Below are 121,896 nucleotides of genomic sequence, written 5' to 3' on the forward strand. Positions count from 1 at the left end.
AGTTTTATTATTTTGTGACATGCGTCAAAAGATAGTTGCTGAACTGTCTGTGAGTGAAGTTAAGAATTCCGATGGTAAATAGTGTTGAGTCGCTCAGTTGATCGGTATAGGTATACTTAAAAAAAATATTTAAAATATGCTAATAATTTATTTAAAATATGCCTAATATATGGGACAATCAACACGCCTTTAATGGCACAAAAAGAGCGATTGAAAATGAAAATTTAAAATAGGAAAATAAATAGGTAACGGTCCAGTCTGGGAATCGAACCCAGGGTATCTGACTCACCGGGACAATGCATCTAACCACTCGGCCGTTGAAATCTAATTATTTAAAGTCATTTTTGTTGATCTCAAATTTCAAATTCAGAATTAACAATGTTATTAACTAATTTTTCCTTATTTTTTGAACGATTACAAAGTTCTACATTTTTTTTGCATAACTTAGCTAGTGTCTCGGATAAATAATTCCAAGTTTTAATTATTTGAGACATCTATTGACTTTTTATAAAAGCAAGGCATTATTTTAGTGTCCCGCTAAGGCAGAGATCCTGGGTTCGATTCCCGGTTGACATTGTTACCTTTTTTATTTTTCAGTGACTTCTTCTGTTTATTAGTATTATCATCATCTCCGATGATATAAATTAAATTGATGGATATAACCTTCCAAATTTAAAAATAATTTTATTCTAATAAAAATAGAATATTTATTATAACTTATAGCACGCAATGATGTGCTTAAACGCTTCATGAACTCAACTGAGTTCAGAACGGATCTGCACTACTCATCTCTTCTGGGTATCCGACCTACTTATTGCTAAAAAAGGTCGTCTTTGAATTTGTCGGGAATTCCAAGATGTCTTTACAAATATTATAAATCATTTCACTTACTAGAATTTTGTCGCATTTAATACCGGTGATATGTTAGAGTAATAGATACTCGATTAATCGCATTGGTGAATAATTACCATAGCTTACTTATATCCGGCGTAGCTCGGCTTCTCTATTCTTACTAAAAATATAATACACATGTTTAAAAAAATGTTAATTTTACGTTAAAACACAAAACTAATTTTTTGACCAAAAAAACAAATTTCAACATACACAAAATACCACTAACAGACCAGTTAGACAAGCGTACAAAGAAATCATAAAAACTCCGACGGTAAATACAAACTTTGGACAAAGACACTATAAATATCATGCTATAAAAGCTTTCAACAGCCTAACACTTAAGGAATACAAAAATAAATTCAGACACAAAATTAGAAAAAGGATTAAAGAACAAAAAAGACAATATTACAAAAATTTCATAATATCAAATAATAGAACCTACACGTAACACACAAAACCAATATAAAACACACATCACTCACAAACACACAACATATAATACAAATATATCGAATTTTTACTTTATTTCTTTTTGTTTAAATAAATTAATATTAAATCTATATTTTTAGTTTAAATTTATCTTAATCGTATGTTATTTTTTCTTCGCCAACATTATATATATTTTCTTTAAATGTATTATGAATATTTTTTGTATTATAAAATGGAGACCTCAGCACGGGTAAGACACCCAGTGAGGCCAACATTACTACATTGTACTAACAAATGTAAAATATTGTACCAAATAAAAAAAATACACGGGTTAAAGATTGCTAACTTGGGGAGGTATTGATGATGGTAGAAGTAAAAAAGATAAATCACTTTTTTTAGAAATTCCAATTTTTATTTTCCCATGAAAAAAATTCAACTTCTTAACCTAAAAAAATACCTTGGAATTTCGAAAAAAAATGTTATCTGTTTTACTTGTACTATCATTTGAAAAAACTTCCCGAAGTTAGCACACTTTTCCCCCGGACACCCTGTTTAAAACTTCCGGAAGAAATTCTCTAAATTATAGTGAAAATCCTATAAAATTCCATTGTTTAGTTTAGAAGAACTTAGCGCACAAACAAACGTTTCGTAAATCGTAGTAGATAATTCGTAAGTATCGATACTTTGATTTGATTATGTAAAAATAGGATAGAATTGATTTAATTTAATTTTTAAAGCAATTACTTCTTTAAGTGTATTTATGCCGATCAATTATGAAGAAGATATAAATAAATATAAACGAAGCACTAAACAGAAACTCTTTTTCGTTAAATATAAAAATATGTATTTAAAAATTTGCAAACAATTATAAATTTTTTTTGGGAGCGTTCATGGTAATTTTTTTTAATGCAAACTGAAAGCGAGGTATTTTCTCTTTCTAACAAAGTTTAAATCACATTTCTCACCCCAATAAAAAATGAGGTAGCATAACTTTAATGAGACAACTATCAGGCTAGGATATATACAGGGTTTTCCAATAAGAGGTGTTATTTTGATATTCAATCGTAAGAGATCAATGGTTTCGTTGCTTGTGTGGCACGCCGTCCCGTTGAAAGTAAACGTTGTCCAAATCAATACCATCCAATTCTGGCCATAAAAAATCATTAATCATCTCTCAATAGCGCAATCCATTCACCGTAATTGTTGCTCCAGGCTCATTTTCAAAAAGTAAGGTCCAATGACTCCGTCGGACCATAAACCGCACCAAACAGTCACACGTTGAGGATAAAGAGGCTTTTCAACAATAACTCTTGGGTTTTCCGAGCCCCAGATGCTACAATTTTACTTGTTGACGAAGCCACCGAGGTGGAAATGGGCCTCATCACTCAAGATGATTTGCATTTGATTCACTCAAGTGAATTTTAATAATTCCACTGCGTTGTTGGAGCGTGTATCGTTTCATTTTTATTAATGGCGTAGTTTATACTTGTCAAATATCAAAAAATGACAGCTTCAAAAGTAACATCTATCGAAATAGCGGGCTATTCAAAATAACACCTCTTATTGGAAAACCCTGTATTTACCAAAAATACTCTTGATTATTTGTTGTCTGTGAAGAATATATCTCAAAACTGGCCGAGAGGTCAAAACCGAAATATTCATTGAGCATTAACTATTAAATCAGCTTCACACATTTCCTTCCACCAACCGGCAATAGATAAATACTTTATTATTTAATAATATTGACATGCAGCACACAACATTGAACAGTATATAATATGTATATAAAATATTATAGTGTAGTGTGTTCCTAACTCCTTCCCCTCCCTTGCCGCTATTCGCGTCCTTGCGACGTGCTGTTCACCCGCTGACCCACTTGCGGCATAGCATACTGACGCAGCGGCTGTACGCGCGCACATAGAACGCTATGTATGAGTGCGCAGTGCATACTTGTGTGCGACGTGGCAAGCACCAATACCAACAGACGTGTCTAGTGCAGGGGAGCTGCACAATTAATTTAAAAAAATAATCCATCGTTTTGTTTATCTTCGTATTCTGCAGTTTTAACCAATCATTCTGACATTCAGTTTTCAATATTGAGTTTTCTTTTTTTTTTGTGTTAAATATTATTAACAATTAACAATAATTTCCGGATCCCATAACATAAAACGATGTAATCTTTTTCACTGCTTACTTCGATTGTCAGAACCCGTGTCCCTTGATGGGTGCTGGGTACCTAGCACAGTCGATTGACAAAGGATTCATCAAGAGTGTCGATAACTTGCCATCGTTCCCGAGCTCGACTGCAGACCGCCAATCAACAAACGACAGTTCACAACGACTGTAGTGTTCTTAAATTATTCGCTGTGAACTGTTGTTTGTACGTTAGTGATCTGCGGTTGTGCTATGGGACTATGACAAGTTATCAACATTATTGATAAATCATTATTCGATCGACTGTGCTAGGTACCCTAGTATGGCAAGCGACCACATATATATGAATTTTGCTGGCCATCGTTCTCTTCTCGTTAAATTTCGTTCTCTCAATAGATACCTGAGATCCTAAATGGCCTATCATTTTCCAGCAACCTACCTACATACATTAAACGAAAGTACCCGATCGAAGATCGGGTGATGGGTATTTGGGTCTCGGGTACGATACGTACTTTCGACTGCCGGCGGCCACGTCGATCTCTTCTCTCTCTATTGTATGGGATTTTTTCCATGTGTAAAACTACTCGATCACTTCGCCATTGGGTCATGAGTGACCCGGGTCGTGCAAAGTGATTGATCGACCCAGCTCTAACGTACACACATAACTGCCATATTTAGGAGTAAGGCAGGACGCGTTTTCATTGGTTTATAAAAAAATCTTGTCTGATTGACCTTGAATCTAATGTAACTCTTTTAAATCATCTCATGCTAATAATAACCTCCATCTGCTCTCAAGGTAAACTGACCAACGGTGCCGTATCCCTGCGATTCGAACACTTTCAAAGGATTGCATTTCTGTCCGCGGTAGCAAACGCTATGCACCGCTCAAATACCTACAGAGAAATACACAGATAAAACATAGCTAAATCCTACACACACACACATTGCTATGATATAAAAAGTATATATTATATCTAGCTATGCATCATCTATCTGTCTATGCGCACAAACGATGCGCACAGACCGATATTGAATCGACTTCATGGCAAAATCAGACACTTATTATTGTTTTATAGCATATTATTATTTTGTTTATATGTTATTCAGCGTTTTGTTTACGGTTTATAAAGACGACGACGATGGTTTTTATATGTTTTTGTAAACAACAATAGATAAATTATGATGTATTTGAGAAGGTCTCCGCAGATGTATGCAGAGAAACTTAATATCTAGTATATTTCAAGGTCATTTGAGATTTTTATAGTTTTATTGTAAACCTGTCACGCGACTTTCAAAGGAGTATTAAAATATTCCCTCGTTTAAGGGAATTGTGTTAATTGAAAGAGAGGAAAATTATTATAATCGAAAGCGAATAGTGAAAGAAGTCGGGAACGCTCGAGTGAATCATATACTCGAGTCGGGTCATGTTCATGCGTTATGTCACGAGTCAGAATAATGGAAGAGTACGTATATATATGAAACGATATACGGAATGTGAATGAGAAGAAACAAAGATTTTTTGACAACAGTGTTGTGTGGTGGTCTATCCCCTTTGCCCACCCCTCTGGTGACGTAAACGTATTTTAAAATAAAAACGTAATGTAAAATAGAAACGTAATGTAAAATTTAAACGTAATGTAAAATTGAAACGCAATGTAAAATTAAAACGCAATGTAAAATTGAAACGTATTGTAAAATTTAAACGTAATGTAAAATAAAAAAAACACAATGTAAAATTTAAACGTAATGTAAAATTAAAACGCAATGTAAAATTTAAACCTAATATAAAATTGAAAAGCAATGTAATATTGTAATTTGTAATAATTGTAATAATGTAAAATTGAAACGTAATGTAACATTGAAACGTAATGTAAAATTAAAACGTAATGTAAAATAAAAACGTAATGTAAAATAAAAACGTAATGCAAAATTGAAACGTAATGTAAAATTAAAACACAATGTAAAATTGAAACGTAATGTAAAATTGAAACGTAATGTAAAATTTAAACGTAATGTAAAATAAAAAAAAACACAATGTAAAATTTAAACGTAATGTAAAATTAGAACGCAATGTAAAATTTAAACCTAATATAAAATTGAAAAGCAATGTAATATTGAAATTTGTAATAATTGTAATAATGTAAAATTGAAACGTAATGTAAAATTTAAACATAATATAAAATTGAAAAGCAATGTAATATTGAAACGTAATGTAAAATTGAAACATAATATAAAACTGAAACGTAATATAAAATTGAAACATAATGTAAAATTAAAACGTAATGTAAAATTGCTGCGCTAAATGTATTGTAAAATTGAAGTGTGCGTATATTTGTGTAGGTGTTTATTAAGAAACAGACTTATGACCAGAAAGGACGAGAAACGCATTCATCTATTACATAACATCATCTGCAAGCATTCTCTCTTGGTTGCACTCCCTTTTCACGCACACATTATATTTTTTAAACATAGCCAAACATTCCCTGTTTTCAAATAACTTTTTTACCCAGACTTTGAAGAAAATAATTTCCCTCGGGGAATTTTCGTTTAAGAGACGGGTATGGGTACCGCCGCCCTGGTAACCATTTATTACCCCTGCCATAGATCACCCCAAGTATTTCGCTACGTTTGGTGACTTAGCAGGGGTGCCCGGTTTCATGGAGTGAGGTTTATCTAGGTCTTAGCGGCGGATGCGTTCACCCACCCTAGAAGTTTAGCGGTTTGAGGGAGACCTCTTGACCTCTCCTGCTGGACTCTCTATCGACCCATCGCCTTGCAACGCAGTGGGAAAAATGGATTCATACGTCCGTCACTCCTGGACACATTGATTTCCAGATTCCTACCCAACCCTCACACTCTTTTCCTTCCCAGAACGTTATCTCCTTCCTTTCCCTAAAATGACCCTCCACACAGCAACCCCAAAGATGACACAGGCCCAACTTTCCATTGGTCCACCTACGTGGAGCTATTGTAAAAAAGGGCCTATGTCAACTTTAAAGATGCTGTGTGAAGGGACCTTTCGATGAGACGAAGGACTGAACATGGGTCTTGAAAAGACCCATTTTATAGGAGGGAGGATACACAACAGATATGTCGATACGTAAATATAAGCGAAAAATGTTTTTTGCACAAATATAGCAAAGTGTTGAACCCGCGACGCCTATATAATAATCAAACATTTGGACCAATTGACCAACTAACCGTTAGTTAATTATTTAGCTCAACCTAACCACGATACCCTAAAAAGTCCAACTCAAGTGGGTACCATGAAGGATGCCTTTCAAAGACCGGGAGATTTTCAATATTCATTGTGACTTTTTTCGACTTACTACAATGCGTAAAATACAAATTTAACAAAACGTATTGTTAATTTCACAACAGTAAAGCGCCGGTCGTACAATTTGAGCCACGGATATTTGTCACTCTTTTGCAATAAATTTGTCGCATCGGGTTGACATTTGCAACGCCTCAGTGATTACTTTAATCGCAGGTGATCATAATTAGTTTACATAAATAAACCTTTTTCAACCTAAATACTGCTATCCTAAAAATAATATCCTCTTGGAAATGTCACCTCAAGGGCTCTGTACAAAACTAGAAGAAAAAAAACTTATAACTATATCTATCTCTAACTACAGGGTTTTCCAATAAGAGGTGTTATTTTGAATAGCCCGCTATTTCGGTAGATGTTACTTTTGAAGCTGTCATTTTTTGACATTTGACAAGTAGAAACTACGCCATTAATAAAAACGATACACGCTTCAACAACGCATTGAAATTATTAAAATTCACTGAGTGAAATGATGACTGTGATGAGTGAATCAAATGCAAAACATCTTGAGTGATGAGGCCCATTTCCACCTCTATGGCTTCGTCAACAAGCAAAATTGTCGCATCTGGGGCACGGAAACCCCAAGAGTTATTGTTGAAAAGCCTCTCTATCCTCAACGTGTGACTGTTTAGTGCGGTTTATGGTCCGGCGGAGTCATTGGACCTTACGTTTTCGAAAATGAGGCTGGAGCAACAGTAACGGTGAATCGATTGCGCTATCGAGATATGATTAATGATTTATTATGGCCGGAATTGGATGGTATTGATCTGGACAACGTTTGCTTTCAACAAGACGGCGCTACGTGCCACACAAGCAACGAAACCGTTGATCTTTTACGATTGAATATCAAAATAACACCTCTTATTGGAAAACCCTGTACTTACTACGGATACGAGCTGTTTTTATTTTAAATAATAAAAATAGGCCATTGAATAATGGTAATTATTAGTGAGTTTTAATAAATATTTTTTAAATCATTATTTTTATGTATTGGATGGATCGATAAATAATTTAATTCAATAATAATAAAGTTTTTTTAGTCAGCTGTAGAATGAACAAAAAAAAAACAGAAAATATTAAAATTGTAGAAATGAATCGCTAGTCCTAATTTAAACGGAATTAATAAATATGTACAAACACATCTACTCTTATTGTTTAAAATTATTTTGCAAAGCGTCGAACAATTGGTAACAATTAACAATTCAAGTTTACTAGTTAAGTCGTAACCTTACATAAATCAGATCTTTATAGTATTAAACCGCAAATCATCGATAAAAAATACCGATTTCGATTGTGAGTATATCCGTGATTAGAAATTTGTTTAATTGAACTCGGATTTATATTTAATTTAAGTGTAATTTTCAAAATTGGAACATATTGCGTCAGGCATTCCAGACAACGATAAAGTACCTACCTACTTATAATACAACATTTTAGCAGATAATTAATTTAATTGTCATTTTCAAAATTGGAACTTATTGTTTCAGGCATTACAGACAAGCGATAAAGTACCTACCTACTTATAATACACCATTTTGGCAGAAAATTAATGTCATTTTCAAAATTGGAACTTATTGTGTCAGGCATTCCAGACAAGCGATAAAGTACCTACCTACACATAAAACACCATTTTAGCAGATAATTAATATAATTGTCATTTTCAAAATTGGAACATATTGTTTCAGGCATTCCAGACAAGCGATAAAGTACCTACAAACTTATAACACACCATTTTAACAGAAAATTAATTAAATTTTCATTTTCAAAATTGGAATCGATGCGTCAAGATGTCAGAGAAGCTATAAAGTACCTACCTACCTGCCTATAATATAATATTAATTACCAAAAAATTATTTTAAACATATTCATTGAAATGTTTATTTCCTTTGATAAAAATTTTAGGGTTAATCTTGACAAATAAAGTCAAATTTCGTGATGTTTGCGGTTAGTTTTCGGTAGTAAATTAATGCAAATCTTGGAAGCCGAAATTAAGGCGATGCCATACGTAGTAATGCAAAATCATGTGTTTTTGGTTTGAAAATTTGGTCGCCTAGAAATGTTTCAGATGCTTTAATTAAATACTGCGAGTAGAATACATCTTGGCCTTTCAAATAATCGAGTATTTTTTAGATAAGTCTTTTTATAAGCCCAGAAAAAATAATGTATAAGGCCTATGAAAACTGCTTTAAAGTTCAAAATCTCCTACTTACGAACCCATTTTCGGTTTGGATTTCATTGTATAATGTGGAAAATTAAGTTATTTATAAAATAATCGAAAAAAAATATATATTTATGCCTGAACATCAACAAAATAAAATAAAAGGCACTTTTTGGCCGTGTTTTTTTCTTGCATAAATTAAAACAGGCGGATGGTGTTAAGCGGGAATTTAAACCTTATCGCCATCTACGTAAGGGTTGTTATTGATAGCGGCTCAATTTAAAATATTACACGACGTAGTGCATCGCCTTAACCCACTTTTCGACATTGGAAACCGGCAGATAGACTCGTTGTCGGTGACAATTTACTGTATCAAAATTTTACTCAGATTTATTTCCCATGGTGAAATAATAACAGAACTTGAATAGAACTTTAAAAAAAACATGAATTTTCTATGAAAAAGCCTGTCCTCTAACATGAGGATCCCACCCATCCTCCCGTGATTTTCATGGATCTTTTTTTTTTTTTTTTTTTTTATAGTGAATACCTCACAAGAGTCCCAACTGCTCCCGTCTGGAGCCAGTGAGACTATGGCATCCCCAATTGGGGGATGTTGTGAGGCTGAAGGTAAGTGGGGAAGGGAAAGAGGAAGGTGGGGAAGTACCTTGCTATTCAAATCTAGTCACTAAACACGGCTAAAGCCATTTGGAGCAACGTTTCAATTCTGAATGGTGGTCTTACACCAGGGCGATACTGGTAGTATCTTCCACTCTGGAACGTGCCGCAAATATACTATATATTATTTTAATTAATTAATTGTGAAATAACACAAATTAATCAAATAAAATTTATTTGCGCACGCCGGGTTCGAACCCGCGACCTTCGGAATGGCAGTCCAATGCGTTACCACTGGACTATGCCGGCCGTCTGCGCTAGTATTATAATAAAGTTTGATATTTTTATGATTAATACCTTTATCATACGTGCATAAAAATCCTAAATAATCATTTAGCAATAGCTTTTAATTGGTCACCGACCTCTCCAGTCCAACAACACGTTACAGGTTGTGAAATGCATCGATTGTGCCCGGCACTAGGTAGGTACTAGATTCTAGACTGTCATTGTACTCGTATTAAGTTGTGCAATCTTACTCAAAAACAATGTCCAGCCAAATAAAAATGTCAGTAATAAAAATTGTCAATCAATGCTGCGAGTGGCGAAATCAATTATTTCAATGGAAAATTTCAGCGACCGAGTGTTTAGTGTAATTATTACAGGTTGTACCGTTTCAACGGAACAATACAACATTTTTTCTTTTTTATGAGTCGTTGTCCTAAAAATGCTTTTTTACGTTACTTTTTGTTTGATCACAAAATGGATGGATGGATGCACACCCTATGGATGTTTAATGAAGATGATACGTTTATCATTATTTGAATGATACCTAGCACTCATCGATCACCCGTACCACACACAGCTGCGCCCCGCCTTTGTTTCTACTTACACACCAAAGCATTACTTCCATTGGTTCCACCGAACGCTTTGATAATCCGTTGAGTTTTGTAGCAGCTCGGCAGCACTCAGGCCGCTTCCATGTCACTTCTCTTTTTGTTTCTATTATTCAATCTGTTTTCCTCCTTCATATAATCTGGACCTCTTTACGACCCACATTAATAAATCCCTTCCTACAGCCCCTTAACCCGCTTCATAACGCTGCCCACTCGGGTGGCGACGTAATTCCCCAGTCTTTACACTGTACTAGTTCCTGGGTCGATCGTGAAATACTCGCTCATTGTAACCCGTTCACGAACCATCAATGCGCAAGAGGGTTTCTTTTTCAAAAATATCGTCAGCACATATGTTTGTAGACTGGTCATCTCGAATCTACGAGAGACAAGTAGTGATGGTAGATTCCTGGTCAGAATTTAAATTGGCCACCATTTACCTACTACCTACCTACGACAAAGGAAAGTACCCGATCTTAGACCCGGTGACTGGTACTTTCGACTTAGGAAGGCTGAGGGGGGCCGCGCATAGATCTTTCTACGGCATGTTTTCGAAAGAGTGGGTCCTTTCGATCCGATCACACGGCCATTAGGTCATATAAATTGATTGAACGACCGCGATGCTCTTGTGAGGTGTAACAAAAAAAATAATAAAATCATGTATAATAATGAATAACAATTTAAAATATTATTACTGTTTTAAATAGTTGGTACCTGCATACATAATTTATTTATTTCTGGTATGGGACAGCCTGTATACTGTCTGGTCAATATCAGAGGACGTGCAAATTAAATGCTTAGAACTAATTTTTTACCTAAAAATGTGTAATTGCCCTTTAGTACTGAAAGTGGTGACCATTATGTTATGTTTATTTTACATTAATTTAATAAGTGCTGTCGCAGTGAAAAATAACGCGATATTATAATTGCAATTTTGTAGGAGACAATAAAAATAATTTTCTGTTGTAATATTGTATTGAAGGTTCTAGGCAGAATTTTAGATAAAATTTCATTCGTGGTGAATATTGTACTTACTGATACACCTTGTAAGGAAAATGCTAAAGGAAGATATGGCTCGATCAACTGAACCAATGACTGGAGTCAGAATAACAGAAGGATATATACAGGTGATGTATACATGTGAATAAAGCAAGGAGTGTGTGCCAGCACAAATATGTGGCTGCCCTTATTCTCTGCCTACCACTGATGGGAAACGTCGCAACGTGATAGTTAGACAGAATACGAATAGGCGTTTTAAACAATGCTGTTTTTCGTCCAGTTTCCAAATGGTTCGTTTTTTTATATGGATTCACTATCAATGTTTTAGAGATTTTCGTACAGTTTAAGATGGCGGACAGTATTTGTTCATTAAAAGACTGTAACAGACAATGTTTATTACAAATTGTGAACTTGCATGACTCTTAGGTTTATGTTTGATGCATAAATAAACCACTCAGGTTTGATGATTTATTGGCAGCAGCTTTCTGAATCTTTCTTGTGATCTGAAGCTTTCTTGTGATCTATGGTTATGTTCAAGGTGTTGCTCGTAATATAATGTCGATGTTGCCATTTTTGACGAATTAGTTTTGAATACTTGATAAATGTACTTGAATCTATGCAAAGATTTCCGTTTGACTGTACATCCGTTGCGGACCTGTGATCGAAATGGGTCGCGATATGTTGCTGTTTTAAGCAAAAGGGATTAGCTATAGTCACATTCTGATATACCTTTCACATACTCGTATTATAATAGAATGTAACTTTCGCAAATGCCTAGCTGCCTTTTTACTTACGCTGGCAGTATAGTTTCATTGTGTAAAACATTGAAGTATCAGAGCACCATTGCGAGTTTGATGCAATTTATAGTTCGATTAGATCAATTATTAATTTCATAATACTTTTACTAGGAGGGCCATTATTACTTTTTTTGTAAACCTTCAATAATACATAATTGCGTTGTATTTTCAATTTTCGTAGATCGCCGACCTTGTGTGTAAATTTTAGGTTTACTGTATAGTGACTGCCCTCTCAAGCGTAAAAGGTTATGACAAAATGTCCGAGACGATGTTACACAACAACTGTTGTAATGTCCAAAATTGTTTTAGTATCACCCCGACCACAAATTGATGCACGAATGTGCATAATCCCACTTCCTCAACTATTTAGCATTTCACGTGAATCCCAACTACTCCCGACTGTTCGAAGCCATTGGGACTACGACAACCCTTATTGGAGTGTGTTGTTAGGCTGAATGTAATAGGAACGGAAAAGATATGGGATAGATGAAGGCTGGACTAAACACGGTTATTGCCTTTTCAATCGACCTGCAACATTTCTAATTTGAAGTATGATCTAAGCGATAATGATTGTATGGGGTACGAAGCCACTATGTATTATTTCATATTAATAAAATTTGAACCTGAACCGCGACCTCTGTATTCGTGTCTTTAACTACTCATCCACAGAGCAGGAATCACGCTACTCAATGGTAAACGTGTAACGTACGTTATAATCTATGTGTTCACAAATGGCGTAAATTTTTTCTTTGCATGTTACGCTTTACAATGTTAAGACGAATTATTAAATTTGTTTGTGCCCGTACATACGCAATATGAATATAAATAAATAGTTTTGTCCATCTAAAAATTCGATTATTTCAAGAAAGGCATACAAATACAATATTGGATTGTATCACCGATACAATATTGTATTTATATTCCTTTATTGAAAGAATAGAGTTTTTATCGGGACATAACTAACTATATCCACATTCAAATTGCGTATGTACTGGGGCAAACAAATAAATCTTAATATTTTAAAGCGTAATATGCAAAAAGTATATTTTCATAAAATAATGAAAGCATTGCCGTCTATACGTAGATTATAACTAACGTTAGTTTACACTTAAAAGGATAGAATGGATAGAAGGATAGAAAAAAGTTAATAAAGTGAAACTGTCACAGATAATATTAGCTATAATACTGTATTTTTTAAGTTGTTTCCTTTACGCGTTCGTACATTTCTATTGAAAATGAAAAAAAAAATGTAGTTTTCATTTATATTTTTTATGGAGTAATTTATTTTTTGATTTGTATTCTACTCAAGCAAAACGATAGGAAAACTTTCAATTTATCTAAAACATATTGTTTGGTATTTATAATGTACACCAATTCGTTATAAAGATTAATCAAAATAATGATTTGGTATTAAGCTTCTTCTTAAAGTATTTCGCAAATTTTTCTTTTATATTTGAAATGTGTAAAAAGTCAAGTAACATCCCGTGATTATTCACTGCTAAAAATTGGGAATTTTATAATGTATACATTTATCTAGTAGCTTGTAAGATAAATAATGTTTTTTGTATATCAATCACCTTCTAGAGTAGTCAATAAAAATATTGCACAATATCCCAAGGTCTTGGGTTTGATTTCCAAACGTGCCCTTCGACGTAGAAAACAACGGTTCAACTAACTTAGACTTGCCATAAAAAAGGTTTAACACAAAGCAGTTTATTCACCATTGAAGTAAACGTCCTTACGTTAGCCAAATAATGTTTATTTTTATTCCGCACAAGGCCATAATGTTTTTGACACTATGGATTTTATGAAAGTTTGTCAAACTCAACTCAAGTCATTAGCCTTTGGGTACTATGGATCAGAACATCGGTGGTGCTATAACGATGAGCTCTGGTGTTATGAAATTGTATCAGTTTTTTTCTATCTGGAATTTCAAAAGTCAACGAAAGAGTATATAACTATGTACTGAGCGTTCCTGACACACACTCCCTGTGTAATTCACATTCATTCATCGTCTTGTAAAAACTTTTATTGTTATGAATCTTGGCATGACCCGAATCTAGTAATTGTCCTCCTCGGATTTCCCAATTTCTTCTTCCACCAGATTCAGTTTAGATAGTTTGGACATATAGATCGGATGAAAGCGGAAAGGTGCACAAGTAGATTAAAATATTTTCATAGATACATGGTGTCCGGAAACTAGCGATACCAATAGGAACCTTGTAATCTACATCACATTTGGAGTTGATTTTGTGGGTTAACTTTTTTTTATTTAAGCTTTGCTTTTTCGAGTAAATTGAGTCCATGATTGGAGTCAAACTTGAGAAAAAAAAAATCGATACGATGATGCGTAGAACCTTTAGTTGCCAAAAAAAATTTAAAAGTTGTTTAAAATTTGACAAGTTCAGATCGAAATAAAAACTTTTTTATGAGTTCTCTATGTGATGTGGATTCACCAGTTTCCTGCTCGTGCTACTAGTTTCTTGACACCGTGTATACCTGGTAATACATAGACAATAATGTAATGAGTATTTCGGAATACTTCAAAGTGGTAGATACTCTCAGTATTATTTATTATTTATTTATTACACGCCCTAATGGGCTTTTACACACTACAAAGTTTAATAGTTGAGTATCACAGTTATTATAAATTCTACAAAATTAAAACAATAAAGGAAACATAATACAACGAAAAAAGAAAAAAATATTAAATGTTACAACAAAAGCATATAATAAAATAAGATACATTAGTAAAAATGATAAGAAGTCTCACATAAATAGATATTCAAAATATAAAATATATATATTCCGGAATTATAGATGTCTATTTGTGTCTTGATATATAAAAGAATTGAAATAAACAATATTTATATTGATTATTTTTAAGATGAAATATATCTCCCAGATCAGAATATTTATTTCCCAGACTGTGAAGTCTTGGAATCGGGGAATTTTGATAAGACAGTGTCCTGGTGTTGTAAAAATAAAAAGGTAGTAAATTTCGGCAAGATCTTTTGGGTATGTGGATGCTGATTAATTGTAGTAACTCAGGACAGTCAATTTTGTAATGAAGTATTTTATGTAATACTATTAAATCTGTGTTTATTCTTCTTTCATATTCTTCTTTCGTATTGCCCGGGTAAAGATCATCATCAAGATCCGATACGTCGGCGATTCTTGAAATGACTTTAAGACAACATAACGGGGGTTTGCTCGATGCTCACATTTTAATTATTTCTCCCTGATCCCTCTAGAAACATATGAGATTTAAGTAATATGTTAATCGGTAGTAATTAAAATAAACCCAATGGTAAGATCGATTTTCTAGGTCTGCTAGGGCAAAGTTGACCGTTGTCCGTTCATTACGCCGGGCAGCGTGCTGAATATTGTTTTTACACGACTTCATTACTTATGTCTTTAAGATTCCCATTTTATTTTTGACATTTGACAGGGAAAATTCAATCGCAGGTCTGTCCAATACATTAGGGCCGTGCGTCACATATTTTTGTGCACGGCTGCTTCACTTACGTCGTTTTAAGATTTGGGTTTTATTTTAGGGTATTGTCTCGCCCTAAAACTTCGTTTGGTGGTCAGATCTCAATGGCCAAACTACCTATTCCCCATCTCCTTCTCTTCTCCGATTCCTTTCAGCTTCACAACATACCCCGATTGATAATCCTACTGGCTCCGGATAGTTGGAATTTTTGTGCAGTGTAAAAAGAATAAAGTTTTGCCAGGTACCTCTCACGCTTGATGATAACAATTAAATTTATTTATTTTTAACTGTTTTATAGCCTCATCGTCTCTGCGTGCTTCCTCAGATATTCTGTTGATAAAATAAATAAGATATTCTTAGATATCAGACTCGGTGCATTCCGTTGCAGTTGAATGCAGCTTGGTGCAGCATGCATTCAAAGTAGACTAAAAATACTCTTCTAAGAAATAATATCCGCTCAAACGAGAGGAAATTGTAAATCTTTTCATTTTTGCCGAAAAATATTTACGCAGTGCGGAGTTTCTTTACAGTGGAAGAGTTAAAAATATTATAAAAGGGATAAACAGAGAAGATTTAGATGTGTTAGTGGAAGAGGTAAAAACATTATAAAAGGGATAAACAGTGAAGATATGTTAGTGGAAGAGTTAAAAACATTATAAAAGGGATAAACAGAGAAGATTTAGATGTGTTAGTGGAAGAGTTAAAAACAATATAAAAGGGATAAACAGTGAAGATATGTTAGTGGAAGAGTTAAAAATATTATAAAGGGGATAAACAGAGAAGATTTAGATGTGTTAGTAAAAGAGTTAAAAACATTATAAAAGGTATAAACAGTGAAGATGTGTTAGTAGAAGAGTTAAAAATAATATAAAAGTGATAAAAAGTGAAGATTGAGATGTGTTAGTGGAAGAGTTAAAAACTTTATAAAAAGGATAAACAGAAGATTTAGATGTGTTAGTGGAAGAGTTAAAAATAATATTAAAGTGATAAAAAGTAAAAATTGAGATGTGTTAGTGGAAGAGTTAAAAACATTATAAAAATGATAAACAGAAGATTTAGATGTGTTAGTGGAAGAGTTAAAAACAATATAAAAGGGATAAACAGTGAAGATGTGTTAGTGGAAGAGTTAAAATAATATAAAAGGGATAAACATTGAAGATTGAGATGTGTTAGTGGAAGAGTTAAAAACATTTTAAAAAGGATAAACAGAAAAACAGTCAAAGAGAAACAGTCATTTGTCTTGGTTATAGGACGCACAATTAGAGTCCAACCAAACTACGCACATTAAGGATTGTGTGTATCTCAGCAATATTAATATTTGAAAATTTTTACAGTTTGTGTTCTTTTTTCATATTAAAAATGAACTTTTATTATATTGAAAATTTTATTTATACTATGTATATGTATTGAAAATAAACTTTTTACTACATTGAAAATGAGCCTTTTAATATGTTTAAAACGCACTTTTTTACTATGTTGAAAATCTTATTTATACTATATACTCATATATGTATTGAAAATAAATTTATACTACAGGGTTTTCCAATAAGAGGTGTTATTTTGATATTCTATCGTAAAAGATCAATGGTTTCGTTGCTTGTGTGGCACGTAGCGCCGTCTTGTTTTTTCTTGTTTGAGGCTTTTCAACAATAACTCTTGGGTTTTCCGAGCCCCAGATGCGACAATTTTGCTTGTTGACGAAGCCACCGAGGTGGAAATGGGCCTCATCACCCAAGGTGATTTGCATTTGATTCACTCAAGTGAATTTTAATAATTTCAATGCGTTGTTGAAGCGTGTATCGTTCTATTTTTATTAATGGCGTAGTTTCTACTTGTCAAATGTCAAAAAATGACTACTTCAAAAGTAACATCTACTGAAATAGCGGGCTATTTAAAATAACACCTATTATTGGAAAACCCTGTATTTTGAAAATGAGCTTTAACTATATTGAAATATAACTTTATTGAATTTTACTAGAATTTTCAATTTTAGTCGAATGTGCGGTATGCGGTCAATGCATCTGTATGTGGTTGCAATACATATTAAAGATTTATTACAATTTCGCTCGTGGTCACTTTTTAGCAAAGCAAGATAGATAGTAATTTATTTTTGTTACTTCCTTCTTTAGCCAATGTGTCCTGCCAAAAAGTCTGCCCTGACGATGGACACGTGTAATACTGTCCGAAACGTTGGCTAAAGAATGAGGTAGGTAGATACCCCAAAAATAAACTAAAATCATCACATAAGAATAATACTGTTACTCAGTGACGTTTCGCAAAGAAGTCGCTGTCGGAAGTGTACACATATGCACCAATGCACATGATCCTTAGCTGGTATGTTTTATTGCGCAATATAATATAACGATGGCCTGAAGGAGTAGTGGTAAGAAACGCTGATTTAAAATAATAATAATAATCTTTGGCTGATTTATATAGCGCCATTTTCATGAAAAATCACCTCAAAGGCAGTACAAAAATTATTTAAAAAAATATATCAATACATCCTTTCATTCTTCAAAGAAAATTCTCACAATGAGTGCAGATGAGAAAGCAGCATTAATCATCGTACACACTCATCAGCGAGTGCGAAAGGGAAAGTTGTACGCCTCACTTTTATTGCATCAGGTATGCATTTTCTCATTTTCACGGAGTATGAAAATTCCGTTGGAGAGAGCGAAAACGCGATACATTTTCCTTGTTTTTATTGCTTACGTTTTGCACTGGTGCGAGAGAGATGGATATATCTTCACTATTTCGTTTTCGAGATTGCGGTTTGTATGAAATTTTAAATACGGGCGTTCAAAAAAGTACGAAATTTGCAATGTAAGGTGCAGTCCGAAATTATCGACATAAATAAATGACAATGTGCGTGGGTTTGTTGACAAATAATACATACCGAATATTTTTATATGTTTGGTAGTGGTAATCTTTCTGCTCACTCAGAATGACAAATTATTAGATCGTAAATGTTAAAAAAAAACCATGAAAAAAACAGTAAATACGCCCGATAATTAATACGTGTGTTTATAATATCATATAAGACTAGGTTGTGAAGTAGTGATTAAAAGATACTTCATTTTCATTGCGAATGCTGAAAACCTGAAAATATATATTTAAATAAATAATATAAATAAACATTTTATCAGGTTAAAAAAACACCTATTTTCAACACTTTTTTAATGAACCCTATGACATCAATATATATACCACGTTGTATATGCCCTAGCGAAGACACAGTTATGCCGAAACCAGTTGGCACGTTCTTACATAATGTTGTGATATTATTTATTTATTTATTTACTAGCTGTACGCCGCACGCGTTGCTTTGGCTCAGTCTGCCTGTGCAGATAGAGAAACATTGGCGCGTGTTGCTTTTAGATCAGAAAGATAGAACTGTTTTAAAAAAATGAATTTTTGTCCAACAGATGGCGCTGTTTTTTAAAAAAATCATATATTTACCTGTCACTTTACCTGAAAAGTAAGATTGATTAAAAACACGAGTGGTCAATTTATATTTCTCCATCACCAAGTTACTGTTTTCCTTTTCATTAATTTTATCGTTATTTACGAAACAGACTACAGTATTACCACTATACTCGACTATAATAAGATTATACATTATCTCTAAAAGCGTCCTTGGGGTGATATGTCAGAAACTACGAATTAGTGATCAATTTTTATGATGGAAACATCCATCAGAAATATTCCAATTCATCTCAACGAATTCACCTCCACCATAAAAAGAAGAAAAAGAATCAGTCTTTTTTTAAATCTTTCCTTAAAATTGCACTGCACCTCGCTTGCATCCGTACCGCGTCATCACATTATGTCTTGGGAGCCGAACATTGCCGAGTGAACATATGTCCGTCGGCGGAAACGGCCGAAGCGAATCTGGGTCAGTCGTCACTCGAGTTCTGCTCATTGTTACATGTGAACACATCCACGTGTGATTGTGTATGTATATTATTAAGGCGGAATTACACGGCGCATTGGAATGGTTGGATCTGTGATAAATTAATAATAATGTATATTTTATTTTATCGTAATCTTTCTTTTAGAGATATGAAAGAGTTTAAATTTTATTTAAAACGAAAAATAATAAGTTCTAGTGTCATAAAAATAGTAATAAATTAAATAAATTTCAGTAAAAGATTATCACAATACAGCTTTTTTTAAATGAACTTATTCTGAAAGGGATTAAGTAGGTACTGTAAGTTAGTATCGAACTCGATCTGACCAACTTCTCTTATCGAGCGTCATGGCTATCTTGCCATCGACCGTCTTCAGATAAATATGTTGATGTTTTTAAAAGTTCCTGCTTTCTAAACTTGTAATAAAATATAATAGTTTTCATGTTCTATCGGTAGTTTAGTGGGACTTTTTATCCAAAATGCATTTATTACTTATTGTTTTCTTCCTTAACTTTATCTACGATATAACTGATAACGTGTTATCCTTCTTGAACTAATAATAATCCCAGCGGGTTTTTTCCCAATCAAAATGAATGATAACCAAATCTTCTTTTCTTTAAAACCAATAAAATTCTAGGCACTGCCTCATAGTATAGGCAGTGAACTGTTTATTCGGTACATTTGCTAATTCCGAGATCATTTAAAACAAAATATTATATTCAATTTATTGCAATAACTTTAGTAGGTCATCGATATAATATATCAGCACCTTTGGGGTGATTTGTTCCAGAAACAAATTATCCAATCATTATTATCATTGAAGCGGAAGATAATACTAATAAATCTAAACCAAAGATAAAACAACTATTGAAGATAATATTAAAAAACAAAAGGTCGACGAAAAGGAGGTAAAATAATTAGTTCTCAATGGCCAAGTTGGTTGAGACGTTTTCCTGGTAAGACAGAGATTCTGAGTTCGATTCCTCGTTGTAACCATTACTTTTATTTGTCTGTGTCTTGTTCTGTTTCATGTTTCGTTTAGATTTGTTAGTATTATCTACTTCTTCAAAGATAAAATACTATATATTATTTTACTGTGACTTAGTTTTTTACACTGTGTAATCCACTTTTAAAAAATCAACCGTATTATTTTGAGAAATAACGCAGGTGAAAAATTATGTTAATATATAACCGACATCCATTCAATAAAAGGCTCTAATTCACTCCTTCAATTTTTTAGTGATGTAGGTAATATTATTTTTATAATGAGATGCGGAATAACTACCATTTTTATAATATATGTAATGGCTTGACAAGGTCCCATGGATAAGTGCATAAAATAAAGAAATCAAATTTAACTTTAAAAAAATAAACAAGCGCTTGGCTGTGAAATACGTTGTAAAAAACTATTTTTTTAGACATTAAATTGAGATGTATGTAGAAAGGTCAGTTTTCGGATCAAACGGTGAAAATTTTAACGTTAACGAAAATTATTTTTAAAGGTATCTTATTGGATTCTGGATTATAAAATATATTATGTGTAATACATACTTGTTAGCATTTTTATCCTTATGAAAATGACATTACTAGAAGAAAAATAATTGATTATAAGTTAACAATAGTTACATCATTATTTTTGAACAGTTTTTTTGGTAATATATTAATTCTAGGTTTTATGCAATTTTATGAAGATTGGGATAAGTTTTTGGGTTATTATGCCGTGTTGTACTTCCTCGTTATTTAACCAACGTTTCAGATAGCTTTACAGTGTCCACCTTATTTTAAAATGTTAATTTGTCTGGATAACAGAAAATCGATTGGCCTCACCTATAGATTATAAGGTTACGACACTGCATCACGTCCTCACGTTGACTAAATAATGAGGAAGCGCATCACATACTAACCTAAAAATATAATAAACCTAACATCATTTTTATGAAACAACTTAACTTAATAACGCTATCAGATAGGCGGATCATCTCTGAACTTGTACTTTTAAATAAAATTATTAATAATTTCATTGACAACCCTGAAATTCTTGCCAAAATAAAATTTAACGTACCGACTAGAAATACGAGGAAAAGTGCTACATTTTCTGTGACAATTTTAAAACCAACTATGAAGCTCATACACCTATAAATAGACTACATCATTTTGGCAATAAATTTGGGAATATTGTAGACATGCTTAAAGATTCCGTATTAGTTATAAAACGAAATCTTTTTAATCATTTTACTTAGATGGGTGAATTCACAACTCCGTAGTGAATACAGTTTTGTTTTTATATGTATATGTTCCTTAATACATATTTAGCTTTCCGTAATCCATACTATTAATTTGAATTTACCTTAATTAATCAAAAATAATAATTTATTGTAAACTATGTAACACAACTGTATAACTTGTTAACTATTTTTTTAAAAGCCCATTAGGGTGTAAATAAATAAATAAATAATAACCCAAAACTTAATCACGATAATCCTTTGGCAGTGAAAATATCACATCATGTCAATTTAATGATTGTCCAAATTAATTAATTAATGACAGGGAAAAATAGATCGCCAGTCGAATATTTTCATATCTTCCAAGCCAATGTTTCTTTTCATTTTAATCTTCTATATGACACCATTAATCAATAATAATACAACCATTTTATTATCTTTTTCTATTCCTTGATAATTTTGCTAAACATTTTTTGTTTAATAATTTTTCTACTGTTGGCCTATATAAACTCCGCTTTACTCGCGCAAAAATAACGTACACACTGAAAGCTATGTCGTAATAGTGTTTATAATATGTAGGGTCAATGCACTAACCATTGTATGCAGTCTCACCGACGGAAAAACGAGACAAAACTACAAAACTACGCGCACTGATAACACGTAAGCAAAGGATGTCAGTATGTCTATATTCGTCTGTTCAGGAAGACCTTGTGAAAAGAGACGGGTATATTTATAGAATAATTTCCCATGTGCTAGTGTGGGATAAAAGTGTAAACGTACGTGATTCAGTTTGCGTATGCTTGGGTGAAGGTGAGAAGGATAGTTTTATTTCAAGTGAGAATTGAGATAGAAATATATAACGTATGTTTTCGTTTATTGTATGCAAGGAAAGAAAGTGATGGACATATATATATTTTTATGCGTAGAGAGAGATGGGTATATAAGGTTTGTCGTGATTTACATTATTATGCAATGAAAGAAAGCTGTGGAAAATTGGAATTTTCATTGTACGGATTACGATATGCGTTATTTTTATGAATTTGGAAAATAATTTTTTCCAACTCTTTTTATAATGATGTTGAAAGGATAATCTTGCTTCCCTTTTTGAAATTGGACTTTTCTGTGATTTTTCAAAAATATTATAACAAAGAAAAAAAATTGTTATTATTTTCTAAAAATAACATTTTCAATGCACGAAGGGAAGAGGAAAGTTGGCTAGAAGGTGCCTAGCTATTCAGTTCTAGTCACTTCAACCAACGTTTCGGTTGTGAATGGTGATGTCTCACCAAGGTGACACTAACCTTTCCTACATCAGTTTTGTGTTTATATCGTCGATATCTTAATTATAAAATATAACAAAAAAAAATCAATGTACTTAAAAAAAACTGTTGATGAAACCGTAAAACATGAAAACTTTAGATATTACAAATATAAAAATTATTTTTCCTTTGAAAATTTAAAAATTTATTAAAAAAATTAATTCATTTTTTTTCAATGTTAGTTCCAAAGCCATCCCGGCGCGTGGTTTTGGTGGCTGCCAAATTTTCTTTCTGCTTTTTAGCCGTGCGCGGGCGAGGGTTCAACGACCCGCCAAAAACCAAACAACGGTACTACTTCGAACGGCGATAATCGGCCGCTCGGTCCTCTCGCTCGGACTCGGCGCTCTCCGGAGCCGCTCGGATTTGTCCGCTTTAGCCGAAGGCGGTGTTCGGGAAAGTCCGGAGTCAGCGCTCACAATGTTAGAGATTGCGGGATTCTCGCAAAGCTTTTTTGTAAGTTTTTTAAACGTGTCTGAAGAGTTTTCCTTTTAAGAAAATTTGTTAAAAAAATAATTTTAAGAATTGTAATTTTCTTTGCATTTTATGATAACTCAAAGATGATAAGCACACTTATAATATGCACGTTATGATAAGAAAAATCTTAAAATTACAAAAAAATGTTTTAACATTAAATTTAATTAACAATATTTTGGTGCAAGTTTTTGTTCTTATGTACACACATTTGATGAAAATAGTTACCAGAGCAAAATGATATAACATTGCTTGAGATTCCCATAAAAGTCTCAATTATATATTTTAATTTTTTATAATCTTCTATATACTTTTTAGGTTAAGTTAGGTATAACTTATTCCTTTTTCCTACGACTGGATTCTTCGGCAGATATTTTCATCCTGGCTGCAATTTACGAAACGTGTACCCGTACTAACCATAACTAACGTAACCATGTACTAACATACAACGCGTCGATCCCACTGTAACTATAAAACGTAGATATGTATTTGTAAGCGAGCGAGTCTTCACTTCCTAGTTGTAAGTTGAACGTCGGACGGACCGCTGCACTTCGACGAAACCGGTTAAAATGAAAACAGTTTTACAAATAACTCTTTTAATAACTACAATAATAGTTTTATTCCGGGCTACATACAAGATTTGTGTGTCGTGCAATGCGATAATATATTAAAAAATAAATGACATGCGAACATAGCAAAAACAAAAAATAAAAAATATAAAAATAAAAGTGAAAAATGAATTAGCAACAAAATAAAAGTACACTGTTTGAAATGGTTTTAGCCATGTTTTGTGACCAGTTCGGAATAGCCCTAACTTTTCAATCCCCCGCCTCCACATCTTCTTATCTTTCCTACTCCCTTCAGTCTCTCAACATACCCCAATTGTGTATGCCTTAGTTCCACTGGCTCTTGATAGATGGGCAAGTTGAACCCACAAAAATGATAAAAATAACATCAAAAGCAAGCCATTATTAAAAAAATTAAGTTTTAAAAGTTTTCTTATAAATGACGGAAAGCGGAAAACTTGCGTTGAAAAAAGAGCCGCGGAATTGTCCCAAATGGGCGGGCAAATCATTCAATGGTTCCAAAACGGCGATAACAGATGGCGCGCACTAATAATGTTTGTTTGTTGTGATTTTTTCAGCGTCGCGTGCGCCGGGGGCATCGACACCGGCCCGAAATGTTATTTATATAACCCGCCATGTGAAAGTATAAAGTATGCAGCGGTTATTGCGAAAATAAATATAATTATGATAAAAGTTCGCGAATGAACTTTAGTTACGTACCTGGTCAGTATGAAATGGCGTCTGTGAGGGGCGGAACATTGATCATTTGGGCTTTTTGAAAAATGAATATCCCGCGCGATTTCGAACGTTGTTTATAATCAAAGATAACGTAATCGCTGACGATGTGTTACTATCTACAGCTCGATAGCAATAAAAATTATTTCATAATTCGATTAATGTCTATTATATGTCATGCTTTTTATGTTAAAAATAAAATTTTATTAGATCACTTATAATTTTACTTAGCGCACAGAGAGACGCGGATAGCGACTTTATTGTACTTACACCATTTATAGAGATTTGCAGTTACGGAGAACTGCAATAGAATTACCATGGACATTTGTAATTTTATTTTGTTTACGATGTTCAAGTTTTTTTATGTATGAATGATTCTGCCAATATATGTACCAGCCTCATATGCTGCATATCAACAAAATTAGGCCATTGGCAAGCAAAAAAAATCATCCATGGAATGACTTTAATCTAACCTTGCTAGCTAAACTTCATCTAACTTTATTAGGTTCACAAACCTTCACCTACAGCTAGAGCTATAGTTCATAAAAGTTTATATTCATTCTGGTTAGTAGCTGAGAGGACAAATGCCTCGGGTAACAAGGCATATTAGGTTCAATCCTCTGCTAGCATAAGCATTAAATGTCAGGTTATACATAACCAGGGAGTGTTTACCTCTCTTTACGAATAATAAGAACCACATTAAGCAAGATGAAATTTAATAATATGTTAGTCGTAATCAGTACGAAATTTGTAAATTTAAATGTACAAATAAATAAAATAAATTTAAAAAAATTAGAATAAAGGAAATCTCTTCTCATCTGATTATTCCTGTAAACATGGTTTACATTCAGAATAGATACATTCATTGAAATGGCTTTAGCCGTGTTTGGAGACCAGATCTGAAGAGCCAGACACCTCTACACCTTCCTCTGCCCCGTCTCATTACCAGATAATGAGAACAAACCTCAAATGTGGATGCCATAGGCCCAGACTGGTCTCAGACAGTTGAGAGCAGTTGTGCGAACACTTGCATGGTTTTTACATTAAAAAAATAAAAGTCATGCCTTTTGCTGCCTCCTCTACATCGGCATGATATTATTGTTGTTACCGCATTCGTTGAGTTTGGGAATAAGCAGGAGGCAGAACACTACCGCATTGGTGAGCAACTGAGCAGCGAGCAGCGAGGAGTGAGGAGTGAGAAGTAAGACCGGAGACCAGAGAGAATAGAATGGTTCAATGGCGAGTCGTGGCGAGGAATAAACGTCGTCTCCTGCCGCTCGCCGTTCGTTGCCTGTTCCGCGCCGACGTAGATATGTCAATTTTCCTTCTAAACATCCAAATGGCGGTCTCTGTACTATAATATTTCAGTTTCATAGCCGTGTTGCCCGCCGTATGGTCGTCTCGCTCGCCGGCAGAGTCATTCAACCGTCTCTCTGTGACGTAATAAAGTGATCTAACACTAGAATATAGCGTACGAGAATAATGCTTGCCGATAAATATTTCATTTTATTTTCATCACAAAGTGGTGATTTCTCGATCGGGAAGTGTCATCCTAACGTTTTGTTGTGAATACATTATTGTGAATTCTGTGATTTGAGCCATAAGTAAATGACGGCAAAATGAAAAGTGATGGTTTCTGTTAAATTGTGAAAACTAAACGAAAAGTTCCCTCCAAAACTAAACGTCAAAAAGTGAAATGAAAATTTTAAAACTTCGTGAATTTCAAAAAGGATTTAAAACAACCCTCATAATTTATTTAATACTATCTATTATGTACTAAATAATAGTATATTATTGAAAAGATTTGGCAATATTATTTTTCTTTTGTCTTCCATGAATAATTTCCTGGCATTTTTTTTCCATTGTATTTAAAAACTGATTAATTCATTATTTTTTAACGTGGTTCCTTCCTCTCTTTTTGAAACATCCTGTCGAGCCATTGTTTTAATTTGATGAAATTTAGTATACTTGGCTAATCAATAAATATTCAGAAATTTCAATCATTTTACCACGTCAATCCAATGGACAGAGTACCACATCTTGAGATTAACAACTTTACACATTTAAAAAAAAAGTTTCTTTATTTCATAGCTTATTCGTTTCAACTGCATACAAAATACAAAACTAACCTTCCTTTCGATAATATGCTTTCTTCAAAATTATCGACACATTTTAATATTTTTTTATAAATACATAAAATCATAGCACAACATAACTTAACAAAAATCAAAAAATTTGAGCTGTCAAGGGATCGAATTCTTGAAAAAATACAAACAATATACCTATAGTGATATGATATTTTTTTTCGTTCAATTCGTGGCATTTTGAAAGGGAGGTTTGTAAGGAAAGACGCTGTGGCGCCAATCTTGCGTAGGATATACCGTTGCTAAGGAAAATTTCATTTTTTCACAGCAAAGGTTATGCACCTCGCCACGGGGTCAACGCCCGAACTCAAATGTTAAAATGACGTGAAATTTGCGATTTTTTCGAAATTGTAATTTTGGATTGCGTGGATGTTACCAGTTTCGTCGTGTTTGCGCATGATGGCCGGCCAGGTGGCCTGACGGTAGAACGCTCGGTGTTGTGGTGATCCAACGCGGGTTCAATTCCCTGTTTTTTGCGAATTATTTAACATGAGACATAAGTTTACTAGAAATTTCAAAAGAGAAATGATTAAAAGTGTCATTTTTAAATTCATTTATATTCCATTGAAAATGCAAAAAAAAAATATTTTGAAAAAAGTCAAAGCAAATTCTTAATTCATTTTTAGATTATAAAAATATTTAGTAAGTAAACTAAAAGGTTTTTTTATATTTTGGAGCTCCAAAGCTCAAGATGGACTAATTAAAAAAATAGTTGCACTGACCTCTCAGTTATTTAAAACCAGATACTTACAATATAACTTCTTGTCATGATTGAAATGACGTTGCTAGCTAAAAAAATTCAGTCGAATGTTTAGTAATTTTGCTATGCAAAAAAGAGGCAATATCGTTTTGTTTTATTTCTGCACAGTAACATGGAAATGTCAGTGCTACCCAGCTCGTGATGAAAACGATGCTGCGAGCTCAAAATAATGTAGTTCCCATTTCAGTTATTTGAAAACAGCGATATAATTCAACGTCTTGTCTCGTTTCTTGACAGTTAAATGGATATATCAGAACTCCATAGCTCATCATAGAAATGATGTTACGAGCTAAAAAATATAGTCGCGTTAACCTTTTGGCTATCTGAAATCGGTCACAATGTCAGATTTGAAATAGATATATTTTCAGCCACGTGTGAACTGGGGTAACCCCGTCCCGTCTGAAACTGGGCCCAACTCACCCCGCTTCGACCCCCAAAAATTCACCTTCCTAACATTGGCAGTGATATATATGTTTTCTCCTTTTAATAGTTATTAATGGTGATTATAATAATCTGTATTACTTTTCGAAACATTTTAACAATCGATTGTTATGATAATATCGAATTTAATATGATCAAGATTGACTGCTTGTTTTTTGGTTGTAGATAAAAATTGCAAAAAACCTAAAAAAAAAATGCTGTTCAGTCCTCATCTCTAAATAGTATAAAACAAAGTCACTATCCGCGTCTGTCTGTTTGTGTGCTTAGTTCTTCTAAACTACGAAACTGATTTTAATAAAGTTTTCACTATCATTTAGAGAATATCTTCCGGAAGGTTTATGTATATTTTACATAATACAGGGTTTTCCAATAAGAGGTGTTATTTTGATATTCAACCGTAAAAGATCAATGATTTCGTTGCTTGTGTGGCACGTAGCGCCGTCTTGTTGAAAGTAAACGTTGTCCAGATCAATACCATCCAATTCCGGCCATAAAAAATCATAAATCATCTCTCGATAGCGCAATCCATTCACCGTAACTGTTGCTCCAGCCTCATTTTCGAAAAAGTAAGGTCCAATGACTCCGCTGGACCATAAACCGCACCAAACAGTCACACGTTGAGGATAGAGAGGCTTTTCAACAATAACTCTTGGGTTTTCCGAGTCCCAGATGCGACAATTTTGCTTGTTGACGAAGCCACCGAGGTGGAAATGGGCATCATCACTCAAGATGATTTGCATTTGATTCACTCAAGTCAATTTTAATAATTTAAATGCGCTGTTGAAGCGTGTATCGTTCAATTTTTATTAATGGCGTAGTTTCTACTTGTTAAATGTCAAAAAATGACAGCTTCAAAAGTAACATCTACCGAAATAGCGGGCTATTCAAAACACCTCTTATTGGAAAACCCTATAGTTTAGATTTATAGCATTCTTTACGCCACGCCCGACCCCCAAAACACGTGTCAGTGTGACGTCACAACAGTTGACTCAGATCAGGGTAGTACCTGCCTATCCAGTACCTAGTCTACGTAGGTACCTGTGGCGTGTCACTGACTTAAAGTAAAAACTAAGTTTGTATTTGTGCAAACTGACAAATATATATTTTATAGTACACTCTAGCCAAAACAATTCATTAAACATTTCTGAAATATTGCTATAGTGGAAAATCACGGGATATCCCGAATTCCTTAATTCTCAACAAATCAGTTCCAATTTCGGAAATAATAAAATATTATGATATTACAGGTATTCCAAATTTGAAAATGTCTCTTAAAGCAAAAATTTTAAGGCGATGCACAACTTCGTGTAATATTTTAAATTGAGCCGCTATCAATAACAACCCTTACGTAGATGGCGATAACGTTTAAATTCCCGCTTAACACCATCCGCTTGTTTTGATTTATGCAAGAAAAAAACATGGCCAAAAGGTGCCTTTTATTTTATTTTGTGGATGTTCAGGCATAAATATTTATTTTTTTCCGATCATTTTATAAATAACTTAATTTGTCACATTATACAATAAAATCATAACCGAAAATGGGTTAGTAAGTAGGAGATTTAGAACTTTAAAGCAGTTTTCATAGGCCTTATACATTATTTTTTTCTGGGCTTATAAAAAGACTTATCTACAAAATACTCGATTATTTCAAAGGTCAAGATGTATTCTACTCGCAGTATTTAATTAAAGCATCTGAAACATTTCTAGGCTACCAAATTTTCAAACCAAAAACACATGATTTTGCATTACCACGTATGGCATCGCCTTAAACACATTTCACGCGGCACTAACGCACGCACATACAATCGAAATTAGTGTGCTTGATGGGTAGACTATCATTATTATTCCGGTCGTAAAAAGGAATAAAACAATACAGGCTCCGTGGTTGATTGCTTGCGATCCTTAGCTACGAATTCGGAGGTCGCGTGTATAAATCCCGCATTTTATTTGATTAATTTGACAAAGTATTATTTACATATAATTTTTTTTTTAATATTTTCAGCACTATTCAGAGAAGTAGATACTTTCAGTATCGCCCTGGTAAAAGACCATTATTCAGAATGAAAAGGTTGCTTGAAATGTCTTTATTCGTGTTTGATGAATAGATCTAAACAGACAGGTATTTTCCAACTTGTTTTCCTACCTTCGGCCTCATAATATATCCCAATTGGGGATGCCATAGTCTCACTGGCTCTACACGGGGTTGGGAAAAGTTTCTACTATGTTCACATAAAAAAATGTAAGAACGCAGATTTTTTTATTTATTTCAATACCACACAGGAGTCGCAGCTGCCGGAGTCAGTGAAACTATGGTATGCCCTATTTTAAAGAGATGGGCAATAGGTAATAAGGTGTAATTGCTAAATACGGCTAAAGCAGTTTCAATTCTGAACGGCGTCCTTTCATCAGGTCAATACCGAAAGCATGTACCGCTTTGTAATAAAATTCATTTTATAATGAGCTCTTAATAAACGACAGATATTTGAAGTATTTCCAATTGTTCAATTGAATACTAAAATTAACAATGGCCAAGCCGGTTACACGGAGAAAACTTTCTGATATCAAATATTGTTAATTTATTAGAGATCCGTCGTTTTTCTGTTAAAAACGGGACTGGAGACCTATGACGAATAATTTGACAAATTTCATTACAAATCAGTAAAGCAAGAATATGTTATGAGGAAGTCATAACACGATTTATTCAAAATAATAATATTTTTGCATCTCGTCCATTATATTTATTCAGACAAGGCCACCTGCATTGAACACGTGTTCAGATATATTTTATTAGAAACTCATTTTTAACATTGTATTAATAAAAAAGCCGTACTCATGTTTCTCCTAATATAAGCTTACATGGAAATTCATTCAGTACTTGTTTTTTGTTTTCGTTTTGTAAAATTTCGTATTTTCTTATTTGATTCAAGAAATAGATATACATTTGCATGTAGCTTAACCTTTCATAAGAAAATATATTTAGCAATGTACAAACCTAGCATAAGTCACTAAAACTCATTTTCCAATGATACCGAATTCCTAAAACCGACGTCACACACAACCAAAAAAAACTCGTAAAATAGAATCTTCCACATACTTTATTTCGACTTCGTGTGACACCTCGTTACATATTACGCGCCCAGGTGTATTTATGTATGTATTAAAAAGACACACACGTGTGTATGTGTGTGTATTTTTGTGTGGGTGTGTATGTATTGGCCACAGCGGGGTCAACGACCGAAGTGAGAGGCGAAATCTTAAAACACGACACAGGACCGAAATCAATCAGATCTTCGCACGTATCTATATTCATATATGTCTACAGTTTGCGTCATCTTAGTCAGTTGTCTTTGATGATTCTGGGATGACTAATGATGAATTCAGTAAAGGTGATGGATTGATTCAAATTTAAGAGGACTGCTTTTGAATCATGGGATGATTTTTATATGTAAGTCATGAGTACAAGAGTCCAGACCAAACACAGGTATAAAGCAATTCAATTTTTGAGAATGCTATTACCCTTGAAACCCTTGGAAAAAATAAGATATTGCTAATGAATCAACAGGCTTCCTGATAAACTTTTAATACATTTTGAATACATTAACATCGCGATAACGTATCCGAATTTTGTACCTACTAAAAGTTAATCAGGAAACTTGCTTATTCATTCGCTAAAGGCCTGCAATACTTTGATCAATAATTTGAAGCGATTCTCAATAAATTAGCAATACTCGTTTTTCTTCGTGCTGGTTTATTTACTAAACATAACTAAAGTCATTTCGCTAAAGGCCTGCAATCCTTTGATCAACAATTCGAAGCGATTCTTAATAAATTAGCAATACTCGTTTTTCTTCGTGCTGGCTTATTTACTAAACATAACTAAAGTCATTTCGCTAAAGGCCTGCAATCCTTTGATCAACAATTTGAAGCGATTCTTAATAAATTAGCAATACTCGTTTTTCTTCGTGCTGGTTTATTTACTAAACATAACTAAAGTCATTTCAAGCAACGTTTTATTTTAGAATGTGACCTTTATTTAAACAATTCTTTATGAAAATTCAACAATTTTCTCTCGCCAGTTTTGAACTCTTGACCTCTGGACTAATACTTTAACACGAGTCAATACCTTTTTTAAAATTTTATTTGGTACAACACTTATATTTTGATATGGGCTTTACCCGTGCCGAGGCCCCCGCAGTACCTACTACCACAGTTTCTCCCTTGAGACTCTCTAGGAAGATATTTTGTTTTTATTTACCACGGCCGAATAGCTTACCACATTGCCTCGGAGGTTGTGATGGAAGATTTGACGAACCTGGTTATTAATTCGTCAATTGCCATTTAGAACCGTCAAGTTACAATTTTACATGGTAGTCTTTCAACGGTGCGGTATTGATTTTTTTCCAGTAACAATGTTAAGTTGAACGTGCCACACTATCAATTTTTATCTGGGTATTACTTTTTATAAGAAATTTTGAAAATCTAAGACTACAGAATCTACATACATAGCTGTCAGCATTGACTTAGTATCTCCCTGGCGAGATCCGCAATTATTGCTTGACATGGATTTAGCCGTGTTTATTAACTAGAACTGAACATTCCAGTACTTCCAAAAGCCTACTCTTTTCCTTCTATTTTCAGAAAGTATGAAATCATAGATATTTTCGCCAGAGAAATGAAACTATTATCGCACTTTTTTTTTCAAATTTATTTATTTATTATTAATACCTCAAACTAGGCAATGCCCGTATTATGGTGGTAGCATAAATAAGAAAATATGATACAATAATACAATGTTGTACATATGTCGTAATACAAAAAACTACGATAGGTCGAAATGATTTCCTTTAAGAGTCTTTCTTCAGTCAGACAATAATTTAATTCAGGAAGCTTTCAGCAATTCGGTAATTTGCTTTTAAAGAGGGCTTGTTTTAACCTTACTGCATTGCTGCTCGAACCCATTATACACCTTAGGAGCCAGGAGTACATGGAAACGTTGTCTAAACGATGTATTCATTTTTAGTACCATCATATCCTTTGTTCCGATCTTAGTTTTGTTGTGTAAATGTGATCGACAAGACTATGAAGCTTTGAATTGTATGTGCGTTAGGATAGGTTATAAAGGTCCTGCGTAAAATCTGGTTCAATTAACATAAATTTCTTATGAAACTAGTATGATTTTAAAAAATTACTACTTTTGTGTGAATACAGTTTTAAGAATCAAGACAAATAATAAAATAAAAAATAAAATTAAATATTTTAATAAAAGTCATATGGTGAATCTATGCGGTTTTTCCTTTTTTAATAAAGCCTTATTTACTAACCGTCTAACTAATTAGATTTTCGACGCCCGTTCAACATTGGTGAAGTAAAGTTGGCCTTGAGCCTGGTTTAAGACCGTTTTAAACAAACAAACGCCATTGTAATAAGTCAAGTATTTCACTGTTCTGAACTTACGCGTCGCGTAATTTTTACACCGCGATTATGAGTAAGGGGGTATTTATGTAACTAAATAACTAACTAGATTTACTGAAAATGTTCATTCGAAATTTCTAAATTTCTGATTGTCTCTCTCATTTGTCCACAGAAAATATTTTTATATTATAAAGTGTTGGGAAGTAAGAGCTTCACAGATGGCAGTGCATAGAGCTTGCGTGGAAGTCCGCAAGATGGAGCCAGTGGCCAGTAGTCGCCAGGGCCAGTGGGAAGGATCCCAGAGAAACTTACTGTTTCAGATTCCAATAAGCCAGCTTCTAGTTAGGTTGACTATCGAGTCACTATTATATTACGCGGAATAATAATAAATGCCTGATTAATCTATAAGAACCAATTATTTATAAACTCCTTCCAAGACGAGTTGGAGACCTGTTTGTAGCAACACAACATAAAGAAAATTGTCAATATTTGTTTCTGAAAGACATGATTCCAGGAGCAAATATTTTATAAACACTTACAGCTTCAAAAATCCTACAATTTATCACGGGTTATTCAAAAATAATGACAGTATATTTTTATGTAATTATTTTTAATTCGTCTCTGTTCGTAAACCGGGCCATATAAACCTAATCTGTAGCTATCTATACACAACAATGATTTGATAAGATAACGGTACCTCTCGTACTATTATTATAAATACACGTTTTATGAAATACAAATTTGTTTGTATTTTCATATTTTGTCTGGCGTAGTGAAAATAGAAATTTTGTTTATTGTCTGGAGTTTTTTTGGATTAACGCAACCATCGTTAGCCATAGATGTATCTCTGTGATTGTAAAGCAAAATTCTATCATAAGCTAAGGAGTTTCAAATGATATGTTGATGCCTTGAGTGATAAACCTTTTGTCTCTGACCCAGAGGTCGCTGGTTTGAAACCCGGTGAAACAAATCATAGGTTAATGATATCATATATTATTATGAAATATTTCACATGTAATTTTAAACAGATCATTCCAGAGTGATGGATAGGTGCTTATTGTATCACCCTTGTGAACTGTACCCTGTGCTCACACACCTATGAACTGCAATCACAATCATGTGATTTCAGGACATAGGTGCACAATAGGTGAAATGATTCATTCATTTATGTTATAATATTATCGAAAGAAATCCATAATTGGTTTTATTTTGGCTATATAATACTTTGAAATAAATGTAAATTGTCGATTTCCTGAAAATTAAAAAAAAATAAATAAATAAATAACAAACAAGTAATTAAAAAAAAAAAAAAACAAAAAAACCACTCCCAGATAATATCTAAAATTCAATCATCAATTTAGATAACATGAGAGAAAATGATAACCTAAAGAGAACTCTGGTAAGTGAGAACAGTCAACAGTACAGGCAAAGATATTGCATTTCAAGCAATACAATATAATAAAAGATTTAAATGGACGTAGTTCACAATGGTAATACAATAGGCAACTATCCATCACTCTGGAATTCACATAATATATTCATAAGCCCTTAATTCGCTTCGCAAATATCCTCTTCATCATTTCTTTCCCTTCTCCAATATCTTCAATAGCTTCACAAAATACTCAAATTAGGGGTGTCGTAGACTCACTGGATCCGGGCAGTAAATTTATATGAAAAATGTCCTTTATAAAATAAAATATGCAATCTTCAACCCAAAAATAATCTTGGTAGGTATTTATAATTATATTTATAAAATACTTGTAGAAAAATACACACATATACTCCTTCTCACCTTGTAGGAAGTTGACCTCTAAAAATAAACAATCATCTTCTTCGGTGACCTTTAAATAGTCGTGTAGTATTATTTTAGGGCGCCCTAATTCTGAACTGGGGCACTCAGAACACAGCGTCTACTTCCTGCATACCGGCATCTGGGTGACCCTTCAGTTTAGAATAATCGCACTTCAATAGTTTTTAATAGTACCTTTACATAAATATATAATTTTATATATATATACAAAATACGTTAGTTCTTATAATCATGCTCGCTGACTTGGTAATATTAGTAATTAAAAAATATTTATATCTAGCCCCTTAGTTATAAACGCGGTGAATATATGAAAATCTAGACTTATTATTATCATGGCGTTTGTTTGATTAAAACGGTCTTAAACTAAGCACAAGGCCGGCTTGACCACACCAACGTTGAACCAGCGTGTAAGAATCTAATTAGTAACAGCCGATATTGTCATTTTTTTATATTTTTTTAATTAGGTAACGACGTTGATTTCATTAATGGAACATAATTGATATAAAATACGCTATTTTATTCCTAAATATTTTTTTAAAATAAATATATTGCCTTAGATTAAATTGTTGAATCGAAAGAAAATAAATTAAACAAATAAAATTTTGGAATACCTTTTTAAATATTTATAGAGAATTTTCACATTTTAGGTAAGTTCAATATTTATTTTTAAGCTCCGTAACTCGTGATGGGAATGTGGCATTTACAAAATAAAAATAGTAGTTACATACCTTGAAAAAATACATTTCACAAGCTGATTATTTTTATTCTACATTTGAAATGTGTAATATTTTTTTGATTCTGCAAGAAAAACGTTTCTCAGTGGTCGTATTAGCAAGTCATGTTACATTTCGTGATTTTTTAAAAGTAGTGTATAAAAATGTTCGCCCTCAGAAGTGTTGCAGTACAAGCGTGGTTGAACCACTGCACACATACTGTACATTTTCCAGAGTTCCCCACCTGCACACGTGGCACGGTGACACGTGTCACACGCACTGGGTGTTTGACCCGAACTGCTCCCACAGAATGCACACAATGCGTCCCCGTATCGCAAGGAAAAAATATCATTAAATCAATGAAAAATAAGTAATCCACGTGTCGACATATGAACAAAAGATAAAAACAACGTGCCAGAACGTCCCTTTTATGATATCACCGAACTATAAATATTGCAGCCAAAAAATGCGTCAATAAATTAAAGGTAATGTTGGTAGTACTTAGTCAATCTACACGGAGATAAATGAGTATTGCTTATGTATTAAGAATCTCTTCAAATCATTAGTAATCCGGTTAAAAACTGAATTGGAAATCCTTAACGAACGAATTGAAAGTGTTTTTTTATGAACACGTGTTCATAAAAATTCTAATATTTTCGCAATTCGTCGTTATATTATCAAGCTAAATTAGGGTGCATGAACACGTGTTCCGATATATTTTGAAATTACTAAAATTTTATCAAGAAACGCCCTGCATTCCCGTTTTTGACCGTATTACCATTAATTTGAAGTGATTCTTAATAAATTAGCACTACTCATTTTTCTCCATGTATGATACGTTAAATATGACCTAAGGCGATAAGGTCGGATTAGCTCAGTGGTTAGAAAAAAGTCCCGGCAAAGCTGACGTCCTGGGTTCAATTCCTATATGCGTCCAAATCTTTTTCTGTTTCCAATTTTTTGTTTGAGAGTTGTTAATATTTTCTTCAATTATTAAATTATAAAAATTGTTTCTACAAATCTTCTATCCGGTTTACCCCAAAAAATGTATGGTAGATTTTGAACTATTATCGAAAAGAATCTATTTAATTTGTTTAATTATTAACGCCCTTATTAAGGGCTTTTATAAAGGAATACATAGTAAAATCTACGCATACTTGAATTGCCTAAATTACAATCTTTTGTATTTGTTTAGTGGTAAATTGAAGATGTCAATTACTCGGCATAATTATTTCCTCCCATTAGTATTATAGGCAATGAGGAACACATGTGGTATCTAGTCCCAGAATTTCTGCAGTCATACGGTTATCGTGATATTACAAAGCTCCATAATTCATGATGGAAATAGCGTTGCGAGCTCAAAACAGTTGCGCCGTCTTGAAAAAGGCAAGCAAAATTCATGTTTTCAAATATAAATTCCTGCACGTTAAAATAAACTAACTACTACCAGGTTTCGTCCATCTAAAAGCACCAACTCCATTGTTTTATCACTGAACGATTATTTAAAAAAAATATGGAATCTCCGTAGCTCATGATGAAAATTTGCGATCTAAAACATTTTTTTACCCGTTTTCGCCCAAAATACGTAGGTAGTAGGTACCTACCAACACCATTTTTATTTATTTTTGCACGTTTTTTTAAATATTTTTAATTATTTAAAATTTCAATAACTCACGATGGAAATAAAATTTTAGGTTCAAAGCTAAAAGAAATTTACAACAAATTTCAATACGCCAGAGCTCCCACGCTTTCAGACATTCCTCTAGTAAATTTAATTTTCATAGCGACCTACGGAGCTTAGAAATATCAAAACAATAAAATACAATTTTTTAATTTTCAAGATTATGTCATTGTTTAATACGAAAAAATGCACAAAAGTTTATTGAAACCAACAATATATATTTTTTTAAATATTAGAAGTCGGATAGCAACCAGTGGTACAATAAATTTGCATTAGTGGTTCATACATTTTGTTTTAAAATATAATGTCAAACCACAAAAAAATATTTATATAACCCAAATGATGTACAAGCTTAAAAAAGAGGATTTGTGTAAGAAAAAGTTTTTTCAACTAACTTTTCATCCCTTCTCTGCATACTGTTTAATTTTTTTTTCCGTGACTGCTCCCAACCGTTTGGAGCCAGTGAGACTGTGGCATCCCCAATTGGGGTATGTTGTGAGGATGAATGTAGTAAGAAGATGAAGGAGATGGTGAGGAGGAAGGTAGGGAAGTACCTGGCTATTCACATCTGGTAACCAAACATCGTTAAAGCCATTTCAAGCGACGTTTCAATTCTGAATGATAGTCTTACACCAGAACGATACTGAGAGTATCTTCCACTCTGGAGCGTGTCGCAAATATATTATTAATATTAAATTAAATGAGTAAATTATGAAATCACACAAATAAATCAATAAAATTTAATTGCGCACGCCGCGATTTGAACCGGCGACCTCTGGCTTGCTAGTTGAGAGCCTTAAGCTGCTGCCACACGCAAAGCTCACATCAAAAGTTAATGTACAGCGCATCATCTTTTCTACCGACACACGACGCTATCAAATATTTCTTCCTATGGTAGGAGAGAGGGTCAGTTGAATTCGAGAGCGGCCGAGGAACATAATTTTATCTGTCAAAGTGACAACTTTACTTACTGACAGCTTGAGCACGTTTTCGAAATGGATGATACTTGTCGCCTATTGCTGGATCTGTTGGACAGCTCATCCTCAGATGATGATGCCGTCTACTATATAATTATAAATGCTATTTATAAACTTTTTAGATTTTAAACAATCTGCGCGTAAATAGCGCATTTTCACATAACCTGACATAACCTCTCCGTCGAATCAGGAAATTCGCAGTTCGCACGCCGATCGACGAAAGCGACATATAATAAATTATTGTAAAATAAGCTCACGTCGATTTCCAAAAATGTCGAAGGCAAAGGCGGCAAAGACCAACACCAGGGCAGGGAACGAGAAGAGAGCACGAGAGCTGACGAGAGCAAACCAGATTACCCAGGAAAACAATCAACAAACGAACAAACTAGAAGCTTCTCTATGTAGGTATCAGGCCGTCCAACTTTATCAAAAAACCGAATGATATTACCATATAAACATACTGAGATTAAAAATATGATTAATTTTGAAAGGGCGAAAATTTGTTTACTTCAAATTCAAATATTGATTATATTTATATTTTAAATATATGTTAAGTATGTTTGCCAAATAAAGTTTTTTTTTATGTTTCTAAATTTACTAGCACACATGACGATATGAGCTAACATAATAAATAAGAAATGCATTATTAGGCTGCTTATGTCATGGCTGTCAAAGGGAACACGGAACTTAGTTGGTAGCTCAGTAATTAAAATGACCCCCTCTCCTTTTTACGGCGGAGAGGGGGACGCATAACTTTTCAAATATCGCATCGGGAGCGGTTACGTAAAATAAATTCGGTTAGCGAAGTTCAGAAACACACTTATAGCGAGTTATCTTTTTACGTGTGTCGGGTCCGTATGGGATTGTATGGCGAGCGCTATTGTGCTTTATATTATCTGTTGATGTGAGCTTTGCGTGTGGCAGCAGCTTTACCCTTCGACCAGGGAGGCTCATAACCTAACCTGTTATGCCCAGTAATCAATGATGAAGTGACGTAACCATCTGTCATTCCATAATGCTAAATTATATGACCATAATGATGACTTCTGATTTTAAATTAATACATTCGCCTCTAGTCATTATAACTGCCAACCCTTTCGTGGATATGGCCATATTAGAAATGAGTTTTTATTTTAAATGTGTATTCATTAATTATATATTTTATTTATTATATGTTGCACTTATAATTAAACAGGTATTTATTTATTCACTGTTCAAATTTTACCGAAAAGCAGTGTATTGTGTTCAGATTCTTAAACTGTGGGTCGTGCAAGTTTTAATTTAATCAAAAAAAAATCATCTTCACAAATAATAAATTACAATTTTGATTTTGGTAATTCTGGGAACTTTTGGACTCCTTTTTTTGCATATTAATAAACAGTGTTAAATTTATTCTTTAATAAATAACCACTGCAAACCGGTTTCGTCATTTTTTTTCTTATTGCAATATTAAAAAAATATTTACACAAATGATAAAGCGTTTAATATTAATACTTTTTTTACATTAACTCCATGGAGGAGGCCTTGAGGAAAATAATTTTTAGTTTAAGTCTATGTCATCTCTGGGGATGCTGTGTGGAGGTTATTTTTGAGGGGAGAAATAGGAAATTTGCCATATAAGCTGAAATTACAAAGTTCCAAAGCTTATGATGGAAATAAATTAACTTACCTGAAATTAATCAAGCTAACAACTGTTCAAATTCCATGGCGCTAGAACTCAGCGTTCGAGAGTTTTCATCGTTTCCTCAAACAGCATTTTTCAATATGTATATCAAAACATTACACCTTTAGATGTATGTCGTAACATAAAATAAAATATTTAAAAAAATGTATATATTCCAATAAAATTATTTATTTATTAAAAATATATGTTCCACAGTTTCGTTATCGGACGCGCCCCGTCGACGGTACGGTACTAGAGCCACAGTGTGTCGGTCATTCACCCCGCCTTAGGCCAAAGACCCCAAGTACGACACCCAACACACACATACAAACACAGCCATCGCATCAAACACAACGCAACGGTGGCGAAACTCTGCCATACTATAACTATATTGTATTGTACCCCCTACTACGAGAAGCTTTATCATAATATATATATACATATACATAACTAGATACATGAAATAGCCGATGATTTTTTTTTTCGGTTTTGTATTATGGGCCTGCCCAAATTTTGTATATTCTCATCAATGTGGAATTTTTTTTATTTAACTGTATTCTTTAAGAGAAAGTTTTTGCACATTACGCCAGTTTAAATTTGTGTATAAAAAATATGACGCGTTATTTCCGGGTGTACGTTTTGACGGCCCTCTATATTAGCAGCGATTCTATTGAAAATTTGCTAAAAATATACGAAAAAACCTAACCTAACCTAACCCAACCGAAAAACGTTTTTCTATTTTTTTTTAAATATCATTATGTTTCCGGCCTTAAGATGTGTAATTTTTTTACGTTTGACGGTAATTTTTAAAATTCCTTTGTTATAGTGATTTATTTTTGGTCTATCATGCCGTGTTGCGCTTCCGCTTTCTTTAGCAAACGTTTCGGACGGAGTTACAGTGTTCATCATCATACGCATCTGCCCTGATGATAGACACTATAATGCTGTCCAAAACCTCAGTTAAAGAAGGAGGTAGCGCAACACGGCATAATACCCCAAAATAAATCAGTATTAGCCATATTGATTCTGTGTCTAGGACAGATGTGATGGGCACTGCAACGCTGATGTTGGCTAAAGATGGAGGAAGCGCAACACGGCGTGATAACCCAAAAATAAACCATGATAATACTTAACAAGATAAATGCCGTTGTTATTCAGTTTTCAAGTATTTTAACTTTAAGCGCTTTGCTTCCGGGTGTAAGTTTTACGTGTAATAGTTGTTTCGTCTTCAAATTTTGAAAATTGTGTTTTATTTTTTTCACATGGTAAAATTATTGTTAACATTCAAAAATAATAATACTTGTTATCCCATCCCGTCATCAACACGTTTTCAAAATGAATAATTGAACTGTTTTTTTAATTATCTCACAAAACAAATTTCAAAATACACATTAAATGAGTATTGCTAATTTATTAAGAATGTCTTCAAATTTTTCGGAATCCGGTTAAAAACGAGAGTGCAGGCCCTTAACGAATGAATTGATAGGTTTTCTAATAAACTTTCAGTAAAATACGAATGTGTTATCACGATGTCGGAACACGTGTTTATAAAAATCCCAATATTTTGACATTTCGTCATTATTTATTATCAAGGCGAATGCACGTGAACACGTGTTATATTAGGAATTTACTAAAAGTTTTTCAAAAAAAGTCCTGCAATCCCGTTTTTAACCGGATTACTAATAATAAAGAGATTCTTAACAAATTAGCAATAATAATTTTTCTCCGGGTGTCAATTAGGTTAGGGAATGTTGCAAGGATTAAGAAAGTGAGGAGGGGATAGATTTAGAGGTAAGAAAGCGTTTTAAACACGAGCAGGGTGATACTGAGAGTATCTTCCACGATTTTTGAGGAAACAATTACAATATTAGATAGAATTACAATATCCCGTGATTTTTTACACGTCCGCGCTATTGCCATAAAAACATTGCTTCATTTATGATCATCGACAAAAAAAATTGTCATAGTTCTACCTAAATATCGACAGTCATAATTTTCAAAATTCATTCTACAGCTTTACCCGGGGTGAGATTTCATCTCCTCCATAAATGCTCTCCAGTGACTCAAATCCTCGCCACTCGCCTCTGCCACTGTTCCTTCTGACTGCATATGAGTCGTTTCCACTGGTACACCCACTTGGTCATGATTTTCAGTGTCCTGTCACCTGGCATTCTTCAGAATATATTTGTATGTTAAATTTAGGCGTATTTTTTGCACTGTCATCATTATTTTTAAATTTTTCTGCGTTCGAAGATATTTTTCTTTTTCACCACATTAGCGATGGCGTTAGTAAATATATACTGAAGTGCTAATATGTATCTTACAGCTTCACACGTTTTGTATGCGTAATACTGCTTTTGTGTCTTTGTAGGGTTATGCAGATGTCAAAAGCTATTGTGTGCGTATTATGTATACAAATACAATTTATCACACAGGGGTAAAAAACAGATCTACTCGATATGTAGATACACGCTAATACCACAAAATTTTACTAAAAAAATATGGATTACTAAGAAAAAAAATAATTTCACTGAAGTCAAAGTTAAAATGTAATGATAACTCATTTAATTTTATTTCATCGTTTTTACTAAGTACACATTTAAACCTACCTTTTTGTGCCACAATGAAAAAAAAATACATTAATATTTATGGCGATGCATACGTAGTAATGCAAAATCATGTGTTTTTGGTTTGAAAATTTGTCGCCTAGAAATGTTTCAGATGCTTTCATTAAATACTGCGAGTAGAATACATCTTGGCCTTTGAAATAATCGAGTATTTTTTAGATAAGTCTTTTTATAAGCCCAGAAAAAAATAATGTAAAGGCCTATGAAAACTGCTTTAAAGTTCAAAATCTCCTACTTACGAACCCATTTTCGGTTATGATTTTATTGTATAATGTGGCAAATCAAGTTATTTATAAAATGATCGAAAAAAAAATTAAATATTTATGCCTGAACATCCACAAAATAAAATAAAAGGCACTTTTTGGCCATGTTTTTTTCTTGCATAAATCAAAACAGGCGGATGGCGTTAAGCGGGAATTTAAACCTTATCGCCATCTACGTAAGGTTTGTTATTGATAGCGGCTCAATTTAAAATATTACACGACGTAGTGCATCGCCTTAATGCTTTGATATTAGATAGATAACTAGCCCCACCTTTTTCTATTTTTATTTATTTATATTTTATTTACAGAATAAAAAATTCCAATAACAAAGATTACACAAATACGCAATCATAATTGCCTAATTAGCGATTTAAATTTATTAATGCTCAGGTGGAAAATTTTGATGTCAGAGGCTAGTGAGTTTAGGAGGACTATCATTCTTCCGAGAGGCATTGCTAATGGTAAGTTAGTCCTACATATCGGAAGAAAGAATGGTTTGTGCCTACGCGCTCTTGCGAAGTTATCAGGGACGTAAAATAAAATTTTATTCAAAATTTCTGGAGTGTTGATGTGACCGTTCATTATATTGTGTGAATAGTAAATGTCCCAACTGCTTCGGAGCCAATAGGACTACGACATCCCCAATTATTGGGATTTATAAGGTAGTGAATATAGAAGAAGTTGAGGACGCTTAGGAAGACATGGCACTATCAAATGAATCAAATACCTGTCTGGTAAAATATGACGTATGTGATGATTCCCACTTTTTATCAACACGTAATTATAATATTGCTCTGTTGAAACTGTAGTTTTAGCATAATTGCAATAAGTAAGCCGCAAACATAGTAAATAACAAGCATTCAAAATAATAAGTGTTGAGAATTATTGCATTATCCACTGGCATAACTTTAAAACTGCTCAAAATTTACAGTTTACAGTTAAAACATTTCTGCACACATGTTTAAAATTGTTGCCTTACCTTACAATTATTATACTTAATGTAATTATTATGGTAAGCGTGAAGCTAGCAGTGTTACTTGTTTAGTGTTTCATGTTTGGCACGAGCCCAGGGGCCGCTGCCCAGGCTGCCAGTGCATTCGCGATGCCACTGACCGTTAACCTCATTGCGCTGAACATTGTATTATTATAAATAATACGATATATTTATTGTATTCCGGTGGCTTGAGGGAAGCTCTCTGACTGTAGTGCAGGGCGCGCTGTGCCACTGGGTGACAGCCTGGACGAGAGTCATCTGCATTATTATTACTATTATAAGACATTAGGATAAAATATACCTAATAGCCCTAAACTCTAATAAATACACGAGGAAAACTTACTGAAATGAAATATTATTAATTTATTAAAAATCTAGTCAAATTAATCGTTCTTCTGTTAAAAATGGGACTGGAGGCCTAAAACGAATGAATTGACAACTTTCGAAACAAACTATCAGTAAAGCATGAATATGTTATGAGAAAGTCGGAACTAGCCCATTACATTTATTCTTACAAGAGCACCTGGGTGAACACGTGTTCAGATATAATATTTTATTGTGAAATGCATATTGTAAAATTTATTGTCGAACAATACCTATACCTAATACGGTAACCGGATAAATCATTACGAAAGTGATGAAACACAAACTTTTTTATCTGGGTTATGTAGGTTAGGTTAGGTTAAAGAAAAAAAAAATTTCATCGTTTCTAATAACTTTATATCACTTTTTAAAAGTGTGTTGAATTGTCACTGTGTTGAGTTATCATGGAACCACCTAATACCTGAGTCAGATCCTGGCTCGAACACAGAAATAGTGACGTTCCTCTTGTTCTGAAGGTAAAGTGTGCAAAATTTCATCAATCTCGGAATAAAACTGAAAAATTGTATAATTATTAAATCCACGCCATTCTCCTTTATAAAATAGATTACACAAATTTTTTAGTTGCTAATTTTTCAAAGTCAATAATATTTGAACCTCAAGGTTTTCTCTGTATAATCATTGTAAAAATTCCTTGTCAAAACCCGGCGCTGCTTGGGGACTTTGAAATGGTTTGGGGTAAAATTTTGAGGTAGTGAGACCTTTTTAAGATATACAATTCCGTAGTACATTATTTCATAAGGTTTAGCCAGCCTTAGCATTGTAGGCGCCCGAAAATATTTTTTTACGACTTGATTAAAAAACATCGATTTTTCTCTACTTTCTAAAATATAATATGCATGTATTATATACATAAATCTTCCTGAACAAATTCTCTAATGATAGTGAAAACTGTAGTTAAGAAGAACTAATCGCACAAACAGACAGACGCAACTAGCGACTTTATTTTATACTATTTAGAGATATTCCAACGCTTAATCACAATTGTATACTCCCGCTCTCCATAATTAGAATTTGGGTAATGATTATAAGAAAGTTGTTGACATATTTTACGTATCGATCTCTAAACAGGCCTTAGTAGAATTTATATAATAATAATAATAATAAAAACGTTTATTTGACAATAATTTTTACATGTTTGCATATAGTTAGTATACATACATTTAGATGATTATATTTCCAAAAGGGCAACTTAGTATAACAACAAATCTAATAAACCAAACTGTCTAGTTCTGCGTCGACTTATTTAATTTATTTATTGTACAATGTGTTCCCAATCTGCTATTTTTCCATCTTGGATGGTGGAGTATTTTGTTTTTGTGATGTACCTATATGTGCTAATTTAGATTTTAATTAAGTTTAAAAAAACATGTAAAACCCAGAGGGACGTGAAATTCAAAATAAATAAATAATATGATTTTATCATCAAGGTCGTCGATAGCCATAGTTTTTAGAACCCTAGTCGGACGTATTGTTCTTATTCTCACAACGGTCACATACTAAATGCTTTCTTTAAAACATTCTTTGAAAATGTTTGTACTAACCATAAAAATTGAAGTTTTGTAAATTAGGTGTATTCAGACAGATAGAAACTTCTCATTTCCTTTCGACTTACAGCATTTGAAATATTTGGGAATACCAAAGATCATAATGTAAAATAGGATTTTCCTATATGAAGTGCTATTTTGAATATTAATTAAGGAATTAATGGTTTTTTATGGCCGGAATTGAATGGTATTGATCTGGACAACGGGACAATCTGGACAATCTTCCTTTGGGGCCACGTGAAAGAGAAGGTCTACGTCAACAGTCCAGCGTCGATTCAAGCCTCATAGATGGAATTAGTGAGGCTATCGAGGACATAAAGCAGCCACTTTGCGATTTGGTTATGGAAAATTTCATGAAAAGGATATGGTCCTGTAGGCGTGGTTGTGGTGGTCATTTGACTGATGTTATTTTTCACTATTAACGGCATACCTTCCTCTTTATAATGAAATAAACATTTGATCATTTATATTAAAAAATGGTATTTTTCTTTGAATATCAAAATAACCCCTCTTATTGGAAAACTCTGTACTTCTGTAAAGAGTCCCGTGTGACCTCCACTTGGGGCCGGTAGGGCTATTGCATCCCAATTATTACTATAAGAATATTGCTAGATTGAAGGAAATGGTTATAGATAAGCGTTAAGGAAGAGAGTTGTTAAATATCTGGCTATTTAGATCTCATCAATAAAGATATCCAGATGCATTTTAAGCAACATAATATTCCCCTATTATAACACGTGCTCTGAGCGAGCAGATCTATGGAATCCCAAATTATTATGCTTTAAAAATTGCGAGCTTGTGTAAGGAAGTTGTGACAGAAAAAAGGTGAAGAAGCGGTTAGGATGTAACTGGCTACTCAGATATATTATTACAAAGGAAGTGGAGACAGGAGGGAGATGAGGAAAAGGAAGGTTGTGTTGTAAGTGTATTTTCATATATACTCTCTAAACAATAGCTAAAGCCATGTCAAGGCAAAATACCATTAAATTCCCAATAATTATTAGAATTAGGCTGATGTAAGAGAGAAATTTTTGTAAAGTACCTTGCTATCCAGATCTAGTTACTTAAAAAAGCTAAAGCTATTACAAAAGAATATATTAATGTTAAAACTATTATGTGTTTTCATTGAGGAAACAGTCTCGACAGATATTTATGACGCCAGCACTAGAACTCCTTGTAGAATATAAGTACTTATCGTTCATCATACCCGCGATACGGAAGTAGTGTACCCAGCCCGGCCTGCTCGCAGTGTAATAAAAGTATATGAAATGTACAGATTGTACGGCCGGCGGCGTGTACAGTACAGACTATAGGCTGTACCACGTGCTCTCGAGCCGACCAGCTGATCGGGGTGGATGACCTCCGACGACCTTTGCACATACGTATACCCTGCGATACAGACACACATTCAAAGTTCACACACACATGCATAATACTCCTGCTTCGAAAATATACCGTCCTGCCATTCAGAGGTCCGTTGAAACATCTTTCCAGATATTATGTGTATACCGCACTAGATATCCAACTGCTCCTAACCTTCCAAAGCTCGTAGGACTAAGGCATCTGCAGCTGTCCGTGTCAAGCTGTACTCTCTCCGTTACTTCCGCGCTCGGCTTCGTGTATTTTCTAATAACTTTTGGCCCAACCCTTATTCAAATTCTTCTTTTATAGTTTTTTTCTGAACAGTTTGCTTTATGTACGTAGATACTTTTGTGTTATTGGGGTGCAATTCTACAAAGCACTTCGAATTTATCAACTTTTACCCGAACATTATTCAAATTCTTGTTTCAGAACATGTTCTACAAAAAGTTCTTCTATGATTATTTCAAGATCCTGGTCAAAATATTATAGTATGGGAAGTTAAATAACTTCAGAACAATTCTTTCGACAAGTTCTTCAACACATTCTTCAACACATTCTTCAACAAGTTTATCAGAATAATAATTCATTTGACAAGTTTATTTTTCAATCCTACCGTTACTAAAGTTCTACCTTCTGAACAATTTATTGAACAAATTCTTCAATAAATTCTTCAACAAGTTTACCAGAATAATAATTCGTTTTTTTTCATTTTATTTTTCAACCGCATCGTTACTTAAGTTCTTACTTCAGAACAATTCCTTCGACAAGTTCTTCAACACATTCTTCAACAAGTTTATCAGAATAATAATTCATCTGACAAGTCTATGTTTCAACCCTACCGTTACTGAAGTTCTTTCTTCAGAACAATTCCTTGAACAAATTCTTCAACAAATTCTTCAACAAGTTTATCAGAATAATAATTCATTTGAGAAGTTTATTTTTCAACCCTACCGTTACTGAAGTTCTTACTTCAAAACAATTCCTTCGACAAATTCTCCAACAAGTTTATCAGATAAGTTCTTCAACAAATCCTTATTTCAGTATTATGGTGCTTGCTTTACTATTGTCCCAAGTACTATTCCAAGCTACCACTCATCACCATTTAACAGTTAACTACTTAAAATTTTCTTTAGTGACTGCGCCTATTGATATAGTATCAGGGCGTGTATGAAAACTCACGATGAATCCACTTAAATACTTTTGTTTTAATTTGTTGTCCGCAAATTCATATTACTAATCGTTCCTAACAGTCACACATTTGAGAATGTATTGGCCACTCCTAAAAGTCAAAATAAATAAAATAGCTATTGTTCCAGGAGAAACGCACTCAAAAGGAACGTTTCTCAGATTTTATGAGATTTTCGTAAAAAAAACAAATATTTTTCAATTTTATTGTTTAACTCAGGCCTCTGGTATGTTTACCGTTACATCTCTTAAAGATGCTGTCAGAAATTTGTGTGTGTTTCCGCTTTTCTATAAAATCCAAAAAAATGGGAAATTTATGAACGTATCTGCAATCTAAGAACTGTTTTCGAAAGGTTATGAAATACGTTTTCAAATTTTATTATTAAAAATAAAAAAATTTCATTAGTAAAAATTTTAAATCAAACATAAAGAAGTTTTAAAAAATTTTTCGTCTAAACACTTGACTAAAATTACTGATACGTATTTAAACTTACATATTTTATTAGACTTAAGTATTATAAATATTAATGCGATCTCATTTTGTCGTTTCATATAAAAATAATCAGTAAAAAATTCACAAGGTTTAATAAATTTTTCTCAAATTGCGGACGGAACCTTCTGTTTCATGGAGGTGTACATTTTAATTATTCTGCGATTTACTTTTGTATTTGAATATAAAGCTTGGTGTTTACTCTTTCTAACACCGTTTAGTTAATAGTTCTAACTATTACAGTAAGGGAGACACAACGATATCTATGAGAACGTATGAGCTGTTCCGAAAAGCGAACAAATTGGCTCTAGGGGTAATAGCTGTTTTTTCCCTAAACCGAACAACTTAGCTTGAGGAGTTAATCTGTCTGTGGCGACGAATTGGAACTATTTCCGATACTCTTCTGTGTATTAGTATCACGAACATTTTAAACGATGTTCATTTAATTATGCTTCAGATTGTAATGTTTGTTTAATTTAATACAATTCGTTTTTGTTTATGTTATTGCCAAATCATTTTTCTAATTTATTTTTTTGAATTTATACAAAATTTAACTGGTTTTTGGACCAGGGGTAGAGCCGGTGATAAAAGAAAGCCTAACCTATCCGAAGTCTTTTCAAAATATGTAAACGTGTTCTCAAAGAAACCATCACTTTGTTTTCGTCTTGAATGAAAAACGTCTTAAATTATTGTTTAAAAATAAGTCAATGGCGTGTTGTGCTTATTTTAAATTATTGTTTAAAAATAAGTCAATGGCGTGTTGTGCTTATTTTAAAACATTTTGATAAGTAGTTTTTTTCTGCAATTTGTTTAATACATATTTGTTGTGTATTATTCAAACTGCAGTGAAAACCAAAAATAATATTTATAATATATTTATTTTATTTTTCCAATAATTTTACAGGAATCCAGTGAATGAAGTGCCTTTCTGATAAAAGTGTGGACATTTTTTTGAAAAAGAGTGAAATTTTGAAAAAATTACTTTTTTGAAAAAAAATATCAGTGTCAAGACCGGTCACATCGAACTCTACAGGGCGTGATTTTCTAATTTTTCAGTTTTTTTTTAAACATGAAATTTTCCAATTTCTGTCCATGGTTATTTAAAGCTTGATCCAAAATGATATTTTTCAAATTAGTTGAGTTCTTGAAACTATTTAAAAATGCCTAGTTGCAAAGTGAAATGAAGAAAAAAAAATTGTTTTATATTGTAATTATTTGATTTTTTCAAAATTTATTAATCCGATGGAAATTGTTCCGATTTTTTTCAAGATTAATTGGAAATTTTCCTGTCTTACAAATCTAAATACTGACTATTTTCAATGTTTTCATTAGGTCCTACTACTAAATTTGTAATATTCTTTCAAATACACCTACTAAAGATACAAAATAATTCTTGATTTTTCTACTTTTTTAATGTTTTTCGTTTTGCTACAAAAACGTTACTGGTGACTGGTGGTCGTTGGTAGTTTTTCTGATTTCCGGTCTGTGGGGTGTATTTTGTTGGGATGATTTAATAAGAAAGTAAACATAAAATTTTGTAACGTTGACAAAGTCAGTATTTCTTTAAAATATGTACGTTTTTGGCCCCTATGCGACTCAACATTTTTTCCAATTTTTTTTTTTTAAAACTGAAAAATTCTTGAATAACGTCTCTGTATCGTAAAATACTGTGTTTTTCGGCCTTTGTTTTAGTTTCTTTATAAAGAAGATGTGACCAAACAAAGTGATTTAATTTATTTTTAACAACTATTAAAGATGTGATAAATTTCTTCGTTCAACGATCCCCACCAAAATATCCGAAGCTGTAACAACTGGTCTGCCCCGATACAAATTCAAGTAAATGATCAAAAATTCTGCAAACCTCATGAAAAAAAAATGCATTTCAAAGAAAAAATGTGATATTACTGTGTTCAGAAAACAAAAGCCGCACAAACCTTATTTACATTGAAGTTAATGGATTGACAAATAATATATTTTGAACGTTAAAGTTTTTAAATTCATATATTTATTATTACCGATAATTTGTTATTCTGAAAATCTTGGCAAAATTATTATCAAATTAAATTTAATTATTTGAACAAATAGCTGAAACTATAATTCACTAGAAAGGAAACATCTTATGACTTAAGCGAGCGAGAAATAACACCATTTTTTAAAACATTATTTTGTTTTATAAACTTTATACTAATAAAACAACAGATCTAAATAATAATAAAAAGCCAAGTAAAAGACAAAACATCCAGAAGGGAATTGACTGATCAGCTCAGAAAGAGTTATGATAGAATCAAGATTCTCGATTGAAGAAGTTGATGGCGTAAAAAATAAAAAAAAAATAAAAACTAAAAAAAATCGTTAAACTTTTAATACTAAGTGCTAAATGTAAGTGACTTCCATTTGAAAGTGTTTATAAACCAAATAAGGAAAGTAATATCATTTGGAATGGTTGTGAAAACTAACTGATATATTCTATCCTAAAAACGCACCGAAAACATTTCGGTTATTGGTACTAAAACAAAGAAAACCTTTTTGTGAACAAAAAATTTAAAAAATCGAAGAAACGTATTTTTTTTTCTTACTGAAAGTGGTGCAAAATAAAAAAGGTCATAGTGAACGTTATTTATTTAAGTTTTTAGTAAAGTGTTTGTGCTTATTAAACTGGGCTGGGATTTGAGCGGTAGTGGAAGATGCCGATTGGCTTTAAATATCGCCTGTGGAACTTGTTCTTCCTTTCGGCCTGACCCTCATGGACCCGAGCCAGTACCGGGACTTGTTCGGCTCGCAGTGGCCCCCCGACTGCCTGGGCGGGCCGGGGCAGGGGGCCCCCAAGCGCGAGTGCGAGGGCGGCGCGCCCCTGGCCGTGGCAGACAGCACCACGCCCCCGCCCAGCGAATCCAGCTACGGTTCTCCGGTGCCGGGCATATATGCCGACAAGAAGGGACTCAATTCTATAAGAGGTAATTTGTGTTTCACTTGAAGGGACTGAATTATAATGAAAATTTGACTAGAGGAGGCCCAATTCTCAGAAAGGAACTCAATTTTAAGGAAGGTTTCACTAGAAGGGGCTCAATTATTACAAAGGTTTGACTAGAATGAACTCAATGTTAAGGATCGTTCACTAGGAGGGGCTCAATTCTAACAAAGGTTTGACTACAAGGAACTCAATTTCAAGGAAGGTTTCATTAGGAGGGGCTCAATTCTAACGAAGGTTTGACTAGAAGGAACTCAATTTTAAGGAAGGTTTCATTAGAAGTGGCTCAATTCTAACGAAGGTTTGACTAGAATGAACTCAATTTTAAGGAAGGTTTCATTAGAAGTGGCTCAATTCTAACGAAGGTTTGACTAGAAAGAACTCAATTTTAAGGAAGGTTTCATTAGAAGTGACTCAATTCTAACGAAGGTTTGACTAGAATGAACCCAATTTTAAGAAAGGTTTCACTAGTAGGGGTTCAATCCTTTAAGAGATACCAGATTTAATTAGAATCATTATCGCATTATAGCATTAGAGAGGTTTTATTGGAAGTGACTCAGTTATGTATAGTCTATCAATAAAAAGAGCTCAACTTCAGTGTTATAAGAAGTGGCTTATTTTCATTAGAGACAAATCATGTTTGACTACAAGGAGTCAATTATATAAATGGTAGCTTGTCTTTAACGAGAAGGATTCCACTTATTTGAGAGACAGTCTTTGACTAGGAGGTACATACCTCATAACATTTTTCCATAAAGTTTCTATAAATGTTTCAATTTTCGCCATGGTTCTATGAGAAGTAATTAAAAAGAGCGTTAATATCGTAAACAATGATCAGATCTCAAATTTCAAAGAGAAATCCATCAAATATTATAAGAGGTGTCTCAATGCAAATAGAAGGAATGAAATCTATGCATATTATATTTATATAAAGTAGATAAGTCGATGTTTTGTTATAAGGTCGTAAAAAATATTAGTTTAGACTGCTAACGCTGGATAAACCTTATGATACATCAAAATATTTTACTACGGAATTGTATATCTTAAAAAGGCCTCATAACCTCAATACTTTATTCCAAACCATTTATAAGTCCCCGAGTAACACCGGGTATACGTCAGCCAGTATTATATAAGCGGAAATGATAACGTAAAGCCATTTAACGCTAATATAACTAACTTGTTTGCTGTTAAGTTATTTTTCTTTAACAGGTAACCATAATATTTTACTGGTGGACGTTGTAATTATATTATTATGGTGAAATAACAATTCATTTGCAAGGTAGGGCGTTATTATTATTTATTGTTTTCGTGTAAATGGGCTTAGCTGAATTTTATGCAAGAAAGTTTTCAATTCCATAAGAGGAATTGTTTCCTCATTGTTTTATAAAGACGAAACAAAAGATTCCGTTATCTTTGAATAACAAAGAAACTTTTATTTAAAGTTATCGGGGTTGACAGTTTTTGACCTCATTTTGAAATCACCTGTTGCGTCATGAGTGTACATAATAAAGTGATTATTTCAAACTTGAGTAGTTTGGGACACGTGACTTTATAATCTTTTAAATTCACTCAATTATAAATACTTACATATAAACGTGAATTTTATTTCTATCTTTTCACTCCTTTTAAATTGTCCAAATATCCTCCATAAACGGCTGTTTACATATATTTTTGTATTTTTCTTTTTTCACTTAAATTCCGCATTGTTTGTGCCTATCTATGTGTTATTATTTTTTTTTATTCTAATTATTTTATTTGTTATTTCAAAATATGGAATGTATATTGCATTGCACTATCCCTGCATACATTCTAGAATAAATTCTTCTTATTATTAAATTGAATTTTTGTCAAATGAGACTTTTCTTGCTAAAATAGATTTGTATTCAGATGTCGTTGTTTTGCAATGTTTAAAGTTATTTAATATAAATCAGTCAAGAATTCAATTTTGGAGGCGGGTTTAGGTACCGCCGTCCCGGGAACCATTTATTGGATAACCAACACCACTGCCATAGGTCTACGTTTGGTAATCTAGCGGGTGTGCCCGGGTTCATCGGTTGAGGTGTGTTCAGGATGCGCTTGGCACCAGCTGCGGAGCGTGCAAGATCGAGAGTCTGGTTTGGGGAGACCCTTTGACCTCTCCAACTAGTCTCTCGACCCATCTCCTTGTACCGTAGTGGAAGGGATATATTCATATGTCGGTCACTTCTGGACACACTGTACCTTACATTAGCAGAACTTCCTATCCTTCCTTTCCTTAAGAAAGACCCTCCACACAGCATCCCAAAAGATGACATAGACCCTGAGAAAAATTATTTTCCTCCGGGTCTCATGTATTAGGTTAATGTTTAAAAAATCCATAAATTTCTCTCAGGATCTGTGTCATCTTTGAGGATGCTTGAGTAAACAGTCTGTTGAAAACATCCATGATTCAAGAGAGTTTAAAAAAATATATTATTTTCATGTGAACTCGAGTCTAGATTTTATTATTTTTTTAAATGATATTCACAATCTCAATGTAATATTTTTGGTTTTTTAACCACATTTTCATAGAAGAATTATTTTTTACAGTTAGATATTATACCGGGTGAAAACGGGTCCGATGCACAGTGCAAAAATATTGATGGAATTTTTTTAATCAGATGACTTCTCAATAGTTGTAAATTTATTTACAATGCGACGCATTTGCGCTGCGATCGGGTTGGAATATTTTTTTTCAATTTTTCACTGTGTATGAATGTGATACTGTTTGATCTACGATAACATATTTTTTAAACTTATTAAATTATTACATGATTTTTTTCTTCTATTTTTTCCCAATTTGACCATGTGTTTAAAAAACGAAACCACGTGTGACACATGCTTTATTGTACCATCTCGGTGAATATTGTCAACTTGACAACTGTTTTGTATTTAAGCGTGGCGACCACTCGTCTGTGCCGAACTGACCGTTAATTATTATAGTTTGCTATGAATCTTAAGGCAGCTAGGCAAGAATTAAATATAATAATTAAAATAAAATAACTTTGTTTAAATACCACTTTATTGTATATATTTATAACCAACCGGTTTCAGTTCAGCCCGAACCTTCATCAGGGTTAATAAAAACATATTAAATTAATTACAGAGGTGTAAGGGTACTTATAGTTAAGCTGGAAGAGGGAGAGAGAACATCAACTTTGGTGGGGGTGGAAGACTTAGGTAGGAGAGAGGGGGTAAACATAGGTGCAGGAAATGGAAATATATTTAAAATGGGGCTGTTTGTTAAATCTAATTGTTTATTTAGTAAATTGATTTTACTGACTTTAAGGGATTTTTTTATCTCGAGTGCTTCTAAATTGTTGAGGCGTAGACCTATCCCGTTTCTATGTAATACTTCTACACCTGAAGGCTTATCAAATGAGTGATCTTTATCTATTAAATGTGTTGCAAATTCCGAAAAACCTATGTTGTTTAAGCATCTCAAGTGCTCAACTACCCGCGTTTGAACATTTCTTGCAGTTTTACCAATGTAAAATGCTATGCATGTTTGGCGCTTTTTTACAAAAAACATTTTTTTACCGGTCACCCGTGACATATATATAATATAGTTCCATGATAACTCGTCAGAATGACAATTCAACACACATATAAAAAGTGTTATAAAGTAATGAAAAGTGATGAAACAAAAACTAAGTTAAAAATAGTTAAATACGTAACCTATTTGTAAACTAATATTGATGTCAATAAACGCCCGGGTTACCGGCAATAAAAAAAAAAAAAAAAAAAAAAAAAAAAAAAAAAAAAATTTAACCTAGTTTTTGTTTCATCACTTTGAATAACTTTATAACACTTTTTATAGGTGTGTTGAATTGTATAAAGGTGTATAAAAACACACGCTTATTACAATGCAACGTTGTGTCAAAATTTCAAAGTAATTGGTGAAGAACTTTTGGATATCAAAGATTTTCAGCAAACAAAACATTTTTATTTATATAGATAGATATTTATTTATTCATTTATTTAACGCCCAGAGGGCTTTTACATGTAGGTGGTACAATTTTAATGACAGTTTTGAAACATGAGAAAGAAATATTAAAAATAAAAGAACATAAATTAAAAATACAGCGATTTGAATGGCTCTCAAAAATATAACTTCCATTTAGGAATAGTTTTTAAATAAGTCTTTTACGTAATCCACAAAATACGCAAAGTTAATATTAAATATATCGACATCACCTAAGTATTGGTTTCCCATAGTGTGAAACCGTTGTATTGGGGAGTTCGCAATGTAATTGCGCTTATGTGTGTTGCATTGGAATAGTGTATTTTGTCGTGTTGTTATTGTAGGTATTCGCATAGACATATGAATATTAGTAGACCTGCCCTAAGTGATTAAAAGCGTATTATCCCCACTCCCCATACCGGTTCCATTGGAGCCGGCTGTGCTCGCGTATGGCCTCAAGTGAAATTTGAAAACGTGACGTCATCATTCTTGTGCGAACTATGGTCGAGGCATCATCGGTTCATTTTACGAAATAACACGGCAAAATGTTGACTTGTACTATGAAAACTTGTAAAAATAGATGTGAAAAAGAGAATAAACCCAATTGTCGTATTACATTCCATATATAAGCATTATTTTACTTTATTTTAAGCATATTCACATCGTATAATATAGATCAGTTTTAGAAACATATAGGTACTATCACATCGAGAAACGTCTGGACGCGAAACACAAAGCTGGTTGGTTGCTGGGAAGTAAATTATGAACATTTATAAAAGTGTCTTAACTAAATACTTAAACGAAATATTCGACTCTGAAAATAGAACCGAATTTTTTTGCCGAATTTGGACTTCGCAAATTTGTTCATAACGTGGCGAGTAATTTGCGCTCCCATGTAAAAATGTCTATTCATTCAAAAGCAGATTTTACTTTTAAGAAGTAAATGGTGATATTATAATGCGAGATGCCTATTTACTGTCAGATTGATTTATTGACAAATCACAGTCAGCTTCACTCCCTTCGTTCTTCAACAGTTGATTTTACCCCTCGCCATTATCTTCTCGTCTATTAATTCCTATGTCTGTGGGTATTCGTAAGTTTATGAGTTGCAGAAGTTCGCAACAGTCGAATTTAGAGTTTAGAATCTTGAATAAAAAAGTTAAGTCGTTTATTTTACGCCTGTCTTCCAATGTGTGTATTTTTAAAGTATTTAATAAAAAATGATATTGTATGTGTTCTAGTGGGATATTTAAGTTAAGATATATTGTCGTTACGAATTCGTCAGAATGAATGAATGAAAATGTTAGCCTCGAGCGAATCCCCATTATTATTAGTATTGTATCGCCTTAATAGCGGCACGCATGTCAAACGTTTTGCACATCACGAAAAGTGGTCCTGAGCGAATGATGACCCATTTAGCCGAAATTCCTGGAAAGGCTCATCTCGACTCAGTTATAATTAAAATTAGTTTTATGGTTCGATGAACTACTACACTGCTTGAGCATGATTGAGTTGAAACGCATCATTAAATGTAATTTATGGTACGTTTATTTAGACATGTACCAAATTATAAGCTAGATGTATTATATTTACTTAGTTATAGTAGTTACAGGTTATGTATGTTCATTCAATATCTTAATTTTGTATGAAATAAAAAGGCTTTGTCAATAATTATGTGTGGGTCATAATAATAAGAAAGATAAAATTTTGTGGAGAGAAGTGTAGAGAAGTGTAGAGACGTGTAGATAAGTTTAGAGAAGTGTAGAGAAATAATTAAATAATGAATTATTTAAGTGTGGTAATAATAATAACAAACAAAAAAGTTTGTGAAGAGAGATGTAGAGAAGTGTAGCGACGTTTAGAGAAGTTTAGAGAAGTGAAGAGAAGTGTAGAGAAGTGTAAAGAAATAATTAAATAATGAATTATTTTATATAATTGAAGAACAAGATAATACTAATAAATCTAAACAACAAAGAATCTAAACCAGGATCTCTTGTCTTAAGCCGGGACAGGCGTCTTAAACCACTCGACCATTGGTACCTACCTATTTATTAAACGTCATATTTCAAATTTAGAATTAAAAATATCATCTTGCAACTAATTTTTCCCAAATTTTTGGCATCTACCCTTCTGAATGATCACAAAGTTTCTTATGAAATTGGTTTGGAACCTAGATTATGTTAACCAATTTCATTTGGTTAGTTTAAAATAAAAGTTTAATTAAACATCAATACAGAAAACGTAATGAGCACTAACTAAGTAATGCAAAATCAGGCATTTTTGGTTTGAAAATTTAATAGCTTAGAAATTCTTTAAATGCTTTATTAAATACTGCGAGTAGAACACATCTTGACCTTAAAATAATATTTTTTTTTCAGTCTAGGTATATAAGTCCAGAAAAAATTAAGTATCAAGCACATAAAAATATCTTTAAAGTGTAAAATCTCCTACCCACGAACCCATTTTCGGAGATGGTTTTATTGTAGAGCTAACTGACGTGTACCCGGCTTTGTTTAACTTTTCTCACTTCTATATGTATAATATGCATGTATTATAAATATGAACCTTCCGCAAGAAATTATCTAAATGATAGTGAAAACCCTAACAAAATTCGTTGAAAGACGATTTGTTATTTTTTATATATTTATTTTTTATTATTTAGAGATTAAGGTCTTTAGAAAATGATCCTAAAATATTTAAATATTTGTGCCTTAACTTCACAAAAAAAAAATGTGCCTTAACTTCACAAAAAAAAATATTTGTAGGTACCTTAATTTTACAAAATAAAATATATATTTGTGCCTTAACTACACAAAAAAAAATTTGTGCCTTAACTTGACAAAAAAAAATATTTCACCAAATAAAATAAATATTTGTGCCTTAACTTCACAAAATAAAATAAATATTTGTGCCTTAACTTTACCAAATAAAATAAAACACATTTTTGGTGATGTATTTTCTTCCTTAAAAAAAAACGGGACGCTGGTGCTAAGCGGGAATTTAAACCTTATCGCCATCTACATAAGGAGTGTTATCGTTACCGGCCCGATTCCTATTTTTATTCCTTACGTTCTTCTTCCTTAAAATTCTTGAAATTCCTGATTTTTTTTTTTTCTTGTATTTCTGAGTTTGTGTTAGAATTGTTAATGATTTCTAGCGGAGACCAATTCGCTACAAAGGCATTCTTGAAATACATCGTTATTTTCTTTATTCTATTGCTCAATTAAATAAAGAATAGTACATTGTATCAACATAATACATTTCTCTTTGTTTGACTTGAATAACATTATTAGGTAGATACACTGAACATAAAATCAGTAGAAGTATGATCTAGTTCGATTTGAAAGAAAACCGAGTGTCGCCAATTTACATGAGAAAAATTTGGCTTACTTCCTGTTTATATCTTCGATAATAATAAAAATTTTTGATTAATTTCACAAGAAGTGAGGAAACTATTGAGCTCACGCTGGGAAACGCTGATATCATTCTTCTGGTGACGGCATAAATCATCAAAATGATAATTCATCACATCTATGAAACAAAAACTTTATTAACTGGGTTAAGTAGGTTAGGTTAGGTTAGGTAAAAAAAAAAAAAAATTCTTCATTTTTAATGACTTTATATCACTTTTTAAAGGTGTGTTGAATAGTCACTGTGTTGAATCAGCATGGAACCAATTCTATCTGCGTATATCTTCAGTGGTTTCGCAGATATATTGTTTTGCGTGTATGCGTGTGTGTTCACATGTGTTTCAGGCCCGGGGGTCAACGACACTTTGGCAGATATTTGGCATACCACTAGTGCTATAATCATGCCGCGCCGTGGCGGTAATAATTATATTTTTACTGTTTCGAGGTAGGTAGGTGTTGCCTAGGTAGCTAGTGGGTAACTTACCTAACCTCACAAATACAAATTATAACTTATGGTTTTTTTTAAAGAGAGATTAGCATTTCCGTGTTACGAAACACCTAATAAATATTTTAAGTTCTCCTTATTCCATCATTATCAGCGGAAATCGTTGCTTGTGCAACGATGGAGAAAGTGGTTAGTAAAAGATCAAATCAAAGACGCGCGGCACTTGGCTGGGAACATGGGAACCCGACGAATTTGTTCACTTGGCCACTAACGGGCATATATATAGGTATACGGTATTAGTGGAATTATCATGGGGTAGATAGAAAATGACAAGAAAATTCTTAGTAACTAACCATCACGCCGTTTTCCCGCAGGAGTAGGCAGAGAGGACGGACCGCCAAACAACTCGGTGTTGGTAACCACTTCTTGCCTCATTCACATTCATACATCGTCTCATGTTAAAATTCTAACGATTTTTGTAAGGTTTTTTTTTTATATTCAGTTGATAAACTGATTTTTCGCCAGACAGACGTGTTGTCGTTTTGCTCTCTTCAAGCCGACCAAGCTACGTTATTTTAACTAAATCATATTTTGTTTACAGGTACAGTTAGGTAAAGAAATATATGCTTTAAAGGTTTGGGCATGTAGAGCAAATGAACGACGAAAGGATTGTAAGGAGAATATATAACGCTAATGTGAATGGCAAAAGATGTCCGGAACGCCATGGCACCATCAAATTAACTAAATTTTTGAGTCGGGCCTTGACAGGAGTTAGAATAACAGAAGAGTATGTATGAATGTGAATAAGGCACGAAGTGTGTGCCAAGAACGTGCTGTTTGGCGGTCCGCCGTCTCTGCCCACCCCTGCGGAAAAACGGCATAGTAGTTAGTAAGTTAGTTAGTTATCTCGAATTTCCGGCAATCTATAAATAGGTAGAGTTACATTTTTTAATTGCTGCTTAAGGTTTTATTGTTTTATTACTCCAAAAACATTCCTGCCAAAAACACGTGTCAGTTATATTAAATAAATAATTTTCTGTATGGAAAACACAACAGATTTACTGCTTTAAGTGTCTTATACTGAAGTGAGTTTAGTTTAGTATTATTTATGTTACTTCTTATTAGATATATAAAACCAATGTCTATCTCGTGGTCCCAGGGAGCAATACGGCAAAGTATCAAAAGTCGTTTACATATCTGGAACCGAAATTATGTAATAAAATCCCTAAAGAATTAAATATTAAAACATGCAAAATGTCCTTCATCGGTTCAATAATAACTAAATGGTTGATTGGTTTGGGGAGGGTGGAGTCTGATAAACTATTAAGTCGATGGCATACGTAGTAATGCAAAATCATGTGTTTTTGGTTTGAAAATTCGGTCGCCTAGAAATGTTTCAGATGCTTTAATTAAATACTGCGAGTAGAATACATCTTGGCCTTACAAATTTTTTTATAAGCCCAGAAAAAAATAATGTATAAGGCCTATGAAAACTGCTTTAAAGTTTAAAATCTCCTACTTACGAACCCATTTTCGGTTATGATTTTATTGTATAATGTGGCAAATTAAGTTATTTATAAAATGATCGAAAAAAAATCAAATATTTATGCCTGAACATCCACAAAATAAAATAAAAGGCACTTTTTGGCCATGTTTTTTTCTTGCATAAATCAAAACAGGCGGATGGTGTTAAGCGGGAATTTAAACCTTATCGCCTTCTACGTAAGGGTTGTTATTGATAGCGGCTCAATTTAAAATATTACACGACTTAGTGCATCGCCTTAAATAATATTTTAACAGCATTTGGTTCCTTAGAACGGGCAATCTGCTTAGCTAGGAACTAATATCGATAATTCATAATAACACTTGTACTTATTTTTAATATACTTATTAATTTAAACGCCCTGATGGGCTTTTACATTATTCATATTTTATATAATTTACTGCACAGTACAATTTTTTTTAAGTTCACAACATATGTACAAGAAAACAACAAATATACACAATTGCTCTTTAAATATGTTACATAAAAATGTAATTCAGGTATCTCTTGAACACAGGCAAACTTATATTAAATATGTCGATATTTGAGGTGAATTTGTTTACAAGTGTGTGAAAGCGAGAAATAAGTGCATGTATGTGATAGTGGTACTAAAGTTATTGTTGCAGAATAATATATTTTGCCTAGTTGCTCGAGTAGGTACTCTGAAATCTATGAATTGCAGGAGTTCACAACAGTCTAGTTTGGAGTTAAAGTTAGGTCATTTATTTTTCTTCTGTTTTCTAGGGAATGTATTTAAAGTGTATTTAGTAAGAATGTATAGTTTATGTGTTGAATAGGTATGTGTAATTTGAAGTTAATAAATCGTAAAAACTTGTGCTGCACACGTTCAATATTTTTTATATGAATTTGGTAGTATGGAGACTACACTATTGAATTGTATTCTAACAAGCTGCGTACTAGCGACAGATACACGATTTTTATAACCTCCAACGAGTCGAATTCTTTGATGGTTCTGATTATAAATCGCAGTGTCTTCATACCTTTGTTAGTTATTTGTTGTATGTGATTTACAAAATTTAATTGAGTGTCAAACATAACTCCAAGGTCCCGAATTTCGTTGACTTGATATACAATTAATGTAATATTATTATTTTGTCATTTTTGCTATATACATGTATCTTATGTAATGTAATAAGTAAATAAATAAGAACAATATTCCTACTGCTGGAATTTGTTAAAGTTTGTTTAAGTTTGTCTTAAAATGGTAGCGGGGCAAAAGTGAACTGCTACAACTTCTGTGCCTGAACTACACACGTTCCAGAGTGGAAGATACTCCCTGGTGTAAGACCACCATTTATAATTAAAACGTTGCTTGAAATGTATTTAGCCGTGTTTGGTGACTAGATATAGCCAGGTACTCTCCCACCTTCCTCTTCCTTATCTCCTTTCCCTCCAGACTACCTTTAGCCTCACAACATACCCCGATTGGGGATGCTATAGTCTCACTGGCTCTTGACGGTTGGGAGCAGTTGGGAGCAGCAGTTTTTCATATCGGTAGTCATCAAACTTCTTGGTGTTACATTATGTTTATTTACTGTGGTAATTCATGCATTTATTCATGAAATATACATAATAGCCCTATCCTTCTCATAATTAATTAATCACTACGAGACAATAAAAACTGTGGCTTTTTAAAGGATTTCTAAGTACAGTTTGTTTAACAGCTAACAATAAAGCTAACAAAACTCATCTATTTCTTCAAAAAATTACGAAATATCTTGTCAACTACAGATTTAAAGAGAGTATATTATGCTCTATGCCACTCTCTATTGAAATATGGAATAATAGGATGGGGCTCAGCATCATCAAACCATCTTAAACAACTAAAGAAAACTCAAAATTGGATCATAAAGACCATATTAAAGCTCCCCGCAAGGACGCCAACTACTGATATTTTTAATCTGTTTGATGTTCCAAGCTTACAAAAAATCTATGCTAAAAATATTCTAGTTCATCAACTAAAAAATAAACCAAAGGCAAACCCCTCTCACGATCATAAAACCAGAGCCAAGCAAACAGACATACTAAGGACGGGTTGTTTCGGAGAATTTGAACAATTCATCAAATTTCAACGTTCATTTTCGGGTTCTGTGAAAGACTTATTCAAGTTCTGTTTTTATATCATTGTAGGCTAGTTGCTTGACAAAACTGAAATAAAAACAGAACTTGAAAAAAATCTTTCACAGAACTTGAAAATGAACGTTGAAATTTGATGAATTGTTCAGATTCTCCGAAACATCCCGTCCTAAATATTCCTAAATGTAATTCTACCTTTGAGCAAAGAAGCTCTGAATTTTTAGCAATAAAATTATATAATAAACTCCCTCTCAACATCAAACAAAGGAAAACGAAAAATAACAACATTAAGGACATCAAATCTTGGCTTAAGGAAATATCGGAAGAAGAACTAGCTAAGATATTAAAAACATCAAGTCGCTGAAAACGTATACTAACATATATAGTCCCCCTCAGCACAGGATCTCCTAGTGAGGAGGACTTCAATGATCTGTTTTAATTTTATATATATATATATTTTTTTATGTGCCATACAAAAATGTACCTGATTATTTAAAAAAGTAACTAAATAAAAATCAGAACTCGATCTATTCATCAAATTTCAGTCGAAAATCAAGCTCTATGAAAGTTCTACTAATGTTCTGTTATTATTTCATCGTGGGTCAGTTGTTTCACAGTACTTGGATAATAACGAAAAATCGATAAGACTTTCAAAGATGCTGAATATTAAGTGCCAGTTGCTTGATAGATTTAAACATTTTTTTGGAGGATTGTGATTATCGCCAATTTAAATGGTTTGTTAGCTGAATGATTCCGTGGTTCTCGAATCCGCAGAATTCGAGGTTGCGTGATAACTCTCGGTGTGTAAAAATTAGAATTCGAATAATTTCAATTTAGTTTTTATTTCAACAAAACTCACGTTACAATAATTTTATGAACAAAATAGATCGCGTACGTTAGAAAAGATTTAGGATTAAACCGGCGGCTAGACCACTGGAGAGAGAATGAAATATTTGCCGCGCGAGGTATCGCGCGCTGGTTTACAGTGATACCAGTCTCACATAAATGTGGGTAAAAGTAATGTTGTTATTATTTTCTGGAGTTGTAAACTCCTTATAATTTACCCTACAATTTCATCAAATTTCAATATTAATATTCAAGTTGTGTAAAGGTTATATTCAAGTTTTGTTATTACATTATTATTGGCCAGTTGCTTCACATAATTGAAATGATAACAGAACTTGAGTAAAACTTTCGCAGAAGATGAAAGTCAACTTTGAAATTTGATGAATTAATGCTAAAAAATCAGAAAAATGCTTCGTACATAATTGTTTTCAGGATTTCTTATATCTTGCCCTTCGAATTAGATAAATTAGTTCATCTTGTTCCCCCGTGCAGAGTTAAATATGTCAAGCTTTGCTGGTTTGTATTAGAACTAGTAGTTCTATGATCTTGTAGTTCATAAAATGACGTTTGTAATGTTGTCTTATTAAATAAATCGAATCCAAAATTTCCTCTCAAATAATATGATTTGTAAGTAGGTACTTAAATAAAGAATTATGCAATCTGTCAAAACGTCATTATCTCAAAGACAATTCTTTTTTCAAAATTTCTTCGTGTTGGGAGCTACCGAAATATTGAAAAAAAATGCGAATAAGAAAGTACAGATAAAAACGACGATTTCACATTTGAAAAAAAAACCTTGAGTGAACCATCAAAACGGCCGACATCTTCAACGGAGACAGAACGTGCTAACAAATTTATATACAGACTAAATGTAAAATAATCGAATTCTTCTAAACTAAGTAACGGATTTCGATAGGGTTTACACTATCATTTATAGAATTTCTTCCAGAAGGTTTATACGTATAATACATACGAATTGTATTTAAAGAAAGTAGAGAAAAGTCGGCTAGTAATCTTTAAATTAATAAATAAATAAACATGGTCGAACTTTCTCTTTTTAATTTCAATTTCTTGGAAGGATCAAAGTGGAAGAATTGGACGCTAAATCGGAGTGCGTCTACCAACGGCTGAGAAGATGATGTGTGAGTGTGACGGATGCCGGTTATTTACTATCGTCATCACGCCTTAAATAAATCTTACTGCTATTTGAGGAATTGCGTTACTAACGTTACAATGGCAGATGAAAGTTTCTTTTATACGCCCAGCAAAACGAAGTGATTATAGTGGTACCAGAGAGAGGTCGTATGAACGTCGCGACGATCGTCCATTTGTTTCTCACACGTGTTGTATGACATCACGTCACGTAAGACCTTTCTGTGGAATTACTATATTCTACTTGTTTTCATTGTGTTTATCTATTACAGAGGTTCCCAAACTTTTTTGCCCCGTAGACCACTTGCCAAAAAAAAATTTCCATAGACCCCCTGACTGCCGAATATTGAATTTTCCCAAAACTATTAACGTCCCATGTGATAATCATTTATTTTTTTCGTAAAAAGATTCCCTTCCCTTTCCTGTCCAACAACCGGGTGGCGGTATAGTTCCTCTGTCTTTTCCCTTAAGTTCTTTGTCAGTGCTTATTCCGGTCAGTTCTTCTTGTCACATGATATCCAATTCTTCAACGTTCCATTTCCATAGTCAAAATGTCCTCAAACTTAGTTTTGAAGTCTGTGTGAAGTGCATTTAAATGTTAAAAGTCATTATTATTCTGGACGTTTTTCAAAAACGAGTTGAAAAAAAATGTTTTGATTGAATGTATTAATTCTGACGAAAAAAGGACCGTAGACTCTATTTATATACCTCAATTAACAACTTTATATAATAATACGAATATCAAATAAGTAATTTCTCAGTCTATTATATTTGTGTTAGGTGTATTGTGTCATTTGCGGAACTCCTAAATGTTGACTTGAGGTAAATGGAGGTCCGCTCGTATGTACCCCCATTTGAATCTCGTGGACCCCCAAATTTTTTTCTCGCTGACATAGACCCCCAGCGAGCCGATATCGACCCCTGGGGGTCGATATAGACCACTTTGGGAACCTCTGATCTATTACAACATTTTTTTGCCTAAACTCCACAAGTGACGGGTCCGTGGTCGAGGGGTGAGGCTCTCAACTAGCAAGCCGAAGATCGCTGGTTCAAATCCCGACGTGCGCATGTAAATTTTATTTGATTCATTTGTGTTATTTCACAATTTATTAATTTTAAAATAATCCATAGTATCGGCTTTTACCCTTTTTTGGTGACCACGTAGCCAGGTACTCGCCCACCTTCCGCTTCCCCATCTCTTTCCCCTCCTCGCTACTTTCAGCCTCACCACATACTGAAATTGGGGATGCCAAAGAGTCTATGGCATAGACTCACTGGCTCCAGACGGTTGGGAGCTGTTGGGATTCACGGATTTCTCTCATAACGGTATTCATCAAACTTCTTGCGCACACCGGCATTTGAACCCGCGATCTCCGAATTGCTAGTCAAGAGCCTCAACCCTTGACCACGGAGTCCGTCAATGGTTATTGTATTGATTTTTAAGTTGGTAAATTTAAAAAATTATCTTCACAGTTTTCCCAAGGAAAATCGGTAGATAAATAATAAGTTAGCAAAAACATCCACCAGTCGATTGAGTTTTACCTGGAGTAAACCAATTATTTTCTAAATGTGGTATATTGAGCGAAGTCGCTACTGGAATTAGCATACCATGCCACTGAACCTATTTCATACAGAGTGTCAAATAATACCACACAGGTGATCGAACTTTGGGCTCACCTGTCGCGTGTTAAGACTTTGGATCTGAATATGAATCACCTATATGTGCCGAAATTTTTGAATAAATGCTATTTTTCTGTAATTATGGCTTATTCGTACAAAGCTGAAATTTTCTATATTACGTTTTGTTGATGTGAATTTTGTGTACATTTCTTTTCAAAGGAAGACACACATTCCCGGGTTACCTGACGAATAACCTGACTATATTTGAAAATCTCCTACTACCACCACAGTAAGCGAAAAATGTTGCTTGTATTGTAATGGAGCACTTACCCACCGGATGAATTGAACGTACTACGCCTGGGTGGGACCCAAACGCGATGCCAACTAAGTCACATATTATTTTTGAGTCGGAGACAGGATTAAAGGAGGCAGTATTTTTAACAGCCCCTAAATACGCTTAACATGTACCTTATATACAACAAATATTCAATTCATTACTAAATATTCAATTAATTACTAAACAAAATTTGTGCGGATCTGTGAAAAATCACGGGATATTATAATTCCAATTTTGGAAAATACGATCAAAATTGAAAAATGCAATTAAAATTATTTTTCTTTAAAATCTTGTTTTTTAGATAGGTACCTACATTATTGCTTGTCTGAATCATTCACACAATCATTTCCAAATTTTGAAAATGACGCTTAAATTCAAAGCATATTTGAGTTTAATGAAACGGATATCACGGTAATGATGTGATTATAAAATTAAAAATACTCAATTCTTATTATTTTCAGTAGATACATATAATGAATTTATGTATTACAAAATAGTGATGAAATCAAATATGATTTAAGATTTTCACGGCCAAAAGTATTTTTGTTATTTGTTTTTGGGGTGTTATGCCGTGTTGCGCTAACTCCTTCTTTAGCCAACGTTTCGGACAGCATTGCAGTGTCCATCATCAGGGCAGATGTGTTATTTGAGGTTGTGGTGAAATGTGAGCTTATGTATGAGGTTGTGATGAACTTTTAAAAAAACAGACTTTCTTTAAAACAGACCGGAAAAGAGGGAAATTATTTTCCCTGTGTGGGTTAATGTAAAAAAATACTTACTAATTACTAACAATTGGGGATACTTAATAATTGGGGATACTTAATAATTGGGGATACTAAAAATTACTCCCCCGTATTCTCTTCTCAAACTTTCTCATTGAAATGACAAATTCAGTGAAGTTTGACTGCGCGTGACATCAGACAGCGTTCATTAGCCTTGTTTCGTCATCATTCTTGCCGATGAGTGTAGGAAAAAAGTTTCGGATTTGAAATCCCAGGTGTAGCATTAACTTTTTGTTAGAGTGATTGCTTAAAAATTTTATTATCGTATTTTATATGGAGGCAGTCTGTGTAGCTTCCTTAAGCACTTAGGCCGTTGGAGTGGTGGACCAATGATGCTATCGATTTTTTATTCAATTCTTTAGTAAGGAGTAGACTTGTGAGTGTATTCCCTCGTGATAGAAAGAGTTCAGAATAACTTTGTGAGATTTCTCTACCTGGGTTGAGTAAATGGCTACTTACTACCCGTGGCTCCATCCAGTTTCTGTTGCCTATGCTCGTAATGCATCATCTACGGATCAGGGTATCGATTCTCCAATCCAAGCCGCTCACAATCGTCGTCAAAAGTATTCATGATTCTCGTCAAAGGTACTTACTTACATACGCCAAAAGTCATTCCACTCGAATAACGAGTGGAATGACTCCGTCGAGAATCGAGGCCCTGAATCTGTGGATGGTTTAAAAACGTAGCTATCATGGAGAGCATTTGTTCCTATGTTTCTGATAGTTATCTTCATTTCCGACAACATAGACCGTTTTATCTGTCTCCCAACCTGCAGGACTAACTTACCAATGATCATGCTGGTTAGGGGGGCAATCTTGCTGTTGAACAGAATCTATTCGATATAATAGAATTTGTCGAGCGTAAAGTTCTCGACTGGGAATCCAGAGTTCGCGGGTTCAAATCCCGTTCCAGTGTGGGAGATACTCTCAGTATGGTCCTGGTGTAAGACCATCATTCAGTATTGAAACATTTCTTAAAATTGCTTCAATCGTGTTTGATGACAAGATCTGAATATCAGGATACTTCCCCATCCTCCTCTTTCCCATATTCATTCCCTCCCCACTATACCTTGAATTGGGGTTGTCATAGTCTCGGTGGTTCCAGACGATGCTAATTTTGGTTTTGATTTAAAATAAGAGAATTAGAAACATACTTTAAATATTACACACTATAACATTAGATAGGAATTATTGACTCCCTGCTTAAGAGGAAGCTACAAGCCAAAAATGTGTATATTCTTGGTACGCCTTATGTCCTCACGAATATAGGTAATAGGCATTAACATCGCTTGACAAGTTGAGTCTAGAAACGCTGGATTTCAAGGACAAAAGTTGTTTTTATTTATTTTGTAAACAATTTATTAAACAAAAGACAGCAAAAAGTTAATCAAAGGAAACTGTCACAGATAATCTTAGCTACAATATATATTTTTTAAGTCATTTCTTTTGTGCGTTCATACATTTCTATTGAAAACAAAAAAAAATTTACTTTACATTTATATTTTTTCTTGAGTAATTACATTTTTTATTTGTATTACACTTAAAGGAAACGATAGAAAAACCTTCAATTTATCCATAGCATATTTTTTGGTATTCATTATGTAAACCAATTCTTTATAAAGATTAATCGAAAATAGTGATTTATCATTAAGCTTCGCCTTAATATCCTGTTTAAATGACATTCTAAAGATCTTTGATGTATGTTTTATATTCAGTTTATTTCCTCGATTCAAGTTTTAAAATAGTAAATTAACTCTTCAATTAATTTTCTTAATTATTTTTATAGTACTATTTTCCATTGATCGCTGACAAATGACAATACTTAATGCGAAGCACTACGAAGTAATGCAAAATTATGTTTTTTTGTTTTGAAAATTTGATAGCTTAAAAATGTTTTAGATGCTTTAATTAAATACTGCGAGTAGAACACGTCTTAGCCTTTATAATAATCGATGTTTTGTTTTGATAAATCTTTTTTTAAGCTCACAAAAAAAACTATCAGGCCTATAAAAACTGCTTTAAATATCGAAATCTCCTTCTTACAAACCCGTTCTCGGTTATGGTTTTATTGTAAAATGCGGCAAATTAAGTTATTTAGAAAATTATCTTAAAAAATTTCAATATTTGTGCCTGAACGTTCGCAAAATGAAATTACAGTCACTTTTTGCCGATGTTTTTTCTTGCGTAAATTAAAACAGGCGGCTGGTGTTAAGCGCGACTTAAAACCTTATTGCTATCTGCATAAGGGGTGTAATTGTTAGCGGCCCAATTCCAAATGTTCAACGACGTAGTGCTCCCCCTTAAGATGGCCAATGAGGCATAAAGCGTAGAAGAATTTCGCCATGTGGGCGTGTTTCGTGGTAGCAAATATTTGCTTAATCGAGGCTTAATTTCCAATACAAATCTGTGTTTACGAAGTTCAAATGGGTTGGAGATATACGACGTCAGGAAAACGAATTATTTGTTCCTTTTAAATTTGTATGGAAGACACTTCTAGTGTTGTTCCTTATTCTATATTAAAAGAAGAAGGAAAATTATTTCTAAAATGGTATAAAACAAAAATTGATTTTATTGTAAAATTAGAATATGCGTATCAAAAATAATGTTTTCGGTTTTTCGTCTGTATGTAACCCTGGTTTAATGAACTCTAGAACTCGAATTAGCTTTGAATTTAAGTACCATCATTTTCAAAATTTGAAGTGCTTATTTGGAGAATTCAGACAAGTTATTAAGTACCTACAGTAAGAATTTTGACAAAAAAAAATATTTTATTTATCATTTTCAATTATTTAATTGATTTTTGAATTTCCGTGATTTTTCCCGTGTCTGCGCTAGTAATACATTAATATGCAAAATAGATAGGTAGTTGGAATAGCTACTATGTACCTTACATTGCAATAACAAAGATAATGTTAATCGTACATGTTTTTAGGAACGTAATACAGATAAAAAAATCACATCAAATAGAAATAATATATCCAATCTACAACATACTTTTATTACATCATTGTGTTATCTTGGAATAGAACACGGAACTAAGAAGGGAAGTTGTGATTTTGCTTTAATTCGCCTATATTTATATTAACCCCTAGAGTGCCAAGACTTATATTTCGTAGTACTTCACCGACTGTTCAAAAAATTTCCTAGCATACTAAAATATATTTTATTCGCTTGGCAAGGAAATAATGATATTAATTTTATACTAGCTTATCGTTTCGTCACTGTTTATTGTATTTATTTTATCTGTGAAAAAGCGTATCGCGAAATTGCATATCAAGCAAGTGTTAAAATACCATGCCTCATATAACTTATTTTTTATCATAAAGAAGGCTTATTTAGGTGAAAAATATTTTTAAAAACTCGTGAATACTCTCATACGTTATATTAAAAATAATATTGTACCTCAATTCCTTTCATTAATAAAATACTTGTGTTGCTCTGTAAAAAACAAAGTGTTATTTTATCAGTTTTACACCACAAAACAAACTTTTTACCAACAAACCTATACCTGCATAAAAAAATGAAATGACATTTATGTATATTAAGAACGGATTGTATCGGAGAATTTGAACAGTTCATCATATTTCTAAATTCATTTTCGGGTTCTAATTAATCTAAAGTCCTATTCAAGTTCTGTTATTGTATCATCATTTGCTAGTTGCTGAATTGAAATAATAACAGAACTTGAAAATTAACTTTGAAATTTGAAGAATTGTTCAGATTCTCCGAAACAAACAGTTCTTAGTCAATTTCTTTTTATGATTTATTCCAACAATCTATATTATGTCGGTTACTTCGTTCATATAAAAATCTGACGCAATATCGACATCTCAGTTCTGTTTTATCTTCCACGTTGTACATTATCTGTCAGTTGACGTTGACATTCTAACTGTGATGCTCTGCTTAATCGACAAAGAAAGATATATAATTACATACAAACATATCTGGTAAGAAGCCACAATTTAAAAATATTAGAAAAGAACAGGTAAGTCATTGCAAAAATAGTGCCGCCGGCGTACGGCGGACGATTGGCGTTTTACCCCTGGCATTACAAGGGTTAAAAATATCAGCAACTTTAATTTTTACTATAATATTTATTTTACTTCTTGTTCCCTCTCCCAACGGAAGTTGGCCATCATCATAGCAATTTCCATCCTTAATTAGTTTAACGTTAAAGAAGCCATTATTTAAAAATTATGAAAATCCTAACTGTCCGAAGCCAGAGGGATTTTTATAAACTTTTAGGGAATATCGTGAGACTGAAAAAAATGGAATGAGGAAGAAGATTAGTTTTATAAAGATTGGGAACTACTTAGATATTCAAAAATTCATATAGGTATGGTCACTAAACATAACTAAAATCATTTCATGCCGCGCTCTGTGTTTCACCCCTCCTACAAGATGGGTGTCTTCGAGAACCATGTTCACTCCTTCCTCTCCTCATTAAGATCCTCCACACAACATCCCCAAAGATGACATAGGCCATCATGGAAATTATTTTCCTCAGTGTCTTCAGTGTGTGGTTAATGTTAAAAATGCAACGTTACGATCTCGAATGGTGTTTTTTCGATTCGAAGCATCTACGAGAACCATGAAAATTGATGAAAATATGCCTACTTCTGTGAAATAATTCATACCAAATTTATTTACAACAATAATAATACTTTTAAATTTTCTGCTCGGTTCTGTGGGGTTTGCAATATCAAACGCGCCATGTCACGCACGGAGAAAAATAAGTAATGCTAATTTATTAAGAATCTGTTAAAATTATTGGTAATCCGGTTAAAAGCGGAATTGCAGGCCGTTTCCTGATAAGCTTTTAGTAAATTTGTAATAATATCGGAACACGTATTTATGCACCTGCGGTTGGCTATAATATTCTGACGAAATACGAAAATGTGAAAATTGATTTTAATGAACACGTGTTCTGACATCTATTGGTATTTGTAAACAATACATTGGTATTTTACTAAAAGTTTGTCAGTAAACCTATCAATTTATTCGTAAAAGGTCTGAAATCTCGTTTTTAACCGGATTGAGAATAGTTTGAAGAGATTGTCAATAAATTAGCAATATTTTTATCCGTGTGTAAATATACAGAGTTTCCGGGGGTAAAGTGCGCTAACTTCAGGGGATGATTCTATATGATAGTACAATTAAAATAGATAAATAACTTCCAAGAAATTCCAAGGTTTCAAGATAGTTTTTAAATTAATAATTATGTTAACATAAATATTTTTCTATAGAAAAATATTTTTGTAACGGAAAATTAGCATTGGAATTTCGAGAAAACTTTATTTTTATTTATTTATTTATCATGTAGAATCACCTCCCAAAGTTAGCGCACTTTACCCCCGGACATCCTTTATACAAGCTTTTAGCCATGTAGGTGAAGGACCTTACCGCTCTCCCACGGGGTCATCAACACGAAAACGTAACAATGTCCTACTTGGAACAGCGCGTAATCCCGATTCCCGCCTAAATCCCGTGCACGAAATAAAACGCACGGAGAAAATTCGTTCCTACATACTATAAATTACATTATCGTTCGTGGCGTAGGACGTTCGTTGAACCGGCCCGGGGACTTCGGTTGAATGTCCTCCCGCAATACCGACACTTCTAGCGGCCCAATATTGTATACCCATACGTATGTAATTCTAATACGCTAGGTTCGTGTACGAATAACTCTTTTTGTAGTTCTCGTGTCGGCATAAAGATACGCCTCACTGACGGATAAAATTAGGACTTTTTCAACGAATTTACCAATTTTTATGCATAAATTATGAATTTTTAGGCGAAATTTGCAATCATTCTGTATGTACAGGGTTTTCCAATAAGAGGTGTTATTTTGATATTTAATCGTAAAAGATCAATTGTTTCGTTGCTTGTGTGGCACTGACGGATAAAATTAGGACTTTTTCAACGAATTTACCAATTTTTATGCATAAATTATGAATTTTTAGGCGAAATTTGCAATCATTCTGTATGTACAGGGTTTTCCAATAAGAGGTGTTATTTTGATATTTAATCGTAAAAGATCAATTGTTTCGTTGCTTGTGTGGCACGTAGCACCGTCTTATTGAAATTAAACGTTGTTCAGATCAATACCATCCAATTCCGGCCATAAAAAATCATTAATCATCTTGATAGCGATCCCTTCACCGTAACTGTTGCTCCAGCCTCATTTTCGAAAAAGTAAGATCCAATTACTCCGCCGGACCATAAACCGCACCAAACAGTCACACGTTGAGGATAGAGAGGCTTTTTAACAATAATTCTTGGGTTTTCCGAGCCCCAGATGCGACAATTTTGTTGATGACGAAGCCACCGAGGTGGAAATGGGCCTCATCCCTCAAGATGTTTTGCATTTGATTCACTCAAGTGAATTTTAATAATTTCAATGCGTTGTTGAAGCGTGTATCGTTCCATTTTTATAAATGGCGTAGTTTCTACTTGTCAAATGTTAAAAAAATGACAATTTCAAAAGTTACATCTACCGAAATAGCGGGTTATTTAAAATAACACCTCTTATTAGAAAACTCTTTATATACTAACGCCAAATCCGTAAAAAATCACTGGATATGTGATTTTTGAAGCTGAAAGTAATTATAAAATATTTGCCTCAGGATCATTTAATTTTGAATGAACCCCTTTAACATACTTGAAAAATCACGAAATCTGTAAAAAAAATTATACAAAAGAAATACACATTCAAAATGTATAATTATAATAAATAATTAAAAATTTCTGTTTAAATGAGGTTATGGCTTGTCTGAATTATTCTTCAAACAAGTTCTCTGAACGTTAATAATTTATTAAACGTGAGTTTTTCAAAATTCCTTGCTCCCTTTTTTGCCCTTTTTTCCTCTTAATTCCCTTCCTTTTGTTTCAAAGGTTAGTATTAATTTTATAATTAAGTCAATAAATTTTATTAATCTCGGAATAAAACTGTAGATTTGTATAAAAATAAACCAAACGCTGCCGCTCGCCCCAGACACACTCCTGTATAAAAATAGATTTTGGTTGGCAACACAGGTGTGAATGCAAAACAAGAGTACCAACTTCCCTACTGTCCCATTTGGATTTTTTTTGGGGGGAGTGTCATCAAACACGGCTAAAACCAATTGAAGCAATGTTTCGATTGGTACGTACCGTAAACACCTATGCAATGTATGATAAGATTGTACTTTAATTACAAGTAAAAAGCGTAAGAAAAGTACTAAAAATTTAAACCTTGGGTTACGAACCCGTGATCTATGGATCCGAAACCAAGACCAAGGTCTTTATGCGATCTTTGTTATTTTGTTTAATTTTTCACGACATGTTATCCCTGTCTTATCATGATATCGAATTAAATCCGTTACCAACACAGTGAGAGAGGAAAAAAAACCGCAAAGTTGCTTGACTGTGGTAAGTCTGTGACGTAGTAGACAGGAAGAAGCTCTGAGGACTGATTTTTTCACAGAAATTAAAATGTAACATTGTCATCAAACGGTCATTTAAATTCCCCGTTAAATGCCGATCTAAGTTCGTTTTAGCTTTTGAACAAATTGTGACCTAGTAGAAGAAGATAACTATCATGTTGTTAAGCTTGTCAGCTTATTACAATTTGATAGCTGAAAGGCAGCTAGAATCGACTTTTGGAGAAAGAACCTTTCAAATGTATAAAAAATAAAATGACGCTGAATGACCACTTGATGACTTTGTCACACGTAAATTTCTGCGAAACAACTAGGCCTAAGTTTGGATTACTAATGAATTGTCTAATTACCTACTTCAAATTATGTTTTTTTTTTTATTATTATCTACTATTATAGGTCACGCAATTAGAGTTGACACAACAAACACAAACCTAGTATTGTGTGTTTTGCTTACACCTACTTAACGGGTATTTCACCATCCTCTTGATAGCTTATCCGTAGTATATTTATAAATAAACAAATGAAAACTAAGCTAATTTATCTGACATATAGCCACTATTCGTAGGTTTGAATACCTAACAGTAAACTCAAACTTTATTAATTAATAAATCATCCCATGGATACGCTATTGAGAGGATGGTCAAATACCCACTTATTGTTATTTTAAAGTTAAAAAAGTTATATTATACTAAAAAAAAATTACGTTTTTAATTTCGCATGATTTTTCTTTTGAGATTCTGCCGTTATTTTTTCGGATATTGTCGTTCTGTAAATAGTTGAACTTTAGTTGCATTTTAACATCCTCGAGTGTCAGATCAGGATGACACAAACGACTGGAATGCAACACTGGCTGGTAGGTGACGTCACACACCTTCAGGTGGATAGCGTCCGTAGACGTTTTTAAATAGATTTTCCGGTTAGTAGGCCGCCCCATCTTACAATAGTAGATACGTACCGTACCAGTCCATCCTTCGCCGGAATCATTACATCACTACATAGATTGGTACCTACACAAGAATTATTTGGCTAATCGTAAAATAAAAGCATTCTTTTTTTAAACCACGTTTTTTTCTTACATAGGACATAAGTTGGAAAATGCCTTATATTTAAAAGCATTCTTTTTTTAAACCACGTTTTTTTCTTACATAGGACATAAGTTGGAAAATACCTTATATTTAAAAGTATTCTTTTTTTAAACCACGTTTTTTTTCTTACATAGGACATGAGTTGTAAAATGCCTTATATTTAAAAGCATTATTTTTTTAAACCACGTTTTTTTCTTACATAGGACATGAGTTGGAAAAGGCCTTATATTTAGGCACCTATGTTTACATTTTGTGCAACGGTATCATCTACATTGTTTATATAGTAGAAGTTCATTGAACAGTAGACCTCACCTCCAAAAAAGTTCCTATGAAATCGAAATATTTGAAAGTTGGTACTTAAATACCCACCAACTTAATTATAAATCGTATTTATTTTACCTAATATTTTCTATAAAATTCAAATAATTGTATACTTTGTCGAAAAAACGTCAATATTTAAATGATAATTATTTTTTCAAACTTACTTTATAAAGGTTGGTACAATATTGAATAAATGCGAATAAGAAAGTCTAATTAAACACCACGATTTGGCATTTGATAAAATAATCTTTACCGAACCATTAAAATAGTTACCATCTTGAAACGGAAAGTCACCATCGTCACCATCTTGAAAGTACAAATAAAATTACAGACAGACGTTCGACTTGAAACAGAACTTTATAATGTATTTAAGTTTCTACCTGACGTGTACCCGGCGTTGTTGAGAGTTATCCTTAGGAGATAGCCATATATCATTATGGACTTTGTGTAGACTTTTTAAGATATACAATTCCGTATTACTTTATTTTGATGTATCTCATAAGGTTTAGCCAGCGTATGCAATGTAAGCGCCCGAAAATATTTTGTTTACAACTTGATTACAAAACATCGACTTTTCTCTGCTTTCTATTATTACAATAAATATGTATTGTATGTATAAACCTTTTGGAATAAATTCTCTAGATGATAGTAAAAATTTTATACTATTTAAAGAATTCATTAAACATTTTTAAATTCTAAAATTGGCGAGTGGTGGTCTACTCCACTCGTGTTATTCCATGTTTAGTGTAATGAACGTTGTCTTAATATTAAACGTATGAAGGTGAAATTCGTGTATGAATGAGAATGAGGTAGCATGATTATGTCGGACGTATAAAAGGGTATGTCTGCTTTGTATCTCATTTTTTTTACCGTTTTCCTTATATCACAGCGCGACATTAAACACTATAAATTTTATAACGACCAGTTCATAACTACACTTACAAATTAACTTGGCAATCCACTTCATCACCAAACGAAGATTTGCCGTATTTAGTTCGATTGATCATAGAATGACAATAATTCTAGTTATCAGGATGATTATTTGTAATACTATTTGCCAAGGTATCTTGGAAATCCCATTGCACAACCAAAATCCACCTTTTCAGCAATAACTGGGTCGTTTACCCACGTCGGGTTGTTAAATACATAATAATATATCATCACATGTTGCAGGTTAGGTTAGGTTAGGTTATTGACCTTCCTGGAAAAGTTGCTTTATCTCCTGACGAAGACTTTTTTTTATTTAATGTGAAATTTCTTCTTGGAATCTGTGTCGGTTGGAAAGATTAAAAAATATTATGAGTTTTGTTCTAACATTTTCCTCGTCAAAGAGGTATTCACACAGATACTTAGCTAACGATGACGCTCATTGACGAACGCTGCTGATGCCATACGATTGATCGAAATAATTTTTATGATTAGCTTGTAGAAAGGTTTATTGTCATCAATAAATAAATATTTATTGCCAGAATAATTTTTACGGAGGATTCACACGGAACTCGCGGTGTAACGACGGTGGGGATCAGTCAATCGCGGGGTTAGGAAGCTAGAAACAGAAAGAACTATGCAAGTCACGGTTAGCAGCTACTGCTCTAGCAGTGATACCTGTGGTATAAAATATTGTCTAGGAAAAATATTTGTAATGCGAATTAAATCAGTTCTTCTACAAGCTGTTCAATAAAATTTGACATGCCAATCATCGAATCATCACCGCATCCCATTATGCAGAATGGGATGTATATATCGTGATTTTGTGCTGGAAAGATACATTATTAGTATTAATTGGCTGACTTTTACCCGGCGTTGTTCGAAATTTCTCTACTTTCTTCAAATATAATATGCATGTATTTTATATATAAACCTTTTGGAAGAAATTCTCTAAATGATAGTGAAAACTTTATCAAAATCCGTATCGTAGTTTAGATGAACGCTGATAAACGCACAAACAGATAGACTTGGATACCAACTTTATTTTATACTATTTAGAGATAATTGAGACAGGAATGAAAAATGATTCATAATAACACAGGTAGTGTACTAATGTCATTAGCACGCAAACTTACGCCTTTTTGAGAAACACCCTTAGGTTTATCATTTTGAACACTCTCGCTTGTCTCTTACCGAATGGATCACAAATAATTTTATTTAACCTATCGTGCGCCGCACAATATATTCAAAAAGTCATTTCTCTGATAATGGTATGTACGTTTACATTCCTGTTATGTTTTTTATGATAAATAATCATATTTTTGGATACTAAAACTACATTGTCGAGCTGAATTGCGAGTCTTTTTTTGAAATCCAAGAATTTTTATTGATAATTCATTATCTTTGGGCATTTGCGGGGTAAGAGGGGGCTGCGGACGCGTATTCCAAACTAGTTTTCATGTCCGTGGTCAAGAGGTTAGGCTCTCGACTAACAAGCCGAAGGTCACTGGTTCGATTTCCGGCGTGTGCAAGTAAATTAATTTGTTTTTAAATTACAATTTACTCAATCAAAATAAAGTACATTTGCGGCACTTTCAGAATGGATAATTGAAACGTTGCTTGAAATGGCTTTGGCCATGTTTGGTGACCAGATCTGAATAGCCAGAGAGGTACTTCCCCACCTTCCTCTCCCTCATCTCCTTCCCCTCTCTCAGCCACAACCTCCAGCCTCACAACATACCCCAATTTGGTATGCCATGGTCTCACTGGCTCCAGACAGTTGCAAGCAGTTATGATTCTTGTGCGATTTCACATAAATTTTACTATCAATGTGCACAGATACATTCAAAGTGTCCTCTGTAAAATTATTTGCATGTACCTTTATTTTTTTCGAGTAAAAATCTAGATAATACCGTGTGCCAACAATGTATTATTGTTGACGGTATTCCAGCTATCTTACACTACGATATTCCAGTTTTCTTACCGTGTACCTAAATACGTTCTTTATCTTTTCCATCCAAGAATGATATTTTCCCGTGCACCAACATTTTTGCTGACACTCTTCCAGTTACCATTCCCCTTACAAGCATATTCCAATAATCTAACCATGTTGTATCTGTTTGTGTTCCAGCCCAGATCGAGATAATCCCGTGCAAGGTGTGTGGAGACAAGTCCTCCGGCGTACACTACGGAGTTATCACATGCGAGGGCTGCAAGGGCTTCTTCAGGCGATCACAGAGTAGCGGTCAGTACGGTTAATATCCACCTTTCAATTTTCTTTTACTGTACTTATCATTTGTATTTATTTATCAACTCTTTTTATTATTCCATTTTTTATATTATATATGCATACGGCAAACTGGACTTTTTCATAATTTTGAATGTTAGCTTAGAAGTAAACTATCGCATGTCACATTTTGACAAATTTTACAGGAAATTTTGAAGCTATTTTTTTTTAATTTGATAATTTGGTATGTGTAACGCCGCCCCGGGAACCTTTTTTTGGATAACCCACACTTCTGCCAAAGTTTGCCCTAAGTGGGTTGCTACTTTTGCACGAAGAAAACTCACTAATAGATTTTTTTATTTTTTTTAAAATCTCTTCTAATTAGTAATAATCCGGTTAAAAATGGGATTGCAGGTTTTTCTTCTCGACCTTCTACACTGCATGATGGAAGATGACATATACCCTGAGGGATATTGTTTTCTTGAAAGTGGACATAATAAAGTCACTAAAGGTTATTTCCTTAATCCATTGTGAATGCACTTGCGTATTCCATTATGTCACAGAATAATTTTTGTTCTTTCCAATACGTAATGAACCAAAAGTCAAAATACCTAAAATTTGCATTTGTGATAGTTTACGTCTGAGTCATCTGTGTGTTAACAATACACGAGGGTAATCCCAAAAGCGATATTTCCTATTTTTTTAGAAATACAAAAAAACAATTATTATTTAATAATTTTAAACAATTATCAACATTTCGAAATAATCGCCCTATTGGTCGATGCATTTTTGTAAGCGCTGTAGAAATTTTAGTGCACTCATGTCATACCAGGTCGCCGTCATGTCATTGAGGAAGAGTTGAACCTTGTTTAAAGTCGTCATTGCTGAAGCACGTTCTTGGTCTTTCGTGAGCATTCGAGTAACACATCATGCGCACACTTTCCGATAATTTCAAAAGTCTGAATTCTTGAGTAATCAGTTCCAATTTTAAAAAACAAATTTAAATTTTTGTTATTTGTTTTTGGGGTGTTATGCCGTGTTGCGCTAACTCCTTCTTTACACTGTAAAGTTGTCCGAAACGTTGGGTAAAGAAGGAGTTAGCGCAACACGGCATAACACCCCAAAAACAAATAGCAAAAATACTTTTGGCCGTGAAAATCTTAAATCATATTTAACAAATTTAAAATTCAAAGCAATTGTTATAGAGTTCATTGGACACGAGTTACTGGCACAGTTAGAGAGTGTGAGCACACCCGAAATCAATATTTTTAACTAACTTAATTTATAAAACAAGCAGTCATAATTTTTCAATCCCCCAATAACTACATAAAATTTAAGTTCTTCCTTTATTGCTTATAAAAAGTATAATATCTTACAGTTTTAAAGAAAAATCAACCCCGTTACAAAAACATCACAATTTCGTAAAAAAATACCGCACGCCTCTGCTTTCCAGTAAAATGCGTACAAAAGTCCATATGCACTTCCGCATTGTACATTGTGCAATAAAATACTCCACACCTGACTCCTATCAACTTCACTTTATCGTACGGCGGACACTTACCTGCTGTGTGTACTGTTGCCACATCAGTTCAATGACCGATAGCAGTTATAGTCACAATAACAGAATTTTAAAGAGAGATTTTTATTCTAAGTCTATCTTAAGGTATATTAAGGATGGTGGAAGGTTTTTATTGCAAGGATCTGTTAAAAACAAGAGTCCCAACTGCCTTGAGCAACTACGAGGTGCTATTTCAACCTCGATTTGGGGAATGTTGTAAGCGTGTGAGAATAGACCTTAGGTTTTTTTATTATTTTTTATTGTGGCTAGGGCTTATAACAATACCCTTTCATGAGTCTAACTAACTAGTACTGCGGCTCATTTGGCCTTATTACTATTACCATCTGATTGTATTCACTTGACTGCTTTTACGTTACTTTAATGTGTTTTATGAGGAAAAATTCTAAACTAGATATAAAAAAACCTCTTACAATTGACAGGGAAAATAAAAAACAATAGGTCCTGAACTTTTTACTCAATTTTGCCATTATGATTTAAATATTTCATTTTTATCATTGTTGGGCTGCGTCCTTTTCGCTTTGGTGGTCCTGCTGCACCTACATATTTGTGTTTACTTGCATATCTAAGTGGAAGAAAAAATTTTGTAACATGTTACATTTTTTTTAATGAAAAACAGTAATAATTTTAATCCTAATAAAAATGTATCCAGTTAAAATATTCACTGTCAAAAATGTTGCCAGTAATAAATATTCCTAACCTTACATTTTCATAAACTTATTTATTATTATTGTGTTAGCTATTTGAGTATTTCCCACCGTGCGACTATTACCTATGAACATTTTGACGGAGAACATTATTACTAGAAACATTGAAATGAACCAAAGAGTGTGTGACAAAGCCTAGCTGTTTGGCGGTCCATCCCATCGTGAATTATTGTAAAACTGAATGAACAAATAAAAAAGTCCAGAAATCTATTGTTTTCGTTTCTCCTACTGAGAAGTACTCGAATGTCGGTATTTCTGTAAATATCTCCCTTTTTACGAGATAGGCGAAAGAAGAGATGGTCTGAAGATATTTATAAAAGCATCTCCCTTTATAAACTAAGAGATATACGAAAGAAGAAATTTCTGAAAGTAATGGCATTCGAGATTGAAATTTCTCGTCCTCATTTAAAAAAATCATTCCTCTGAATTTTAATACGGAGACATATAAACTGAATATAGTGCTATACAGCCAATGAATTCACCTATATTTTCCCGCATATCCTATATTTTTAAGTTTTATAAAAATAATCGTAAAGACACGTCAGTTCAAAAATGATATATTATGGCTCAAGACGTTTTGCAAAATCGTCATAATATGCCGAAAATCACTCGAGTGGAAAGATACATATATAAACCTAATCGTAATCTATTTTATGTAGTTTTTGTTTAATTTTTAGAGGTGTGTTGAACTGTCGTTTTGATCAGTTATAACCCGTAAATTAATATTAATGTGATTCAAATGATGACATTGATACAAAACCAGCTACATAATAAAAAATGCATTTCACTTAATAAATAATGAGACTGCTTATCTCGTGAGATAAACATTTTGAGAGTACTGTCAACACGATCGGACACATGTTAATAACTGTAAATTTTACCTCGTTTCGTGGTTTACATATAAATTTATGTCAATGAATTTCGGCTTTTGTTATGTCAATAATTTTTTAATCCAAATTTACACATTCCAAAGATATCTAAGCTATCTACACGGAGAATAAATGGGTATTGCTAATTTATTAAGAATCTCTTTAAATTATTGATAATCCAGTTATAAACCAGATTGCAGGCCCTTAACGAATGAATTAAGATGTATCATTATAAAGTAAAATAAAAACGTATCACGATGTCGAAACACGTTTTCATAAATATTCTAATATTTTCGCATTTTGTCATTATATATTATCAAGGCAAATGCAAGTTCATGAACACGTGTTCCGATATATTACGAATTTACTGAAAGTTTATCAGGAAACGGACAGCAATCCCGTTTTTATATAGTTAATAATTTAATACATTCTTAAAATAATAATAAATTAGCTACATTAATTTTCCCCCGTGTATGTCTATTAAATCTCTTCTTAGATCAGTAATGTTTAGTAATATATTATTTATTGAACAGCCTACAACCCGAGTTTCATAAAAACTGAAGTTTCATAAAAATTCACGTTTGATAAAAACTGAAGTTTCATAAAAACTGAAGTTTCATAAACAATGAAGTTTCATAAAAACTGAACTTTCATAAAAACTAAAGTTTCATAAACACTGAAGTTTCATAAAAACTGAAGTTTCATAAAAATTGAAGTTTCATAAAAACTGAATTTAAGAAAAACTGAAGTTTGACAAAAACTGAAGCTTTAGAAATACTAAATTTCCAAATAACTTTCATGTTTCTAAATCATCGCACTAGATTTTCACATAATTAATATAAAAATAGTATACGGTATGTATATTTGTGGGTTACCCTCTTTATCACCCTGTTTAAATACCAGCATTCAGAATCAAAACGTCGCTTGAAATGGTTCCGAGTTTGATGACCAGATTTCAATACCCTGGTACATTCTTCTTTCATATCTCCCCTTCGACAACATACTCTAATTATGAATTCCATAATCTCACTGTCTCAGGATAGTTAAAATACTTTTACGGTAAAAAAATTACAAAAAAGATTTAAAATTGTATGAATCATCCTCTCTGAAATGCGTTCTGCTAATCGGAGTATAAATAAAATTACATGCGTGTAAAAATAACACATGGAGCTTAAAAACACCCACCTATTTTGTTAGCAAAATACCGCTGCAGTAATGCACGCAAGAAGTCACTGTTGAAGTCCGAAGAATTTATTTATTCTTACCGTTGAGTGTGTTTTATTTTACAAGTCACGTGTATATGTTTTTTATGGAAAGTCAATATTTTAAGATGATGAAAATGGCTTTGTGAGCTGATTTCCACTCTCAGAAGAAAATATTTTCAACTCACCGTTCAAGAGTTTTTGCTGCTTCAGAAAAGAAAAATTCGTCGTATACTTAAAAATTTTGTTACTTGTAATTATAATAATAGTAAATATAAATAGGTACCTACCTACACGTCCGAGGATGATGTATTCGCGAAGAGTCTCTGAGAAACAGTATTTCGCCTTGCTTTTGCATAAAAATCTAATTTGAATTTTGGATATACATAATAGTACCAAAAGATTATAGTATATAAATTAGGAAACAGCCTGCAATCTCGTTTTTGCCAGGATTTTAAAATATCAGCAATACTAATCTTTCTCCGTGTAGTGAAATAAACAACTAGATATAGTGAAAACGATATGGTGTTTTAGATTTAAGAAAATTATTTTTTGCTAGATATTAAAACACCCTCAGTCACATGCTTTTAAAAAGATCACTTGTTGAAAAAAAAATATAAAGCTTTTTTAAATAGCTCTTTGAATTTCATTTTTGTTTTCGCAAATTAATGAATGTAAATAGGATGCGGAAATTAAAGAGCTTCCCGACATTCGATCGAACTGAAACTCTACAGATAGACTCGTAGTCGGTGACAATGCATCCTATCAACTTGGTGGCAATCGCGTACACACATGCGGACTTATAATAAATGTCACTCTCACCCGTTCAGAATTTGGCGAGGTTGTTAGCGCGGTTGACACCAGTGCCTAGAAAGGAAGGTACAATCCTTAGACGAACCAAACAAATGTAATAATAAAACACGAATAACATCTATGTAAGACAGTTTTATTTGATTATCTCAGAATATGCTTTTATAGAATTGAGTATCTTTTAAAAATCATTGATTCAATTGTATTTTTACTTGTGTGTTTTCTTGTGTTGTCCTTATTATTTCCATTAAACTTGATGAATGTTTCTTCTGTTATTGTTGTTATTTCGAAGTTCTCTCTATCCGCAGTAGTCAACTACCAGTGTCCCCGCAACAAACAATGTATAGTGGACCGAGTCAACAGGAACCGCTGCCAATATTGCCGCCTGCAGAAATGCCTCAAGCTTGGCATGAGCAGAGATGGTGAGTCCCCCATTCTTAATCTTATCTGTTATTATAACACTTATTTGATGTAACGTTGATTCATGTGATAATTCGTGGCAGTGTTAACACCTCATAATGCAGGACATCATATACTGATATCACTGAAGGCAGTCTCTGTGCCATGTTGACCAACGCCCACTTCCTCCCGATTAAGGTTTTCTATGGTTTCCCTTAATTCAACAGGCGAATGCGGAGGAATTCCTAAGAATAGGCAATTTTTAAGAAACAATTTTTTCCCTACCGAGAAAACACAAGGCCTCTAAGTCTACAATAGCCAGGTAACATTATAAACACCCCTATCAGGTAGAAATTGTGAGGCGCAATTACGCCGTTATATTTGTATAAAAAACTAACTTTAAATTCAGTAAATTTAAATTATTCACCACTTCATGGAAAATAAGAATCTAGAAAATTAAAAAAAAAAACGTGGCAGTGTTGTACAAATTCATCTACCGTCGGTGTGGTTAAGCCGGCCTTGAGCCTGGTTGTACTATCGCCATTGTAATAAGTCAAGTTATTCACTGTTCTGGCCTTACGCGCTTTTAACAGGATGACTAATAATTTGAAGAGATTTTCAATAAGTTCGCATTACTCATTTTTCTCCCTGCACATAGTTAATTTAATTACGTGACTTAATTTCCCCCACAAGTATAAGTAGATCAATATTTGTTTGCTTAATCATATGGTATCAGGCAATATTCTTCAAACTTTAGGTAGATACCCAATAATTCGGAACAATTTTGCTTTAAGGCGATGCCATACGTAGTAATGCAAAATCATGTGTTTTTGGTGTGAAAATTTGGTCGCCTACAAATGTTTCAGATGCTTTAATTAAATACTGCGAGTAGAATACATCTTGGCCTTTGAAATAATCGAGTATTTTTGAGATAAGTCTTTTTATAAGCCCAGAAAAAAATAATGTATAAGGCCTATGAAATCTGCTTTAAAGTTCAAAATCTCCTACTTATGAACCCATTTTCGGTTATAATTTTATTGTATAATGTGGAAAATTAAGATATTTATAAATAGATCGAAAAAAAATATATTTATGCCTGAACATCCACAAAATAAAATAAAAGGCACTTTTTGGCCATGTTTTTTTCTTCCATAAATCAAAACAGGCGGATGGTGTTAAGCGGGAATTTAAACCTTATTGCCATCTACGTAAGTGTTGTTATTGATAGCGGCTCAATTTAAAATATCACACGACTAGTGCATCGCCTTAAGCCAACTTCATTAAAACTGATTTTGCAAATTTTTGGAGTACCTTAGCCGAAATTATTTTTTTATATTTCTTCTCATATTTCCCTTCCACAACATCTTCAAGATCTAGGTTTTCTTCTAATCTTCATTATTAAAAACCTCACTCACAGCATCCCAAAATATGACAAAGGTCCCCAAACAAAGAAAAACGGCTTAAGTGGAGTTATTATGTATTGATTTTTTTAAAATAAAACTAACCCATTATTTCAGGACTAATCTCTAAATAGTATAAAATAAAGTCGCTATCCGCGTCTGTCTGTTTGTGTGCTTAGTTCTTCTAAACTACACAACGGATTTTGATAGAGTTTCACTATCATTCAGAAAATTTCTTTCGAAAGGTTTACATATATAATACATGCATATTTTATTTATAGAATGTAGAGAATAGTCGATGTTTTATAATCAAGTCGTAAAAATATATTTTCCGGCACTACATTGTTAACGCTGGATTAACCTTATGAGATACATCAAAATAATGTACCGAATTGTATATCTTTAAAAGTCTTACAGAAAAGTCCGTTGTGTCCTAATGATAACCCCCAGCAACACCGGGTACACGTCAGCTAGTTAAATAATAATTAAAGCTACCCTTTAATAAGGACAATTCTTGCTTTAACCTATATTCATTAAACCTTACCCAACACTTGAGAACATATCTGTGGCAACCTTTAAAACTTAATCGAAATCGATCTGGGGCTCTATTCCTGAATCGAGGGCGCTCGTAATCGCCGTCGAAAGTACGTACGTTGGTCGTCGTTGCTATTTCCGAAATTGGTCGAAGGTACATACTTTGACGCCAAACGTCAAAAGTCATTCCACACAACAACTACTGGATATAACCAGTAGAAACAGGGCAGCGAGTGGTAGGTTGTTGGCGTTTCTATGGAATTGGCTGTCAAAATCTAGTCTAGCTGTCAATTTTTGTTTTACCACGCGGATTCCGCAAATGTAAAAGTGGGTGAAAATATCCCACTTACTAAGTCTTTATCGGAGCTTACAAGCTCAATTAAGAGTTGCTTTTGGCAATTTGTAATATGTCCCGCAGCCATTTCTGTTTTGAATAACGAATAACTGTTGTCTGTTTGACAGTCACACCATAGAAATCCCAAAAACATCAGGAACATAGACAATATTCACAGGGGTGCCAATATAATCATCTCTTCTACCAACTTCGACCGTTCGACGCTCAAGAATACGTATAATTGAAACATTCGAAAAAGTTAGTCGCGACGACTAGTAGTTTTTCACTCGAAGACGGCGCATACGAAAACGATTGATCGTTTAACTCCAGAATCGCAGGCCTGGGTGGTACCGTCGAAGTTAAGTTAAGGATCAAACTTAAAAATTATTAGTAAACTGCTTCTTCATAGATTCATCTTTAAAAAATTAAGGTTAGTTGTTTGTCTGTGAATGTACATACGGAATATAGTAAATAGTTTTGTCCGTAAAAAATCCAAATTCGAAAGGCCGTATGGTACAACTAACCTGTTCTTCCAAAAAATTGGAACTTTGTCATAGATTTTTTTAACAATCATGTTATCAATATTTGATGAAATGATTGTTTTTTATAGACCCGAGGAGTTAATAGAAAAAAAATACATTAATACGAATAACCTGAAAATATTTTCATTTTTCTACTTTCACCATAAATAGCTGAAAATATTGTTGTGCAATGTTGAAGGACTAGAGCAGTCTTTCTCAAAGTGGGCGATAACGCGCACTTGTGGGCGCTTGAGGATTTCAGGGAGGCAGTAGAAGGCTCAAAAAATATTAGGGGGCGTTGAGGAAATCTAGAGGGGCGACGGCAGAAAAATTCTATCTTTAAAAATCTGACGTTACCTAGCTGAATTAAATAATAATATTTTGTTTTTCTTCGTTGTAAACATTGTATATAACAATACTGGATATTCGCCACTGTGTTAGTTAGTTTTTAAATTAATTAAAACACTAATAATGGAATTATATATTTTCTAACACCGTCATTGGTTTCTCAAAGTTTGTATGGACAACTGTATCCGTCTATCTATATACGTGACGTATTTGTGGAAATCAAGTCTGTGTTAAACACTTTTTAGTTTCATTTCCTCTCATTGAAACATTTTTATAAAAAATATGTTTATAAATTATATTTGCAATAACTGTTTTTAAGATACAGATGGTAATTTAAAAGGGTAAATAAAAAAATATGGGAGGCACTAGAGTTTTTTGAAATCTCATAGTGGGCGGTGGTAGAAATAAGTTTGAGAACCTGTGAACTAGAGGATTGAACCCATGACGCGACGTCTAGTTGGGATTCCGCTGCATTCGTTCACTCGGCTACTAACAGACCTAAATCAGCTGCATCACCGCCACACGGTGACCAGTAACCCGTGACTCCTGGTTCCGTAACCCTACACGTGCCATTCATGACAACACCGTCAGCAGACAAGTCTAATCAAGACACATGAACTCCGAAGAAACTAAAATGATTCACACTCTCAGAGACTTGTGCCTTGTACTGGGTCAATGGACGTCCAATGGCTGACCCGGTACAGGCACGTTCCGTGTTTCATTGGATATGGTCACTTCTATTGTTGTTAGTGATTTGTTATGCATTAATAATAATCTAGTTAATGATAAATAATAGCTAATTAGGTTTTAAGAAATAACAGACCATAGATATGTTACAAGCGTTCAAAAAAAGTATTTTACTATTATACTATTATACTTGAGGTGTTTTTGCACAAAAACGGCGCTATAAAAGTCATCCAGGTATTATTATTATTATTATTTTATTATTATGGTTGAGGATTTAACCTTCCTACTCAGGAATTGTGAACATTTTATACTAGCGCACTCCCTTTAACATTCGTATTTATATATCTCCCTTTCAAACTTTCTTCTTCTTCTTTTTGAAAGCTTATTTATTTATTTAAAAACAACCAACTTTATTTTTAGATAGCAAGATAGCTAGATAGCAGTTTGTCAAATTGGTTAAATAAATTATATTCAATATACTATTTATACATTTTTGAGACACTTAAAATTAGCGAATTCCCTTAATTTTTACGAATTTTTGCTACACATATATTCAAAAAACTTTTCTCTGAAGAAATGAACAATTTTATTTTATATTGGTAGCCGCATGAACCTAAAAAGCACTGGATAAGCATTGGTGTGATTTTGTATGAATGACATTGAAGCCAAATCTAGGATGAGTATAAATTGTCTGTCAACCATTTTTTATGAAAAACTTTTGAAATGATTTGTACGAAAAATCAAATAAAATTAATTATTTTTATTTTATTTTCCATATTGTTAATGCAACTACAACGGCCAATATTCTTAGTGTATTTGATGAGAAAGGGAATGAGGCATGTCATTGAAAATTTAAGCATGTATTGTCATTTTTCATACATCTTCCTTCCCCCGCGGCTGAAAATTGTTCTTGAATAGCTCCTTCCACGTTAGTATCTACAATAACGACTCCCCCGACTGCAGATAATGTAAGGTTTGTGCACCTGTAAATATTATAGTTATTTATACGCATAAAAATATGTTTTGAGTCATATTTTTGGCGCACACAATACGTTATGTACATTCGTTTGAGTTCGTTGTCCGCTTATCGTCCAACTCCATTTGTAATATTTATTTATTTTTATATCTCTATCCACTCTGCGCTGAATGTCAACACTGTTATAGTAATTAACTTTAGTGATAGCGACTGGCGTTTGTCTAGCCTAGCGAGTAGACGAAGAGGATGGAATGTATCAATTTCATATTATGCGGATACGGATAAATTAATGTATATATTATATTTCGAGTATGTACGGTTACGAGTTTACGTTCAGTCTTGCTCCAGATATTGCAGCGAGTGGACGTGTTTTAGCACTGCTCCCGAGTTTTTGTGTTTCTTGAGTATTGTTTACTGCCTATTAGCTTATTTGTTTTAGATAGATGGATTATGTAAAATAATCAATTGAAAAAAAATAATTTAAGCCTTAAAATGTTAAAATGAATTATTTATTTGCGCGTGTACATATGCAATATGAATATTAATAAATATTTTTGTCTGTATACAAACTCAATACTGTCAAGAAAGGCATACATTTGGATTGAATCACCGATACAATGTTGAATTTGAATGCCTACGTGCACTGTAGTACTTTGCTTCGATCATGATGTTAATAAGTATATCCTTACACTCCTTTCTTCGTTTACTCTCTCAACATGCCCAAACCATTTGAGCGTCCCTTTCTTAATCTCACTCAATACGCTCACATCACCCATGCATTACTTGCGGATCTCCACATTCCTCACACGTTCATACACGGTTATATAACACATACGCCTCAGGGATCTCATTTTCATCCTTCCTCTGCCAGTTTCGTGCCTTACTGCCATGCAATCATCAAAAATACTAATTTATGTTGTCTGTGATGTGCGTCATTCTGGAATGATTGAATGTAAGTGTAATTTAAAACATTAGTAACAAATAATTATAAGCAATAATTAGTCATCCGAAATACTAATACAAATTGAAAACAACTCCCGAGTAAAAATAAATGCCGCCAACGGGAATTGAACCCGTGCCTTCTGATATCCGGTCAGGTGCTCTGTATCCACTGACCTATGTCGGCTTATTTCCAACCCGCTAAATGATTCAACCTCAATCAACAATTACTGCTTATTATATTTTTTTCACCTGTAAACAACCAACTTTATTTTTGTAGGAAAGGCTTTGTTAGTGCTAAATTTCTCACTAGATGGCGTCGAGACATATGATATCTTCATTTATTGGTGAAATATTTTTTGACTTGTCAAATATTATTTTTTTTTTGATAAACTAACGTTTATAAGACAAGGTTTTATGCATAGCATAAAGGATAACAAATAATTATAAGCAATAATTAGTCATCCGAAATACTAATACAAATTGAGGAATTTTACTCGGGAGATGTTTTCAATTTGTATTAGTATTTTGGATGACTAATTATTGCTTATAATTATTTGTTATCCTTTATGCTATGCATAAAACCTTGTCTTATAAACGTTAGTTTATCATTAAAGAAATAATTAAAACATTAGAACTGCTACTGTGAAGAATTATTCAGACAAGCAATAATGTAGGTAACTACTGCCTACCTATGATATAATATTTTAACAGCAAATTCAATTGTCTTTTTCATTTGAAATTATAATATTCCGTGATTTTCACGACTAAAATTTGAATTACTGAATTTTCCACACATTATAGTCGTACAAAATATCAATAAAATATGGAAATGCGACAGTTGAAAGCATTTTTTGAGCCTTGTCTTATTCTTAGCTTAAATTCAAAGAAATGATTTTTCCCCTCATGTGACAAAAAATAAACCAATATGAAAAGATTTTTCCATTTTAACTATATTTTCATAAACTCAGCCGTTTAAAATAATAATTCAACTGTAATTTTACAAAGTAACATTTTTTTGTTACTGCGCCATTAAGTTAAGTTAAGTTTTATCTCTCATCACATTACATACGGACTTACGCCGAAGCAGGTAATGCAAAACAAACAAACTTCTCTTCTCATAAATGTTAAAGCCCGTGAAATATTAATGCTGGATGTCCTCCTAGCCTTAGACAGATACGCCGGTACACGACGGGTATGACGGGTAAAAATATCATGTATCCGATAAGCTACGCCGGCGGACGAGAGGTTAACATCAAGCAGATGATTATTGATTATTCCTCCAAGTTATTGATCAACTGCTTAAAGGTCTATGATCCGCATTAGGTGTGCATAACGTATATTTACAGAATGCACCCGAACAACTGACCTACGCCAACCGTTTGCGATAACAGAAGCATACAAGTATTAAAATTATCGGTGGCAATTTTAACGGCCGCCGTTTGCATAATATTAAATTACAAATAGCAATGTTATTTTCTTGTACTTCCTTATTGTAAATAAAAGCGATAAGAGATGTTGAGAAAATTATTATTCTACGCTTGGTGCAAGTGAAATGGAAATTTGTTTAGAAATAAATGTACATAATCGCATCAGTTATTAATCTAGATACAAAACATTTCAGAATATTATCTAACGTTTTCGTTTTGTAGCTTTTATACATTTTTTTTATTCCGGGGAAGATGTATGAAAGACATGGTACAGACAGACGACAGCCTTAATTAATAATAATAAGTCTTTTTTGTATAAAGCCGATTAGTTATTTAAGGGCGAATATAGTTGTGAATGAGGAATACTTGGAGCAGGTCGATGAGTTTGTATTTCGGAATTATGTTTACGGAGATGGGAAGGCTGACAGAGATATTGAAAGAAGGGTAAATGCAAGTAACTCCATTAATGGAGGACTGAACGCAGTTGGCGCTAGCAAAAAAATGTCCAACGAAGCCAAGTTAGCAGTCTACAATGGAGTGCTGGTACCTACTCTGATCTATGGAAGTGCGGCATGAAACTGACAGAGAAAGGAGGAAAGTAGACTGAATGCTGTCGAAATGAGATCCCTGAGGAGTATGTGTGATAAGACCATGTATGATCGTGTGAGAAATGTGAAGATCCGCAAAGAGTGCAAGGACGCTTAGATGGTTTGGGCATGTAGAACGAATGAGCGAAGAAAGGAGTCTAAGGAGAATATATGATGCGAATGGTAGCAGAAGTCGGGGACGCCCGAGGAAGACACGGCACGATCAAGTGAATCAGATACTCGAGTCGGGCCATGTCAAGTCAGAATAATAGAAGTGTTCCGTCACGCCGATTACTCCTGACAGGCCGTGTGCTAACCAATAGTATCGTCAGAATTTAAACTGTATAGTTTAAATTTCGCACACGTCAGCTATAACCACGGAGGCCGTGGGCCGAGCAGTCGCACAAAAACCATTCGTCCTGTCAAATCTCGATCGCCGGTCATCTATCGGAATAATCATAATACGTATTTTTATCGCATTTTAATTTAAAATAACGAGTGCTAAAGATCCACAATCCCGTTCCAGTGCTGACAGATGAGGCTCACTCTGCAGATTTCACCATCGCCACGCGGTTGATTGTGAAGTAACGTTACGCATTGTGTTTTCTCATTCGCCTGTCACAAGCCATAGAATTCATTTATTCGTTATCTGTGTGGAATAGCCCTTTAGTCGGCTATTCCAACCCTTGTTCGTTCCTCGAACATAGAAGAGTATGTATAAAAGTGAATGAGGCAAGAAGTGTGTGCAGAGACCGAGTTGTTTGGCGGTCCGTCCTCTGCGTGATGGTTAGTTAATTAGTTAGGGCCGAAATACACAGTTGTTCCGGACTAGGGGAGACCGGGGATAGTTGTATCAATTTGACTTTTGTCTTTCTGCGCGTCTTCAGTATAATTTATGAAAAAAATATTTACGCTCAACGGCATAAAATTTCATTGTCTCCCAAATTCTTATTTTATTATTTCTCTAAATCTTATATAAATAAAACTATAAGGGGAAATGCTGACAGAGGTCATTTGTATCAGTAACGGAATTTTGATTAAAACACTGAATTTAGGCAAAATTGTAATAATTTCACGATGAAAAACAGTTATTTTATTGGTTACTAAAATACTATGCAAAATATTTTTTTTATCTAACATAATACACGATTTATCTGATCTCAAGAAAACTCTTATAAAATTTGTCTGTTTAAGTGTTATCACGAATCATAACTATTTTAATGTAAAATAAATATAATAGCTTGTTTTAATCTCAAGAAAATGGGATTTCTTATTGTATGCGTACAATTAGTACAGCCCGCACAGCTTTCAAATTAATCCCTCAGGCCTTTGGCATATTGTCAGAAGGTCGGAGTTTTTTTTATTTTACATTAACCCCACACAGTAGGCCCCGAGGAAAATAAGTTCCCTCAGGGTCTATAACATCTCTGGGGATGTTGCGTGGAGGGTCTTTTTAATGAAATAAATGAGAAGAAGTTCTGAAAAGGAAAAAGGTTTGAGGGGTGGGTAGTAATCTAGAAGTCAATGAGTCCAAGAGTGACGGACATATCATTGATCATTGACTGACTGGAGAGTTATTTTATTATTATTTATTACAATCTCCGTAAGGAATATTTCTGAAAGTATCCGAAAACTAAATACTTTTTTTTGAAAGCAATGAAATACACTTTCAAATTTTGTTATTAGAAATAAAAATATAATATTTAAAATATTAAAATTTTGACTTCAAACATAAAAACCTTACGTTTATTGTAACTTAAATTACTGACAACGAAAGAGTATATTTTTAAAAAACATACATTTTATCAGACAAATGTATTACAAACGTTATTGTTTTCTCATTTTTTTTCTTTCATATAAAAATAATTCAAAAAATTTAACTATTTTTTTCAAATTTCGGTTGGAACCTTTGTTTTTATAAAGTACTTATTATAATAATTATTCTGAGGTTTACTTCTAGATTTGAATTTAAAACGTGTTTTTTCTCTTTTTAACATATCAATTGTTCCCAAAAGCGAAAAAATTTGCCTAAGGGGTTAACAAACGAAAGGTTGTTTTTTACCAATCCATTTTTTAATGAAAATAATTTTAGTTTATTCCTTGCAAAAAATTTAAACTTCCTTTCTTTATCGTCTCTATTGCTTTCATATTTTCAAAAACGAGGTTGTCTCATTTTGGAAATATGTTATTTTCAATAACGACAGTAAAATTAGTTTTTCGATATCTCCAAAAATGATGATGATATAAGTTTTCGAAGTGAACTTGGGTAAAATGTATACAGTAGTTTCGTGTGACGTCACACGAGACACGATTCAGTTCAATTCAAAATTCGAATAGCAACGCTGCAAAATCCGTGATGTCAAACGCTTTTCTGCCAGTCGCAAACTTTGACAGCTTATATCTTCGGTACTATTCGGTATTTTCCGAAAATTCTGTTCTCAGCGTGCTCTAATTAAAATGATAGGATACGACTTCAATCCAATATAATGGTACAGACATACCAGTGGTCGAGGGGTAAGGCTCTCGACTAGCAATTCGGAGGTCGCGGGTTCAAAACCCGGCGTGCACAAGTAAATTTTATTTGATGAATTTGTGTTATTTCACAATTTAATCATTCAAAATAATATGTAGTATATTTGCAGCACGTTCCAGAGTGGAAGATACTCTCAGTATCGCCCTGGTATAAGATCACCATTCAGCATTTAAACGTTGCTTGAAATTGCTTTAACCTTCTTTGGTGACCAGATCTGAACAGTCGAGTACTTCCCCATCTCCTTCCCCTCCCCAATACATTCACCCTCCCAACATACCCCGATGGGAGATGCGATAGTATCACTGGCTACAGATTGTTGGGAACAATTGGAACCCCTTTGCGGTATTTACATTTAAAAAGAATTTAAAATCAAATTTGGGTCGAATACAAATGATTTATTGTTTCAAGTTTAATTTGTAGAACTCCATTTTAATTTTTTTTATATATATTCAATAATGTTGTTATTGGATTTATAAAAACAGTTTATTTTTAAACAAGTTCTGCTGTGTAATTATTACTACGCGTGACAGCTGTTTCGCCCTCTGAAGGCATTATCAAACTGTCAATTAATTAATTATTACATCCAATAACAATATTATTGAATATATAAAAAAATTAAAAATAAAAATAAATAAAAAAATAAAAAGAATACAAATGTCCTTGAAACTTTTTAATTTCGAAATGATTAATCGATCACGTGTCTAAATTAATGAATATTCTATTGATAGCCATTACCTACAGCTGTTTTATTGCAAGCGTGAGTACCTACCAACCCATCTCTCGAAATACAATTAAAATTCTCTTTAAAATAACTTTATTGAACAAGTAGGCACATATCTTCTGAAAAAATTCAATAGTTACTTATCTACGAGTACTTTTAGATTATTTTTTATCGGTAAATTCGTTGCCGTGTAAGATACCACTTTGTTCAACTGGTTGTCAAATTGTTTTTATTTTTATTTTAACCTTCCCGTGGCTGTTTTTTTTATGTTCAATATCAACAATAACTCTACATCAGATATGAATTGAGATTTTCATTTTATCGTGAATCATTTTTGTGTTATTATGTCTTGTTGCGCTTCCTCCATCTTTAGGCCCTATCTACTATTTTTAGGCTGAATGCGATAAAATTAGAATTTTTTTACGAAAACTGCCCATCTCAATTGAGAAATTATTTCTCGTGTTTGAGTTGGGGAGGGTTGGGAGTCATGATTTATTTATTTATTATTTATTCTTGGTCTTCTCTACCATGTTTATGGGTTGTAAAATTTCACTAGTTGATGTAGCTAAAAATTAACAAATAGTTGTAAAACTAAATGATAAATTTGATAACACAATATAATTAAGAAAATAAGAAATTTAATTACAAACATAAAAAATATAACTTAAATAATATAATAGTTATTAAACTTAGAAAAAATGTACTTATTAGGTACGAAATAATAGAAGGTAGGTACAGAACTGGTTGTAAATTGTTCAAAGACCGAGCTGGCAATCTTATATGAAATGGGTACTTAATAAAATGCAACAACAATAATCACATATTAGGAAGCGCATAATATAACTTTAGAGGATATGTAAAAAAAATATGTAGCTTTTTTTTTGTAAAACTAGCATAGATACTTACAAGCTACGTGACTGTGACGCTACCACAAGTAGCCTACCGATATGCTACTCTTTCAGAGTTGTGCAAAATGGGTACCCAAAACCATTTGAAATGTAAAATGGAAATGGGTCAAAACTTTTCCATTTGAAAATGCAAAATGCAAAATACCGTTTTTCAAAATGCATTGAAAATGCAAAATGGTTTCTCAGGTCAAACAATTAAAATAATTATAGAATTTTTAAACAATTTTGTCATTTAATAATGGACATCAATTTAGAACAAACATATTACATGATGTAAAATCCAAAAACACCACGACTACAGATTATGAAACCACAAAAAATTTGCGCGGGACTAATGTTGCCAACGTAAAAACATAGAAACTGCTATCTAACATTTAATATTACAGCGTCATGGCCCCATGTTCACTATTTGAATCAGTATTTTTTGTAATGGTATCACTCAATTGCCAGGGCTCCTACAAAGGAGCAACTTGACAAATGTAAATTATCTCTCATAGCGAGGTTGAGGACCGACTTATGACTTTGGGGCTTATGAAAAAAATATGAGTGGAGATAGTAGGAAGAATGTTGCAAAAAAGCATTTAAAATGGAAAATGCACTGAGAAAAGCATTTAAAATGCAAAATGGAAAATGCCCATTTTGCATTTCCATTTGAAATGGATTTATTTGAAATAAAGCACATCTTTGTACTCTTTATAGATGGTTTCCACACACGTCGCTACCCGAATTTATACTGAACTTGATCATTTTTTTAAGTGCAGCTGTGGAATTAATACGAGGTCAAGTGACACTAGCGATAAAGATAATAATGTTGTTTATATTTACAAGCATGAAAACTATCTAAAATAAGATTGTTTCACCCATACAATGAAATAAAAGTTAATTTTAGAGCATTCGTCGCCGCGAAGTAACTACACGAGAATGATGTCAAATGGACTTTTCTTTTCAACCTCAAACCACGTCTTCTCCGCTAAACCCTTTCTTAGATATTCCAGTATATTATAGTTATATAATCATGGATATTTTCCCACCTTCGGAATAAAATGAACATTCAAATCATGTTCAGACGTCATCTCTGTCAAACTAGTAGTAAATGCGAATGCAACGAGTAGCGTGCTACAAGCACTGACGTCAAACCCGTAGTCGACGCGTCGCATCATGTAACACTAGCAAAATGTCGGATCTCACTAGCGACGCTTATGCTATGCTCACAAAACTCGAGTCGCTTGTAATTATCTCCGTGTACGAATGGCCTTAATTTGTCATTTTTTTAAATTAATAATAACCATGTAATATTGGTCTTTTTTTAAATTTGTTAATTTTCACTATATTTCTGTTGATCCGGCCGAAGAAACCATTGGTTTGGAAACATGTCGATCGTTTTGATTAAATAGTGATCTTTACAAAGTTATTTATTTTAATTAAATTAATATAGTAGTCACAGAGAGAGGTCGTACGTACGTTATCGACGATCGTCCTCTTTCTTCTCACATGTCTTGTATGAAAACAAAAACGACTGAAGATAATAGAATGATGACGCCATTTACGACCTCTCTCTGGGACTATTATCACACCAGAAGCGCAAATATTAATTTTTAATTAATTTAATGTTTGCCCCACATTTTGGGAGCCATTCAATTATTCTAAGTAGATTAGCCTGGGTCCCAAAATTATATTGTGTTAGATAAGAAACTTGGTTCATTGACCTGTATGCATAAAATTATTTTTATCAACAACCAATTCATTTAATGGAGATATGCAAAGTGGATAGAGTTAAAAATCACGTAATTGCTGAAATTTTATTTCATTTTTGTATGTAAATACCGCTCAAGATTCGCAACTGGCTGGAGTCAGTGGGATTATGGCATCCCTAATTGGAGTATGTTGCTAGTTTGAATAGAGTGCGTGGGGGAAGAAGATGGGAAGGGGAAGGTGCGGAAGAACCTGGATATTCAGATCTTGTCACCAAACACAGCCAAATACATTTCAATCAACGTTTAGGTTCTAAATGGTGACCTAAAGAGCGCAGATATACTATCAGTCTTAGTAATAATAATAATAACTAGCAGTTAAAAACCCGCTCCGCGGGTTTTTTTCTGCTAGGCCCTGCGGGCGGTTCTTCGTTGGGCTTCGCCCATTTTAAGTGATATTAACAACAGTTACATTTAATAGATAGATATTAGAACATTCACAGAGAGAGGGTGAGTATATATATTGTTAAAACACCGAACAGGAAGGAGTTAATTAATAATAACATGCTAAATTTACGCATAATAAGAATGACAGTTGTTTGAATAAATGAAATTTTACGTATTTGTGATCACTTATTTCAAATGAAACACTATTATTGACTACATGTCTACAACTGATATTAACTGTTATCGTACCTAATATAATTAGCTCATAGGAGACTTGCAGGGCTTGAATATGTGTTACAACCGTCAATGTCTATAAGTTGAATCAATATCGTTTAGTTTGTCACAATTAAAGATAGTTTTAACAAAGTTGATTTAAATAATAGATTATTACATATTGATTAATTGTACCCGTGTTTATGAATAAAAGGAGGGTAATTGTGCGATGACATTAGCAGTCGGTTTAATTAAAAGGTGTTAATTTTACTGCAACTGGTGGTAATTCTTTACCTACAACTGTTACTGTATCTAATAAAGTTTAAAGCTAGATTATATATACACCTTCATCAGGAGAGTAAAAATCTATATATACAGGTAGATTATTACAATATAGCGCCCCTGAGGTGATATCTCACAAAAGCGGCGATATGCAAATTGTCCAATAAATAAATAAATATAATGTTTACATTTTATTGTGTATACACCGAAGTCAAAAATTAAATATAGATTGCAATTGGGAAAGAAGAAGTGGAAGGAGGGGGGAGGGCTAAGAGTAGGCTGGGTTTATAATAATTAGGAATTACAATACCATTAGACGGGAAAGACCAGTTGAGTGGGAAAATATTTAAAAGAGAGTTTATAAAAAAATTCTTGTTAATTATATCTGCTTTTATATTAATATGTTTCTTCATTTCTAAAATTTCAAAATTATTTATAGTGAAGTATTTTAAGACCTGAAAAAAACAAATAGCATATAACCATAAAACAATATATTCATAAGACAAATAGCATTTAATAACGGTTATTCTAATAAATTGATAGTTGAAATACTAAATAAAAAAATTAAACACATTCTCTTCAAACGGTCTTTCTAAAGATAGAAATAAACAATGGCGTAGAATTCTGTTTGTGGATAACGATACTTCTAAAATTATATATAAACAATCCTGGTACCATTCAACTGGCGTTTTACACTAATAACAATGAAGAAATATATTCTTAATAATAAAGATAGCAAAATTCAAACAAAAAAATCAGGAGTTTAAAAACTCAATTGAGATGATTGTAATTTCTTTTAAAAAGGTAGAACCAATAGAAACTTTGAAGTCAGAACTAAAGAATATCTGAGTTTGAGTTTTGAGAATCTGAGTTTGCAAATAATCTTTTGAATAATGATCACATTTTCGATAAAAATTCAGGTCTTAAAATACTTCACTCAGGATATAAAGCATCTTAAATAAATAATTTAGAAATTTTAGAAATTAGAAAACATGCCAATATAAAATCAGATATAATTAATAAGAAAAAAATATATAAATAATAATGATAAATGCCATTATAAAGTGATAAGCTTCCAGAAGAAATCTTCTTATAAAACGCTTGTTAATGGTAAGTAGTCAAGTATTGTGAGCTGCATATTTAAATATTCGCGCCAGGCATTTGGTTCGTTTTTAAACCGCCAGAGGTGCGCTCTGTCGGCCATCTTGAAGAAACGCGTGAATTTTTATAAACGTCAAACATAATCACGTAACTGTGGAGAATTTTCATTGTAATGTAATTAATCCAATGGATTATGAACTTTCTAAAACATATTTTCTTCGATATTATCCAAAAATTATATGAGCAGAAACGATGCTTTTAAAGAAATCTCGTATTATTATGAGGCGATCCTATTTTAGTATGGAATTGTGTCTTAATATTCAAGTTACCCGAAACAGACAATTTTAATTTGACCAATCAGAGGGCCTACATCGTCCAGACGCTGGGACAATAATACTATCAGATTGGATGACTTGTATAGCGCCGTTTTTGTGCAAAATCACCTCAAGGGCGCTGTACAAATTTATAATACATTTCTACAGTGATCTAATGGAGATAATATTATTATACAGTACAATACTTACCTGGTAGTCACTTGAGATTAACACTTAATTAACATTATCTAACTGTTTAAAAGCGAAATTTAGATACAGGATTTAGGACATAATTGGAATTTTGAATATAACTGGACTTTCTCTTAGGAATGGTAATTAAAGTAATTTAAGGGTATGTATGACAGCTTAAAAAGGTAAGTTTTTAGTTTAGACCTGAATTCTGTTGGATTTGTTATGGATCTTTGTTCCGGAGGGAGTTTATTCCAAGCCTTCGGCCCAGATACTCCGAAAGCGCGATCACCAAACTTAGTATTTGGATTGCGCATAGGTTCTATCAGTCTGCCTACAGCTGATGATGTTGCTGATCTAAGAGTTGACTGCCTCAGACCAGTGTTTTCCGGGAAGCATAGTTCAGAGATGTAGGGTGGGGCCATTTCATTGATGGATTTAAACACCATCCAGCACAGTTTGTACTGGATTCTTTCAGGGCACTTGAGCCAGTGAAGGTTACGAAGGCGTTCTGATAATTAGATTCTTACACACCCGTTCAACGTTGGATTGGTAAAGCCGGCCTTGATCCTGGTTTATGGCAGTTTTAACCAAACAAACGCCATGGTAATAAGTCAAAATTTTCCCTGTTCTGACCTTACGCGCCACGTAATATTTACACCACGTTTTCAGTAAGGTTGTTAGTGTATATTATTTTAAATGAATAAATTATAAAAAATACAAATAAAATGTTCCTGTGGACGCTGTGGCCTCCGTATTCATAGCCAGTGATTGTAAACCCTCAAGCCGGGAGGCCGTCAGGGCTAAAATATTTGCAAGCAACGTTTCGAAGCTGAAAGGTAGTCTTTCATCAGGGCAATACTGCATGAGAGCAGGTGTCTACCATTTTGATAGAATCTAAGACTACGAGTATATATTATACTAGTGTAAATGCAATAAGATTTTTTAATGGTTTTTGATTCTATGTTACGTAAACTATCGGTAATTAGAACAGGTTTATCATTTCTATAAAACTTTACCGTGTTTATAAAACCACTGTCCCTTTCCTGTCATTTATTATAGAGATTGTGAAATAATGATAAAAAAATCTTAGTCATTTATTAAAAGAGGTCAAGGATTTATAAATTTCGCGGAAAGTGTATAATCATATCAAATAATAACAACTGATAAAAAATACTGCATTCCTTTGTGGTTCATGAATGAATGAAATTCGTAAAGGTATCCCGGGGTGGTGACCCAAATGTAGTTAGGTTTGTACTGGCAATTCTTATCCGGATGAAGCAACATTTAAGACATTCGTAACCCGGTTAAAACTTTTTGCAAAATTGATTGCGCGAAACTTTATCCCGGCGTATCCCAGCTGGAAATTACGCTACCCCGGCAACATTAGCCATATTTGCTTATTTATTCCTGCATATCTCAACTAGGGTTGACGCTATCCCGGCAACTTTGGTTGTACCTAATTTGACTCAGCATTTTTGACCCATAGACGACAATATCCCGGCAAATAAAAGAGCGTTTTCACCTACAAAAACACAGAAATGAGCTATTCTTTTCTAATTTTCAGCCGTGAAGTTTGGGCGCATGTCAAAAAAACAGCGCGAGAAAGTGGAGGATGAGGTGCGCTTCCATCGGGCGCAGATGCGCGCGCAGTCGGATGCCGCGCCTGACAGCAGCGTGTTCGACCAGCAGACGCCGTCCAGCAGCGACCAGTTCCACCACTACAATGGGTATGTCAAATGATATCAATATCAAACATTAATGCCATCTATACATTATTATTCACAGTTTGTACCACCAGTATATTAATGGAATATGCTCCGAAGAATTTGCGTGATTGATCCCTTCTGCACCGATTTCAAAGCTTTGCTGGGATACATGAAAAAATTGTATCCAATACTTTTACACGATTTGGCAGTGAACCAGTAATTTTTATGTCTTTTCTTGTTTTCAACAGCTCGGTTGTGGAGTAGTTCGCTGTCTTTTGTACGTATTCCTTCCTATAACACAAGAGACTTTTCTAGGATTACTCCCATATGTCCTCCACATGGAATCCCACATTTTGTTTTTCTTAATTAAATAAATGTATCAGTCGATGCCATAAAAAAATATTTATGAAACCTCACCCCTGTGAATGATGGATCAGTGTAAAAGTCATTCTAATCCTTTTAAGACAATTGAAATTCCATACCTACCATGATGTTTTGAAATTCAATATATTATTTAGGTACAAAATAATATTACGATTATAAATTATTACGTGAGTGTGGAAAGATCCTACATTCCTCTTACTCTCTCCCTTACCTAAAATTAATTTTAAGACACGGTAAAACGCCTGTTTAAGCAACTTTAGCACAATAACCTTTTTAACTAACTTGTTACTATTATATGTGGTATGTACATTGTTTATATTACATCCGTGTAACTTTTGATTTATGGTAGCTGTTTGTGTTTCTTGGAGCGTTTATGTAAAAGTGAAACATAGTCCCGGGAGATTGTGATGATTGAAAGGTTATCCCGGGAAATGCGGGTGTGACATAAACGAAAGGGTATTTCGAAATTTATTGAAAACTGTGACTTCTTACTTTCATTTATTATTTCTCTGTGATAATTATTTATATAAGTACATATTGTAGTAATTTACGTTGATCGATAAAACTGACACGACCAAGGCAAAATGCTTTCATTTCAAATACTGTAGAATGATAATAATTATTATTGAACATGAAGACAGATTTTATTTTAAGATCATCTTCGCTTTGTTTTTTTACAGTATTGACCAATGATTCTTTGAAAACATCACCTTATAAAAAATTAGATAATTTTCTTTATTTCGTTATGAAAATCATTCGTCACTAACTTTATGCCCTTTACGCAATAAGTAACTTTCTAAAGCGAAGCGAATTTTGAACATTAGAGACATCTGTTTAAAAATAGTATTATTAAATCAATATGATAAAATACCCGGATTTATTCTCGAAGACTCGAACCATTCATATTATTTCTAAACATAGATGTCTCTAGTTAAAACGCAGGAATTATATTTTGAATTTAGGTTCTATGGAACTTCTAGAAATAAACGAGTGAATATTATGTGTGATGTGGATCTGTGGATGGAATGAATATATTCTCTATATAATACATATGGAATGATAATATTCTCCTATACTGAAATGAAGTCATCTAAAATGACCGGTCGGTGGCCGAGTTGACATCGCGTTTGGGTGCCACCCAGACGTAGTGTGTTCAATTCCTCGGCTGGCTAAGTCCTCCATCACAACACAAGCAACATTTTCAGCTTACTGTGATGGTAGTAGGAGATTTTCAAATATTGTCAGGTTATTCGTAACCCGGGAATGTTTGTCTTTCTTTTTTAAAAAAAAAAAAATAAATAAATAAAATACAATAAATCTAATTTAGTCGAATTCATATATTATATGATTATTATGACATTGGAATCATATCATTTAATTTATACGGATAAAACAGAACAGTGACACACAGAACAAGATAAAATAATAAGTGTAGTTATGTTTGTTATTTTTTAATACTTTTTCTTACTTCTCCCCAATGTTCTCTTTTATTGTGGAACCGTATCTACCAAACCAACTATATAAATCGTAAATACTAATTTAAGTACAGCAAATAAATAAATTAAAAACAATGGTGGTTCCAAAAAGGTGCCTTGCTGTATTCCTGATTTCACTTCATTGGTCTGTTGTTTGCAGATACGCCTACAGCTCGGGCCTCTCCTCGCCGTACGCGTACACTGCGCCGTGCGCCACGGCCGCCGCGCCCCTCCAGCACCCACTGCAGTCGCACCAAGCCCAACAGCAACACCAGCAGCAGACCCTGACTCAACAGTCACACACCCAGGTGAGTTTGTAGTCTTTCAGGGAGATTTTTAGAGTTTATTTGGTAATATATGTACCAAGTTGAGATTACAACAATCATGATAGCACTTCATCTTTTTCGTATAGTGTAGGTCAAAGTGAGATGCTGGGGATATCCAGCTAGTCGTCGGCATCAGGAGTCACTTGGTTGAGAAACTGATAAAGGGGACTTTCTTCTAAGATGAGTTGTACTGTTTGAGCATAACCACATTCACACAATTCACAATCCATTAAGCCCCATTTGCGCATTATGTACGCGCAGCATCTGTGACTGCACCAAATACTGCTTAGTGACATCCACATCTTCTGAATGAGAGAATAATGTAAAATAGTATAACATCTTCAGCGAGAGCAAGCTTGATAAATATTAAATTAATAGTAACTGAGTGTGAAAGAGTTAGATAACCAACGGTCGGTAAAGAAAGCTTTGCACTCGAGTCCAGGCATGCGGCAAACTACTAAATTTGACAAACGAATACCGGCGAAGTATAGAGCTTTATTTTGTACATGTTAAAAATAATGGCAGATTATAGTAGTTGAGGGATAAACGAGCAGCAAATACTGAGAGAGTACGGTATATTAATGTAAATGAAGCAAGGAGTGTATGCCTATACAGAGTTATATGGCGGTCTATCTTCTTAGCCTACCACCGCAGCAAAACGGCATGATGGTTAGTTAGTTAGTTTTACGTTAGAATGGTTGTTATATTTTTTCTATTTTTTCAATGTTCTGTTTTGTCATGGAACCTGTAAAAATCAGCATTGCCGTCTATTTCCAGCACCAGGCGCAATCCCAGCAACAGAGTGCGCACCAGGCGCAGTCACAGCCGCCCCCACAGTATGCGGACATCAGCGCAGATTATGTGGACAGCACTACGGCCTTCGAGCCGCGCCCGCCCAGCATCATGGACGGTGATTTCATTGGACATGGTCAGTCCAACACCCTATTCTATTCCACTGTACTAACCTAACTACGAAATAACATTCTCAGGAGTTTTCATGCCTCAATTTTGAGACTGGAGGGCAGTAGGGAGTTTTGATTCTGAATGGTGATCTCTCACTTGGATGATTGTGAGAGTGTCTATTCACTATTTTACTTCTCCCTCGTATGAATCCTGAATCTGATCTGATGATTTCTTCGCAATGTTCCAATCAAATGGGTGTTTAAAATTCCAATATATACAACTTGATTTTTTTTAATATAAGTTCTCCATTCCTTATCTACTTGATATATGTACATATTTAATATTTCATCCAAGGAGAGATGTCTTTTTGTGGTCACCTTAGTCAATCACTTAGTTTTTAAATGTCGTAGAGTTCTAGTGAGACAAAACAGTTGTCACTAATAAATAAATCATAGAGTCACCAACCCTTTTGGGTTTAGCATAATGTTTTCATGAAATTGAATGGATCAAATATTAACCCCATATTTTGTTAAAATCTACCAAAATCCCATCTAACCAACAGCCGATCAAAAGACCCAACAACAGCAAAGAACCTCCAACGTCATACAGTCGTCATCGTCAAACATCCAACAAACAACAATCACCCTCAACGACATCCGAATATCAAGACTACAGAGCACATTATCCAATCAACAACAGCAGGCGCAACAACAGAGCGAATTCGACAAGTTCACGAGCCAGCTGACGAATCAAAATCAAAAAGACCGACAGAACATTGGGAATACTAACGTAATCACGATCAAGCAAGAAAACTCTATGAATTCAGTAGACAGTCTGGTGGCGAGTTATGTAGACTCGACGACGTTTTTAAATTCACCGACTGGTGGTTCGTCAAGTCAACAGAATCAACAGATTCAACAACCAACAGTTTTGAGTTCGCACGGGTCGATGCACACACAAACGGACTTGACAGGATCAACGACCGTACCGCTGGGGAGTTTGAGTCCTGATGAGTTGACGGGGTCGTCCCAACACCACCACAACGTGAACCCGCTGAGTATAAATGTTAACATGTCCGGAATGGGGATGGTGAATCCTGTTGTGATTTCCAATAATAGAAGAACAATCGGATCTCTTTCAGACGATTTGACCAGTGAGTTATTAATGTCGTTATGTTTATGCCGTACTAGTGCTTATTTGTTTCAAGTTGTGTTACAAATTATCTTATTTTTGTGAAGGGATATTTTAAAACATTGTAAATTGGAGAATGGCATATATCATTCTTCTTTCTGAAGAACTACCAAACAATAGTAACAGATATATTGTTTATTGGTATGGAAGCTTCTACATACATTGCGTCACCAGTTGAACGATGGTTACCCATAGTTAGGTCTCATCACTCTAGCTAAGCCTTGAGCGATGGCCGCCTAAATTTAGGTAGATGATCTTTTGAAATTTATTTCCATCTATTTTAAAGTTTCCGCACACAGCTCAATTATAAAACCTAGGAATAGTTTCCTAGATTTTCTAGTTTCCTGGTTCCCCAGGTATCTGAGCCTTATTGCCTTCAAGGCCGATCATTAGCACCATGGATGAATCAGTATTTCTTCATCCTCTTCACAAGTTCTACGGCTATTGGTGCTTTCCACTCCCAACAGCTGCATTTGACTCCTGAGGGTCTGGCACAATCAAATTGGTAGCTTAACAATATTGGCTCAACTTATATGTGTATATATATATTATATCCCATCACAGTTGCGCTGTCGATAGCCAAAGTGATATTGACATGAAAAATCATTACAAGCTGGAACGGAATCAATTGATCTCGTCTTAGATGAATTAGTTAAGTCTATGGATCTATACGATTTCTTTCAATTCTAAGAGCTTTGTTAGTTCACCTCCATTCATTAATAAGCCAATCAAACAAATTTTGTGGACTATTGCTGTTTTTTCAAAACTACCCTATTTTGAGTCAATTTGAAGGGCGTATGATTTCTTTAGAAATATTTATCAAGAACCGTTGCATGGACAAACAATCGAAAAATGAATAGAAAAATTTTTAGAAAAATGTGTACCTTTGAGATTTTTATCCCATCGGTTTTTTGGCATAACGAACGACACTATCCGAAAAGTTGTGTATATTGACTGTCAAAGACAACTTGGAGGTCGCGCTTAAAGCGGTGGCATTTGTCTACCGACTGTTGGAATCATATGCTGACCGTGCTTGCAAATATCGCTAACTATTATTATATATAATATTGATTGGTGAGATACCTTGAGATAGCATTGTCCTGTTATTAATCACTAACGCGTAGCACCCCCAGTAAGTCTCTTTCCAAACTGATTTGTGGTTTGGAACATGTCAATTAACCAGCAGTCTTTCAAAATCAAAAACTCTACTCCTTATACAATGCTTTCTAAATACCCTTGGCAAATATTAGTCACTTTTTATTTCACTGTCGTTATTGTGCATTTGCTTTGGATGTAGTGAAATCATATAAATAATGTTATGTGTATGTTATTTTTTACACATTTTTTGTTTAAATTATGTATATTCACCGTATTTATTATGTCTTGTATATTTATGTTACATACATTATTACTGTGATGCTATAGTTTTTATTAATACTAGTAATTTTATGATATTTTGTTCATTATTGTACGCTTTCAGCTTGTCTTCTATTTAATGTTATTTTAGTAAAAACATCAAAACTTTTAGTTTTTTTCATTTTAAGATTATCTGTTAACCTCATCTATGTCACTGTTTTATTGTGTGATCCATCGGCGGCTCTTCACATACGCGGATGTTGCATATGTGATCCATAAAGTTTCACTGAAACACATATGTACATTGTGTTAGAATAGGCCGCGTGTGGGATAGATTGCGTTGAATTTTACATCTCATTATACTTTGTTGTAGAAATTTTTCGTTTATAGAAATATTCTTTATGTCTTTTCGTTTTCAATAATAAGTATTTGCAAAATTATTTGTCTTTCATCCACCAATATTTATCCATTTCAACCATGAATAAAGAAGAACACAAAGAAAAGTCTGACCAATCTTTGCTTAAATTTCTATGCAGAACTGGGTTTCATAATCATTATGAAATTTTTATTTCGATGAACTGGGATAGCGATATACGATGCCATGCGGGTGTAAGAGAAACATTGCGCATGCAAGAACCAAAAGGTACTAAGTCAATGGCGACATTGGTTTCTTTTCAAATCTAGATGGAAGCCATTTCTAGTTTTCTTCTTTATTCTATTATTTCAACACATTTCTAAATTTTCATTGCACATCTTTAGTAAGATTCTCACAGCCTACATGTTTTATTTTTATTTTGACTGTTGATGAGTTAAACTGTGTTGCACTTTTAGTCAATGATTCGAATATTCTTAAGATGTCTTACATTCAGGCAGATCAGATCTGCCCTGATGATGGACATTACAAGGCTGTCCAAAGCATTAGCTCAAGAAAGAGGATTAAGCGCCAAACAACTCGATATCGCAAGTCGTACAAAGTATGTATTTCAAAGCCTGGAAATACAAAATTCAGAAAATTCTTTCACTTTTCTACCCAGAATCAGGGCTGCCCCTTTCACGATTGATGTTTCTAAAGTTTTTTGTATTATTTTGCAGCCGAGGGCCACATCAGCGAGGTCCTAGTGAAGACCCTGGCCGAAGCGCACGCCAACACAAACCCCAAGTTGGAATATATCCACGAGATGTTCAGAAAACCACAAGACATGTCCAGGTATGAACAAAATACTTAATAAAAACATACTAGGTACCTATCATCAACATTCGAGATGCCCGGTCTACAAAATTTATATATCTATGGTCGCACACCATGCCCACGGGCGCTGAATGAAGTGACAGCTCATCGACCGAATGATTGAATCTTTTTTGAAAAAATAACCTGATCGTTTGTGATCCGGTTAAAAGTAGTTCACAATCGATCCAGGGATTCTTGGGCCTGGCTATTCAGATCTGGTCACTGAACGATGGTATTTTACATGGGCAGTTCTGACAGTGTCTACTACTCTGGTGCTTGTACATGGTGTTCAGAAACTCATAGTACAAGTGGAAAACTGGTGAATCTACATCACAATTGGAGTCGATTTTGTGATGTAAGTAATTCGAGTCTGATATTGAATTTTAGGCCAGTTTGAAAAAATCGATCGCTAGGGGGTTAATATCAGCTGTTTGATATCTTTTCAAATGCGTCAAAGCGTAGTCCTGGCTCCAAAAGTTTTTTCCCTTTAGTTGCTGGAAAAAATGAAAAAACAATCAAAATGCTCAGATGAACAAAAAAAAAGTTTTATTGTGGTTCTCTATATAATGTAGACTCACCAGTTTCCCGCTTGTACTACGAGTTTCCGGACATCGTGTATACTTGCTCTATTAGTTTTCCAGCTTAAGTCTGTAATTTTTTATGAATTGTCAGACCATTAAAACATTGGAACCATTTTGTAACAATTGATTTATAATTTATAATTGAATATTTTTAGCACATTCTAATATGCTTGATTGTTTTCCAGATTAATCTACTATAAGTCCATGTCCCAAGAAGAGATGTGGCTGGACTGCGCGGAGAAACTGACAGGCATCATCCAGAACATCATCGAGTTCGCCAAGCTGATCCCCGGTTTCATGAAGCTGTCGCAAGATGACCAGATCCTGCTTCTCAAGACTGGTTAGTAAATAATCCAACCTAACACCACGCACTTCTTTTGTTGATTTGTGAACAAAAAAAATACCACCCAGAATATATTCTAAAAGCAAAGCTAATTTAATATAGGTAACTTAGCTTAGTTAATTTCTTTCTTCAAGTTAAAGAAAAATTAAATTACTTCAGTGCCATAAGTGCAATGATTTCTTATAGATAATATCTTTGCCCACAAAGACAAGATGATAAGGAAGACTTGTATTGAAGGATGATTGTAAACAATATTCATATGTGCCATAAGTGCAATGATTTCTTATAGATAAAGTATCCTTGCTCACAAAGATAAGATGATAAGGAAGACTTGTGTTGAAGGATGATTGTAAAAAATATTCAAATGTTCCATAAGTTTAATGATTTCTTATATATAAAATATCCTTGCTCACAAAGATAAGATGATAAGGAAGACTTGTGTTGAAGGATGATTGTAAAAAATATTCAAATGTTCCATAAGTTCAATGATTTCTTAACTAACTAACTTATGTTCCATAAGTTAGTTCCATATCATAAGTTAGTTCCTATGTTCCATAAGTTCAATGATTTCATAGATAAAATATGAATCCTATAATTTCTATAGCCGCTATATCCGATTTTTTGACAAAATGATCTGAGTATGACATCTTGTTCACATTTTTGCGAGCAACAAGAGGAGCCTAAAATTGAGTTTCAAAACCCTCCTTATCACGACCAAAAAGCATGTTAAAACTGCGAGTGAGAAACCAAATCCGCTATATCATACAGAAAGTTACTATCAAAATCCGCTATATCGGATTCAACGAATCACAAGCAGTTATTTTGCCAAAATACAATATGGCCGCCGCTCTGACGCCACGCTCGTGTGTCAAAATGATCTACGCGTGAGTTTCTAAACCCGCCATGTCGGCTCAGTTGACTTTCAAAATCACGAAGTGAGTATCAAAATCCGCTATATCCATTTTATTTATCAAAATTACTTAATTATTGCTAGACATATATAGAAAAATAAATGCTTTTCGAAATTTTATTACTCCAATTCACTATATAAAAAATTGTAATGCATTTACTTATGTACGCTAGAGATGTGACAGTTTTTTGCGGTTTTCTCCAAATCAATGAAAGTTGATATAGCGGGTATAGAAATTACACGACTCATATCCTTGCTCACAAAGATAAGATGATAAGGAAGACTTGTCTTGAAGGATGATTGTAAACAATATCCATATGTTCCATAAGTGCAATGATTTCTTATAGATAAAATATCCTTGCCCACAAAGATAAGATGATAAGGAAGACTTGTGTTGAAGGATGATTGTAAAAAATATTCAAATGTTCCATAAGTTCAATGATTTCTTATAGATAAAATATCCTTGCTCACAAAGATAAGATGATAAGGAAGACTTGTGTTGAAGGATGATTGTAAACAATATCCATATGTTCCATAAGTGCAATGATTTCTTATAGATAAAATATCCTTGCTCACAAAGATGAGATGATAAGCAAGACTTGTATTGAAGGATGATTGTAAACAATATTAATTTAAATATATCAGATGGCAATGCCTTTCCTGCCAATAAAGTAGGTCCGGCATAAAAGATAGGTCTAAAATTCTCATGTAAAGTGTATTAAAAAGGGTCTGGGCTACTGTTTAAATTAAATGAGATGCTTACGGAAGCTATGCAGACCATCTTCCTATTAACAAACAACCCCTTCATCTAATGGAGTGCTGGTACCTACCCTGATGTTTGGAAGTGAGGCATGGAACTGGCAAAGAAAGGATGAAAGTAGATTGAATGCTGTTGAAATGAGATCCCCGCGGCGTATGTGTGGTAAAACCATGAATGATCGTGTGAGGAATGTGGAGATCCGCAAAGAGTGCAAGGCTGATGTAAGCGTAGTGAGTAAGATCAAGAAAGGGACGCTTAGATGGTTTGGGCATGTAGAGCGAATGAGCGAAGAAAGGAGTGTAAGGAGAATATACGATGCAAATGTGAATGGTAGCAGAAGTCGGGGACGCCCGAGGAAGACATGGCACGACCAAGTGAATCAGATACTTGAGTCGGGCCATGTCAAGAGTCAGAACAATAGAAGAGTATGTATGAATGTGAATGAGGCAAGGAGTGTGTGCCAAGACCGAGTTGTTTGGCGGTCTGTACTCTCTGCCTACCCCTGCGGAGAAACGGCGTGATGGTTAGTTAGTTAGTTAGTTAGCCCTTCATCTTAATTATCATTACCGCCACTAACATCTACCTTTGCTTCGTTCCAGGTTCCTTTGAGCTGGCAATAGTTCGCATGTCCCGCCTCATGGACCTTTCGCAGAACTGCGTCCTGTATGGGGAGGTGATGTTGCCACAGGAAGCCCTGTACACGGCGGACCCTGGGGAGGCCAAGCTCGTGGCCTGCATCTTCGAAGCGGCCCGCTCCATCGCGCAACTCAAGCTAACCGAGACGGAGCTGGCGCTCTACCAGAGTCTGGTCCTCCTGTGGCCTGGTAAGATACGCATCATTTATTTTCTTTGTGTCTCAAAAGTACCTACTGTTTTATTATTTGATAACCACAGAAGTCTGAATAACTCCCGAGCCAGTGGCACTATGGCTTCTCCATGTTGACATTTCACAAAGCAATATTTGTTTTGGTCAGTGGAATTTGTCACATATAATTTAAGAATCTGGAATTTGGAATCTAAAGATTCCACACACAAAACTAATACTTAGCACAGCTGACATGATCAGCTCGAAAGAATGCTCCGTAATTTGCACTACTGAGTTTGTTATGAAAATAATTCAATGAGTTGAAAATTCTTTGGTCGCGAAATTCCAAACTAAAAAAGCTGTTTTAATTTCCCAACACCAAAAGTTTTCTGCAATACTAAAGATATGTATGTGAGTTTAAGCAAGGTACCTACTAACATGTATTTATTATTTTTTTCTTTTAGAGAGACACGGCCTCCGAGGGAACACGGAGATCCAGTGCCTCTTCAACATGTCCATTACGGCCATGCGCCATGAGATCGATATGAACCATCTGCCCATCAAGGGGGACGTCACCGTGCTGGATACTCTGCTGGCTAAGATTCCAACATTCAGGTACAAACATAGCCATCAAAAGATAAAAATACAGCATTCCGTATTTAATGTAATACCTGGAAGACATAAAGACTTTCCTGGAGTAAAAAAATGTGGATGTTATATATACTTTTTTCATTAAAAAATAAAATAAAATAATTTATATCAAAACATAATGTCTCTGGTTTTGTGGCACTGGCACTTAGATTTGAATCGAATATCAATGGTCTAACTTTTATTCCTATCCCCTTACCCTAATAATATAAATATTCTTAAATTATAACATTATGATTAATTTTATTTTGCATTTTCAGAGAGCTGTCCCTAATGCACATGGACGCATTATCAAAATTCAAGGCAGCACATCCACAATATGTTTTCCCGGCCCTTTACAAAGAACTCTTCTCCATAGACAATTCACACGACTTCAGCACGTAATCAACCACTACAGACACGTCCATCTACAAAGTGTTTTATCCGGAATAAATGATAATAACAACATCCAGTAGAATTGCGCGTCTAAACAGAGTTTTATCCGTGGAATAGTAATAAAATCCGGTAGAGCTGTGCGTCTACAAAGAGTTTAATCCAAGGGATACATTTTATATAGTTCTATTAGGAAATAGTTTTGTAATATTGATATTTTTTAAATATATATTTGGAACTTTCTCGATTTTCCGGGTGATTCTGTGCTTTTTTTTTACATAATACTCTGGAAATGTTATATGAATGACGTTTTGGTATGTTTTTAAATGTTGTAGATTTTACATTCTCTAGAAAGGGGGTCAATTTTCTGTGAATAATCACAAATATCTTCTTTCGCTTTCATCAACGGCCATTTTCGGCAGCATTATATTGTCAATGTCTGGTTTTGTTTTTATACTCGACCCATTCCTAGTTTGTTTCATCAGATTTTTGCCAGCAGAATGTTGTAATTTTTTTTTGAAATAAAATTGATTGTCTTTCAACTAACTTCCCTTGAAATATAATTTTTTCAAAATAAATGCAATAAAATAATTGAGGCTTTTTTATCATCATTGACATAATTACATGTCGGTGGAGTGAAAATAATTTTGATGGAAATGTAAAAACGATAATTTTATTACAAGTATTAGTATATATTTCTTTCATAACCTCTTTGTTATGTGCAAACGGTTCACCGAACCAAACAAACCGGTGACAAATATTATTTTTCAAAACATAGTAACTTTTTTCAATTTGCAGAGACAATATTTGAAGATTTCAAAATTTGTTTTTCGCTTTTCATATTTTGATCACAGTCCAAAGATGGAGACAAATGCTAGCTGTTGAGACATCATCATCATTTCCATTGAACACCGCTTCTTCTTCATACTTTATTGCCTTCTTTGAAGGGAGATAATCATAAAGACAGTGGAAGGAGTTATCGATTACCTACTCTCATTGCATTATTTTCGGATGAACGAGGTTGACCATAATCGGAACAATTTCCCTTAAAATTGGGTATATCTTTACAGATTAGCCTGCGATTGTCAAGTTAGTCTTGCGATGGAGTGCCGATTTCACAAAAGGTGCGGGTTCAACCTCCGTTAACCTTTACAACGCTGGCCTTTTCATCGCAATATAACCCATTACGCGACTCGTTCACCATCATCGGAACAGTTTCCCCATAAAGCTGGTATATCTTTACAGATTAGCCTATATTCGTCAAGTTAGTCTAGCGATGAAGTGCTGATTTCCTAAAAGTTGCGGGTTCAACCTTCGTTAACCTTTACAACGCTAGCCTTTTCATCGCAATCTATCCCATCACGCGACTAGTTTTGACACAATGTATGTGTTTTAGTGAAACTATATGGATAGCATACGTGACGAGGATAGCCGCCGATGATCGCATATGAACACCAGACCCTTTTTGAGGGAAATCAAACATGGAATAAAAAATGAAATGTAAAGAGTTTCAAGTGCAGACGATTCTTTCTCATGGCAAACAGGTTTAAATCGCATATCAAAAAATTCCAGCTAGGGCGAAATTCCAATGCCAGCAGCGTATCAACGATTTGTCGGTGGGAAAAAATTCTTGTCACTGATGGACAAATGGTTTTCCAGAGGTTAAACACATCACCACGAGGTTAGGCAATGAGAATAAATATTTTTACTTGAATTGACCCCCGTATGGATAGATTAATAATACTTTACAAAGTACTATCAATATTGTTATTGTCATTATGGATACTAAATTCGTAGGTAAATGAGACATACTAAAAATGTTGCTGTTTTTCTTCTGTTTTCTATTGACTGACTATGAAACTTCGTAACATTTTATATGAAGAAAACCCTTTGCGTAAAATTTCATATAAAATACGTCGAATAGAGTATCATTTATTTTAGTGTTGTTTGTTTTTTTGTAAAAAGTCTATAGTTTAGAATATTGACACGTAAATAGTTTTTTTTTGTTTTCCCAAGATACACTTTTAGATGCTTCTAAATGAAGTAGTAAAGAACTCAAAACAAATTATTACACAAACTTTCTCTACTTAAGCTAAATTTTCGATATCTTTTTAAAAAATTTCTAGTGAGGAATTCCAGATTTTTTTCATTATTTTCACACCAATCTCTGGTGTAAAATTTGTGAACCTGCCAAATTTTTATTGGGGGTGAGTATCACCACATACATTCAAGTCAGTTGTTATTCTAACTGTCATAGCTGGCGGAGTGGGTTCCGGTAAATACCCTATAATATTAACAATACCTCCAACTTCTGAAATTTCCCTTACATTCTGATGGCAACAAGCTACACTAGCGCCTCTAGCGGCTTGAATTGTTGATATTGCCATTATTTCACTGGAGTTGGACGTATTATTAATATTATAGGGTATTTGGTTCCGGTGACATTAGAACTTATTCTGCAGAACATGGAGCATTTTGATATTTTGGTTTTTTAATCATTTCTCAAAAGTAATCGATTCATTTTTTAAATATTACGAATCGGCGTTTATTGATTGAAGTCATACATTTTTTCAATGGAGTTCCTTAATTCACTCAAATTCATTCAGATACATTAAAACACGTGTGACAGATGGATTTTTTTTTTTGCTAGCTTCAAATAAAGCTTGGGTAGCTTAGGGGATACAACTTAAAAATGAGTTGAAAAATTGCCGTTTGTGAAGAATTTCTCATCATAGAAGATATTGTTTTCATGTATAACGGATAAGATTAAGACGGGGTATATTAAATTAAGCATTCATATTTATTATGACCTTTTCATAATACATTTGAGCATTTTCCATTCGCACCCATAATCATAACAGATGACATTAAAAAAGGGGATATCAATTTCATTAGTTCTAAATCCATTATTTTCCTTGAAGATTTCATAAATCTATCGCATAATCTTTATTTGTACATTAAATATTATTAAATTGTCAATTTTAATAAATAATTGGTTTTATAACTTTTTTAATATTATTTAGTTTTAAACAGAGATGGCGTTAAATATTTATTATATAATATATATTTATTAATTATTATTATTGATACTTCTTTTTTTATCGGAATCTTTGACTCAAATTTTAAAAAGAGACTTTAAAATATACGTAAAAAAGTTGCATATTTAAATTGATATATTGTATAACGAAATAGACAAAGTTTGATATAAATCACACATCCACATTGTATTCTTCAAAAATACATAATTTAGTTGATATTAAATATTATACTATGATAAAACAAACACAAACCTTTGAACACTGTTTTCTATTAAGTATTAGAAAAATAGCATTTTCACGTAAAATTTTAATTTTCATGATGAATTCTCAAAAAAAGTTAATAAAACACCTTAGAAAAAAATCTACATAAATCTTAAAAAGTTTTAATTTGAAACTATTCGTGCAAAAAACCATCAAGTCCTTTTTTTAAGAAAAAATAAATAACTATTAAAAATCACACATTTTTCTACTGTAGTTAGAAGAGATGTTATGATACGATAAAAAACAGTTCAAATTTTGAATTAATTTTTCATGGCCATTCAGAAATTGGTTACTATTTCTTGGGTTTTTTGGCATTATAGTTAATACAAAATTAACTACAAAGCCTAGAACATTAAATGAAAACCCTGAAAAAGTAACCAACTAATTTGGTTACGTTGTTTAAAGTTTTTAAAGCGTAAATATTGGTTATTGAGAAATGTTTATTTGGCTAACGTGCCATGTTTAGTGATTAAATTCATGAAAACTTAGACATGCAGCATAACCTAGAAAACATTGCAAAATATCCCAGTAATTTTTGAAGTTATGTTAAACAAAGCTTTTAAACTGTAGAAACGGGTGTCTAGGTAATTGGTAAAAACTACTGACCCTACGAAATTTAACAATTTTTTGGGAAATTTTCGAAAGTTCAAATAAATAAGTATGTTGAAAATTTTTTGTTTTTGTTAATGGATCGCTGAATCGTCGGAACGGAACTGTCTTATCTTTCTGTTTTTTACCGCGGTTTAATAATATGTTTAACTATTAGGCGTGGTAGTTTAATATTTGTGTACAATGATATATATATATACATATTTATATATATATTATGTGTATTGCACTGACTATGGGTAAATTTGAGTAAATAAAGATATTAACGTATTGTGAAACCATGAGATGGCGCGGTCCTAGTGTACACCCTGTTCAATTTAGTTTACCTCCTCTTGTCTTGACTGTACCACGGTGCCTTGCGTTTATTGATATATATAATATACTCGCCAACAGATTTGGCGTTTAGAGGCCCGGAAATACACCCAAACCGCGTCAGCCCCGAATAAAAGAACTAGGAAGATGCTTACATATTAAAGAAACAATCCAAAATGAAACTCTTTTCATTGCAAACTAGTAACTTCTCATTGATGAGCTAAAGCTTACATTGTTTTGGAAACAATCCAAAATGGAACTCTTCTCATTTCAAACTAGGAACTTTTCATTGATGAGCTAAAACTTACTTTATATGGACACAATCCAAAATAAATGCTATTCACATTTCAAATAAGGAACTTTAATGGATGAGCAAAAGCTTGCATATTATGGAAACAGTGGTGTGCAGTCCACATACAGAAGACTTACATTTAGAAACAACCCAAATGTGAAACTTTACACATTTCAAATTAGGAACTTTTTATTGATGAACTAAAGATTACATTTAGCAAAAACCCAAATTTGGACCGTTTCACATTTAAAATAAGGAACTTTTTATTGATGAGCAAAAGATTAAATTTAGCAATAATCCAAATTTGGGCCGTTATACATTTAAAAATAGGATTTTTTCATTGTAGCAATAGCAAGTTCAGTGATGGCCTTTTTTCTCACTTTCGGTGCAGACCTTGTGAAAAACAGATAATATTATTTAATCTCGTTTCTTTCCACTAGGGCCATTAAAGGGACAAGTTAAACAAGAACAAACGAGTTCTTCAAACCCCTTTCCATGTCCATTTTATAACTTCGATTCACGCATTCAACAGAAATTTCTTTACAGACCGTGAATTATTAAAATTAAATTTGGCAACAATAGTCGATAACACATCCAAATGGTTAATAACAGTTATGTAATATCTTGAGAAGACTGTTTTGTTTTTAAATATTAAATCACAGACTTCCTAGTTCTTCTATTTAGGGTGTCCATGGTTTTATTGATGGTAATTGTATTGATTAGGTTCGTCATTTGGTAATGTTTAGTATGGTAATATTTAGAAATGAATTTAGAAGGCACAACATGCACAGAACCCTTTCATTTGCGTTTAACTAATTTTATTACAACAAAATGAATCACGTCCAATGTGTAAAATATTCCCGTCAATGGACACGTAAATAAGGATCATTTTACACGTAGTAAGATTGCTTATTACAAATGAAAAATTCAGAAAATTTCATTTCACAATCAACTTTTTTAAATCATTGAGAGACATGATTTTTTTACACAGTGTAAATGACAGAAATCCAAATATATTGTATGTAATTTTGCAAAAAATACACGAAACAGTTGTCACCAAGTCCATACACAGATCAGACAGTCAAAAATAATTTGTTTTAAATTTACGAACAATGCAAATTCAAATAATAAATAAAAAATTGTTCATTTTTGTTGAAAAATAATTATCTATGCTTAGAAAATCGAAATAAAAACCCTTTGGCACAAATTTTGGAATAAAAATAAAGTTAGTAATTTTTATTCATCAAAAAGTGAGTTTTTTCAATTTTATACGCTGTCTTTTGCAGCCTGTTGATTTTTGTATTAAAATAAAAGTTGATTAAATGGTTTCTAATGGTTTTTTGAACATTTTTTATAATATAAACTTTCTGTGTGCATATGAAGAAAAAACATTAACATTTATTTTCCCATCTTCTTATGGGTAATGAATGTATGACTTGTAATATATAAAGACATTTTTTAATATCAAGATATGCAAAACATTTTTTTCATCCTGTTGAATCATTTTTTGACCATGAAAACAAAGTATTTTAAAATCAAAATTTAAACAAAAGTCATAATGTTTTTCAATCATACATATTTAGAAATTTTCACTCACTTTAAACACACTTTTAAAGTTGTTTTACTGTTCTTCTGATAGTACTAATAAAAAATCAGTACTTTTAAAAAAAAATCATAAATATATATCTTTTAATATTTCATAGCATCCAAAATATAATTGAACTTGAGATCTGTGGAAACATAAAATAAACTATGTTTTCAAATTGCAATAAATGTGCTTAACATATTTATGCCTATATTATTTCGTTTTATGTATACCAATCCATTTTGTTACATAAAATTATACTTTATGTGAAACTATGCAATTATTTATTTATTATGTCACTTTTGAAAATATTGTAAATTTGTGTTAAAATTTTTGTCAGATCTTTATTTAACCTCCACTAAGAAGTTCTTAAACAATGGTTTTTCGTGATTTTATTATCACACAATAAATAATATCAGCAATTTTTTTAAATAAATCCGCTTATTCCAAATAGATTTCTTCTTTAAAATTGGATAAACCGAGAGCTTAC

The 121,896-nt window shown here is 33.4% G+C and overlaps 1 protein-coding gene across 3 annotated transcripts; it reads left to right on the plus strand.

Moving 5' to 3' along the window:
* The first annotated feature begins 50,738 nt into the window (after positions 1-50,738).
* On the plus strand, positions 50,739-121,336 carry Hr3 (nuclear hormone receptor 3 ROR-beta). 3 transcript variants are annotated; one of them, XM_089648026.1, is made up of 12 exons: positions 50,739-52,391; positions 80,505-80,618; positions 86,073-86,186; positions 103,886-104,048; positions 106,047-106,194; positions 106,990-107,140; positions 107,678-108,268; positions 110,755-110,869; positions 111,657-111,811; positions 114,084-114,308; positions 114,754-114,904; positions 115,198-121,336. In XM_089648026.1, the coding sequence occupies exons 1-12, from the start codon at positions 52,181-52,183 to the stop codon at positions 115,319-115,321; spliced, it is 2,262 nt and encodes a 753-aa protein (XP_089504152.1). In that variant the 5' UTR covers positions 50,739-52,180; the 3' UTR covers positions 115,322-121,336. The 3 variants fall into 3 exon arrangements, with proteins under 3 accessions (XP_089504152.1, XP_089504155.1, XP_089504154.1); XM_089648029.1 differs by lacking the exon at positions 107,678-108,268 and having other exon boundaries at positions 115,198-121,334; XM_089648028.1 differs by lacking the exon at positions 107,678-108,268 and having other exon boundaries at positions 80,505-80,627; positions 115,198-121,333.
* The last annotated feature ends 560 nt before the right edge of the window (positions 121,337-121,896 follow it).

The sequence above is a fragment of the Hesperophylax consimilis genome, chromosome 27 (assembly GCF_061612785.1).
Source record: "Hesperophylax consimilis isolate HC1 chromosome 27, BYU_Hcon_1.0, whole genome shotgun sequence".
Taxonomy (NCBI): Eukaryota; Metazoa; Arthropoda; class Insecta; order Trichoptera; family Limnephilidae; genus Hesperophylax; species Hesperophylax consimilis.

Excerpts from the sequence above, each read along its gene's own strand:
- Hr3 (XM_089648026.1), top strand. The coding sequence starts at position 52,181 with ATGGACCCGAGCCAGTACCGGGACTTGTTCGGCTCGCAGTGGCCCCCC. Across the intron at positions 86,187-103,885 it reads GCTTGGCATGAGCAGAGATG|CCGTGAAGTTTGGGCGCATG; the intron begins GTGAGTCCCCCA and ends TCTAATTTTCAG. Across the intron at positions 111,812-114,083 it reads GATCCTGCTTCTCAAGACTG|GTTCCTTTGAGCTGGCAATA; the intron begins GTTAGTAAATAA and ends GCTTCGTTCCAG.